Genomic DNA, 126,507 nt, shown 5'->3' with positions numbered 1-126,507 from the left:
CAACAAAAAGAAGAAAAGCAACCAATCGGAAAAGACCACGGGGAGTCAGGCAGCCAATCCGAGAATGCCGAATCGGCCAGACCAGAAGAAAAAGCGTGGTGCGCTGGCAGAAAGAGCGGACACTCGTGGACACGCAGGGAGACACCGGGGAGACGCCAGGAGAGTCCCAGGAAGCGACGGCAGGAGGAGGTCAATCACCTGAGCGGGCGTTGAAGACGGGCCGTCGGGTTCCGGACCCGAACCCACCAGGACTTCACCCGACCGGGGCCTCCTGCCAACCTGTTCCTGTGCGTCGCCCGTCTACCTGAGCGTGCCGCCAGCTCCTCAAGGCCGGTGAGCTTGGGCGCCAGTGGGCAGGACGAGAACAGTCGGGCTTCGGGCCCGAGTTCTAAGCCAGCTGCCCGGCCAGAACGCCACCCCCGTCTGTCGTGCCGCCTGCTGCCCGAGGCCGGCGTTCGAGCTTCTGTGCCCGTGGGCAGGGCAAGAGCAGTCGGGCTACGGGCCCGAGCTCTACATCTAGCTGCCCGGCCAGAACGCCGCCGCCGTCCACTCCTGCCACCAAGCCGGCCACTTTACCTCGCCTAGCCAGAGCTGGCGCGCTCATGTCGCTCGCCCGGTCGATCAGCTTGTACCGCGACCTATGGTGAGACCGGCGCCACTCCTTTCGCTAGCTTGCCGCCGCGTCGCCGCGTCGAGACTGTGACGCGTCCCCGCTCTCGTGGCAAGCCCGGACTTGCATACTCGTTAACCGCATGCAAGCCCCATGTGTGTTTCTATCCGCGATTATGCCTATTTGAATGTTTGTTTTCTTTTTTCTATTTTCTTCTACTTATTCTAAGCTTTCTTTTGTTTGTGATTAAAAGTCTTTGTGGGAGTGTTCAAACCAACGGCTTTGTCCTCAATTGGGTTCTCGGAGGCTCCGCCTAAGAGAACCAACCGAACCATTGAGTACACGAACCTTTGCCCCATATTAGAGGCATCACACAGTTATTGCTGGAACACTGCTTCTAGGCTACAGTTCACTTCCCATGTTTTGTTTTGTTTTCAATTCAGTACATGATGCAATTCTGTACAGCGTTATGCCATGTTTTTAGTTTACTTGTTTTCTTGCATTAATACATGTTAACAATTCTACCTCTTTGCTGTAGTTGCATTAACCTGAATTATTTTGTTACGTTTATTTGTTCAAAACTTAATTCTGTGTACTATCACATAATGTTTCGGTTCCTTTGCTGCGTTTGCTGCAACCTAACTTGTTTTGATCTTTCTAATTAGAACAGGAGGTCCCCCTACAGCCTTGAGCTTTGGGACCTCCTTCTGTATATCTTGTTACTGTGATTTTATTTTGTGAGTGAATAAATAAATTCTTCTTCTTATATATATATATATATATATATATATATATATATATATATATATAAATATATATATATATATATATATATATATATATATCTTGGCACGCGCTACTTAACGCTAGAAGCCGAGGAGGATTGCTTCATATATATGAAGCAATCCTATGATGGCCTGCAAATAGAAGCAGTCGAAAGAAGACAATTGGCAAATGGGACAAAAGAGCATATTGAAGAAGTGCGATGGAGCAAAATGCAGTCTTTGTTGTGAAGCTGCTAAGTGTAGTTTTACTACACATTTTGGCGCGGTCACCTTTATACAATCCATGATCTGGGTAATCTTCTTCGTTCAGCCAGCCAAAGACAGCGTCGTCTGCATGAAGTACGCGCTCCCTGGAGACCCGCGGTCAAGGTGACGGCAGGTGAGGTCGTGTCTGTCGTTCTGCAGACGGCATATATGTCTTCGGACGAACTCATAGAAAAAAAATTGGCTGAAGGCTTAGCTTCGTTAAGCCTGGAAGACTGCGAAAGCAATACCCTTGGCTGCGCCTTGGTTCGGCTGATGTTGTGGACATGGTTGCCTTTTGTTAAACTTATGGCTATACATCATCCAACATAGCGCAAGGCAGCGCGCCGACAACTGCGAGGAGCCGAGCTGTAGCCCCATTTATCCTCCTAGCGTGACGTCACTCCAGCGAGCGCTCTCTCTCGGTAGCGCCGCAGCAGCGGCGTGCAAGGTTTCGCCTCCACCATCGATGCCGCGAGCTGGGGCCCCATCTCTCGGTCTGGCGTGACATCACACGGTCACGTGACGCGCAGCTGTGTAAGGAGGCGCCACGACCACCGATGGGCCGAAAGTGCGAGCAGTATTGCTTTCGCAGTAGAAGGTCCGTAAAGATAAATCTTCAATTCCCTCCTTTTCAACCATCTTGTGGCATCGCAAGTACAGAAGTCAGTTGCATCTTATACAACTTACCATTCAGATCTCTCCATTATGCTTCAGACGATTCAACTTCAAAAAAGCGAGTTTTACAGCGAAATGAAATTATTCACACTCTTGTCTCGGCTCGGAGTCTCAGAGAAAGCGTTCCTAGAGTGGTCGTGGAACCTGAACCCTTTGATGGTTTGTCGGGGAATCCAGAAGCTTGCATTGCATTCTTTGAATATGCCTGCCGACAAAACAACTGGGACACAGATGAAAGAAGAGTGAAACATATGCTCCCTTTTCTAAATGGCCTTGCAAAAAATAGTACGAGCTGAGAATCATGGGACATCAATGTGATGAATGGAGTACATGGAAGGAGAGCTTCATCTCGTCATTTCTACCCGCTTGGGCGATCGAAACAAGATGTATTTTATCGCTACAGATCTGGAGCAGTGCTCGGGTATTTCTTCGAAAAGCGTCCACTACTTCAACTTGCAGAGCCGGAACTTCCACTAAAATATGTTATAACGCTCATAATACATGGCCTACCTCGAGAATTGCAACGACAAATTCAAGCTGCAGCACCAAAGACTGTGGAGGTTTTGCTGGAGTCACTTCAAGAGATCGCCTGCCATTGGATGGAGAGGACGACAAAGCCGCGCTGGGATGTCCAAGGTGCAGGAAGCTCAAGAAATAAGTTTTATGAACGCTTACCAAAGAACGGTTACCAAGAGAGAAGCCACTTGACAATTGTTATCTCGGACAGAATTAGTGCAGATTTTCGTAAATGCCGAATTGGCTATCTCGAGATTGTGCGGGAGCTTCATTTATGAAGAGTATGCAGCATGCATCCATTACTGAACTTATCTAAACCAAATTTGCTGTTCCAGTGAAAGTATACTGTTCTTTTGTCACGCATTTTAACAGTGTGTAAAGAGAACGAGCATGTAATACTTAGGCTGAAGGTGGGTTAGTATATGCAAATGCTGATTCTATAATAGACGCATATCTAGTATGTGTACAAAACCTTATAGTTTGTGTATACATATATTTAACGTTACATTATAGGTTTTAAAATGCATGCTATATGACTCAATTGTGTTGGTGCCGTGCAGAGTATACTGTTCATCGAAAACCACCTTTGTTTCAACATACTAGACAAATATATAATGTCTGGTGCACTGACAAGGCTTATGCAATTATTAAACTATCAAGTGGCTCTGGCGTAGTAACGGCACTGGCCGGGGGGCTGTGGGCCTTGGGTGGCAGGTGAAGGGTCACATATGCCTGCCATATATGCAGGCTTGACTGGGCGTTAACGCTGGCGGGACGGTTCATGTGCCCGTGCGATGCGCTCATGTCCCACCATGGTTTGTGTGTCGTCAATCTCTATACAGTGTTCCATTTATCAGTTTTGTATCGTTCGTATTAGTTTTGTATTAGTTTTGCGGTATTGAATAAGAACACTGTCTCCTAGTCATAGCTAGCCATTGCATTGTCATATTGCTGTTGTCATGGTGGCGCCCCACAGCGCAGGGTATTGAGCCCTATTCTCTATAAGTTAACTATGGTTGGCCTTGCTGAAATATTACCCAAGACAATTCACCAAGGTACGCTGATGATATTTGTCTTTGGCCTTCTGCGGTGACTCATCTTCAAGTGTGCGCAAGAACTCAGCGAGCAGCCACCCGGACTTGTTCGTATCTCCACAAACAAGGCCTTAGTGCGTCTATCGAAAAGTGCGCGCTAATCTCGTTTACTTGCAAACTCATGACACTGTACCTTGTTTCTCTCAATGGCCAGTGTATCAAATATCAGAACTATCACCGCTTTTTAGGTGTGATTATTGACCGGGACCTTTCATGGAGCCCCCACTGCATCTACCTGAAGCGGAGACTAATTTCGGTTGTACATATAATGAGGTCCCTGTGCGAAAAAACCTGGGGCATGTCGGTATGCCACATGCTGCAGCTTCACAGAACACTGTTTTGGGCTCTTTACTGTACAGTTTGCTTGGTTTTGGCGAACACATGTCAAACAAACATTCGTACCCTCAAAAATTTGCAAGGCCGGGCTCTACGGACATGTCTTGGACTACCACAATGTGCCTCGCCTCGTGCAACACTCAGGCTTACCTGAGACTAACTACTTGGTTCCAACATATATTATGACTGACAACCTTAAAGCACACATTACGCAGTCACTGTATTGCTGGTTTGCCAGTAAAAAGACCTCAGGCCACATTTTCCAAACTTGTTGCGACACATCAAGGCTACCTTCCCAGCAAGACTTACCCAGCAGCAAGACCACTGTTACCCCTCTGGTGCCTACGACAGCCACAAGTGCGTCTCTCAATTGCGGGACTTGCGAAGAAGACCCTTCAATGAACAATGGCTCTACATCAGTTCACACTGTCATTACTGAACGAGACATGAACAAAAAAAAATGGAGATTTGCACTGATTGATCTGTCTCAGTCACCAGCGCCACAGGCGCTGCTATCATCTCGGCCATACGAGTACCAATTACGTTGAAAGTGTCCCATATAACGACCTCTACGGCAACAGAACTTGACACTGTCATTACTGAACGAGACATATGAACAAAAAACGCAGATTTGCATTGATTCATCTGTCTCAGCCACCAGCTCCACAGACATTGCTATCATCCGGGCCTCACAAGTCACAATTATGTTGAAAGTGTCCCCTATAATGACCCCTACGGCAACAAAACTTGCCACTCTACATTCCGTTGTTAATTACATCGCACAAGCCAAACCTTGAAAGTGGGTTGTTTTCTTTGACTCCAAGTCAGCCCTTCAGATTATGCAGTTAGCCTTACGACGCAAGACCCATGAATAACTGGTCTTTGAGACCAGAGAAGTTCTTCATCAAGCTCTCATAAATGGACATGACATCGTCTTCCAATGGCTTTCTTGGCAATGTGGCATCGTCGGAAACAACCTTGCTGGTGATGCCGTCCCGTCAGTTCATAAAGAAATCGTGACACTTCCTATGCCCTTATAAAGGGAAGACACTGCGAAGGGTCGTTTACTTGTTCAAACCAAGACTGAAACTTTTTGGGACACACCGCCTATCTCTAACTGCCGTCTCCACTGGCTGGATCCTACATTGAGGTTACAGGTTCCATCGAACTTTTTCCTCCGTGATGCAACTTTACTGTGCCGCCTCTCATTACGGGTGGCTTTTACGAAAGCCTACTCATTGTTACTCGTGGAAATGTGAAGAGATGATCAAGCACCGTGTTACGTTTTTGTAATGTCTATGAGAACGAATGCCATGTTCTTCGGATGGTGTTAAACCGATTCGATAGCAGACCATGTTCAGAGGCTGAGATTCTTGGACCATGGCCCCACATTCGCCGGCTCACAAAGCGGTGCGGGCACCACTACGTTTCATGAAATTGACTGGCCTCAGTGACTGAGTATAGCTGCGAGGTTATGGACGTAGCACGTATTCACACTGATAGTACCTTCTTCCCTCCTTCTCCTTTCTTTCTTCCCTAAACAGCCTTGCCTGTCTAAGGTAGCAAACTGGACGTGCGTCTGGTTGACCTTCTTTCCTACCTTTCCTTCCTTCTTTTTTCCCTCTTCTACCTCGTCCTGTTGTCGTTGTTGTGTGACTTCATGTCACAAATACAGCGTCCTGTTTTTTTTTTTACAAAAAGAGGAATTTTGTGAGGATATCTCGCGGTGTGGTATCAGTTTATATGTATTTATGACCACTCGGAACTCGGTATTGTGCAAAAGATGGCAGATAATAATAAATATATCCTAAATAACTGCTTAATTAGCATTTATAGAGGAAACATAGCAATTTGGGAATTGAGCAAATTCCTATCATGAACTCAACAAAAACTTCTCTAAATGAAACCAACTTGAGTGCTAGATCATGCAGTACTTTGGCACTGTGGGCAGCCCAGTATGGCAGTGCCGAAAGAAATATGAAATAATGCACCAGTAATGTCCATCTCTCGATTCTCTTCCTTGCCAGTTCAGACCAAAAGCAGCACAAGCTTCCTCTGGCACAGCCATCATGGTCGTATCCTAGTTTTTTGCATGGTGACGGCAGGAATCGACACGGAGCGTGCTCTATTCTGCTTCCAATCGTGTGGCGGTACCGCAGTTCGGACGATCACCATTTACCAATAGGAGAAAATAAAGAAAGGCTTTATGGATCAGAATCAAGATAACTCGTGATTGTCATAGCTCAGAAAAGAAAGCAGGTGGCGTTTTCTGATAGGGTGGGGAGATCAGCCTCACTGACAGCCTATAGAATTTTCGTTTTGGTTCAGGGCTGATGTCAACCAAAATACTGCTTGCCGTAGTATACCTACGATGATTTTTGTGAAGTTGTTAGGCAACATATGATTGTCGGGCTTCAATTTTGCAAATGCAATACCACCTCTGAAATCGCGGATTAAAACTTTTCTTTATTGGCTGCCAAGCCCCACAGTCTGACAGCAGTTGTGCAAATGTGCCTATCGCAAGCTATCAGTGTAGCGCCCTGTGCTATTTGGTGCGAAAAATAAAACAGCCCGATAACTGCTACATTAGTGATCTCTGGGAACGAAAGGGAAAAGGGGAGGGTCCAAGGCGGCTTGTGCTGGCGCTGAAACACCACCTCACACTCCCCGGAAATTTTCAATATCCTCGCCTTCCTGACCACACCAGGGGAGGGGGGAGGGAGAGGGGCCAATGACACATGATCTTTGAGCCCCGGGTGCCAGACGACCTAGCTACGCCACTTCCAAGTTGTTAAGTGTAATTAAGTGTTTTCATGCTTCGCTGGCTTGCACGGTGCGAAGGAAAATGAGGTCTGTTTCAAATCGCTACGAATGCAAAGTGAACCATAAAAGTAGTTGGCAGTTCAAATCCGCCGGTGGCGTGCGCGTACGAACTCGTTGACTGCGCTACATGTATATCCTTCGCTGAACGTAAAAGGCCTGATCGAAGTTTGTGCATTCCAACTCTCGAGGAATGGTTCCATTCTTTGGGAGCATGAGAAAGTATAAATATACGCGGAGGCGCTGTGGAAATTGCACTGTCGATAAACGGTTAATATCTGGTACGGCAGTCGATCGGCAGTTTCGTCGGCATTGCATGGAAGTACGCTGAAGCCCGCACACTGCAACGACGTGCACACTGCACGTCACTGCACGTCATTGTCGCCCTATTATGACTACGTTAAGTGTCCTGCCTACTAGTTTGTTTCTGAAGCGTACTTAAGAAACCCAAAAGTGCTCAGCCTATACGAGGCGCATATATGATTCCGCAATCGCATTGCTGTTGAAAGGGGTCTTGAAGCGACATGTTCAAATATCGTATTTCTGTAGGAGGGTCGCTTACAATCTTGAGGGACCTTCAGGAATCTTATTGGTGTGGGAAGCGCGCCCATAGAAAGCCTTGAGGCAAATCCATCAAGGATATTGCTGTCGGAGGCTCGCCTATACCAGGTTTGAGTGACCTTCAAGAATATTGTTGGTGTGGGAAGCCTGCCCATAGAACGTTCTGAGGGACCTTCAAGAACCTTAATGGTGTGGGAAGCGTTCCCACAGGCTGTTCTGAGGGATCTTCAGGAATCATATCGGTGTTGGAAGGGTGCCAACAAGAAATCATGAAGGATTGTCAAGAACTCTGTTGGTCCAACAAGATCGCTCTGTCGAATTTTTTTACTGGGAGACCACCTACGGATGCTGAAGAAAGACAGTGTAATTCCCAACTCCACCCCGAACTGGTAGTCCCGGGGGAATATACACCGGCGACAACAAAGTTCAAAGCTCCATTTCACCGCTTCGACAGAAGAGTTGTGAGAAAAAAGCAATTCAACTTCACGAGAGAAAATAAGGTGTGGCTAAAAGAGCTACATGACATGTTAGCTGCTATTGTAATTCGCCCTTCGCTGGCTCCCTTTGCTTCACCAATCACCATTGCTCCAAAGCAAGACGACAGATAGCGGTTATGTACGGATTTCAGAGCAATAAATAACCAAATCCTGTTGATTCCTTTTCTAATGCCAAGGATTTAGGCCATTATCAAAACGAAAAGTTGTACCTGCTTTTTTCGCATAGACTTGTGCAAGGGATTCTGGCTTGTGCCACTCAAAGAAAACACCAATCAATACACCGCATTTACGAATTCATTTGGCATATGCCAATATAACCGCCTTCCTTTATGGATGGAAGGATTCCCGATATTCGTTTCAAAAGATGATGAACGCAGTTTTGAATGCCTACATTGTACGCTTGAGCAATGTCTACGTGGACGACATTATCATACACTCTAAAAGTGAAAAATTGCATGAACAACACTTGGTCATATTCTGGCAGCGTTATTTGATGCTAAGCTAAAAGTTAATTTCGAGAAGAGTGAGTTCTTCAAAACTAAGGTGACACTTCTTGGCAGAGTTTTGGACGGAGCAACGAAGAATACGACAGAAGAATCGGTAGCTCGCATAGCAAAACTAGTAAAGCCATACGACGTACACTCACTTCGAATGTTTCTAGTCTTGGCGGGCCATTTTAGAGCATTGATTCAAGATGATGCTCTCAAAACTCGCTGTCTGACAAGACTGACTCAGAATGATGTTCCCTTTTGTTGAACAGATGAATTCGATGACACCTACCGACAATTGGTCCGAATAATTTTTTCTGATCCTGTGTTGTGCTTACGAGATTGAGAGAGTGATCCCCGCCGCACAGGCTGGTACCGCGGACTGACGACACCGGGGACGATCGTAGCACTCCCAACCTCACGCTGCCCTGAATCTAAACGTCAATCTACGATATTTCCTTTTTTCAAGAAATCTAGGCAAACTGCAGCTGAATACATCACGAATGCACAATGCACGAACACAACTTCTGAATGCCTATAATACTGCCCGCACCATCGGCAAGATAATTTCGTCCAGATAAGATTGCGCACCTCATAAGCCTTGTAGAACTGCTTCCCATCTTTCAATGAAGAATTGCTGGCGCGTCGGCATTGCCGAAAGGTAATCTGTTACAGCAGCAAAAACATTTATACGTAACAATCACGCGTATCTGGCTGGGATTGCCCACTGAGAGGGACTTGGTATGATGCGTCACGTAAATCAAGTGTACTGAAATGTTTCCACTGCTGTTTCCACATGTCATTCATTACTGGCAACGGCTACTGATCCAGCTCACATAGTAAATTTAAATCGACTTTAAAGTCAGGACAAATATTCACGGTGTCATCCTTTTTAAGCAAGGGTACAATGGGCGTAGCCCGCACGGAATGTGGCACCGGCGACTAGGCGCCTAATGCCATGAGCCCATCGAGCTCTTCAGATACCTTGTCGTGTAGAGCGAAAGGAATAGCTTGAGCCTTACAGAACTTGGGCATCGCTCCCTTTTTCAACTGTAGGTTTGCTGCGGGTCTTTTGCTGAAACCTAAGTTCGAACTGGAAAGCATCTGCAAATTCGGCAAACCCGTCAGTAGTGACTTCTGTGATGGCAGACGGCTGTGCAATCAGCGGCTTGGCTGAGAGGCTGAGGACCGCGGAGCCTGTGTCGCTCAGAATGTCTTAACCACATAAACTCGCACTGGGGCAACCATACACGGCTGCACTCTCGTACGTCAACGTCAATAGGAGCTCACTAAAAGCTGGTAATTTTCCGAGGAAGCATGAAAGCTTCGTGCGTGAAGGCCTTAGCGGAGACCAATATTTGTTGTGCTGCTCACATAGCTGTCGGGACACGACGCAGACCGGGGAACCCTTATCAATAAGCATTGATATGTCGACACCTCCCCATATGAATGTGCGTCGAATTGGGGTCTTCACAGTTACTTCTTGCGTCCATCTTAGCGTCCAAATGTGCAGGCTCTCCGCTATGTCTTCATCTGTCTCCCTTTCCTTAACAGCCAGTACTCCGCCGTGTATTCCCCGGGCTCCTTCTCGCGGTCGAGACCTGGCACTTTCTTCGTTCTGGCATTTTTGTGCTAGGTGACCACGTCGAAAGCAATGACAACAACGCGCATTACTTTAACGGCAGGCATTACTGTTGTGTTTTGTGCTGCCACACCTCCCAGATTCGGGCGAAACTTCTTTCGTTGTGGTTGACCGTGCCTTAATTTTAGGCGCCGCCAACACGTCTGCGGCCATTTTATTGGCATCATTATCTACGCGTTCAGCTGACAGTCCCATTGTGCCAGCGCCCTATAAGGACAGATTCATTTTGTCAAGAGCTGTTTCTGCAGTCTACTCCAGTTATCCACACACATTTCTATCCCGTAGCATTCGGTCGAGCAAAATAGCAAAATTTCAGTTGTCGGGAATTCGACGAATTTCAGTAATGAATTCTTGAACAGACTCACTGTCAAGCGGGCAGCGGTTGAAAAAGCGCAAGCTTTCTGTGATCTCATGGTGCTTGGGATCAATAAAATTCGTCCAAGACTTTCACGACGTCTTCGTGTTGCGAAGAATCCGGCTTGTTCGGCGCTACTCTTCCTGCTATTATTTGAACAGCTTGCGTGTTTAAGGTGCCCCCAAAAGCTCCCGTTCTTTGCTGACTCTGTCACGCATACACATACATCTGCCATGATAATATACGCCTTCCAGTTGTGTGTTTCGTAGTCGAAAATGCTGGTGCGCCATCGTCGGTTCGTCATCCCGTCGCGCAGCGCATCTGCGGTCCTGTGCGTGAAAGATTTTGCTGGGGATTTCATTGCTTTTCTCGCCGCCACTGTTACATCGTTTGGTGGACACTGGGTTCGACGAAGACGAGGTACACGCAAGCTGAGAAGCTGGAAGAATGGACGTTTATTTCCGTTTATGTCGCAATGTAACGACAAGTGTGGGAAAGAGGGGAAGGTAACCAAGGTGAGGAAACATAAGATCGGCAGCCAAAATGGCACGTGTAGTTGTCGGCATCAGTTGAGCCAAGAAAGGAAAGAAGAATAATGCAGGTACAACAATTTTCTTGAGTAATTATAGCCGGAATACCTTAGGGTTCTGAAATTATTAGCGTCAATCTCTTGTACGCTTTGAAGTGGTTATGTACTCCTTACTTGGAAGGACGCAATGTTTTGAATTGCCATCTACCGTCTTGTTATGTAGGTTCAAAAGCTAGCTATATGATTTGCATATTAATTGTCAATTTACTACATCAAGACATCTTAAGACGTGTTAAAAATGATCTTCAGTGTTAAAAGCAACTCCAAGAAACTTGTTTTATTATACAAGCTTGTACTTTAAAAATTTTAATGGTTTTTCTGAAACACTCGTTATATACACTAACTGCAAGGTACTATCACACGATTTGGCAACGATAAAAGTTGAAATCCCACCTTATACAGTACGCAGTAAATGAAAAAAAGGAAAATTATATAGAAAAGAAACACACAAAACAAAAACACTAGTTCATCATGATTCCAATATGAGGTTAGGTGTTGTATTCTCTCTTTCTTTTGGGTAAATATGTTCCCCATAGTTGCTCTTTAAATTCAATCGAATTGATTTCGCTTCCAGACGCATTAATTTTATGTCCCATTTCTTATGGGCCCCAATTCAGAAAGCTTTTCTTTCTAAAGACTGTTTGCGATTGACTGACAACCTCAGACAATAATAATGCTACGAAGAGTTGAGACAAAATGAGTTTGCTCACAGGGGGTGGATGATGGTGGTAGCGCAGCCTGGCACCTAAAGCTCTTCGTTCTCTCCGTCCTTTATTCTGCCTCACTTCCTTTCGTATCTATGTAACAAAATTTCCTTAGAGCGTCAAGATTAAATGGAATCTAATTTGTTATAGCGAACAGTTGCAGTAACACCTTTTAGAGTAGACGGGCCCTAGTCTTTCTTACAGTCGTTTGATGATGTCTAGGCGATTGCTACGCATTGTGCAATCGCGAGATACGCCATATAAGAAGGACGGAGAAGACTGAAACTATGCGATTACTGAGACCGGAGCAGCTTGAATTGCTATATTCACATGGTAGCTGCAGCATCGAGGTCCTACATTAGAAGTCATCAATATAGCTCGCGCATGCGGTGAGTTATGAGTGAATATCGCCGTTAAAACAGAAAAATCAACAAAATGACATAAAACAGTCGTAAATCATAACGAAAATGCCCTAGATTCGCCCTTTATTTCAACGTCCTTCCTTAGGCTTCAAGTTTCTTGAGTTTGACCCATACACCTTCCTTGGGATAACCCAGCAACGTCGCTGCAGCGTATTTTGGTGGCTCCTGAAGGAAAAGCAAAAGAGAGGAAAAGAAAAACTTGTATAAGTACTTGGCCAACTCGGATATTAGTGTCTTACTAATAAATTTATTATACTGATTTATTTGGTACGAAGAAAATGGTACATTTGGTTATAGCGGTATGTGTACTTGTTGAGCTTTACGTTATGGAGCTGGGCTACTAAGCACGTCGTCGCGGGATCGAGTCCCGGCCACGCGGCCGCATTTTGATGGGGGCGAAATGCGAGAACCCACGTTCACTTAGATTTAGGTGCACGTTAAATAATCCCCAGGCGGTCAGTTTTTCGAGAACTCCCACTACAGCGTACCTCATAATCAGATCGTGGTTCTGGCACGCAAAGCCCTACAACTTTGTTCACTCGTTCACCTTTCTCGCGAGATCGATTTGCACTGGCTGACAAATGTTAGATGTTATCGCTTAGCACAGGACGAGTCTGCGTGCATTTCTCGAATGTTATCAAAGGTTCTATTCGTTGTCTGTTTTTACCTGCACCTCCGCGGGGTCGAATCCCGGTCACGGCAGCCGCATGTCGATGGGGGCGAAATGCGAAAACACCGGTGTACTTAGATTTAGGTGCACGTTAAAAGAACCCCAGGTGGCGGAAATTTGCGGAATCCCACACTACGGCGTGCCTCATAATGAGAAAGTGGTTTTGGCACGTAAAACCCCATAATTAATTTTTTTTACCGGCACTTTGTGTTGTCTGATTGTAAGCGCGACGCCTATTCTGTAGTGCTCTCTGGAAGAAACGCAGGCAGTAACGATTAATCCGGAATTTTTGATGAGTCATGTATTGAACCCGACGCACTTAACCCGCAGAGAAGACTTTCGACGATCGCCGACTGAGCTCGCAGCTATCGTGGTACTTTGAGTTCAGCCTGTTTTGGGGGCACAGGTTCACCTAATAAATAGTTAATTTTGTGTCCTTGACCTTTCCTACCACGTGACAATAGTTCATTTTGTAGCCCGTTCTTTTCGTGGATAAGGACGTGGGGGTGGTGCGATTATTTTATGAACGTGATTTCCATCAATAACATAGTCACTAAGATGACCCGATGCTTCTTTGAGCGTTAACTACAGTTAAAAAATTATCAACAGTTGTCATGGTAATCTAATGTATCTAGAGTCCATGGTCTATTTTAAACCAAAGATTTATTTACCTACCTATACGCTACACGTTTGCCTACGTTTACTTGCCTACAACTTATACTGTATAGGAAGAAAGTAAAGACACTTGTACAGGTCACAATTAGTCGTGTGGTACTTAAATAAAGAGCTTTCATTGAAGCTTGGCTTTCAGCATGCCTAGAGGGAGGCAAAGGCGGCAATATCATTACTAGTATGAATAAGATAGTTAAAGTGGCTGAGGAGTTCTATAGAGATTTATAAAGTACCAGTGCCACCCACGGCGATAATGGAAGAGGGAAGAGGAACCTAGAGGAATTTGACATCCCACAAGTAACGCCGGAAGAAGTAAAGAAAGCTTTGGGAGCTATGCAAAGCCGGAAGGCAGCTGGGGAGAATCAACTAACGGCAGATTCGTTAAAGGATGATGGGCAGATTCTTCTAGGAAAGCAGGCCACCCTGTATACGCAATGCCTCATGAATTCGAGCGTACCAAAATCATGGCACCACGCCAACATAATCTTAATCAATAAGGGGACGCCAAAGCCTTTAAAATTATAGACCCATCAGCTTACTGTCCGTTGCCTACAAAGTATTTACTAAGGTAATCTAAAAGAGAATAATGAACACCTTAGACTTCTCTCAACGAAAGGACGAGGCAGGATTTCGTAAAGGCTACTCAACAATAGACCACATTCAGACTATCAATCAGGTGATAGAGAAATTCGCGGAATATAACCAACCCTTATATACAGCCTTCATTGATTAAGAGAATGCATTTCATTCAGTCGAAACTTCAGCGGTCATGCAGGAATTACGGAATCACGGGGTAGACGAGCCGTATGTAAAAATATTGAAAGACATCGATAGCGGTTCCACAGCCACCGTAGTCCTCCATAAAGAAAGCAACACAATCCCAATAAAGAAAGGCGTCAGGCAGTGAGATACGATCTCTCCAATGCTATTCGCAGCGTGTTTACAGGAGGTATTCAGAGACCTGGATTAGGAAGCACTGGGGATAAGAGCTTATGGAGAATACCTTAGGAACTTGCGATTCGCTGATGATATTGCCTTGCTTAGGAACTCGGGGGACCAATGCAAGCTAACTGACCTGGACAGGCAAAGCAAAAGGGTGGGTCTAAAACTTAATCTGGTGAAAACTAAAGTAATGTTTAACAGTCTCGGAAGAAAACAGCAGTTTACGATAGGTAGCGAGGCACTGGAAGTGGTAAGGACCCGGAATACATCTATTTAGGGCAGGTAGTGACCGCGGATCCGCATCATGAGACGGAAATAATCTGAAGAATAAGAATGGGCTGGGTTGCGTTGGGCAGGCATTCCCAGATCATAAACCGCAGGTTGCCATTATCCCTCAAGAGAAAAGTGCGTAACAGCTGTGTCTTACCAGTACTCACGTGCGGGGCAGAAACCTAGAGGCTCACGAAAAGGGTTCTACTTAAATTGAAGACGACGCAACGAGCTATGCAAAGAAGAATAATTGGTGTAACGTTAAGGAGGGGTAAAAAGAGAGCAGATTGGGTGAGGGAACAAACGCGAGTTAATGACATCTTAGTTGAAATCAAGAAAAAGAAATGGGACATGGGCAGGACATATAATGAGGAGGGAAGATAGCCGATGGTCATTAAGGGTTACGGACTGGATTCCAAGAGAAGAGAAGCATAGCAGGGGGCGGCAGAAGGTTAGGTGGACGGAGGAGATTAAGAAGTTTGCAGGGACAACACGGCCACCATAAGCACGTTACCGAGGTAGTTGGAAAAATATGGGAGAGGCATTTGCCCTAGAGTTGGCGTAGTCAGGCTGATGATGATGATAATAGAGAGAGAGAGAGAGAGAGAGACATACGACCTTTAATGATGTGCTGGCGGGATCTGCAGAATTTTGAATTTACGTGAATGTTGTAGCATATCAGAAACCAGGCACTGGCTGTTAAAATCCTCAGATATGCACAAGGGCCACTGGTAATTACATTTATACACGGCGCATTTAAGTGAAAGAAATTAAGCCATTTATTATCGTCACTCAATGTGCATGAACTATCCAAAAAATATGCTAAAGTTATTTATAGGTGATTGAGCAGTCGCCGGAATCGACAAGGTAGGAGGAGGAAAAATAGACGGAAAGACAGTGAGCAGAAATGACAAGGCTGCGAATAACTCATTTAGGGCAGTATCTACATTGCCCCAATAAAATTATCCGCACCACCCAAAAAATGATTACAACTCCATAGCGGCTTGCATTTCGGTATTTTTAATCATAACGCTTGGCTGAATATTAAATCTTAAGCTTATTATAGGCAAAGTAGGTCTGGATAAAGCCTTAAGGTCGTATTCCTGCGGAACCGTACCACACGAAGTTTAATAAATCAAAAACTTTTGTATGTTATATTGAATAAAATGATGCGAAATGCTTGCGGTTATTCAGTTCTGTACAGATGGCATGGTGAATGGCATGGGCTACGGTGTATGGAATAACTTGAGCGGTACCGTACCGCTGCATTTCGGATGCGGGTGAATTGAGTATTGTCTAGTGATGAAGTGATAATCAGAGCACCATAATACGAATGTATTTTGTGAATCGTTTGTATTCATTGTGAAAAATTTCCCATAGGCTTAGAAACTGTGACAAACCGTTTCAAACTTATTCTACAAGGAAGAGGCAACTGCACGCTTCCTGCCACCTAGCAGAGTGAATGATGTGATGTCCTAAACTTAAAAATCCGACGGTTCAAGTAGCCTTCGACTCTAAGTCGTTCTTTTCTTGAGCTTATCTAGTACAATCATGCAATCACGTACGATATTCGAGTACTTGGCACTCTACGAAGCTCTGAGCTCAGAATAGCGCCTTTGGTAACTAGGTAACGCATGATGATTTAAGAAATGCTTAGTAACGTTTCTGACATTGGATAAATAGCTTGGTGAATGGTAGCGGCCACGTGATTTGCCCAGGACAACAGCTCGTCGGTGGCTGCCGCCGACCTTACGGTGCAACGTTTTGAGGTCGCAACATTGGTCACCACGGGTGTTATCAGTTCACTTTCACATAGATTTTGTCTCCTTGGCCGTGAGCCATAGCTATGAACCATACTACTCTACCTTAAAAAAACAGGAAGATGGCAGGCTTTGGGGGATTTATTAGCTTTCTTGGAGCAATTATGGTTAATATGTTCTACCTTCAGTAATGCAGATGGAATGGCAGGCTGTGGGGGTTATAGTAGCTTTGGCTGAAAAATTAGGGTCATGGCGGTGGCTGATTGGTACTCACGTCTTTGTACTTTCCGCTGGGCAGTAACCTGTACCGCTTCACAAGCAGGGCGAGAGTGAGGGTGAGCTCCATCTGCGAGAGCGCAGTTGCCATGCATCTGCGTGGTCCGAATCCGTACGGAAAGTACGACATCGGCTGTATGCTGTCCTTGTTGTCCTTGCTGAACCTGCGCCAGTGTGTAGTCGAGGGTTAATTTGAAAGAATAGGACTGCACATGCACTTATACTATCAGCCTCGGGTCTGCAAAATGGCGGTGATATTCGCAATCTCTTCGGTGGTTCTCTGCGAGCCTCGCGTGCGTTTGCTCGGACAAAGCCACCGGGAGTTCCCTAATTGGTTTAGTGATAAAAGCCGTTACGGCATTATAACATACGTCATAGTATGAATGTTGGCACATGGTGCCGCTAAGATGACTGAAGAAAATTATTTTAGTCCGCATAGCATTTCTTGTCTACTTCAGCCGTAATCAATCAATCAATCAATCAATCAATCAATCAATCAATCAATCAATCAATCAATCTATCTATCTATCTATCTATCTTCTTACCCCAACTAAATTGACGAAGTTCTTTGCCTGCTTGGGCCGTTAAGTGTGTTCTCCTGTTCGAGATGCCGTCATGGTCGTTCCAGTACTGAACTTGCAGCTTCGTGATCTTATTCGCGTCATGAAGTCGTCGTTACGCCATCTTACCCTGACCCAGTCGCCCAAGTTGTCAATAGCTTGGGCTAATACTTATGAGCTCATGTTCGTGATGCTATCGCGGTCGTTTCACCGCCATCATTTCAGCTTTGTTATGCGACAGTCATCATGCCGTTGTACTAAAAGTCATTGTGGTCATATAATCGTAATGCGTTCGTTGTCATACTGCCATAGTGTTGCCGTCGGGGTCATTCAACCATCGTCATTGCTCGGGATCGGACTCTTCTCATGCTGTCGTCGTCATGCTTTCTACTCCGACCAAGTGGACCGAATAGCTTGGGTCATTGGGTATGCGTTCAGGGGCGTGATGCCGTCGTTATCATTGCATCGTCGTCATTGCAGCTTTGTCATCTGACTCTCCTCATGCCGTCGTCTTCACGCTCTCGATTTACCATCGTCAGCACTTCAGCAACGTTACCCCCATCGTTATGGTGTCGTTGTTGTCATACAGCCTTCATCATTTCATTGACGTCATTTTTTGTGGTGTAGTATGGTAATAATAATGTCATTCAATCATGATTATGGCACCCTTGTCACGCCGTCATCGTCAGTCGCTATCATGCCTGCTTTCTCTGGCCGTCGTCGTGAAGTCGTCGTGATTGTACCATCATCGTCCCGCCAGCTACGGCCTCCGGCTCTGGTCATACCGTCGTCGTCAAGTCATCATCGTCATACGGGTGTTGTGATAAAGTAATCGTCCCGCGATTCCCATCGTACACTCTTCGTTATCCCAATGTGATAATGCCGTTGTCTTGTCTTCTTGGTAGTGCTGTCGTTTTTCGATCGCTCTCACGTCAGTATGATCATCCCATTGTCGCCATGCCATAGTTGCCACATCGACGCATCGACGTCATTTCTTTTTCGTCATTTTATCGTAATCATGCTGTCATCGCTCTATCGTTAATATGTGGCCGTCATGATGTCATCGTCATCATTGCATAATGGTCACAGAAGCTTTATCATGTACCCGTTATAATGCCGCCGTCGCCATGCCATCTCGGTCATGCAATGGTCGTCATTCGAGCTTCTTCATCGGATTGTCGTCATACAGTCGTTGTCAACCCATCGTCGTCATCACATTAGACAGTTTTAGTTTCACGTACGTAAAGGCTTCGCTTACGTAGAGCTGTTACGTGTGAGCAGTGAGCCTGCGCAGAACGCAAAGTTTTTCCGTGAGTCACGCGGGCGTACATGAGACCCAGAAGATTGCGTGCGTTCCTTGCGCGGTGGTCTCGCGAGATCTCGAACAAGCGAGAGCATCATTGCAAGATGGCAGCCAAACACGCCCACGAGGCAGTTCCGCGTCTTCGTTTTTTCTAAAAACGGCTTGGATTTCTTGCGAGACTTAAGGGAGTGCAAGCCGTTCGAGGACAACATGCGGTATAGCACTTCTAGGCATTGCGAAGCTCCGATCGACGCAAGAACACACTTTTACGTGTTTCGCGCACCAATCCAACTCGACTGACTTGGATTTGATTTGTCTTGGATGTCAATGGCTACAGCAGTGCTTATACTTGGCGATAGATGGCGATACATGGTTGCTTTTGGTAAAGCCCCTCAATTTTTCAAAAGTAGCGCCATTCTTAGATCTTTCCGACACCCCGCTCACCCTGGCGCCTCCTCCTCCACGCCTCCTGTCTCCCCAGCCTCCTCCGCTCCCCCATTGGCCAATCTGTGTCACGTGGAAGCAGGCGCCGCGCTTTTGTATATTTTTTTCTTTCCAGCGCGGAGCAGGCGCCGCGCTTTTGTATATTTTTTCTTTCCAGCGCGCGCCGACCTCCATTGTTGGGCCTGCGCGACGAAAGTACGGCAGGCGGACTGACGGAGTGCGTTAGCGTTATACAATGTGCATGGCCGAGAACATAATTGCGATGCCATGCTGCTGCGCCTTCGGTTGCCGCAACAGACACAGCGAGGGCAAAAAGTTTTTTGCTTTGCCGTCCGGCGAACGCAACGCAAAAAGAAGTGTGGAGTCGCAGGATCGGGCGGGCTGACTTCGAGGAAGTGGCAAAGAACGCACGGCTTAATGAAGTAAGGGCCACGGCTACTCACAACCTCTTATTTCGAGCCTAGTTCACGCCTTCCGCTTCGAAAAAGTGTGTGTTCATGCTCTGCGTGGTTTTTAGCGCGTTGTCTGACTTTTTTTTTTCGAATGTGCTCTCTTTGTTCCATGTAGTTTCGTCTTGCGGTGAAATGCACGCATCTGCAGCTGGCCTGTGACATAAAAGCGACTTTATTCAGGGTGTGTTTTGAGCTCCACCAGAAGTTCGCACATTCTCGACGCTTTTGCAAGGCTCAGTATGACTTACGATGCAGTCTTAGCTTCGAATGTACGCCCGGATGTATTGCTTTGGTTTGTGGTGATCAACGTTTTTAACGTTCCGAAGCGACTAAAGCTAAAAGGTTGTAGTGGATGGCTCCGGATAACTTTATCTAGCTCGCCTGGGGATGTTTAACGTGCACTTTGATCGTAGAGTCGTACGTGGGCCGGTAAATTCCCCGTTGGCGTTTCATAATACTCGCGCGCTAGCGCTGCTTTAGAAGTTGGCGCCTCGGCGCGATTGTATTTCTTCAATAAATTTTATTTACTAGTTGTTACAACTTGTCATTATTTCGTATTATTGACGGCGCCTCCAGGGCACCAAAGCGGCAACGGGAACACCAAAGCTAGAACCAGGGCTGGATGGGGCTCGCCGAAGCCTGTGCATGCCAAGGGGGTATAAGGTCGCGGACAGCCAATTTTGTATGCGAACACTCCCTGCGACGCCTGCATTAGTGTAATGTTACGTGCTCTTCAGAGGCCTGCGTTAGCCATTACATGTGCCTTCCTGGAGCAGTACTTGTAAAAAAGAACAATATATCGTCACGATTACCAAAGCAACCCGCAATGAAAAAAAGCGGCCCTGTTGCCAGGCATTGCTGACCGCACACAGCCGGAATCTCTCATGCGCCGACCGAAGAAAAGTGTCCTGCAGGTACATGAATGAACCTACGAAACCACGTACACATACTTTAACGCTGTCAACACCTGAAACTTTGGTAATTACGCGCGTGTTTGAGTACACCGCGTGCTTGCGTCGTGTTTCAGCAACATGAACTCTCAACGTCGCGCGCTTTACGCCTTAAATACGCCTTGAATAATAGTAATTTTCTCTATTTCTTCCGCAATTCCAAGACGAAATTCTAAAGGCCAGTTACCGACTGACGAACAAAGATCTCGATTGAAAAAACTGCTCCGCAGGGCTCGAACGAACTTTTCTGTGGATTTCCTCCCGTAGCGTGTTAGCCGTCGTCTGCTACGGAAGGCCCACCACCGGCGGCGCCACCGTCGAGGCCGCGCCGAGCGGAGGAGGAGGGAAGCGAATGGCGCTACTTTGGAAGATTGAGGGGCTTTAGCTTTTGGCGTGCGTCGCGTACGTGTAGCTAAAAGCGTTACAGGTGCAGTGCCCTTATGGTACGTAGAGCTTTCCCGTTTGCATGCGTGAAGTCTCTGCGTGCGTGTAACTAAAACTGCCTATCGTCCAAATGCTTTTTTTGTCACTTTATCCTCCTTATACAATCTTTGTAATTTAAGAACTGGCATGCCTATGTCGTCATGCCATCGTCGTTGTAGGCCTTTGTCACTCGATCGATATCATTCTTACTTATTCAATCGTTACTGCGTCAGCGTCATAGAGTCACTTTTGAACGGGAGTGCCATAGCTAAGTGGGACAATAGCGGGGTATGTAGATTATAGCCAAGTCAACGAATGTCCGAGGATCACCATTACACTTCTTAAACAAACGGAACTTCAGGAATATTGTCTGTTGCTGCATTGCTCGATGGCTATTCGCATTATCACTGACAGCCATCGATAGATGAGTTCTGCCGCAATTCTTTTTGCTTTAAGGTGTTTACGTCATTTTTTTTCACGTAACTGGTCTGATTTGAAGGAACCAATGGCCGATTGAATGTGCTTAACTCAAAGCCTAGTGACTGCGTGAGTGCGAATCGAGAAATGAACAAGAGAAACAAACCAGAGCGAAACACATTCAAAACACTGACTGCCGAACAAGCATACGTTAAACGAGAAAGACCTGGCAACATAAGAGATCGCTTAAGGTACGCTGCTCAACAGCTATGGATTATTTTCTTATTTTTGACTTCCTAGTAGCAATGTAAATGAAATTAACATGAGTTAGCCGGCTGGTGCTAGCTCGCGTTGTTGGGTACATACAATATGTTCATTATCTATAAGGAGTAATTTTCTTGTCTCAAAAACTAAACGACCAACCACAGAAAAGCTGTTAACATCAACATTTAGGGAGACATTGGTATTCACTAGTGCATATATATTTATCAGTTTGTCAGGATAATTTGTCCCTTGTTTAGCATATCTATCGCCAAACTTTTGGTAGAGCCTTTTAAAGACACAAAACCATACAATCGAATTTATTACATGTCACGATTGCACCAATGAAGTGTATATTGTTAACGGTGTGATTGAAGGTACTCATTGCTCCCGCAGAACAAATTTATCAACTGCGGAACCAGCACTCTCGGGCCTCAAGGATATCTATACACGCATACTTATGAACATTGTACATAATTATTTAAGTCTTCAAAGCGGCTGTCTGAAGTCTAGCAACAAAGGCGCGTTCCGAGTTGGTCTTTTTTGTTAATTATATGATGTAACAGATGCTGGCGCCTTTGGGTGACGCCGGCTGCTCCTGGGTCACAAGGCAAGCGAAAAGAAACGGCGAGAAGTTGTGAAAAACGCTAGTACAGTAACAAAGCACATTGTTCGGCACAGGAGTCTAGGAAGCCACAGAAAATAAGCCACGCGCTTTTCTCTGTGACTAAACAAAAGTACTTCGAATTGTCTGAGAAAATATACTGAAAATTTGTTTCGCGCACGTGAGGACGAAATGCAAGTGCAAATGCATAACAAATTGACCACATAACGTCATAAATTAATAGTTTGAGGCTGACACGAGGCGTGTATCATCTGTAACATGGTGACTTTTGCATGAGAGGAGACTGATGTTTAATTTAAACCTGAGATATTGGAGCTACATGGCTTTCCCTCAACGTAGAAGAGAGAAGAGAAGAACAGAGAGCGAACAGAGAAGTCGGGATAATGGACACCGGAACAGGACAGCTTTCTCATATTAGTTTTCACTGAATTTCATATGGTGGCTAGCCACACAACTCTGAGACCATTGTGCTTTTTTTTGTCAACACGTTGACACCTGTTTTTCATATATCTGTGCAATGTATGGCTCAGAAAAATATTTCACGGCTTATCTTTCCTGATTTGTAAGTCTGTCGTGCAGTCCATCTTCGCTTTCGTTACGTTCATTTGACAACGCATTTATTTGAACATACTACGATAGTTTTACTATATAATCTTAAGTTAAAGAAAGCCTTATCGTATTACCGTTCAGGGTCAAACTTCTTCGGTTCAGGCCACAGCACGGGGTCGTAGTGAATTTCAAGGGTAGGAACTGAAACATTCATGCCTTTTAAAATGCGAACCCCGTTGTACTCGTAGTCTTCGTCACATATCCTGCGTATCGAGCTGCAAAGACACAGAAATTAGAAATTTTTTATTTGACACTACGAATGAAACATCAGACAAAATAATGACCCCCAAAGGATCCGATAGCCACTGTGGATAAGCGAAGCACAAGAGGATTTTGCAGATCTTCGGCTTCAGTGACTCTAACTACAGTGGTCTTTGCCACAATAACACGACAAGCTCATGGCTTTTCTTGATAAGGAACGTTACCTTCCTTATGGTTCTACGTAAATCCCGCCCGACACTACGAATTAAACCCCAACAGGTCTCTGAGAAATATTTGCAGTGAAAGGAAACTTTTTCCTAGTATGGGGATGGAACCCGCTATAGCAGCTTTTCCGAAGGAGTGTACGCCGCCAACTGAGCTAACCAGTGCTCGTGTTAGTGATCGGACGGGGGATAATTAGTCGACAATCATTCAATCAATTAGTCCATGAAACAGAAAATAAATTTAGTGGAAATTATAATACTGGAGAATGTTCCACCAAAGGGAACGTTCAGTACAGCTATGAAAATAGAAAGAAAACCCATAAAGTGTCTACAAAAGGAAGCATTGAAAGTTGAGGAAGATAACGTCAGTTCAGGAATTCCATCGTGTTCTAATTAGCTGATTATTGAAGAACATTGTTGGACTATGGCTCCTATGCATGCTCTAAAGGCGCATGAACCTTTAACAATGTCAGAATTTTCCGCTAGAACGTCCTGAACACAAATCGAAGATAGCGTGCGCACACACGTGCATGTAGCTTTTTTAATACCCTTTCCCGGTCGTCGTTCTGTGTGGTAACAAACTGGTATTGTGTCGCCATTGAGCTCCATCCTTCTTTTCATTATCTCTCTAATTAGCCCATGCATGAGGTAAGGAACCTTGTTTTGAGATACAAAGGCGTTGCACACTTCAAGGCAACAATGACACAGTGGAATGAAACAATGACACAGTGACAGTGGAAATATTGCAATGTACCTTTAACTCCAACTGCTCCGTCATCTTAGGTTCACGAGGAGATAAATGCCTAAATTAACCACTCTGTTCTCAGCTAATAGCTATTTCGTGATCCCGTGTGGGGTAAGAGTAAAGGAATTTATTGGTTGCCGAATGATTCCTGCAACGACGTTGTCATTGCCATCGCCATGCTGTTCCGCATAAAGTCCAAGTGCGATAAAATCGCCGCCGTATGCTGCAGGTGCAAAGCAAAGCTTGCGAGGGCGAGAGGAGAAGGATGGTGGTTTGATGATCCGGCGACTTCTCGCGTGTGTAAGAGAGAGAGAGAGAAGTTTATTTACAGAAAGACAGAGAGGTCGGCCTGAGCTATAACAGGCCGAGAGAGGAAACCGGGGAGTGTACGCCCCGTTCTGTCACACCTGCTAGGAAGGAGGGCGGGGGGGGGGGAGGAATTCTAGCCCACAATTCAATGAACGGAAACAGTCATTTTACTTTAATTTCTCTCAACAGAATAAGTACTTTGTATGACTTCTCTGTTTGTTTCCTTCATATAGCCGTAACTAGCACAAAAATGGAGCCCTTCAGTTTCGCTGATGTTGCAAGCGGAAAACAGCAGCTTACCCTGGAAGCGAAGGATAGAGTCTCAGAGATTCTGACAGCACTTGCGCCAAGTACGTGAGTTCACCAAGGCTGTCGTATGTGAGCTCCCCCTGTACAGTAGTGGATGGGGCAGAATTGCACTGCTGAGAGTGGAGTGGTAAAAATGTACAGTTAAGAGGACTCACTGTTTAATGGTATAAGCAAGAGTCGGGGGATGGCAGAAGAACCACGTCAGTGAGAGCTGGAGATGTTTGCTTAGTCAAATGACTAGCATGCTACTCCATATTGCTACTCTATTGATGAAGCACAAAATGATAAAAAAGAAAAAAAATGTAGTAAAATTATAAAACGTAATTTTTCGTAATTTCTCGTAATTTGTATCCAATAATTGTATAAAGAGGTATGTATAAACCTCTGTATATTGTCACGTGGTGGTGACGTTGAAGAACACAGTAGCAATACTGTGAAAGACAAAATTACCATTTATTGGGCGAACTTGTGCCCACAAAAACTGAGTACACTTATTATGGAGCAATACTGTGAAAGACAAAATTAACTTCTATTGGGCGAACTTGTGCCCACAATAACAGGCTACACTTATAGCACAAGGATAGCGGCGAACACGGTCGGCGATCGTCGAAAATCTGATCAGCGGGTGAATCGCGTGGGCTTTTATAGATCAGTCGTCGAATGTTCCAGAGTAAACGCTGGGACCCGCATGCCTTCCACAAAGTTCTACGCCATTCGCGCTGCACATATATGCAATCAGATTACACAAGCTTCGGCGACAACAGACAGTGGATAGAAGCATCGATAACATTCTAGAAACTTCCGGTACATGTAGACGCGTCCTGCCCTGAGCGATAACATTTCGTGGACGGTAAAAGCACTTACTCATAAAAGTTAAACGAGTTCTCGTGTCAGTATACAAGACCGTACCGCGCACAAGACCCGGTACGATCTTGTGAACTTTGACCCCTTTCTGCCTATCCTTCTTGTTGTAAACATGCTTTGAAAAAACTAAACAAATGTTTGGTTTAATTTGATTTTACGTGTAAGCGAAAGAACACACATTCATGATAGAAATAAAGGGAGATAATACATGAAATGATCTCGAAGAACAGCGATACACGAGTAGAATGAGTTCTACAGGTCGCGATGCAAGAAGTAAAAAAAAAAAAAGCTTTTGTTGCAGGCATAGCTAAACCAATGTTCCTTCAAGATATGAGAACACCTCACAGATATAAGGTGCGAATCCCGACAAAGGTTTAAAGCACTTTTTCACTAATTTCTTGATAGACGGACCGACCGACCGACTGAGGAAAGAGAAAAGGTACGAGCGACAGAAAAGAGCCTGTGAAAAGACAAATAATGGTCACATAGCACTGTAGCCGCGGGCATTTAAGGACCAGAGTGGTGGAGTGGAGCCTTTCTTTCATTTTCTACTGCATTGTGGAGAGTGGTGATCCTCGTAATTACACTCCTTTGAACTCTTCAGAATGTTGAAGATCAAACAATTCCCACTCCTGGGGTACCTAGCGGATCCATTCCATTCCTCCATTCCCGGTATGAAACGATTTGTCTGTGATTGTTTATTACTCGCATCTGCATGCCTACTGAAAAAAAAGAACAGCATTACAGTGCTATTTACAATTTTTTTTCGCTCGAGAATAAACATGTTTTACGGCTTCTCATTCCTTCGGGTGTTGTCAGCTGTAATCCCTCTAATTATTACTTATTCGAGCAAAGCAACGTATGAAGTAACATCACATCGTATCCGCTGCAGTGGGAGAGAGCGATTGTGTGAGGGAGAAAGCAGATTATTAAAATTAAGGCGGCAGCCTTCAAGGTGAATGCTCCTTTCGCTGTGAATGAGCTCGGAGCCGCCGGAGGAATCGCTGCAGCTGGCTGCTTTTTTTAATTTAATGTTTACTGGCATATTGACGTGCACCATTACTTGCATATTGACGGCCATAATGACGGCACCATGACGGGCAGCAGCAGAATCTGGTTGCTACGCACTATACCTTTTAACACCATTAAGGGCGTTAATTTTTTGCCAAAGAAGCACCCTTAGGATGTCAGTGTAATGCAAGCACATTTATTTTATTAACACTCTTAGCTCTTAGGGGGAGGGGTGTTTTGTTGAAGCGGGAACGAAATGAACGTAAGATGCAGCCTTCAGTACCTTGTATTAGTGTCATATTTTTTTAGTTTACTGGTTGTGTATTAGCCCGGCTGCGTAAACAGAATTCAAGGACATGTAACTAATCCATAAATAGGTTATGGAAGGAATGCACGGAGGGAGATTTCGAACTCAGGAAGTGACGTGGAAACCAGGCACCCTATCCACTTCTCCAAACATACGCCACACTTCAGCCCTTAAAATAGTGGTATCTATAGATTATCCAGAAACTAAATTTATGTCATTTCACCAGACACCTTGCATAAATAAACATGCCGAATTGCAGCAACTGCTTTCGTTACACTTGTAACCTAACGTCAGGTAAATGCAGTTTTCAGCAGTAGCGAATGTGCAACTAGTACGTGTATCAATTCCCTTTCTTAGGTGGTGTTAATTTTTAATCTGTTTTGAGTTTTTCGGTCACATCCTATTATGAAGTGTGGGACAAAAACGTGCGCTAAATCGAGTAATAAAGGCTGTAATGAAACAAGAGAAAACACTCCTTTAACAACGTTAAGAGTGTTAACAATTTCAGTGTGCTTATGTTTTACGAACAGTTCTAGTGCCCTTATGCCTAGAGACCTCTTAGCAGGCTTTTTAACTATGAAGAAACTAGTTCGTTATACACCTACCAGAATAGTATTTAGAAACGTCTGATGTCACCACTTCAGTTATGAGCAGCAGACTGCGCAAGTATGTTCCATCGAGCTCAGCAGTAGCGACTAGCATAATGGCATAACCAGACACTCCGCTGACGTGACTGAGATATTTATCCAACAAGTATTGTGTCCCGGAAAGAAAATTTAGGTTGTTCGCAGCATCAGTATCGTTCTTATACATCCGCATTTCTGCTACTGACATAAACAATTCAAAGATATGAGAAAAGTCAGGGAAGGTAATTATTGAAGAAAACAGGGCTAGTTGACGCATTTCTCAAAGCCAGAACAGAGTTAATCGTAATAAAGGACAAAACAGTGAGAAGAAACACACAGCGAAGGTAGCTGACAGAGATGCGAACAGCCAGACTCCAAGTCGGCTATATCTTTCCACGGCCGTACCACAATCTAGTGTTCTTTTATTAGGCGAAGAATATAAGGAGTGTGAGAAGGAAGATACGCTCACCTCTTTGTCAATTAGGGCTTGAACTTCCGCCCGAACTTTGTCCTGAATTTCCGGATGTTCAGCGAGCAGGTACGATGTGAAGGCCAATGGTGAAGCTGCGGCGTCAATGCTGCAGTTAAGAGGGAAAATACGAGTAGCGTGGTCAGCGCATTTTCGTAGTGAACGCGGCGATAGAACAGTGCTGCTGACGCACTTGAAGAAGCAAATAATTAAACTCCGTTTCGCTTGTTTCAATCAATAATTTTCCCTTTTCTCGGAATCAAGCTCGAGCGAGTAAGTAAGAGACGTGCGAAAGCTGACGGTTGTTCAAATAGTAGAAGAAAAACTTCTTCGTACACCTAAATCATTCTGGCAACTGATTCACCAAATACGCAGAAGGTGTGTAAGCGAGTTGACGCAGCTTCCGGAAATATCCTATTTTGTTCCAAACATAGCCGTCAGCGCTGTGAAATCTACAAAGACTTCTTGCAGTGGCTTGGTTCGTACTTGGATATAATTTGGTCTTGTGACCGTAATTGTGCCCAACTATCGCTTATGTAGGCTCAGTATTGAATGAAACAAGTTTTAATCCTTAGAAACAAACACACTGAGATATATGGCTGCTAATTCATTGAATTAGATCATTTTTATTTTTTCCGTTCTATTCAGGATTTTTATTGGCAACCCGTCGCGAGGAGCCTTGCGCGAGCGAATGCTGTTGGCGCACGTGTAAGTGTGGAAGGAACGCGCAGAGTGATAAATTTTCTTGACCGAACTTCTTGCGTTCCTTCTTCAACGTTGACCGTTACATATTGAACGGAGTAAAGAGGGCTGGAAAGCTATAACGTAAATCTTTTCCAATCTGATTTTTATTCTGAATCGGCCATTAGCCCTTCCTGATGGGTCAGAATGGTTCGGATCCAGCCCATATGGGTGGGCGCCACGCCCACATGGTTAGAATTCGAGCCATTTTGACCAATCACGGACGCTTAATGGTAGATTTGGAATTAAGATATTGGCCGACGATTAGGCTTCTTGGCAATACGATCTTTGAGAGCGGCTGCTGCCTTATTTCAACGAGAGGCTACCACATACAGAACACGCAGTGCCGAACGGAGGTGGTTCTGCGTTTCCGATTGGGCAGCGCACGCCATATCCGCCACTGTCGAGCCGGCACTCCGGCGACGCGCCATCTTATTGTGGGTCACCACCGCGGAGAAGGGGAGGGAGATTGGCAATTATTATTTAGCATTTCGTCTGAGGTGGGATGAGGAAACGCGTGGAGAACAGGGGTATTGAGTAGAGGTCACACACTCATTCACTCACTGACAGGCCTCAATTTGGTCGCACAAGGTTGCGATGGGAAGTGGAAGTAAGGGGACAGAACGCTATAATGGTCTTTCGTGTCACCGCAACGGCGTTGCACTAGGTAAGGGTAGGTATAGAGCAAGAGTGGAGGCGGGAGAAGGACAGCCAGGCGCAAGCATTGCCATAGGCGACAGACGCCACTGAGAAACGCGCTCCCCAAACGGGGAGTGAGAGACACGGCTGAGGGCCGTACAGCCACGCGAGGCGGAGGATCATGCGTTAGGCGGCAAGGAGCATCTGCCGCCGGCACCGCGGCAGAGCCGCGACAGCGAGAGAAAAGACGGCGAGAGCAGAGTGGACGGTGGCGGCGAGAGTCACCGCAACGGCACTCCGCGGAGGAAGCGAGCAAGAAGATAGACGACAACCTGTGATCCGACTTTGGAGGACAAGGTTGTCTCGCGCCGCGCGCGACCGATAGCAGCAGGAGCGCGCGAAGCTAGAGTAGCGCGCGGATGACGACCTTGGCTACGGCAAGGCCGATGGCGAGGCACGACGGCGACGCGAAACGCACAACCGGGTGCCCAAAAAACTGCGCTCTAAAACAGATTGGAATAGATTTACGTTATACCGGCCTTGTTTGCCGGCTCACTACTTCTACTTGAACGCCGCTGCTGTTGGTAAGGTGGGTCGCTGCGCCACGCCGTCTGTTGTGAGCACCGCTGCCCTGCAAGCTGATAGCTGGCCTCCAATCAGGAACTGGTGTAAGGTGGTGCGAGAAACAAAAAAAAATTTACGAATCATTCGTTCAAAAAACTGCGTACATAAGATGTCTATTTGAATGAGGCATGCGCAAGATAGCTTTTCCTACTTTAATAATTTGTTATTACGTTTCAAAGGAACCGCAGGGCTCCGACACAGCTTGCGTAGCACTTAAGTTTTCTCTTGAACACTCCATTAAGTTGCGGCCTTCACCGCCGCACAAAAATTCTTTCGGCACTCTGCACTCATATCTTCCCTATCAAAGGTAAAACTAGAACGCCATCAAAACGCGGTCTTCAGAATGGGTTTACTGAGCGCTGGGTGTCCCAGTGATCATCACCATCGCGGTCTTCGCCTTCGTTGGCATGTCGTCACTGCCTCCACTGATAGCCGCTGCAGCGCACTCTGGAAATTGTAGCTCAATATCAAGCGGCCGCGAAATTAAATAGACTGTGCCGTTTTCTAAAGCTGTTTTAGACCGAATTCTGCACTTGGGAACTACAGTCTAACTGCAACCAATTTCGCAGGGGGTACACTTTCTTCAATGGGCCGCGACCACGGAACTCGTGGAAATCGAGCCACGAGAGATATTCCGATGGTTGGTCGTGAGCCGGTTCTCTAGCACAGAAACGCGATACTGAAACCATTAGGCCACGGACGCATGCCTAGACCGACGGAATAGTACCCCCGTCACAACGGCAAACTTCGCCGCTAGTGTTCGCAGGCTGCCTCGCGCGAACGCTTTGTGACACGCACTGAAGAGCGCGCTCGCTGGTGAGTGTGCTCAACGAACACATTTTGTGGCGGCGAAGTGTGCAGCCTCGTTTGTATTGAGTAAAAAATAACTAAACTAATATTTAAAGCCGTGCCAGGAGTAATTTTTTAACGTCTCTAAAAGCTGAATCCAACTTCCACTTGCTCTGAAAGGTCCACCATTTTGGCTGAGGAGACGCTTTCATGGCTGAAATTTGGCTTGGTGGCTCTTAATGCTTCGCTTCGCTCGCACCGAGTGCCACAGTGCGATGCGATGCGCATAACTTTGTCGCACGGTGTGTATTTACCACCTGTTCACTATCTGCCCGTATTTCTTAGCAGGGATGTAGACGGAATTCATAAGCGCCGGTTGAGAATCGTGGATATATAAGAAATAGTAGCCATGTATGGCAGCGGATGCGCCTTGTGGATGTTGCGCGAGTTGGGTCAGGCCGTATCCGGTACGCTTGCCACAATTTAAATCGAAGAGAAATACAAAGGCTGCAGAAAGGAAAACTACGTAATTAAAAGTTGCTTCAAGACACATTTCATGAAAAACCTTGCTTACCTAGCAATAATGAAGATGCATGTGTTAGAAGCCGTTCTCAGCTCAAGTGGGTGGGCCGTTAGAGAGCTAGATAACTGCCAGCCTGCAAACCAACAGAAGTGCTTAAACACCTGACATCCTCCAGTGTTTTTAGACTGATTTTTAGCCGGCATCACCAGATTAAGCATAACGTTTTCAATGATAACGCGCACTAAACATCCAAAATTATCGCACACCAAAAGGAGCCAAAAGTCGAGCGCTGTGAGTTACTAGCAGCATTAGAAAATGCGGATTACGCGCTCCGCGACGTCGCTTGACTTACACAAAGGCGTAGAATGCAATAGAAACAATGTAGTCGGCTAACAACGTCACGACGTGAACGTCGAACAGATGTCTGCACCGCTTGCGATTTTCACTGCTAAAGTGTATCCACGCCTGCCGCAGCTTTAGTAAACCATGCAGTACGAGACCCCGTCTATATGACGACAGGAAACAGTGTCTGCAAGATGGCATTCCATGCGATATCTGGGTCATGTACTTTAACTCGGAAACCTATTATTAGCCTTGCATTCCTGCGTATCTACTGTTGACGCACTTGGAGTCAGAACGATATACTTGATTTCCAGTAATCGCGATGCTCTGTATGTGTATGCGCTCAATTTATCATCAGGAGCTATGAGTTGCATAAACTCAAAGTTGCAGGCCACGAGGTACAACTTCAACCAACGTTCGTTGAGCAAATTTCTCGGCCTCTCATTTACTAAGGGCTATGCCTTCCTCAATTTAAATGGCCAACGGCCCTACACGAGACAAATGTAGCTGTGCGTGACCAGGCATTCACACACCACGAGGAAAGTAAGGTGCACAGTTCTTGATGAACTGGACAATCAACCACTACGAGGACAAAAAGTGGGAGGCCATTACTTTCAAAGGAACTGCGAGCATAAGGCTACTTGAATTGCACAAGTCTCTGAGGTTGTTGGGTAGACGTAATAGACCTTGAGAATGATGTCTGCTGCTGTTGCTGCCGCTGGACTGTGTGCGCGGTTAACATCGCTTTCGCTCCCCTTCTTTTATATCCCGTTACCCACTCTTATTGTGCCTGAAATCGCAACTTGCAATTGTAACTGTTACTGGTTAACCTTCTTGCATTTCTATACATTCGTTTTCTCCCACTCCTTTGGCTGAAGGAACAATTACAGTGTGGTTACGAAGGCACAATCCAATGTAGTCACATTATTGCTTTCATTGTTTTCGAGAAAATCTTACTCGACCAAAACGTTTTTGGCGAACCAGGGAAAAGTCTTTCAAAGTGATTTAAACAATAGCGAAATTTTTGTGTTGCGTCTTTGAATATCGCTCTGATCACTTTCATAGCAAGCAAGCAATAAGAAATCAAAATAAAGTAAAACACAAATAAATAAATAAATTAATATTTTAATAAAGTATTATACAAATAAATACAAAAATAAGATAAATAAATAGAGAGGCAATAGTGTAGACAGTCCACAGCACTTGCCTTCTACTTTTCCTTTGTTGTTTTTCTCCTGTATTTCAGAGTTCAACAGCAATTGAAGGACGTCCTCCTTAGTGGTCTGTGGACATAGGTAATGTGGAAACCACATAAATTAGATGAAAAGCATTCGTCCAAAGTAGGGTATTTTATTAAACAAATGGAACAGGTATTGGTAAGAGCATGAAAAATATCCGCCAATCCACTCCTGGGAAGGTGGTTGGCCGCCGAAGCTGTGGATATGTTGCGCCGAATGCGGGGCAACTTGTCAAACACTGATCGCATGATGTGCGCCCATGACGCACACTGCTCTTAAAAATGATGGTTGACACGTACACAGGTTGTATTGCACGTTAGAAAACCTTTATTTTATTTAATATTTTCAAATGACTGCTAAAACTGCTTTGTGGTTGAAATGATACGCACAGATGTTTTCCGTTCTTCTTAGAAAAATGTCTTTGGTCAAAATTAAATCGATGCATGCTACGAGTGCGGTAGTTGGTTGAGTCGGATCGTTGAAGTAAGCGAAGCCAAAGTCTTCCACGAAGCGGGTGGAGCAGTGCTCAGCTTCCGTTTTTTTTTTATGTCTAGGTTAATGTCTCCGCCAACGACTATCGGCGAGGGATTGGCGGCGAGATACGTCGGTGAACGTGGTAGTGTGCGCGCATCTTCATCGATCGCTGGGTTTGGCGGCTGTTTCGGTTTTTCTGTCGACGTTGACGGACGCGAAAAAATTCCAGTATGCTAACTCTAGACAGCTTCGCGGTAAAAAGTAATGGGGCACACTTTCTATATGCAATCACAGTTTAGTTATAATAATCCCACGAGAGGTAGCAAATTCGTGAGTTTTACAATTTGAAGCACAATATTAAGATTGTTAAGATTTAGAAAAAACAACAACATTGAATGAATGAATTATTGCAATACATTAAATATTATAACTGCTTTACCTGAAAACGAAACTTGTCGTTAGGCTCCCGAAATCTTGCGCACAAGTATTATGAGCTATCAATAAGAACTGCGTTGTCGAGTATGACATACAGGAGAAAAGAAACAGAAAGAAAGAAGTGCTCCAAGTAAACTGTATTTTAGCACATGTCTTTACACTTATATTACGGGGAGGGTAATTTTCACCAGAATAACTCACACAGCTAAACTATTCAATATGGGAATGTAGGAAAAATTTATTGAATAAATTTATTAGATGGAACGCAGAAATTCCTGAGATCTTAAGGAAATCACTCATTGGAAAAATTATAATGAATTCTGGAGAAAGAAATACAGCGATTAGGTACGTGCCAATGTCTGACATTTGGAATACTAAACAATTAGTTATTACTACATGATCGGTAATCGATTCCATAATTCTGTATTTTCAACTGTCGAATGTCAGTACTGCTAGAAAATAAGACATAACGTTTAACTATAAGCAATAACTCAATGAGAACTGCCTATGCTAGTGGTGACTGATGCAAATAATCCTGCTGCTTAACAGGCGCGGTTGTTGCGTAGAGGCACTAGTTCTTGAACGAACGGTTGGAGTAGATAACTTCTTTTCATTGGTTCCATAAAAAATTATAGCATTTGGACAGCCCACGAGTTAATTTCGATTCAGTTTATTATTTAGCCGATCAACATGTTTCCGTTCCTTGCCATGCTGTAAAATGAGAACAAGGTGAATGCAGGTGTCAACATTTCGACAAGTGGACTTGCCTTCTTCAAGGCGACATATGCTTTCCTCGCCACAGTATATATAGTTCGTGTTCTTCTAAAGGGGACAGGGCGCAAGGAGGCCGGGTAATACCTTACCCATAAGTTCAAGACATTGCAACCAATAGGCATAAACGTTTCAAAGGGAGCTTTAGAATCTATTCGTTATGCTTAATTGCAAGCTATAGGCAAGAACACTTAGTTTGGTTTCTTCGCGTTTTTTTCTTCTCCTTCTTGTTTCTGTTTTTTCCCTTTATTTATTTATTTATTTATTTATTTATTTATTCAATATCAGTATTTCCTTTTCTTTCATCTTAATTTTTTTTTCACGAGCGCCTGTTTCTAGCGCTCCTTCTTTTATCTCTGTCAGAGACACCATAGCCCACGAACACCAGCGAAACAGGTAACAGAGGGTAGCTGTGCACGTCGTTGACACGGCGGCTGACACACGGGCATTGACACGTGATTGACAGCGGCCGTGTCCCTGGCCTTGTGGACAGCACTCCTTTATTCTCAATTCGTCATAACGCTAACACACCTTCGCTCGTTGCCGCCCCCCCCTCTTTGCGTCCTCTCTCCTTTAGGAGAAGCCCGCCTATATATACTGGGGCGAGGAAAGCATATGTCGACTTGAAGAAGACAAGTCCACTTGTCGAAACGTTGGCTCCTGCTTTCAGCTTGTTCTCATTTCGCTCATCGTCTTGAATTTCCATCTTCCGCCTTCCCCGCGTTTTCCCTGTATTGGCATGCTGTAGTATTACACTCAGCTGTTTGAACAAACACAATACACTAAGTGCATTTGACGACGCACAGTCCCCTTGTTTCGCTGTGGTTGGCGCACCAGGTACGATCCCCTTTCAGCTATTGCTCATATACTAGCCTCTCAGTTGACCATATTATTATTATTATTATTATTATTATTATTATTATTATTATTATTATTATTATTATTATTATTATTATTATTATTATTATTATTATTATTATTATCTCAACGTCTTTACAAGCGTGATCATTCCATCTATATAGCACATGTGGAAGCTAGTAATCTTAAAAATGCAGTCTTTCTCGAAACACGTTCCTGAACACTCATCCAACAATACGAAAGAAGGTATCTCTCTACTTAACGGCGACAGCCAGCCTATGCCAGATGTCGCGGGCGCCTTCGCCCTACACTTCGGCTCTGTGTACGGTGAAGGGTAGACTGATGGAGTTAGGTTTCTAATCATCTTTCCCGGGATTCGAGCCTATCGGCCTCAGAGGAACTTGTCTTTAGGAGCGTCAACCGTTTATAACCGTCTTTTCTGTGTGGTCCTGATGACATTCTACCTTCTTTGGTTAAGACCTACGTGCCCTTGTTTGTAAAATGCTTACTTGTATTTTTAATTCTGCTTTAAAGACGAACACATTCCCAAGGGTTTGGAAAACAGCATGGGTTGTTCCCATCTCTAAGTGAGGAGTAAAAAGTGTTGCGAGTAACAACAGGCCTATTTCACTCCTATGCGCGTCATCTAAATTATTCGATTCAATTCTGCACTCAATCATTTCATCCTCATTAAAAATATTATGATTCCTCAGTAGCATGGCTTCACATCGGGACGCTCCACAACTACCAACCTTGTTAGACTCATTATGCATGTCTTTCAAGCAGTGTATAAGAAAAGACAGCTGGATATAATTTATTATGACCTCAGTAAGGCGTTTGATGTATGCCACGAAATACTCCTTAAAAAGTGGGCACAACTTCATCTACACCACTCTGTCACAGCACTTATAAGAAGCTACCTGCGCGGCCGGTACTGCTGCGTTAGCGTAAATGGTCAGACGTCGGAACTTTATGTGGTTGCAAGATGAGTTCCTCACACGTCTGTCCTGGGCACTCTTTTCTCGCTGTTTAAGAACGACGCTTCGGCAGTCATTCCAAACTCTTCAGTTTCGTTATATGCTGACGGCGCGAAATAATTGAAAGCGGTAAAAAAATATTAATCATTGCGCCACTCTTCAGTAGGACATTGCGAATTTTGCGTCATGGTGCACTGAAAACAAGCCGGTCATAAACGCAGCAAAAACGAAAGTTGTAAGCCTCAGGCGAAAGACTAAGGGGACTTTATTTCCCTATAGCGTTAAAGGCGTTCTCCTGCCAAGTGGTCAGGGAAAAAATAACTTTGCAGACTGCATAGAGAGCTCTCCGAGTTTCTCGCCCCACGCTCAACAGATGAGACAACGTGCACTTCGAATGCTCGGCTCAGTATTTCGGGTGACGAGAGAATTCACACAACCTGGGTCTTTATGTAGTAACTTTATGTAGGAGTGTATGTCTTCCAGTTCTTGAGTACGCCTGTGTAGTTTGCGGTGGCACTTGTAGGTCAAGGTGTGAACTTCTTGAAAGAGTGCAAAAAAATTCACATCTATATTTAACCGTCGATTTTATCAAAAGCCTTCCATCTCTATAGAGCCAACACAGACAATCAGGTTACCTACCCTCACCTGTAGACGCAACAAATCGGATATTCTTTTTCTCCACAAATGAATACATGAAGAAATATGCTCTCGCACTTGCTTTCTAATGGGTGCTTTTACACTCCGCAGAAAGGAACAAGGAAACAGCGCGCCTTTCAGCCTTCGGATTTTTGTGGCCCTCTATCTAGATTGCAGGCGACATGTAACACCCTTTCAGGGTGCCTGCACATCTACATGCCTAATTTTAATATTTTTCTGAAAGGAGTTGTAGAGAAATAAGTTGCAGAGTAGTCCCTTCTACGTGTTTGGACTTGTGCTTTGTATTCTCTTCGTATACACATTTTGTGCGCTGCTGAAATCTGTATTTGCGAAATTATTGTTTCTTTGATGTGTACGTGTGTATGTGTGTGTGTGTGTGTGTGCGCGCCTGCACTGTTTTTCCTGTGCATTGTTTTGCGCCTTGCACCAGCACGAAGACACTCGAAGTTGTTCCTGGGCATCTTATTTGGCCCCTTTGATTGATTGATTATTATTATTTGTCGTATTGAAAATATGTACACTTGAGGGGAAAAGCAAGGTGAGCAGAAGGTTGGCAGGCGCCATCGGTAGGGACCCAACATCTGCCTACCTTCTTGAACGTAACCCGCCGTGGTTGTTCAGTGGCTATGGTGTTGGGCTGCTGAGCACGAGGTCGCGGGATCGAATCCCGGCCACGGCGGCCGCATTTCGATGGGGGCGAAAATGCGAAAACACCCGTGTGCTTAGATTTAGGTGCACGTTAAAGAACCCCATGTGGTCGAAATTTCCGGAGTCCTCCACTACGGCGTGCCTCATAATCAGAAAGTGGTTTTGGCACGTAAAACCCCAAATATTATTACTTCTTGAACGTATGCACAGTTGTGCAATAATAATGCAATGAGATATTTTTACTTAACGAATTCCAACGCAACCTTTAAAGTTCCCTTTAGTCAGAAGTATAAAGTACTCGGCACTCAATTCGATTCGATAGGATTTTAAGGTTGCTCTTCTAATATTCATATTGTCACGTGGTAGTTACAGTAAAGTAAGCAGCAAAATTTTGAATGACGAAAATAACTTTTTATTGTGTGAACTTGTTCCCACAAAAGCAGGTTACACTCAATGCACAGCGAGAGCGGCGAATGCGTTCGGCGATTGTCGAAATCTGATCTGCCGGGGAAGCACATCAGGTTTTATATCTGAGTCATCGAAGGTTCCAGAATAATCGCTGGTACCCGCGTGTCTTCCAGACAGTTCTACACAATCCGCGTCGCGCATAGAAGCAATCAGGCAACACAAGTTTCAGTGGTAACAGACGCGGATAGAACCTTCAATAACGTTCGAGAAGTTTCCGATACACGCAAGTGCGTCGTGCGCTGAGAGATAACATTTCTTGTACGGTAAAACGCGGTCACTCTATGAAGATGAAGTATGAAGTTGAAGTACGTGTGTCAATATTCGCTTCCATTCGGAAATTGCTCTAATTAAATCCCCCTGCGAATACTGGTTCAAAATTTTAATATGTGACGAAATGAAATGTGATTCCTTGCTCTCCTTCATCAGGGACTACAAGTTGCGATTTAAATGAGCGCTACGTCAGAGGAGTTGATACAATATTTTCATAGTGGCCATAACAATTATGTGCTGTGGTTATGTCATTTTATCTTTTACGAACGTTCTGTGTTACATATTCTATTGATCCGTGACGAGGTTATCTTGAAGAATCTGAGAACTTGGGCAAATGAGCAGAGAAGCGAAAGTGCCTCAAAAAGAGTTGGCATGTCAAGACCAACTTCATCTTTGATGATCTTGCTAAACTGCATAAGTAGTGCATCCGTAGTAGAGTATTCGGTACAAAAGTTTGCAATGAACGAAATCATATGTCAATGTAGCGATTCGGAGGCTTTAAAGTGGCTTTTTGTTTTTACACTCGACGCTTCGAACCGGTTTACTCTTTTGAGTGGTGCCTACGTAGTCAGCAAACCACCCTATTTAACTATGGCACAAAGAACAGTTGAAACTGGCTGAATAGCCAATCATAAGACGGTCCACTTTAAAGAACCTGAATAACTTACGTCAGGGTTCGTTCTGCGGTGATTGATGATGGGCAACATCCTGTCTATCATCTCGTCCGAAGGCAGTTGAGTGAAGAGAGACCACACACTCATGAGCATTTTGTGCAATAGTGGACTGTCAGGTAGGATATCTGGAATTGACGCAAAAGAAAAATGATAATAGCTGAAGTTCTGGCGCAGTTCCCGACTTCCTAGAAAGAGTTCCCTGTGTTATACATAGTGTTTCAGGCAATGCGGTGGTTACTGTTTATTAAATCAAAATTGTGCCATAATCAGCAATAGAATTGCAATGCGGAACTCTCGTTTTGTATCTTCTTAAATAAATGACGTCAGTGGACATGTTGTAATACCAGAATAGAAGCCAGCCAAAATTCAAAGCAGTCTAAATATCTCTCGCCAGCCATGGAGCTCAAAGGAGACAGTGTTGTTAATTCGTTCCCTGTGTCTAACGAGTTGCAGTTAGCGGTCCTTTGTGCCCGATTCTATTACCCTCCCTAATCTGGGCCCATTTCGGCTCGCTAATTTGTGCCGCACAGCGCTCAAGAACAATGATGGAAGTGTACCAACTACGCCAAACTGGTGGCTTTGCTAAATGCCGCCTATGATTGGCTCCTAAGTAAAATACTCACTAAGCAAGAAGAGAGCAACGCCGCCAAACTGGCCGACACTGCGGCGTGCCGCATTGCACAAGGCCAGCGCAGCCTCGTCGTCTCGCTGGATGTCCGTGCGAGCGCCGGCGAAGAACTGCAGGCCGAAATCGCAGGCCATGCTGCAGAAAGGCTCGAACAGCTCGACGCAGCCGTCGGATCGTGCGAGCTTGAGGTCCATCACCCGGAAACACTCCTCGGCGCACTCGCGCACCAACGGAAAGGCCTGGAACATAGCCCACACGTGAGACAGAACCGTTGTATTTCAAATGGTGTGTGCCTCGAATATTAGGTCATCGAAGGGCTGCATTTCACAAGAAACATCAAAAATGAACCGCTGAGAAGGAGAAACGTGAAGAAAAAAGTCACAGCGACCCCCGAAAGGTGAAGCATTGATTGCGATAGCAAACTATTAGACAGCTATACGGAAGTAAAGGTAGTCGTTTTATGAGCTACATAATCTGCTTTAGACATTCGCGTACTAACTGAATTGACGATCACGTTGTCACGTGCGCGCAGACAAACAAGAACACAGCACACTCGATGACCTCGGACACTCGCTGTCACAACAATGGCGTGATGAATAGAGGCAACAACGGCGAAAGAATTGCGATTTGCACTGCCGATCACTTCAGCACAAAGTAGGCACGCGGAAACACGGCGCCCACGAAGCCGTCAGCCATGACAGGTCGGCTAGCCTTCGAAACCAGCGCACATTACTTCCAAGGTAGGAGGCGCGCGCGGCCGCGCTCAGTCATCGCAGCTGGAGTAGGAGAGGAGATGAACACCATGCCCCGCCCCCCCCCCCCCCCCATCCTAGCGAGCACACATCTCCTCACTCCCTCGCTTGCACGCGTGCGGAGGTGGCGCACACTTTCACCGGCTTCCTCTCTTGCGAGCACGAGAATACACCACCGCATCAAGCCGCCGCCCTTCACCGCTCAACCTCGCACAGTTCGGCTCGCACTTGCAGCAAACGGCGCGCGGCCGCAGTGTTATGCATTTGGGGTTTATGCGGAACATCACGGTGACGACGGCAGTGCAGACGACGGCGGAAGTTCGGCTGGAATGTCCATGTAATTACTGTCGCAACAGAAGAAGAAAGAACAAGCAAGGACAACAAACAGCCAACACACAGTCAAGGCAGAAAGAAATTGAATGAGCGAAAGAACCTATCAAGCACGGTTGCTTTACGCTATGCATGGTCGGAGAGCACGACATATTCATACGATATATGAAAGCAAATAACATGTTAGCAAATTACCCTGCCCATAAGAAACAGTTAGTACGAGTGTGGTAAGTCGATGGCTTGGATCCCTCGTTTTTTTCAAGAAGTAGGGGTGTGGCCTTGCTGCGTTATGTTCCCGTCTTCTCTATTTGGGAGTACATTGCTGCTTAAGTGGCTTGATATGGCGGCATGTCTTGTGTTTGTTTCGTTATTTCATGTACGGTGCCTGACAGTTCATCGAGCGATGTCGCCACAAAGGCAAAGTTTACGCCATCCTGACCGGTAAAAGCTTCGGGATCAAGGCGTCGACTCGTGGCGACCTAACAACAACAACAACAACAACAACAACAACAACAACAACAACAACAACAACAACAACAACAACAACAACAACAACAACAACAACAACAACAACAACAACAACAACAACAACAACAACAACAACAACAACAACAACAACAACAACAACAACAACAACAAGCAAGAAAATAACAAGCAAGAAAAGGACCCGGATGACGTGTGTGTACCTTACTGAACACAGAAAACGATAGATGAGGGCGCCCCTTAAGCGTTGGGACACTAGAGGTGCTGCGCGCAAACGCAGCGCCCTTCGCGGACATGCGTAGAAATCACGTCGCGCGCGAACTGAAATTATTTTTGTGCGCGAACGGGCCTTGCACCTTCATTGATGCTTGTCGACTACACTTTGAGTGCATAGGAAATCACGTGTTCTGAGTAGACGGCTGAGGTTCACAGCCTATACAGGTTGTTTCAGCGGACACTTTCAAAATTTTTAAAAAGAGACCTGCGGCACATTGCTCAATTCTAGTTTATGAACCGGTGTACTCGAAACGGCGGACAATACTTGCGAAAAAAAATTGAAATGCAAAATCGTTTAATTAACAAGAATTCATTAATTAACTTCGTAGCTAATAATCTTATGACCCATCTTGCAATTTACAAATTCTAGCAGTGGACTTCGCAAGGCCGAAGCACTTGGAACGAATTAATTTTACGACACCAGTTTCGGGATATAAATTCAGGAACTTTGCGGGGAAATCCATTGGCATTCCAGTTACTTTGGTGCTTCAGTGCATGACGCGACGCTTTTTTAACAAATTAACTGTAACGCGAATGCATTTCCCCGCAAAGTTCTGGAATTTATATCTTGAAACTGGTGTTATGTTCCAAATTTGTTCCAAGTGGATCCCTCTTGCGAATTGTAAGGCTAGAATTTGTAAATTGCAATATGGGCCATAATGTTATTAGTTAAAAACGTAACGAGTGAATTTTTCTTAATTAGTCGATTTTGCATCTCAATTTTTTTGCGCAAGTATTGTCTGCCGCTTCGAGTAGACTAGCTCATGAGATACGATTGTGATTATATCTGGAACTAGCAACTTTTAAAGATTTTTGAAAATTTTCGCTGAAACACCCTGTATCAGTATACGTTCACAGAAACGAGGATATAATGACTGAATGTGTTTTTTTTGGTACATGCTATTTTGATGATAGCACCTTGGAGCTGGCGATGGCTACTTTTCCCCGTACTCGCCGTGGTGGCTTAGTGGATTTGGCATCTCGCTGCTAAGCCCTAGGGCGTGGGATCAAATATCGGCCGTGGCGGCCGCATTCCAATCTGACTGAATTGCCAGAAAGCCCGTGCACTGTGCATTGGGTACATGTTAAAGAACCGTAGGTGATCAAAATCAATCCTGAGTTTTCTACTACGGCGTGCTTCACAGTCATATCGTTGTTGGGGCACGTAGCACCCCAGAATGTGTATTTTGCCGTATGAATTAGCACATACTGAATATTCATCAACAAGGTGGCACTGAACAAAATCGCCTTCAAGAGAACTAGGCCATCACCTAAAACACACCGTAAAATTGAACCCGTTTACACATATACGTCGATTAAACACCGCTCCCAGAAAACTCACCTGAGGCATCGGTAACCTCAGTTGGTCAGAATTAATCCGGAACACTCTGTTACATCAGATCTTACTATCGCGCGCTGTGTTCCTTTGAAACGTTAAAATCAATCAATCAATCAATCAATCAATCAATCAATCAATCAATCAATCAATCAATCAATCAATCAATCAACCGATCAATATATCCATCGATCAATCAACGAATCAATCAAAATGGGTCAATAAATTGGAAAAACTTTTCCGCTCACCTTTTTGATATTACTTGTCTTGAAGGCAGGAAGCACAATATTTTTCAAGTAACGCCAGTCGTCGCCAGCCACTCTCGTAAGTCGAACTTCGTTCAGGGGGAGGTTTTTCGAAACGATGGTCATGATCTGCCAAAGCGAGGAACGCGGGAACGACTCAACGACCATATCCTTTTTTGGCTCTGAAATATCTGCAGCACGTATGAAAGTGCACAAGCAGGCAGCATTTGCTCAAACGAGCTATACACGAATCGCCACAGCGTTTTACAGCATAACGTTTAAAGTCGGCGTGTTGATGATTTACTTGGCGAAGATTGTCTTGCACATGCGTTTGTGTTTAGAAACCTTATTAGCAGAAAATTATTTTCAGGCATTTTGTTCCAACGCATCTCACCTGCCGTCCCGTGAAATAGTGGAAGTCGTTGATGAAGACGCGTTTCATCAATTCAAAGTCTCGCAGAACGATGCCAGGCATGACGCCGTTGTAATAGCTGCAAAGAAGTGTAACACGCCCGTTACGACTGTTGAGAGCAATAGGTGCGACGTTTAGAAAATTCCCATCGAGCCAGCAATATAAAGGTGGCAGGTATGCCAAGAGAGAGTACGGCAAAAGCAAAAGCTGTGAGTAGGTCGAGAATTAGCGTCCCAGAATACTTCTCTGTGGTTGATGCTTGACATTCATCAGTGACTATGTTGTTTTCGCATTCTACTATTGTCCACTAGGTAGCGGGTTCAGTTACTGGTCACGCATGAGGTTTAGAGGTGTGCGGAATTTAACAAAAAATCGCTGTGTCCCTGACACTGGCGGCGCGTCAGAGAAATCAAGCGAGCCAGGACGGACCGGAGCACCTCCGCTGCAACTCGTATAACAACCGTGTGTTACTTTGGGACGTTCAAATAAAAAGAATAATGGCCTGGATTTTTAACATGTCTGCCTTAACTTGCTATAGACGCCGAATTTCGGTTTGGTATACTTGTTTACGTAAACATCTTCTCGACTTCTGCCGATCGGCACAGCTACTGCTCATTGTTTCTCATCGTAATCGCAATACTACATGTGCCTTTCAAATGTACAGAAATACTCCTCGCGATATATTCTCGCTTAACCAATATACGCCCGCCAAAATGATGAGTGAAACGTCAGCGTTCCTCGCCTAATTCTCTAAGCAAGCCCGTAGGTACTCACTTAATGAGTGCACTCATGCATTAGTGTTTCGTAAAGTGCGTTCATGTTTGCTGTCAATATAATTGGCTCACCTGCACAAGATGAAGCGTTTCGAGCTTCGTTATGTGCGCAAGCTTTCAAGTGAGCTTCATTTTCCCCACAACATGTGGAGACAACTTGCTTGGCCATCACCCTTGCAAAATACTTATGTTTGTCACTTAACCTGCCCCTAACCATATCAAGATACGTGCCACTCGTTGTTCCACTGTGTGAAATGGTCCAAGCTGCAGTGCTTGTCTGATAAAGTCTGGCTGGAATGTAATTTGTCGGCCAAGGTTAATTACTTTCCGGTAGACTGTTCAGGTGAAAGCCTACTAGTGCAGCAAACTGTGTAGCAAACAATAAAACAAAAGTGTCGATCCTCGGTCATGCATTGAGGACTGCAATGTAGTGCACATTTACAGAGCAATGGCACCGGATGCCACGCATTTCATGAAATTTTGTTACATAATCAGTGCTCCATATTTCACTTCTGCTAGGCTATTCTTGATTTTATTGGCGTGTGTCGTACTGACTGCAGGTGTTGCGTATTATACATAATTTGAGAAAAACGCATTTATGTAGAAATCATTTGCAAGTTGCGTCCTAGTTTTTCTTTTATATATTTTAACTTCTTTTTTTTCGCAATCGTGAGCCTGCGCGTTGCTCTGCTTAAAGCTTCAGCGGTCAGTTTTTACAGCCCGGCAAAATATCAGGCGAGTCTCCATTAGAGCCAGGCGCTGGCTTGCCTAATTTTATCAGTCTATTTGAAGATGGTAGATATGGCTGTCTCCTTCCCTTTCTGTATGCATAGCGTCACAAATAAAAGGTATATATATATATATATATATATACTATGTGTTCCATGAGGGGTGGAAAAATTCAGTTATCGCTATTCCACTGTGCTCTGTCACGTACATCTGCGTCATAACCAATATGGGCATATAACGCGCTATATTGTTTTTTTTCTACATCAAAAGTAGCAACAATACGAATATTATTACTTTTTCTACTGAGAACGATGACTACTTAAACGCAGAAAAAGTGTTTCTTCGCCGTCGTCATAGCCAGTAGCTGCTGCAAATTTTTTTTTATAGGCAAAACCGTATTGCCACATGGACATAAACGGATGTAAATAGATATACGGTGAATCAATAGTCAAGAAATCTAAAATGTTTATTAGGCGACTTTGTGTCCCACTAATGTAGGGATCAACACCACTAAGACTAAATACGTGATTTTCCATGCACGTAATAAGCTCTTCCAACTTCCTCAATTTACAACAGATGGCACCGCAGTCAAAATTGTCCCGCATATAAAAACGTGAGGCCGTTATTTTTCTAGAAATATGAATAGGGCAAACATGTCGGTTTCGTCATGGAAAGATTACCCCATACCACTGGTCTATCACATCGAAATATACTTTTCCTTGCCAGGTTAATACATTCCGCTATCATTGACTGTTTTCTTCTACCTTAAACTATGCTGCGCTCGTATGACCGACAACGACATCAAAGAATTTAAGGCAATTGGGCTATTCGTATCATAAGTAAAGCCACACTCCTCGCTCACGTTAAAGCGCTTTCTTGCCAGAATAAGATTGTTCTTCTGGATTATCTGTATATGTACAGGCTTTGTCGCTCGTATAGAATAATCGCAGTAAATAAACCAAGCGCATTAATTACTTTAGCTGGCCTGCAAAAGAATTCACCCACTCATTTATTATGTAAGCCGGCAATGTGGAAAGTCGACTGATGCCGTACTAATTACGGTGCACAAGTGCTGAAATACAAATTCCCCAGCATATTAAATAAAATTGAACGAACTGGCGACATAGGCATTAATGCAATTAAACTCAGTAACCTGCGTTGGCAGTTCGGTCAATAGCGTACATCAGTGTGCTTCTTAAGTTATGATATGTTGCTATTTTGTCCAACACCTCACAGACACCTACTTAAGCCCGTCTTTCTCATGCGCATTTATTGACTTTTTCATATGTATATTTTTATGGATCACTACTACATGAGTAAATTGGTCTTATATTGCCAGTTCTTTCGCTGCTCTTTTGTTATATGCGCTAGGATATCATGTAGTGTATATTGTACATACGGGGCGTGCTTATTTGAATTTAAACTATGTGTATCTTCGTACCATTACTACCCCTGTCGTCAGTCATCATTTTGTATAGGGTGACAGGGCCTCGTCACGCTTCACGACTTTTCCCGATTATTTCCTTGTACAAAGCATTTCGCATTAAGCAGAAAAAAAGAGTCGTTCACGGAACAGTCGGCCAATTGATCGACCGGGTTTGCAACCTGGTAATATTTATAAAGCACCATGGAACATTCTGAACAAACTCATACTCACTGCGTAAACTCCGAATTTTACTGAGGCGTCGTGCGAAATGTTAAGACATGCCTGTTTTCATGAAAGTATTGAGTTCGCCCTTTTTGATACAACAAACTTGTTTGCTGTTTTTAAGTGGCGCAATTTTTTTTGTGATGAATAATTTTATTGGCAAAACTATCGCCTCCTTTGTTGTTTAATACTGACCCGTCGGCTTTTTTCTTAATATTATTAGCCTTATTGTTTAAAATATACATAAGATATTACACATGGCGGGTTCTACTTAGCTACGATGACCTAGATTTTCCGGCAAACACTGTGAGGAGGGTCGTTACTTATTTACGTAGTGAAAATTGGTGTGCCACATGATTCCTTCATGGTAAAGTTAAAACGTTTATCCTGTGCAAATAAGCAGCCTCCCCTTGAGGACAAAGTGCCTACAGACGAGATTGATCGAAGAAAAGGAAAATTAAAGACCGCCGTAAAACCTTGGTATTCTCACATCCCTCATCGTTTGTTGCCGTTTGCTCCTCAAGATGAATGAGCACCAATTTGCCGCAATATCGGTTCTTTTGCAAGTTTTCTCAGGCTTGTAACGCTGCACTATTAATCATGAAATGTCTTTAGCTCCAGCTCTCGCCGATCTTCCAGTGACCATGAGCCAAAAGCCAGAGCTGGGCTCGAGAACATCCGAGCAACCAGTCAAAAATTAAGAAAATGCGGTCTATGGCCCCCAACCCTTTGCTTAGGACTGCATTAGATACGCTAGTTACTGCCCAAAGAAGTTACAAGAAAATATCGCTTCCACGTTCTTCCTAATATGTGTTCACAATATCGCTGAAACTGTAACTTCAAGTACGCTGAAGTTTTGTTTGTCATTTCCAATAGCGACGTTCAAAAGGCAAATACAGGGCGGCGCCACACACTTTACTGTCATCTTCGGCGCTGAGACAGAGGTTCAGTTCAAAATACGTTCGTCTTCTCTGGTTTGGTGGGGTTTGTCGTTGCGAACATGCACTATACCAATTTTAATATTGTGGGTAGTACCGTGTCCAACCAATATGCTTTGCCGGTAGCCATCTTGTGCTTACTTCTCCTTTCGACGACGGGAGACCCATAATTTTTATTTAATCTAGTACCCAAAATCTCGGGTGTGGCATAACGTAGAATTGGGGGAGGGGGGCGAAGGTCATTAGACTCAACCGCAATTAATATAAGAAACTGCTAACTTTTATGTCAAAGAATAAAATGCAAATGTAAAAAAAACTCTATGTACTGCCCATTTTTTTTTATTGGCGGCTGCACAATTCCACCTCTAAATTGTCCCCCAGTAGTTTAATTACAAAACGCTATGGTAGCTAGATCGCTTGTGTAGTAACAATGATCTGATGCGGCAAGGATTTTCTCGTGCGAGAGCCGAACGATGTTAAGATTTGCAGCACGTAGTCGGCAACGAAAAGTGCGAGGGGTCACGCGGTCATTACGTGAATAATTATCCCTAAACGTCCGTATTAATAAACGAACAAAGAACCAGAAGAAGGAAGTAATATGGGGACCCGATCTTTAATACTCACAAGAAAGAAAAGAGACTATGGGCGCATGGAAAGCATTGCTTAAGTTATTTGTTGTTTTAAGTTTAAAGAAAGAATGATAAGATAAAGTAAACGAAAGTAGACGAAAGAACGACTTGCCGCCAGTGGAAGCCAAAAGCGCAGCTTCCGCATAACGGAACAAGATCATAGCAGCACAGATCAAGCTGCGCGATTCCATTCCGAATGCTGACTGATTGTGATCCTGCGGCGATTCGCGATCTCTGCGGATATCGCAACCAGAAAGCGTGACTCACCCCACGATGTCTCCGTACTTCTTCAGCCATTCGGTCGACGCTGGGCCTATGCCCTGAAAGGAAAGAATTTTCAATCATTTTGGATTGTTGACTGTCAAAGCTTTTTCACTGGCTGACTGCTACGGTGCTTGAGAGAGAACTCAATGAGTGCATGTGTATTAGAAAAAAAAAACAGTTCGCTTTAGAGAGACACGAAAACCGTTTCTTGTAATTAAAAAAAAAGAAGTAGCTGTCAGTGCACGAAAACACCGTATTGCAATATTGTTCCTGGCGTACTTGCTGATCAATCGTGGTAGGCTGGCGCCTATGGCGTTGCCATTCTGAGCTCGACGTCACGCCGCATTCAGATAGGGGCGGATTGCCAAAACGCTCTTGTACCGTGCATTCAGTAAATGTTAAAAAAACCTTAGCCTAGGCAAAATTAATCGAGAGTCACCCATTGTGGCTGCCCTCATTATCTCATTATATGTTCTTCTTTTGGCGCGTAAAATCCCAGTCTCTGATTTAATTAGATTTCAAAATAGCTCACCTTTTCATGTTATACCAGTATATTCATAATACGAGCGAATGCTGCGGAAAAGCCAGCAGGGAAAGTTGCCAACATTTCCAGGGTAGTAAAAAATAAAGGAAATTTTATCCTCGTTGAATACTACAGAACAATTTGTATTTTACCGCGATTGAACATATTTTAACATTTTAACATGTGCGCGTGCATGGAGATGGTGAAGGTACTTTTTTTTCCAACATCTTCTGCACCACTTTCAGGTTCACCAGAGGCATCATGGCCGTCGTCGGCATAGCAAAATATCTTGTCTTATACTTGGGTGTACTGGTAATGATTGTTGTCCGGAACTTGGGCCAGTAAGGTGAATAAAAGATGAAATGTTCTTATATCCGAAATACGCAAGTGGATTTTGGCATTGCTTCATTGCTTGAACGTTATCAGTGTGCGTGTTTAATTCAACGCCTCCTGGCGTATACGATAACCTCCTCCCCCCCCCCCCCCCCTATAGCACGTCGAGGTGCTTGTGCGACACAGTGGTGTAGGGAAACAACCGCGATGACCAATGGCATGTGTTCTGAAAACAAAACAAAACAAATACACCGCAGCGTGACTTACATGAACACAGGAGGCCGTGAATGCAGAAAACACAATGTTCACAAAGTTCTCGACACGTGGGATACTATCGCGACAAGACTCGTATCCGGGTAGTTATTCCTGGTTTGTATTTTTGTTACTTTTTTTTAAATCGGACGGCAGGAAGCTGCTTTCTGGGACATTCGACTGCGTGCTGTTTTGCCAGAAAATGTCTAGCAGGCTCTTTCTAGTGGCAATTACGGGGACACTTACTAGAAGCCCAATTTTAGGAGTCTTATACGGTGGAAACTATATATCTGTGAGTCGTATCAGACGTGTTCAATCGCTGGGCCGGCGGGGAGCAATATTATACGAGGGTCGTACCGAAAGTATGTTTCGTCATTATTTTACAGAGGAAATGGTACAGCAGGTGAAGCAAACAATAACCATAGTAATAGACGCTCCTTGCTGGTACTGCGACGGCAGGAGCGCCAAGGGAGGAGGAATGACGCATGCGCAGGGCACCGAAGAGAAAGTAGCAGCAGACCGGCGTCCCTGAGGTTATTCGAGTACAAATCACAATTGCAGACCGACGTGTGCAGACAACGTGGTCGCCAATGGAAGTGCGTGCTGTCATGCGGTATGAATGGGTGCCTGTTCCATGCATTGAAAACCGCACCCTCGGGACGTCACTTCTAAAACAATGCTGAGGTGCAGCAGGCTATGGACAATTCCTTGCATCGCGGAGTACCGAGTTTTACAAGAGTGGTTTCTCCAAACTGATTGCATGCTACGACAAATATGTCAACCTAGGTGGTTACCATGTGGAAAAATAGCGCAACGTGTATAGTTAATGGTTCTATGGTGTATTTTTTTTTTGGCAACAAAGCTTCCTCCTGAAAATATTTGCCGGAACTTACTTTTGGAACGTCCCTGTATATTTTGTGGCGGTATGACGAACGCTTGTCATCACATACATGAATTGAAGTAATCAAGCCAGGCGAAGTCGTGTCCCAACAAGTATGCCGCTTGTGCCGTTTTCGTACACGACGTTGAAAAGCTCAAGTAAGCCGCCCAGCCCAGCGCGCCAGCCAGCTAAAGCAAGGGAACGCTTGCCAACGCTGATCACCTATGACGTCATGTGTGACGTGATGGCCACGGGGATGTACATAAAAATTAAGCTCCTTCAAATTGCGAATGTCGCGTCTAAACGGAACGCAAAATGTGCAAACAGGGCATGAGATATATGTTTTACCTTTTTCCAGATTTCAAGCAGGTTGCCGAAAATGATGCTAGGCTCCGGCCCAGGTATGCCGAGTTCCTTGAACACGGAGAATGTCCTTTTTCTCCATCTGTACAAACTGAATAATCGACAGATAAATATAAGGTCCGCTGGAAGGCTTGCTTATTCATAATACATGGTTTCTTGTTTTTTCGAAGAAAAGTTGGTATAAAAAGCGCCAAACACAATCAAGCCTCATCCATTTGAAGGAACTGCAACATAAATTCCTGTTTTTTTGCACAAAGTGCTGTTTGTTTTGCGCTGGTCTGGTTGATTTTTGAATAATCACACGTAAGGAGCCCCCTTTGTTAGCTTGGCGATTGCGCATTTAGTTCTATTTTCTTTGAATACACGTTTTTCCTTTAATAAACTATTAGTTACGAGTAGCCGTTGAATTGTCTGTTTCATCGACTTCATGTGTGCTAATTGCCCCTGAATCACTATAGAACCTTACCAACTCAACCAACCGTCTACCTTGCTACGCCAAATAAGAAACACACGAATCGACCTATAGTAAAGATGCCGTATTATGTGGCAATTCTTACAGCTGCCTCGAGGATTCTCGCAGAAAGTTCTGACCTTCTGATACAATCGTGAACCATCCACTCAGGTACCGGGCCGAAAGAAAAGAAACGAATCCTTGCCATTCTCGTAAACTACAAAACAATATGTCAGGTGGGAGATTTGGCAGCAGTCGTGTTGTGGCATAATTATAGCTAAAACAGTTCCTTGTTCCTTGTGGGAATGCTACCTCTCCAACGTGTCATATTTAATTATTGTCTTTACTAAAATTTAGGCAACATACAATTGTCCCGGTGAAGAGGGCTAAAGGTGACACACGTGGTCACCTGACTAGGCCCTAGACACCCCGCATTCATGCAGGCACAGGTTCGGCATAATTAATGACCAAGTACAAACAATTTCTTACAGAAAGACTACAGCAATATACATATGAAAAGTGCACCATATATTTAAATCAATCTAATTAAACATTTATAACCACAAACTTGTTCACATGGCAAAAAACAAAGCAAGAAATCCTAACTGGATCACCTAAACAACCTTAAGCAATGTCCACCTGACAAACAAGTTTACTTAAAAAATCGAAGAAATCTTAATTGGCTTATACTCGAGTCGAGAAATATCTTTTCCTGTTTTCTGGAAACAGCCAAAGAGGAACAGGTTTAATGATATCAATCAGATCAGGATAAATGTTTAACAGATTAGGAATTTGCCAACCTAATAGCTGTGTTCCGTAGTTCATCCTACATTTAAACTTGATGAAATTGTACTCCTAAATTCGTAATGGGGTTCATGTTTGGTATACCTCAAAAAGAAGAGTTGTGGATCAATTCGGATATCTGAAAATACAAACTCTGACAATCGCACTTAATATAGTGATTCAATGTCCAAGATTCGATGCTGCCTAAAATATGCTGATGATGATTCACGTTGTGGTAGGTTTTGAATAAAGCGTACACTATCTTTCTGTTCTCTATGGAGGCTTTCCATGTTAGACCTAGTAACGGTGCCCCAGACAAGCAGGCAGTAGTGTAGTCGCCAGTGAACCGTAATAAAATACAGCTGACGTGGCAACAGTAACGAGGCAACAGTAAGCGAAACTTATTAAGCATGCGAATAAAATGTGCAATATTGCGTTTAATATAGTGAACATGACAAGACAAACAAACGTTCTCGCGGAATTGAACACATAAAAATTTAGTTTGTGTTACCTTTTGTAGCGGTCGCGACTCGAATGTCACATCATTATTCATATAAACACGTTTGTTAACAGGGGTAAAAACAATGTACTTAGTTTTGTCAGCATTTAATGAGAGTTCATTTTAACAAACCAGTCAGATAGATTCTTAAGCCATAAGTTTACAAGCGGAATTAAGGAACCTAAATTGTCACCAGAAAAATTACACTTGTGTCGTCAGCGTAAAGAATAATAGGAGGGGTTTGTGTGATAGATACCATGTCACTGATGTGCAAATCAAAGAAGTTAGGTCCTAGGATTGACCCCTTAGGAACCCCAAATTTTATCATGAAGCTTAAATGACGGTAGTGCAACGACCATGACGGCATCCCAAGCACGAGCACATACCAAGAAGCCAAAGCTATTACGCAACTTGTACCTCTGAGCCGGAGTGGAAGGCATGACGACGACAGCATGCAGAGAGTGGGATCATGAACCTGACATGACGGTAGTGCTACGACCACCACAGCATCACAAGCACGCGCACATACCAAGAGGCCAAAGCTATTACACAACTTGGACCTCTGAGCCGGAGTGGAAGTAGTGGCGAGAACAGCATGCAGCCGGTGTGATCATGAAGCTGAAATGACGGTCTTTCAGCGATCACGACAGCATCGCGAGCACGAGCACATACCAAGAGGCCAAATCATGTTGCCCGCACCAAGAGGCCAAAGCTATGACACAACTGGAATGAATGAATGAATGAATGAATGAATGAATGAATGAATGAATGAATGAATGAATGTGTGGTTTTTATTGGCGCAAGGGCCAGGTTTGGCCAAACAGCGCCACGCAAGTCTTGGTGATTTCGCAGTGGAGTGATGGATTCTATGAAATTGATGTGACGTGACTGTAAAGGGGCCTTAACATAGTCACTGTAACGTGCGTAAAATCTACGTGTAATAAGTTTATGGCGATGACAAATGACGTGTACTATGAGCATTAAAGGGGCATTGCGAATATTAATAGAATATAAAATATGTAACATGCATATGTAACAATTTTCTAGAGCACCACTGCCTCGTTAGAGCCCTTGAGACCCAAGGGCCTGGAGGCATGTTCTATACAAATCAACTACCACAGCGCCATCGTCTGGAAAGAGGATGCGCTACGAATTTAATGGACTGATAACTTGTAGGACCTCTTTGAAATAATTGAGGACTGCTTTGGAGTTAAAAACCGGTTCCTTACCAAGAAACATAGCGGGGTGAAGGGGGACGCAATCATGGTATGCAAGAGGAAAATGTTTCTTTCTCTCAGATTCGAATTTGCGACACTCCAAGAGGACGTGGAGAACGGTCAGCCTCTCTCCGAATCGACCACAGGTTGGAGGTTCATTTCCAGTAAGCAGAAAATTGTGGGTACCAAATGTGTGCCCTATTCTGAGACGACACAATAGGACATCTGTTCGCCATGATTTTTGTTGGGGAGGGCTATAAACCTAACTGTGGCTTTATAACGTGCAGTTTATTATGTATTTCTGCATTCCACATGCGTTGCCAGTGTTTTCGCTTTAAGATCTGTGATTGGGACCGCAGCCGTAGGAATAATGCTTAGTGATGTGAGTTATGTGGCCATTTTATCAGCTAGTACGTTGCCCTCGATGCCTCTATGGCCAGGTAAAGTGAGACACAGGATCTGTATGCTTTTGTAAAGAGATGAGTGCTTTTACAAGGCTCAACGAGTCTGTGAATATAATTGGCCTGTCAAGTTTTATTTTCTTTATGTGTTTTACTGCAGATAGTACTGCATAGGCTTCTGCAGTGAAGTTACTTATTAGCGGGTGAAGTATGTCAGATTTAGAAAAAGAGGGACCAACCCTTACAAAAATTTTTATAGAAAGTCCATAGACAGTCTATAGACATTTGTCTATGAAGTCTATAGACTGTCTATAGACATTTCTTTAGACTAGTCTATAGACAGTCTATAGATTTATGGCCATACACTTTTTATAGACTAGTCTATAAAAAGTCTGAGTCTATAGACTGTCTATAGACATTTCTTTAGACTAGTCTATAGACAGTCTATAGACTTATGGCCATACACTTTTTATAGACTAGTCTATAAAAAGTCTGAGTCTATAGACTGTCTATACACAGTCTATAGACAGTCTATAGACTTATGGCCATACTTTTTATAGACTAGTCTATAAAAAGTCTGAGTCTATAGATTGTCTATAGACTGTCTATAGACTTATGGCCATACACTTTTTATAGACTAGTCTATAAGAAGTCTGAGTCTATAGACTGTCTATAGACGGTCTATAGACTGTCTATACACTGCCTATAGACAGTCTAGAGACTTATGGCCATACACTTTTTATAGACTAGTCTATAAGAAGTCTGAGTCTATAGACTGTCTATGGACAAGTGTATAGGCTTACAGTTCTACTTTTGTAGACTGAAGTCTATAGAATGTCTACAGATGAGATTTGTCCGTAGACATTTTATACACTTCAGTCTACAAAAGTAGAACTATATATACAGTTCTACTTTTGTAGACTGAAGTCTATGGAATGTCTATATACAAATGTATATAGATAGTCTATAGACATTCTATAGACTTCAGTCTACAAAAACAGAACTTTATAGTCCGATACACTTTTTTTCTATGACATTCTGCAGACATTTGTTAACAAATATGAATTTTTTTAATCTATATGCACTCTATATACACAGACATCTTATAGACAAGTCTACAAAGAGTGTATAAGGCCATAACTCCATAGCGGCTATCTACAAGTTAGTTTACATTTTTGTTTACATGCGGTAGCAAAAAGTTTTGAATGTATTTATGCATGTGCACCTGTTCCTTTTCATCTGCACTTATGCATTACCGTTAGTAGATTAATAATGCTTCTGAACCAGCTGTACTTTCATATATGTTGCACAAACAGAAAGAATTTATATAGTGCTGAATCATGCAGTGCGAAAAATAAAACAAGCCGGGGTTGCGGTGCCGTCGTGCATGAACCAGTGCCATATCATCGCGTTCGCAGAGGGCGGGGGGTATGGGAACTCGGAATTACATATTATCGACTTTCTTCTATAGACGTTCAATACACCAGGAGTAGAGAAAAAAATAGAAACCTTGTCGACTATTGTCCATAATATAGAGAGTCAACAGACAAAGTATGGACAAAAATAAATAGAAACTGTATCAGCTTTCATCTACAGGTAGTCCATATACAGGGGAAGTAGACAAAGAAGAAACAAACTCCTTATCGAATTTTTTCTATAGACCGTCTATAGACTGCGAGTAGACAAAAAGAAATAGAAATCTTATCGAATTTCGACTACAGAAAGTCTATATACAAAGTATATGGACAAAAATAAATAGACACTGTATCGACGTTCGTCTAAAAGTAGTCCATAGAGGGGAAATAGACAAAAAGAAACAAACACCTTATCGACTTTTTCTATAGACCGTCTATAGACAGCGAGTAGACAAAAAGAAATAGAAACCTTATCGACTTTCGTCTATAGAAAGTCTATAGACAAAGTATGGACAAAAATAGATAGAGACTGTATCCACTTTCGTCTATAGGTAGTCCATAGAGGGGAAGTAGGCAAAAAAGACACAAACACCTTATCGACTTTTTTCTATAGACCGTCTATAGACTGAGAGTAGACAAAAAGAAATAGAAACCCTATCGACTTTCGTCTATAGAAAGTCTATAGACAAAGTATGGACAAAAATAGATAGAGACTGTATCCACTTTCGTCTGTAGGTATTCTATAGAGGGGAAGCAGATAAAAAGGAAACAAACACCTTATCGACTTTTTTCTATAGACCGTCTATAGACTGCGAATAGACAAAAATAAATAGAAACCCTATCGACTTTCGTCTATAGAAAGTCTATAGACAAAGTATGGACAAAGATAGATAGAGACTGTGTCTACTTTCGTCTGTAGGTATTCTATAGAGGGGAAGCAGACAAAAAAGAAACAAACACCTTATCGACTTTTTTCTATAGACCGTCTATAGACTGCGAGTAGACAAAAAGAAATAGAAACCCTATCGACTTTCGTCTATAGAAAGTCTATAGACAAAGTATGGACAAACATAGATAGAGACTGTATCCACTTTCGTCTGTAGGTATTCTATAGAGGGGAAGCAGATAAAAAGGAAACAAACACCTTATCGACTTTTTTCTATAGACCGTCTATAGACTGCGAATAGACAAAAAGAAATAGAAACCCTATCGACTTTCGTCTATAGAAAGTTAAAGACAAAGTATGGACAAAAATAGATAGAGACTGTGTCGACTTTCGTCTGTAGGCATTCTATAGAGGGGAAGCAGACAAAAAGGAAACAAACACCTTATCGACTTTTTTCTATAGACCGTCTATAGACTGCGAATAGACAAAAAGAAATAGAAACTTTATCGACTTTCGTCTATAGACAGTCTATAGACTTTATATCAACAAAAGTCCAAATCTATAGAAAGGAAAGGTCGTCTATGAAAAGTCTATAGACTTTCTATAGACAGTCTAAAGTCATTTTTGTAAGGGAACAGCAGCATAAAATACACTAGCCTGTGATTTTGACGCGTCTATGTCGAATTCGGAGCTGGAGTATTTACATTGAAGTTTATGGAAATGCATAGCGATTTCGAGGTCAGGTGCGTGCTTTGTGACCTCTGCAAAGGATGCATCACAGTCTACCACCTGCCACTCCCAGGGCGGTAATCACTTAGCTGGAGGCATTAGGTAGTGTTCGACAACTGGGACAACCATTTCTCTGCTAAGTTGTCTTTCACGCAGTGACAAGGTGCATCTCCCTACAACGTGTTGTGGGCGTTAAAATAACCCAAAAGTATGTAGGCTTCGGGGAGCTGATTTATAAGCTTATACAAATCGGCTCTTTGGAGGTGATAGGTGGATAGCTTGATAGCTCGATATATGGTACAGACAGTTACCAACCTATTAAAAAGAACCCCTCTAATTGACACTGCCTCGAGGACTGCCTGTAAGGCTACGTAGCGACAAGCTATAGACTTGTCTGCAAGGAATGCTACACCGCCGCCCAAGGTGTCCGCCTCATCACGGTCCTTGCGGAAGATGGTGTACTGCCGAAGAAAGTTTGTTTGTGTACGTTTTAGATGCGTCTCCTGAACACACACCAACTTTGGATTATGTTTGTTTAGGAGTTCTCTAATATCGTCAAGGTTATGGAGAAGTTCTCCAACCTTCCATTGTAGTATTTGTGTATCCATTATGCTACTTGTGTTTAGTGCTGTGTGTTTAGGAGACAAGGATTAGCTCCCGGGCCTTTTGCAAGTGCCGTGACGGGAGTTTTGTCTTTTTTGAAGCGATCGACAGAGCCTCGTCGCTCCTGAGGCGCTGGTGGCACCGTCTTGCTCGTGGTTGTCTCCATCGCCTCTTGCGAGGCGCTGGACACACACTCTTCCGAGCGCTTCGTTTGACGTGAAGGCCTCGGCACGTTGGACGAGGCTTTTGACGCCACCTGCCCGGAGGTGGATGGCCCCTTCTGCTGGGGTGGCGGAGCAGCGCTAGCTGCAACTGCCAAGGAGGTGGGGGGGGGCGGGTGACGTCATTGCTAACTCACTGTGTGTGGGCCGGACAGCCGCCGGAGGCCGCTGTGGCGCTGCCCCCTGACGCGCCACATCGGCAAAGCTGCTCATAGGCAAGTATGACACCCGCTTACGTGCCTCCTTGAAAGATATGTTTTCTTTGACTTTCATTGTGACAATTTCCTTTCTTTTTTGAAGGGTGGGCACGACCGCGAATATGCGGCACGTTTCCCATCACAGTTTACACAGTGGAGAGAGTTCTCACAAGCTTCAGAGTTGGGTTCATGGGGACTGCATTTCGCACAGGTTTGGCGGCCTCGGCCACTCTGCGCACTGTGGCCGAAACGTTATCATTTGAAATGTCTGAGGGGATTTGGCACGTATGGCCTAACACGGAGCTTAATGTACCCTGCCTCGATTGACTCGGGCAGGATACTTGAACCGAAGGTAATTATCAAGTGCTTGGTTTGGATTTCTTTGCCATCTCGACTCATCTTAATTCTTCTAACATTGCTCACATTCTGTTCGCTGAAGCACTGCAAGAGTTCCGCTTCAGTTAACTCCAAAAGATCATCCTCTGAAACTACGCCATGGGTGGTATTCATAGTACGGTGCGAGGTTACGATTACTTGGGTTTCCCCAAATGAAACTAGTTTTGGCAATTTCTCATACTGCTTCTGATCGCGGAGCTCCAAGAGGAGATGACGATCACTTGCCATCCTCGACGCCTTATATCCTGGACCAAAAACTTCAGTTAACGACTTTGAAGCAAGAAATGGTGAGACGGTTCGCACTGGTTTGCCTGGTTTTTCATAGCGTACTACATGGAAACGAGGGAAGTTGTGCCCTCCGATAAATTGAAAAACATCTTCGGGGCGTCATCTTTACTGAAGGCGATAAGGTAGTAGAGGGAAGGATGTATCCATGTGTAGACCTGAAATTTTCGGCAGTAACGCCAGCCACCCACATGGAGTCCAACAAGGGGACGCTGCAGAGCCTACGAGAACAGGGCCTGCAAACGCCAGCTGTACGTTGTCACTATAATAAAATATGACATAACCTAGGTTGGCTACCCACACAAGGTTAACTCTTGCTGCTGGAAGCTCGGAAGTAATAACGAAATGAGAAGGAGGCAAGAAAGATGGAAAGTGACAGAAAGACGAAGGTTGGAGGGAGGAACAGACAGGAAAAGGCAACTACCAATTTCCCCCAGGTGGGTCCTGTACGGGGGCTTCCGTCTACGTGAAGCCGAGGCCAAAGGGGTGTATTGCCGCCGCCGAGCGGCCGTAAAGGTCCGAACACCCGGCATTGTCTCAACCCCCAAGATCCCATTTTCCCCGGACACGACTAAGCCGCGCACGGTTACACGCGCGAGGGTCCAACCTTCGTGTGCTCGGGTACGCAGTGTCGCAACACACCAAAAGCCTGCTGACGCAGCTGTCCCAGTTGGCCAGTGGTCCCAGCTGTCAGTGGTCTCAGCTGTCAGTGGTCTCAGCTGTCAGTGGTCTCAGCTGTCCCAGCTGTCAGTGGTCCCAGTTCTGTCACCCTGTGGGTGACAGAACTGGGACCACTGAGCCGGATTAGAAGGCGTGACGACGACAACGTGACGAGAGTCATATTTTGAAGCTCAAGTGAGGACAGTTGAACTACGACGGCGTAATGATATTTACATAATGGCGTCGTGGTCTTGCAATCGTCATTTTAGCTTCGAAAGCTGACTCTATGGGTATTAAATATATATATATATATATATATATATATATATATATATATATGTGTGTGTGTGTGTGTGTGTGTACTACAGCAATCTGACAGCGACTGCATGACGACTGTATGACAACATGACGAGTGGTCGGATGACCAAGTTGGAATGAAGCTGATGTGACGAGTACGACGGCAGAGTGGCCACGAGTCCATACCTAGTGGGCAAAGTCACTACATAACTTAGACCCCTGGATGGGTAGGAGGGGTGACGAGGACGCATGACGAGAGTAAGCTATCGCGATGACATCGCGACCAGGAACACATACCTAACGGGCCAAGCAAGTAGACAACATGGGCAACTGCGTCAGCCTACGAGGCCAGATAAATATTCTCAAATCGGTTGAAATAGGCAAAGAATGGAATTCGCAATAGGAAAACGCCTTTCTTTTGTTATGCGCGTAAAAGTGAGAGTGAAAGAAACAGAGGAGACAGACAACTAGGTCGGCCAAAACAAAGACTACGGTTTGCTACCCTATTCTGGAGAACTGGGAGGGGGATAAGGATGTGGAGAGAGAGAGACCGCAGAAAAAAATCTAAGCTGATCACGGTCACCCCGCACTATTCGAGCACAGGATCATGCGCAGCACAATAAACACTCTTTATGGCTAAAGTGGCTTGTGCCGGTTGGTTATTCTCAAAAGCTAGAACACGGTCTGCGCCACCTGCTGCGATGACCTGGCAGATCGGCATTGCATAGTTGTTTGTCGTGATAGACGTGCGATGAAAGCGGGCTAGTGCTGAAGGGTCTGGTCGCGACCAAATAACACGTAGCCTTGTCGGTCATTCCGATGGACGAAGCAAAATACCCTGTGAAGGCCACTTAATCCCTGCATTCAACAATGATTCTCAATTTGAAGCCTGTGCTCGACGTGACCGAAATGACGCTTGCCGTAACGTATCGAAGGCGCTCATCGCGTTTCTTTTGGCGCGTTCACTACAGGCGTGATTAGGATTTAGTCAAACATACGCTTTTAGTTTCCCTGACCCGAGTTTATGTTCATTTTTGTTTGTACCTTAGCTAACATTGCTTAACAGCAGTAATATTCATTTAGTCTTTTTAGCGAAGCATGCTACATTTTTGTAACCTTTAGAAGCTGTTCGTACCATTCCTCTCTGCAATGTCCCTGGCCTCGAGGGTAATGCAAAAGAAACGAATGAGTAAATAAATATATGATTATGTAAATAAATAAATAAATAAATAAATAAATAAATAAATAAGTAAATACAAGGTGCACCTCTGTATACGAGAGTAAGTTTACTATAGAAAGCGGATACTTGAAGTGATCGTGAGTGGCCGTATCGTGGGAGCGTCAGCCTGGATGGAGCTTGCGCTCCCATCTAGCCTTGTTACACAAATCGCTCAAGAACGCGTTTCCACAAGCCGACTCATCTTCGCCCCTAAGTCGCTCTGTCAAAAGGTGGCCTTCAGACTCATGCTTTTCATCTTCATCTACCTGTCGACGACAAGTATGCAACGGAATATATTAGTATCCGAGCTTTCGCAGAGCTGCTAGTTCTGCGTGCGGCGAAGGGGACATTCTTGATGCAGTCACCAGTCTATGGGAACTTATCGAAGTTTGCGGCATGTTTGTTTGCCTGTTTCTTTCATTGCCCGCATCTAATCTCTTTGCCGCCAAGTTTGGTCACTGTCTAGTCCATGTTCTAATGCACAGAGCATCGGGCTGCATTCAGGGGACCACGTCGAAAGCATCAGACCAACACGTGTTCCTGGGCATGTGATAACGGGTTTGTCCAGCTCTAGCACGCAACTCTTTCACGCGAAGATCGGTCAATGCGAATGAGGCCCTGGGTATGGACCTTTTTGCCGCCAACTTTTGTCCTCCATATGCGCCACTGGATATACGCTGCCCTTTGAGGTATTTGTTTGACGTCATCTTGGATCACTGGGTATGTGCTGCGTCTTCAATTAAGAAAACAATCCTTTAAAATGTATCCGGTGGCGGGAAAATCGAACGCGTCTTAATTTCATTCACACAGTCTTGTCTGAATATATATTTAACCATGCGCCACGTGCCAAGTTCGCCACCACGGCGCGCTAGATGGCGCAACCTGTCCAGATGAACGTTCGACAGATGAGCCCCGCTGTAGTACACGTCTCGTATATGACGCGATTAAGCGGCGGCAGTCATGGTGTCGCTACATTGATTCAATGTTAATCGCATTAACGTCGACGGTCACCGTAAGCTGGATTCTACAGGAATTTTTAGCGCCTCAGAAATCGATGACGCACGTGATACTCCACCAACAAACGAAGCGCACGCACATCGTTGCGCGCGGAAGCCAGGACAACTGCTTTTTGATGGCTGGGAGAGCTTAAGTGGACGCTTCATCTGACCGCTGACAACAGCAGCGTCTTTTTGGCCCTTGTATTTTAGAGAAAACTTCGCTTTGATATAAAAGCAGAGCACTCTCTTGATTTTGAACGAGAGTGTCTTTTTCGTAGTATTTAGGTGCAGTTTTATTTTCATGCACTCCGAGCCTCAACATCCAACGTGGTGAAGGCGAAACGAGTGCAGCAAGCAGTCGAAGGGTTCAACGACTGCAGCAGCTGTCGCTATCAGCCGGCGTTCAGGCATGTCATGTGTGTTCCTGCCATCCATTTAAGCAGGAACTGCAGGCGACACCATGCTTACGACATCATTTACTAGGGCTTTGTCGCATGTGCAGAGTCGCATACCCGCAAGTCACCGGGTGGGTCCACCGGAAACAAAGGAATACCTTCGCCATATGCGACGAATAGTGCTATAAAGTTGCTTTGTAATCTCTCGAACAAAAGCAGCCAATCTCTAAATCCTAGAATGGCAAAGCTTCAGCTGATGTCAACTTTGCAAAGGGAACATAGGCCAAGGAGTTGAGAGTCAAAAGGGGCGCGTTATTGATTTAGTGCAGCCCATTCAGGTCATGAATTATGATTTAATGTCACCAAACGTGCGGCATTTACATGATCTGACACAAAGGTGCAAGTCCACGTAGTAGAATGACTGCTACGGCATTATGTAGTCAGTTATATTTACAGAATAACAAAATGTCCATTTATTACTTAATCATGTTAGGTTTCTTCATAAAAATTATTGAACCAGCCGAACAAGGTCAGGAGTGGCTGGAAGCGTTAGGAGAATGAAAAAAAAAATATGTTCCTTTCTAATTGCTACTGAAGTTATCCAAGTCAGATGTCGCTTCCAACGCCGTGACTTTACCGAAAAGCCCTTCTGTAGCGATATATTTCACTCATAAGTAAAATGCAAGTACCTAGGCGAGAGGTAAATTGAAATTTACCCTAATCTAATAATTCGCTAGCATTCTTATCAACTTGTGAACAGCAATGAATGGCGCGCAGAGGAATAGACAGTGAAATTCAGACACACACGACTAGTACGAATGCCTGAATTTTTCTGTCTCATCCTCTGCACGCTATTCGTTGCTATTCAAATCACGCACCAACAAGCGCAAAAAGCTGCGCTGCTGATTTTTATTAACACTGGCAAATATCCGTGAAACCGGCCATCCGATTTAACTGGAGGGAAGTGAGTCCGGTCTCGAAAACTGCTTATACTGATTTCAATTAGCGGATATGCAGGATATCCGCTGTAAATAGCCGGTTAGCCGGGTATTTAAAAATTCGTACACAGCAATTCCGGAAGATAAATTTTAAATTTGAAGAAAGCAAACGCATAGAAGTTCTGCAGAGCAGGTAGGTGGCTTGCACGAACAGTTGCAAAAATAACTTCAAATAGAAGAATACAAGGGAGAAAGTGAGGTAATTTCGGCGCAAATAGAGAAGTAGAAACACCAGCTATCCGAATATCTGCATACCAATAACGGAATAAGGAATCGAATAACCGATCACTCTGGTTATCCGGTTTTGAAATTCGAACGAACGGTGAGCCGAATAACCGGCTTTTCCGCAAAATCGGTTTGATGTGGGTGCACTAATTGTTAGAGCACTTCATGCGCTTTCCGGGGCCTCTATGTTTCTTTCGTTCTATGTTTGTATGTTTTTGTTTGCTTGTATATAATCGTTTTGCCGCCTACCTCGGTCAATGCATAGCCCGTGTTCGAATGGGTGGTGCATCGCGCTGCTGTGCTGAAAGAACTGGGTTCAAAACCAACCATCAGACTAACTTGGGTGAGTGAGTATTTGGGAATGTGTACACGCGTACAGCTTCTCAAAGAACCCTCTTTCACGCCGACATGAGTCACTGCATGAAAAGGCGGGACTGGTGGGGTACTGCAGCGCGACAGAACACTTTACCGCCTACTTGGAGCGCTGGGTGTGCACCACGCAGTCTGGGCTGGCCTCCAATGAACCTGTTTGACGCCAACTTGGTTAACTAGGGATGTGCTCCTGGTTGTGTGCCGCTCTACAATGACGAAAATGATCCCTTAAATTTGCCCAATGCTGAGGGGAATCGACTCGAATGGAGCGGTTGTTCAAGTACAGCGACCCAATGCGATAGCAAGCTGTGCCACAAATGGACTGGCTACGTGCCGTTTTTCAATGAACGCCTTTCACGCCAACAATTTAGCGAGCTGCGTCATGCATTCGATTACCATGTGTCGCTCTTCAATGAACCTCTCGCCAACTTGGGTCTTGAGTATGTGCCAATGAGTGTGCGGCAAGCTAGGGAAGCATTGTCAATGTTCGCCTGCGCCGGCACATCATTCATTCTGGAGGCAACGCACTGGCTTCACGGCGGCGGCTCTAGATGGCGCCCAGTGTTTCTAGGGAAGAGCGATAGGGTCCCGCTGCCAGCGCGCGTCCCATGCATAACTCACTTCGACGGTGACAATACGTTGGGCCCCGATATTGATTCAATGCTAACGCATTACCGTCGACAGTCATCGTGCGATGCTTTATGCCACGATTCCTTTTTCAGCAGTCGACTCCTCGCCACATTCCTTATCGTGCAATGATCTGCGTGCAATAAATACAATGGAAACCAGATATCTGTAGAGAGCGAGGTCAGTAACGATACTCTGAAATTCCATGGACGCACAAGTTTGAACACGTTTCGAAATGTCACATACGACTGAAAGCGCACATTCAGACAGGTTCGTATGAATCGATTTCCGCTGCCCTCGATAACGCAGGCTTCGCTACTTATACAAATTGCACGCGCCGTTGGAAGCACAAAATGCTACTGTGCTTTCAAGTCGTCTGAGCGCAGGCTTTGTTAAACTAACCGGATGAGCTTGTCACGGATAAATAAATTATCATTTTTTTTTCTGGTTGGTTTGCGTCGTCAGGTAATTTTTCTCAGCACGTGCACGAAGTCGCAAGTTGCCTGCTAGCCGGGCAAATAGTCCCTGCGTTTGGTAAATTGAAGTGGTAAATTCTGGGATATGATGAATTCATGATTAAATTAACGGTTTATACGTGCTCATAGCGAGATTTTAGTACGAGGAAACCCTTGGTGGGGGGCAAGGGGACTTTGAAATAAGTTTTACCACCTGGATTTCTTTGCCGCGTATTCAATGGGCGGTACACGAGCTTTTGCGTTCCGCTCCCATTGTAAAGCAGATGTCGTTGCCGTGATCCAATCCGCGAACTCGAGCTCAGCAGCGCAACGCCATATGCCCTGGGTTACGGTGGCGGGTTGTGCTCCCGAAAGAAATCAATTACACGGAGCTCACAATGCTGTGTATAATCTCGCGAGTGTGTTTTAATTGTAAGCTGTACTTAGATACCCCCTCGACAGGACAAAAATGGTAAGGCTACTAATAATTAGGGACCTGTAATTTTACCTGGCATGTAAGTGGACGGTTAGAGGAAGCATGCCGGCATGCTATTTGTCCCATTTAGGCCTCAATAAATTGCTCGACGGTCAGACTGAGCGACTGTAAAGCCGAGATAAGTCTGTTTGTCTGCCCACCGACCTCAGATTGTCACAGCGGCATTCTGCAGTGACGAAGATGGGTACGGTGACGAAGCATAATGATGGAGACAATGGTTAGGTGTCTAGCACAACGGCATGATGACAAAGCCACATTGACAATGTTGCGAGCAACTTCATGACGACCATGAGGGTATGGCGACGACAATGACGACGGAATTTATACCATAGACTCTTCCATTTCAACGTCAATGGGTAGCAACGATTTTAGTAGTACATGGGTTCTTCGTAAGTCTTCAAATGGAACACAAATGTCACACCTGTGGGCAAAAGCTAACAAGATTGAGCGAATCGCGGAGCGAACTTGGCTCTGAAATTTTTGATGCTGACTATACGCCACATGGGCATTTTGCCTTGAATTATATTTCTTACCTGGTATATTATTGGGGGTAGACCTAAAGGCCATGTCACAAAAGGCAAACGAAAGAATCGACGAAATTCAGTCGTCGTTCCGCGTGGCATTCTGCGCATCTGTCCCATCCACTTATTTGAACGTCGCCGTACGTGCACAGTGCTCTAAAGACAGGCTTGAAAGGGCCCTGAACTATCCCTCTGGCTTGGTGAATTAATATATTCCGATAGTTTATACGCTGCTGTGGACATCTCAGCCAAGTTTTGTCGTCGTACGCGGTGCATGGAGCTCGCAAGCGGATCCCACATTTACGTTTCTCTCAAGCGCTCTTATTTCAACAGAAGGCCCCGTCCTCACTATCTTCTGCACGCTTTATTTCGTCATTGCACGCTTTATTTTGCCATTTCTTTAACTGGCTGCTATTCGCCGATAGCTGACTTGAAGCTGTGGTCGGATACATTGCGTAGATACCGTGACCGCCACGTGGTCCCGCCATGAGCCCACCGGCTAAGCGCACTGCGGCCCGCTCAGGGCAACCGCGTTTGGCATATGTTTAGCCCTGCCTACGCCCCAAAGGCTGAAATCATGGCATCTACGTTAACATTCGAAGTGAAATTTGAACTGCGGGCTACGGTGACATTTAGAAGGCGGAGCGTCGTAGGCACGCCCCACTACTCCGTAGCATTCGTAGTGCAAGGCATTGAACGAAGGACGGGAGCACAGCGGAGGCCGTCTTTGATTACCCATAACTCCGTCTTTTCTGAACGCATTGAAGTACTTCTTCGGGAAAGTATTTCTGAAATAACCTATTTTCATTTCAACTGCATTTCTCCACTTCGATGAAAAGTGGCTCAGGACCCCTTTAAACAGGATGGCGCGGGCGCTCGCATTTCGCAAAAGGACGCTTTCGCAATCACAGTTGACTTGTCATGTGGGCATTGTAGCAGGCCCCACTACGGCGCATTTCATTCTCTGTTCGCAGAAACACAATGTCGTACAGTCGCCGACCTCATAAGCCATCGCTGCAGAGAGTCACGATTACGATTGACCAAATTTTCGATAAATCTTATTAGAGAAAGATGTCGCCGTAGCCGCAGGGGAACCTTACTGCGGTCTTCCTGCACAAGAAGCGGTGTTCCAGTTTATCATCTTCTTGTCGTTAGGCTTGCTTCGCAGCACAGTGTTCTATTATGTATATAAGAACCAACTGGCTCATTACAGCAAAATTTCATATAGATTTCCTGTTCCCTTGAATGACCTCAGGGAACACTTCAGTATCAGCTAAATATTGTACTCGAGGATCCATTCTAGAGATGAGGGTTTTGCTGTCTGGTTTCCTAGGTTTCGTAGGCGGGCCCTGGCTGCATACATGATTGGTTGCTGAGAGTTTACACAAACCTGCAAATGTTTTGTGCATCTCGGTTGTTCTTGGTCTAAAATTTGACAGTTCTCTTAATGAGAGGTAAGAATATATGCAGGTTGTATGTATAAACAAATGGGCATCGAGAGCATGAGAAGGATGGTAGAATGTTACTCTAAGTTATCTATTGAGCGCTTTGATGTAACAAAAACACGAACTAATGGAGCTGCTTCGTTGCTACTCCATTAGCTGTTCCAGAGCTGCCAGCGGAAGAATAGAGGCATTTCGACCATCAGTACCACATCCTAAAATTTACTAATTCCTGTCAGAGCAACAACAAAAATTGGTTGACCCCCCAAAAAATTTTCAAAATGAACAGGCTGAGAAATGATTCCGAAAATTATTCTCCCGCAGAGTGCTCGGGGAGGGGGGATGTCCAATGACACGATACCTGTAAAGAATCGTTGCGAGCACTGCCAGGAACGCCGGCACGAACATCGCCGAGCTCGGTCCACGAAGATAAAAACGCACGCAGTTTAACGCGGCGTCCGAAACACTCGGCGTCAGACGTTCTCCTCCCTGGCGCGCGCTTCGCAGAAGTTCAGTGCGAACAACCGGTCCACTTTATCTACCGCGGTTGGCCGGCGTGACCGTGATATGTAGTTCAGTCGCGGCTCCTGTGACAGGTGCGTAACTTCCTGGCCTCTCATCCTGTGAATGCGGCAGCCATTTCTACAAACCCCGTGGATGTATTACGTGGCGCATGTGCGCGCTTTTGCTCTTTTATATGTTTGTGCGTTCCGCCGCCGGGCCAATGTACCGGTACACTGTGGCCGGTATTGTCGGGGCTTCGGCAACGCCATAAGAGAGCACACTTGCAACTCGCTGAGCAAAATACGCAGTACGACTGTGGTCTTTTTCGTTTTTGGGTAAAACCGCGATAATTCTGGATTTTTTTTGCACACCGAAGACAATCTATGAAAATCACATGCATTACACGCTATTTCTCGGCGAATTTCGCCCCTTTTGAATAATATCCTGATAGATAAAGGCGCTATAAATCCGAACAATGCTGCCATCATTCTGTCATTAGGTGGACAAGATACATCGTAATATGTTTATTGATAATACGTGAATATGGTACATACCCCGTTCTCGCTTAATACTCCAGCGAGAAGTGGTGTATAAAAATAGAACATATTCAGTGTGTGGCGGGCCTTCGGTGAACGAATGCTTGCTGCTTCTTTAATAGCCGCTTTGGAAGGAATGCGAGAATGGCCAATTCAATCGCATTTCCCACACATCGCTTAACGTGGTCAGCGCTAACGCGCTCGGAGGCAAACTAACGCCGCGCTCACGCTACTGGACATTGCCGACGGTATCTTTGACGTTGTCAAGATATTTAACTATCTTGTGCTCGAAGAAATGTGACTGATGTCTGTAGTTGGTATTGCAATAATTTGGCTGCAAGAGCGTGTACTGGAAACCAGTACATCAGGATTACAGCATAAAAGTAAGAAGGGCCTTACAGGTCTTGGATGGACACAGAAAGCTCCACAAATGCACGCGATGTACATCTACGTGGACAAGCGCCTGTAAGATCACGAAAAGCTCCACACCCCCTGTGAGGCACGCCCTTGTGCATTACATTTTGTAAGTTCTCGTGCTGTGTTAAAAAGTGTGCAGAGAACAATGTACACATTCTACCAAACCTCTCTCTCTCTCTCTCTCTCTCTCTCTCTCTCTCTCTCTCTCTCTCTCTATATATATATATATATATATATATATATATATATATATAGTTTTTCTTAGTCTCGCTTAGTATTTTCGTGCCAAAACTACGATTTGTATATGAGGCACGTCGTAGGAGGGGGGGGTGCTGAGATTAATTTGGACCACCCGGCGATTCTTAACGTGCCCCAAATGCACGGGGCACGCGCGTTTTTGCATTTCACCCAGATCGAAATTCGGCCGCCACGGCTGGAATTTAATTCCGCGGCCTAGTGCTGAGCAGCGCATCACCACAGCCGTTAAGTCACCGCGGTGGGTGAGTCGTCTAAGCCTTTCGCCTCAATAAATGCTGGGGAAATGGGGTATTGAGGTTAGTCATTTTCGGGAGTAACTGACTTGCCCAAATCTTTCGTCCTACTTAGGAGTATCTGGGAGGGAATGAGCTGTTACTCACGATGTGGTCCGTCCTTCAATGACTGACTGTTGCTCTTTCCAAATGCTCCTCAATGGAGCTATGGTAACTATTCCCGATGCTCCTCAAAGAAACAGTTAATGACATTGGTGATTTCTACGATCATAAAAAAACTTACGCGTAAGAAAATGCCTTATAACTACTCCACCAAGGAAGCTGCAACTACTCAGCCAAGGCAGATGCTTCTCTTTTATTGCCTGTTCAATTTCTCGGTTGAAAACGGATGACACTAGGAGCATGTGAAGCAGCTCAACGCAGGTGCTGCAACACAATAGATGCTCAGCACTTTGCTTACGTTATGGTTGCAGATTATGGCGTTGCATGTTCTTGCAACCATAGGCAAAAAAGAAAAAAATGAAAAAAATCCTAGATTATTCTTAAAGCGATCAATCCTGAGACACATCATGTGAAGTACATGTAGATCAAGAGGGATACAGATGACGACAGGGAAGAGTAACTTCACTGTCGTTTAGCGTCCCCCTTTTTGCATGACATCGCTTCAATTAAGCACGTAATTTCTTTGGAACGCAAGCATTTAGATACAATTAATAAAGAACTTTCGCTACACCATAGATCACTTGCACGTTTATTGGATGTAGTTAATTTATAGTGAGCAGATGGAGTAAATGGCTCGCAAGGACGCATGCGTGACGCCTTTAGTCGCGAGCGGATGAGCGGATCGGTACCCTGTATGGATGGATGAATGTATGGTATGAGCGTCCCCTTTGGAACGGGGCGGTGGGTTGCGCCACCAAGCTCTTGCTATTATACTGCCTAATGTCCTACCTAAGTTAAAGAATAAAAAAAAACACTATGAACTGCCACACCCAAATTTTCTGATGCCCTATTGCTAACTGTGCTTTTGTACGTCTCCGTTTTTTGTCGTTTCCCTACTTTTCGTCCACCAATCCTCCAATCGCCTCTTACTATTGCCTATTGCAGACATGTTAACTTTTCCACTGCTCCCGCTGAACCCAAAGGCTTCGAGGAGGCCAGTGGTGCCCAAATCAACCGCTGGGTAGACGTCTTCACATTCTACTAAAATGTGAACCCTGTCTTCGCTAGCAAGCGCCCTCATCGGACCACGGTGAGCGAGTCAAGCAAGTCAAGCGATACCAAGATGGCTGCCCCAAATGCTGCTGACCCGTCAACGAGCTCCATTGTGGAATCGCAATATGTGAAGCGCAGGCCTCGGATACACTTTAGAAAACATGAAGGCCTCGTCCTACTTCGGGAGGTTGTTGCCACGAAACCATTTCAAAACCCTGCCACGTGGGAAATTCTTAGGAGAAACATCGCCACGGCGTCTCACAGGGAGGTCACGCTTCGTGCGATTAGAGATCGCTTGGAGTTACTGGTCGGCTGCTTTCGACAGGACGACAGAGGGAACCAGCGGAAGTGACTTTTCTTGTTTCTGCGTTGATTGCTATTGCTTTTACGTAGCCTCTAGCAGAAAGAAAAGTGCATTCGTTCCCGCGCTTGGCGTACTGCTTTTCTTTAGGACCGGCACCGAGAAACATTACGATGAGCTGCAGCGGCTGCTACAAGAAGTCTCGGAGTTGGCCTGGGAGATTAGTTATGTATTGAAGATCATACCCAGACAACGAGAAGGGGCCGCGGAGATGCGACGGCAGTAGGCTACTGCTGACGGCTGCTGCCAAGACTAATGGTGCACAGCGCTTGAGGGATGCCGCTTCCGATACCTTCTTACTGCACCCACAGTACAGCCATGCTAACAGTAAGTGCTGACGTCGCGTGTAAACAGGTTCATTTGAATATTACTGCATACATGGTCTTCCAGCGCATATTATTCCTGAAGGCAGGACAACATATCTTACACTACAGATATGGATCACGAGGCGTTCATTGAAAAGTGTGGTTCGAAAAGTCATTCCTTCATGGTTCACTTGTTTGACGCATGCGGAAAGTCGTAATTTTGGCAAGTTCATAAATACATATGCAGTGGGTAGCATGTTGCAGCACTTTAAAGCAAACACAATCTTGGACAAGTTTATGCATGCTACAAAGATATATGTTATAGCATCGTAATCGCATCGACAGCATCGACAGCGCCAGCAGCGGAACGCTTAAAGCCAAGCAACACGCTCTGGGCAGGCAGAGGGCACGGAGGCACCGACAGGATGACAGGCTCACACTTCTCTTTTTTCACGCTGCAGGTTAGTTACATTTCCAATTTGCCACTTCTTTGCTTTAAATCTAGTAATCACTTCATTGTCGTGCTTCCGTGCCCAGAAGCCTTGAGTGACCCGTTCTGTTCCTTGTTTCCTTCACTGTGTGGTGACGTGGAAAGCAATCCTGGCCCATCCAAGGACGATGTCCTTGCTGAAGTGCTTAAAACCGTGAGGGACTTAAATGAAATATCTATTAGAATGGAATCTGTGTAAAATTCTATGTCGGAGACAATTCATGAGCTGAAACAACAGCAACCCGCCGTGGTTGCTCAGTGGCTATGGTGTTGGGCTGCTGAGCACGAGGTCGCGGGATCGAATCCCGGCCACGGCGGCCGCATTTCGATGGGGGCGAAATGCGAAAACACCCGTGTGCTTAGATTTAGGTGCACGTTAAAGAACCCCAGGTGGTCAAAATTTCCGGAGTCCTCCACTACGGCGTGCCTCATAATCAGAAAGTGGTTTTGGCACGTAAAACCCCAAATATTATTATTAAACAACAGCAAAAAACCGTTTCAGATGCTATATCTGACATCGATCAAAGACTGCAGCACGTGGAAAGCCAGACGGCCATCCTTGATGAATGGAAACAGGATGTCAGCTTATTGCGCGACAAGATTGAGGGCGTAGTAACTGATACGAACACGCTTCGTTCACGACTTGATGACGCGGAAGATCGCTCACGTCGCGACAATCTGGTATTTTTTGGAGTACCGGATACTCCAGCAGAAAATTCAATGCAGTCAGAGGAAAAAGCCCTAGATTTGATAAATAACACTTTAAAACTTAGTTTAACTTGCGACCACATAGTGCGCGCACATAGGATTGGTCGCTACAGTCAAGAAAAATCACGGCCGATAATAGTTAAGTTGTTCTCTTATAAAACCAAAGAACAAGTTGTGTCTAAGCGCTCTCTTCTAAAAGGAAGCAGCCTGACTGTGAGCGAAGGCTTCTGTGAAGCAACGCGAAATATAAGACATAAATTAACGGAATATGGCAAGGGACTAAATGTACCCTACAGGCTACGTTACAAAAGACTATTCGTGGGAGAAAAATGTTATGGCTACGACATAGATAACGATGTTGTCTACGAAATAACGCCACGAAACAGAAATTCCTATCCTCGAATTCTGCGCTCATGTCGTGTCTTACAGAACTCGCGATAGCGAAACGCAAGGGGAGATGCTTGCACTTCATCGAAACATGTTATTTCTGTTGTATTCACTAATATTCGCAGTATATTTAATAAAAGGGACGAATTGTGTTCTCTGGTTGATGACACTGATACTGACATAATAGCCATTAATGAAACTTGGTTGACTAACAAAATAACAAACGAAGAATTGTTTCATTGCCGTAAAAAATACGTTGTGTATCGGAATGACCGTACTGACAGAATAGGGGGCGGTGTATTACTTGCTGTTAGTAAAGACGTTGAGTGCTTTAACGTACCGATAATCACTGAAATTGAATCTATCTGGTGTTGTTTAACCATTAATTTCAACAAAATTATCTTAGGCGTCTGCTACCGGCCACCCTCGAATAGTTCGTTTTGTGATCACCTGCATGACTGTCTAAATCAATCAACAGTAAGATTCCCCGGAGCAAAGATAATTCTTATGGGTGACTTCAACTTTCCTAACATAAATTGGTCGAGCACATGTCCCTTCTCTAACCCATCATCCAGTGAGGCTAATCCGTTTATCGCTATTTGTTCTGACTTTACCTTAGTACAAACGGTAGTTATTCCAACACGTGTAACAGGCACTACGTCATCATTACTTGATCTCGTGCTGACATCATCAGCTGATATTCTATCCCCGATAACCCACTTACCGGGCCTTAGTGACCACGACACATTACATTTTACAATCACGATATCACTACCACTGAAACGTAAACGATTTAAGGAAATAAAATATTATAAAAAGGCTAACAACTTGGCAATAAACAACGAACTTGCTTCCTTTCTTGACACGTTTCTACTTTGCCACCTTGATCGTTCTGTCGAAACAAATTGGCGCCTCTTTAAAGAAAAAGTATATGATCTAATAAATCGTTATTTTCCAGTCCGACGTAGATATTCAAATAGTAACGCACCGTGGTATAACAGACACCTTAGCAGACTTAGTAACAAAAAGAAACGCCTATTTCGTATCGCTAAACGGTCACTAAATCCTGAACACTGGTTTTCATACAAATCTGCTGCCGCCACGTACTTTTCAAATTTACGGTCTGCGAAATTTTCCTATTACAACGTTACCCTTCCCAAGCTACTGAAAACTCACAGTAAGGCATTCTGGAGCTCTATGAAAGGAGATAGCACTAGAAAGGTTTCTCTAACCTCACTAACTGGGAAAGCAATCACCGACCACGCATGCGCTGACGTGCTAAATGACACGTTCGTACAGGCCTTTTCGCCGTCTCCGCATGCTACTCCTCCTCCCGAAATACGGCCTAAAAGATACCCCCACATGGATCCCATAGCATTTAATAGTAACGGTATTAAATCGATTATACATAAATTAGAATTAAAATCGTCATGTGGTGTTGATGGAATTAACATTAAATTTTTATACAGTACTAGTGAGTATTGCTCGATAATTTTAGAATTACTTTTTTCTCAGCCACTTCACAACGGCACATTGCCTTTAGATTGGAAAACGGCCAAGATCGTTCCAATTCATAAATCTGGTGATACGCATAACCCTTCTAATTATAGGCCCATTAGTTTGACTTCAGTGCCCTGTAAGATAATGGAGCACGTAATTTATTCTCAGGTAATCAATCACCTTGAATCTAACAACTTCTTTACATCTAGCCAACATGGTTTTCGCAAAACGTTCTCCTGTGATACCCAGCTTCTTTGCTTTACTAACGACTTGCATTCCAACTTGGACGCAGGATTTCTTACGGACTGTATCTTTCTTGAGTTCGCTAAAGCTTTTGACAAAGTACACCACACATTACTGCTATCTAAACTCAGCGCACTAAACATTGATACTAATGCACTTAATTGGATAAAAGCATTTCTAACACACCGCATGCAATTTGTAAGCGCTAATGAAGTTAATTGAACTCTAACCCCAGTTAGATCAGGTGTTCCACAAGGGTCTGCGCTTGGGCCGCTGTTGTTTTTAATCTACATTAACGACCTACGTGATAAAATTTCGTCTGAAATTCCTCTTTTTGCAGATGACTGCGTAATATATCGTAAAATTACTAATGATACTAATATCTCATCTCTTCAGGACGATTTAAACACACTGCATAACTGGACTATAAAATGGCACATGCAGCTCAACGTCAAGAAATGTAAATCAATGCGAATATGCTGTACTAATGAAGGTTGTCCTGCCTATTGACTTGATAACATTCCTTTGGAGAGCGTAAGAAATTACAAATATCTGGGCGTCCATATAACCTATAACTTATCCTGGAAGTACCATATCGACTTTATAACGAGCAAAGCTAATCGCACACTTGGATATCTTCGTAGAAACTTCTCGCTCGCGCCATTATCACTCAAACATTTGTTATACACGACATATGTCCGTCCACAGTTAGAATATGCATCATCAGTATGGGACCCACATCATGCCATCTCAATTAACTGCCTTGAAAGTGTCCAGAATCGCTCCGCTCGGTTTATGCTAGCTAATTACCATCGTACGGCAAGCGTAACACAAATGAAGACTACTCTGAACCTACCTTCGCTATTAACCCGCAGGAAACAATCACGCCTATGCTTATTTCATAAGATTTACTACCAGAACGCTGCGCTTCGGTCGGCATGGATTAATTCAGCACCATTCATCTCCTGACGTAGAGATCATACGCATAAGGTACATGTTCCTCGCTCTAACACACTAACACATTCGCAATCATTTTTGCCTAAAACATGCAACGAATGGAACGGTCCGCCAGCATCTATTGTTACTATAAGTAATCCTGTTCAATTTAGAGATGCTTTAGTTACCTACATGTAAATAATAAAACTTGCGTTCAATATATCATGTGACTAGTCATTGTATAAGTACTATTTTTGCAAATTAACTATGTATGTATTTACCTATTATTCCCAACTTGTATATTGAAGTGTGTGATGAGATTTCTATGGTGAACTACTACTATTTTTTGTGTAAATTAGTGAGCTAGTATTATTTTCTATTTTTATTTCTACTGTGCCTTTCCTGTATATCATGTTTTACCTCCTTTATGTAGCCTCTCCCCTCTATAATGTATATTTACTCTGAGGGTACTATAAATAAATAAATGTAATTGCTAAGCATGTCTTATATGCGTGTGTGGCCTTCAAATAAAATGATACATTAATTTCATTGAGTATCGAGGCAACTACACAGTACAGCAGATTGAAAGAAGAGAGAGCCTGGATGAAATATTGCTGCTGTGCCATCTGTTTCTGGAAATGTTGTATTGAAACAGTTCACGTTGAACAGTCATTATGACTCTTTCGGGATGCTGCTGTTTCGTGTGCATGTGGGTGTCGATGTAAAAAAAAACAGGTTATCGCTCCAGTCTCAAATTTATTGCTTCAGCTGCTTGGGTAACATCAAAAGGAGGACAAACTACACAGTACAGCAAGATAGTAACCATAATTTCCAGACCACATCTACTACTGCAAGAAATGCATTGTATTGCATAGCTTTCGTTTTTGAGCAGATCAGAATACATTGTCTGTCAGTCAATTGCCAATGCTTTCTTTAGTGTTTTCCTCCTGCAGAAATTGAGTCCCCAGCTTCAGAGTTGCCCTGTGGCGTCTATACTACAGAGTCGCAGTTTCGAATATATGAATGCCAAATGCCGAACTCTCTCCGAAACCTCCGGACTCGAGGCCAGTGGAAGATGCCTCAGATGATGGTAACATGGCAGCCCCCGAGCCGCAAGTACAGCAATCTCGATGCAGCGACCATGCATTCCAGGAACTGCACGAGATGACAGTAATTTACTATGTAATTACTCATCAGAGACTGTTATTAGTGCTTCATAGTTTTTGCGCACAATTTCTTACGCATAATTCTGCATACGATATCTTCGGTCACAGGATGGCGACACTCTATTTTTTACTGTCAATGCACTGCAGTGCTTCTTCAGAGCTATTAAACCAGTTTCACCAGGGAAAGGGCCGCCTATCACAAAATTGTGTATCATGGAAAAAAAGGTAATGAAGTTATCAAACACTGCCACAGTCTACAAGGTTATAAAAATATGAGAACACAATCGTGAATAGTCTATGGGAACGTAGGAGAATTTAGAATGTAATTTTTACTATAAACTTTAGTCACTGCCTACGAGAGAACCCTATATAGCCTTAAGAGCTAATTTATGCAGAATATGGATACTTATCTACAGAGTTCCGATATCTGTGCAAGATTTTTCACTGCTGAGCATGTTGTTGGTACTCTGCGAGAGTGTGCTCAAGAAAAACTCTGGTTGTACCGCAGTAAGGGCCCTCAGCTGATGTCCTTTCCTTTCATCTTCTGTACATCACGCGCCACTGCTTCTTGCGGATCAAGTACGTTAATAATAAATGCATTACCATTGCGAAAGGTGCTCCAAACGAATTCTTGAACGCTACGCAGGGTCAAGACAAGGAAAACATGTATTTCATGTATTTTCATAAAAGAACATACTAGTATGTCTCAAAAATTGTGCCCGAAATTATTGATATCAATGCCTCCATGTTTTCTCTCTAATAAGTGAATAACAAGTCACACGAACTTTAGAACAATATCAGTTTGAAACCAGCAAGACAGTGCATGCGGCTGATATGAAAAACGTGATGGCCATGAAATGAACAAGTGTAGGAAATCATTTTAATGAAACATTTAACCTCCCTGCCTTTCTCTCATTTCCATCTCTCTCTCTCTGTCATTCAAGAACCTTGTTTACATTTTTGTACACATGCAGCGGCCAGGGAAAATCTCAATGACACTGCCCTTTGTTACAATGTAGATAATAGATAGATAAACTTTATTAAAAGAATATTCGGAAGAATTTTTAATGGTCTTCGCCACTAGTCCAGCGCTCCGCTGGGTCTTGCCATCTTCTCAGCTTTCTGTATCAGCTTGAGCTGATCGTCGAGGGCTCAGCTAGACAGCAGTGCCTCCCATTGCTCCTCCATGGTGTTCGTGTCGGGTGTTCTATGTTGTGTAGTGTGCACTTCCACGCAATGTGGTATAAGGTTGGTGCGGCCCCGCACCACGGACAACCCACAGCCTACATTCATCCATGTAGGCTGTGGGATGTATGCGATGCAATATGTGTAGTTTCGTGTAAGTGCCGGTCTGGAGCCTACGCCTGGCAGCGGCAACCTCTGTCAGATTTCGATGGGGTAGTGGATATCACAAGCGACTCCTTATTTGGCAGTTCAAACTGGCTGAATACTCGAGGTCGACAGGGTCGGGTCTTCTGCAGCCGGCGAGATGAGTGCTCGGTTATGCACGAATCCTCGAGCTGCTTTGTCGCCCTTGAGGTTGGCCGTGATGCCAATGGGGCCCAGTAGCCATATGATTGTTTGGGTGGTGGTGCCCTCAGGGTCTCCTTAAGTATTTGGGCTAGGACTTGTGCAGCAGGTCTTCCACTCTTCCCTGTAGGACGTTGTGGCAATCATGCGGGGAATGCGTGAGGACCTTCCGTGGTTTGTTTGCGTGTTGGACTTCGCGGATGGCTAACGCGATGGCCAGCTTTTCGGCCTACGTAATCATGCGGGGGCGGGTCGATGCAGCGGAGGTAACGTGGCCTCGGTGGTCACACAGCACTGCCACTGCGCCGTTGTTGTTCGTACCATACATGGCGGCGTCCGTAAAACGGGCCATTGTATTGAACCTGAATACTTTCTCCAAGTGCTGGGCCCTTGAGCTCCTCTTGCCGGAGTGTAGGTTAGGCTCCATGATGCGTGGAATTGGGACCACGTGATACCTCTCCTGGACGTGACGAGGTATTAAGCAGGTTTCTTGGCTTCGTGTTATTATAGTTTGGAACCCCAAGGTTTGTAGGACCGGCCGGCCCGCGCGTTTCCGCGCAAGTCTCTGTTGTTGCGAGGCGTAAAGGGCTTCTGTCAGTTCGCTGAGGGTGTTGTGCAACCCTAGCGCCAATAATTCTTCAGTCGATGTACTCATCGGCAGGCGAAAGGCGGTCTTGAAAGCCATCTTGAAAAGTGTGTCTGCCTGCTTCGTCTCGAACTGTGTGAGATGGTAGTAGGGCAGGCTGTATGTGATTCTGCTCACCACCAGGCTTCTGACCAGTCGGAGGGTGTCCGTTTCCTTCATGCCTGTGTTCTTTGATGTTACGCCGGAGATCATGCATGACATTGTCTTGACACTGGCTTTCAGGAGTGTAACGGTGTGTGCGGCCCGCTGGTTGGACTGCAGTCACTTGTCCAGCACCGTGAGCAATGGCTTCTCTGGTATGAGGACCCCGTCGAAGCGTACCTCAAGTTTTCTTGTTGGGCTTTTGGGGACTGTGTGGTTACCCCAGCCTCCCCATACTCGTAGGAGCTCAGATTTCTGGGGGAGCATTGTAGTCCCCTTCGGCTGACGTATTCTTGGACGAGATCCGGTGTAGTTTGCAGTCGTTCTTCTTTTTCAATGAGAGACCCTGTTGTAGCCCGGATTGTAATGTCGTCATATAGGTTGCGCGCCGAAGACCTGCTCCGTCCGGCAGTTTGCTTGCGAGGTCGATCATGGCGACGCTGAACATCTCACCCACGCTGAACAGCGTGGGTGAGATGACAGCACCTTGTGGTGTGCCCTTGTTGTGAGGATGGTACACTGGTGTCTGGATCTCTCCCACCTTCAGCTCCGCCGTGCGTGGCTCAGGAAGCTCTGAACACACTCTTACGTTCGCTCGCTGCCGCTTGTGTTGGCCCGCCGTTCATGGATTCCTTGGTGGTTGACGTTGTCGAAAGCCCCCCTTTGATGTCGATTACTAGGAGGACGTGTTCGACGCTGCGAGAAACGTTGCCGATGACTTCTTCCTTGATTTAGAGTGGCACATGTTGTGTGGACAGGCCTGCGCGGATACCGAACGGGGTGTCCGGCAGGTGTTTGTTATCATCTAAGTGTCCCTGAAGTCTCGCGTTTACAATTTTTTCGTACACCTTGCCGAGGCAGTAGGTGAGCGATATGAGTGTGAGGTTTTCAACTGCCAATTTCCTGCCTGGTTTGGGGATCATGATTATTCGTGCGAGTTTCCGCATTACCGGCAGCGTACCTTGTTCCCAATGTTGGTTGAAAAAGGGCGCGGTGATGGACTTGTCGCTCAGGTTTATGATCATGGAGTTCGTAATGGTGGTCCGTGCCCACCGCTGTGTTACGGGTGGTGGTTGCGATGACCGCTCTCATTTTGTTCTCTGTGAAAGGTTCGTCGAATAATGGGTTGGGTTGTACTGTGTAGGGTGTTGTACATGGTTGTGTGGGAGCGGGATCTCCATATCACTTGATCTTGATGGCGTCCATGAGGTCTTGTTGGCTACTTGAATAGGTGTGTAGTAACCACTCCAAAGCCTTGTGTCCTTCTTCTTTGATTTTCGTGGGGTCCAAAATGGCTTCAAAGATGTGCCCCTCGTTTTGGCCGTATCCAGGGTGCCACCGAAGGAGCCGCAGACTCGATATCAGTTCGCCGAGGCAAGTTGCATCGCATATTCTTCTGCTTCCGCTGTTATTTGTGCTGTGCACGTCTCAGTTTTATGTTGTTTTTCTGTTTTTACCAGCTGCGGGTGAGGCCCCGTTTGGTGCCCCACAGGTGTAGTAATTGCAGATTCATCTCTGCGGTCTCTTCCATTCTGATGACTTCCTTTGTGTGGTGTTGTTTATGTCGACGGAGGTTGTCACACCAGTCTTCCAGGTTCGTGATTCTGTCGGCGTCCTGTTCTTGGGCTTCCCTAATTTTTCGCCAGACAGTGAGTTTAGCTGTGCCGATCTGCCTGCGTAGACATCCAGTCTATAGTGTTATGTTTAATAGGTAGTGATGGCTGTCTAAGTTTTCGAGTGTGTTGAGCCATTCGGCTGGAGTAGTTTGAGTGATGAAGGCGAGATCGGGCGTGGTGTCGCGTGTTCCGCTGTTCCGTTCCCTCGTCGGTAGGTTCGGGCCTGTGGTGAGTATGAGGTGACACTTTTCAATTAGTGATTTTAGCTGGAGACCCTTCGGGTCCTGCGTCTGGTGCTCCCACAGCGTGTTTTGAGCGTTCAAATCGCCTATTATTACCAGGGGAGCTGTCTTTAGCGAGGCGGAGGGTGTCCGTAAAGAGTTTTCCTATGTTTGCCCGCCTTTCGCTGGGGGGCCAGTAAATGTTGCGGATGAAGGCGCTCTGTTTCGGGTTGCCTTTGTATACTATTTCGACAAGTACAAGTAGTACGTCCACGTCGTCTATGGGTTTATGTTGCATGGTTGTGATGTTTCTGAGTACTTCTGTGGCTACTTTGCACTTGTTGTCTTGACATGTGTGCTATTCTTCGTAGCCATGTAGTGTTGGTCGGGTACCGGCCTCTTGTAGGTCTATGACCCACGGTGGCTTTGAGGAATGAGCGATCAATTGTGTCAGCAGCCCTTTCTTGCTTCGATAGCCACGGCAGTTACAGTGCCAAATTTCTTTTTCTTTGACTCGCCTGTATATTATAGGCATTGTTCGGTGTTGTGGTCGGTGATGTTATGATCTCGTTCCATCCTGCCACAGATGTGGCCTTGTAAAGGTTTTGTCGTAGTGTCTTTCGTAGCTTTATGAAGTGAAGCTGGTTCTAAGCTTGCTGTCTACAGTGGCTTCCATGTGTTTTATTGCTGCCTCTGTGCGTTGTATTGCAGTCTGTGTTATTTGTTCCAACTGGGCGCGTGTGGCGTCCAAGAAGGCTTGCATCTGGGCGCGGACGGCATTGACATTTGGTTCTAGGTCAATGATGGCGTTGTGTGGAGCCATCTCTTGTGGTATTTGTGTGAGCTGTATCACTTGTTATTTGAGTTGTCTATTTTCTTTTGTTAGTGTTTGTATATGTGCACGCATGGTCGCGAGTTCCTGTACAAATTTCATAGATGGTGGCGTCTATGGTTTTTTAGACGAGGGGGAGGCAACTGCTAACCAGCTTACCTCGTGTTCTTTGGTGGCAGTCCTCTTCAGTGAGGTTTCCCTGGTCTTTCGTTGGTGCTTCTGGGGTTCCTTGACTTTGAGTGCCGCGGTTGTTGGTGCTGCCTGCTGTTCTTGCTTGGGCGTCGAACAAGATCGCCGTCTAGGCGACCGAAAGTGTTACAATGTATTGCGCAGGAGCAGCTGTCACCGGTCGTGAATTGTGAGTAATTGCGCCGAAATTAGAGTCACAACGGAGAGCACATTTAAAAGGCAGGAGTTCTGCAAAATATACGAGGCCGAGTCAAATGAAAGTGAACCAAGGGGAATATATGACAAACGGGGTACGTTATTTAAAAGCAGTCTCCATGAGCATTTATACATTTCTCCCACTCACTAAGTCGTGTGATTCTCGTCTCATAAAACTACTTGGGTTGCTCATTCAAAAAGTCTGTAACTGATTCTTTCACGTCATCGTCCGACACAAATCTATTTCCCTTGAGCTGTTTTTTCGGTCACCCCAAAATGTGGAAGTCGCAAGACCACAGGTCTGAGCTGCATGGCGGGTGTTGGAGCGATTTTCACTTGAACTTTGCCAGTTTCGTATTAACCACATGGGCGACGTGGGCACAGGCATTGTCGTGGAGCAAGAAAACCTCATTCCTCAATTTACCACGTTGTTTGTTGATTGCGTCACGCAGACTATTCGGCATTTCACAATACCGCAAACGATTGATAGTCTCCAGGTTTAGCAATTTCGTACAACAATGGCCCCTGACGATAAAAAAAAGCCAAGAACACCTTTCCGGCAGAAACCACGGCCTTTGTTTTCCTTGGGGTGGTGAATTGAAATGCTTCCACTATAAGCTTTGTTGTCGTGTTTCAAGCTCGTAGAAGCGGCACCATTATTCTTCCCCGGTCGCACTTGCAGGAAGACGTCATCACCCTCAATGTGATACCGGATTAAATGAGTCAAGGAAGCGCCCAAGCTCTCCGTGTTCTGGCGGTGGTTCAAAATCTTGGGCATACATCGCGCACACAAGAGCCGGTAATCGAGACGCTAATGAATTATAGAGTGACCCAAACCGTGACTGACGTTCATACGACCTGCCAATTCATCGATGCTTATCCTGCGTCCTTGTCTGATCAGCCTTTGCAATTGTGTTGGGGGGGGGGTGATTTCAAGGTGGCTTTGGCCCGGTTTTGGATCGCCTTTGCACCTTACACGTCCTTCTTTGAACCGTTCCTTCTAACGCTTCACAGTGGCCAATGAAATGCACTGTTCTACGTACACGGCAGCCATATGGCGACTAATTTCTTTTTGGAAAACATCTGCAGCTGTCAAAAACCTCACGATACCAAGCTGTCCAACTTTTGGAGTGTCCAGTATGTCCCGCAACCCTGTTCAAACCAGTGTCTGAGTGCATTAAAGACGCTTTATTTTCACACCTGCGTGCCACTTTTGTTAATGAAAGGTGCCTGTGCGCTAAACTCATGGCTCGCAGATAAAGAACCGAAGCATTATTGCGCGGGGTGGGTTGGCTCACTTTTATTTGATTCGCCTTTGTACATTATAAGTGCGAAGATACAATGGAATATACAAATGCGAAAATATAGCTAGATAAAGGGAAGAAAGTGTAATTGGAAATAAAGTGAAGTGCACGTATACACAAAACTTCGCAACAAGATATTTAAATATACGTCTAAGTCTCCAGTAAATCTACTTATCTAAGAAAACTCCCCCTGATGTATCGCGCGTTACAGGAGGCGACGCGATTTCTCCTCGCTTTTCTCCCTTGCGCACACAAGAGTGAGCCACGATCGTCGGCTCACCCCCCTCCCCCCCCTTTGGGCAGCGCATCGCCCTGCTGTGTTGAGTGAACTTGGTAGGAAACAAACTGCGGGAGAAACTTCGGTCACTGAGTATGTGACAATGTCTACATACGTGCCGCTATTTAACGAACCTGTTTCCCGCCTACATGTGTCATTGTAGAGGCGGAGCTGGGTAGGTGCCCGTGTTCAGTGAAACTCATTTACGCCAAATTGTAGCACTGGGTATGTGCAACTCGGTCTGTGGTAGTCTTAGCTCAACCTCTTCGTCACCAAATAGGGTCGCTGGGTATGTGCAAGTAGGTGTATGTGGCTCTTGAATGAACATCTTTGAAGCCACCTTGAGTTAGTACGTATATGCCACTGGGAATGTGCCTTTCTACAATGACGAAACAGATTCCCATGTTTATCTGATACTGAGAGGAATCGAAACCACGTCACAAGGGTCCCAGGAAAGAGCAATCCGACGTTCTAGCAGGCTGCGCCACAAATGCAGTCGGCATGTATCGCTTTTCAGTGAACGTACTTCACTCAAACACCCACCAAGATGTGTCAACAATGCAAGGGTATGTACCGTTCTTCAGCCTCTCGCGAACTTGGGTCACTGAATATGCTGCAAGCTAGGGAACTGCCAGCGTTCACAGGCAATAGTGCGTGACCCTTCTCGTCTTGGAGATGGCGCAGCATGTCCAGAAATAAGCGCGATAGAGGAACGTGACCGGCCATTGCATAAAACGTTTATCCGCGCTCTTGCGTACCGACAAACCGTGGATTTCAGGCGCCACGCATAGGATTTGTGTTCTAAGAGAAGCGCAAAAGAGGAGTCCTACTGCAGTGCGCGCCTCATACATGACTCGTTTCGACAGTGGCAATACCTTGTGCCGTTATATTGATTCAATGCTAAACGCATTACGATCGACAGTCATCGCGAGATTGGTTGTGCAGAATTTTTACTAGCTGGCCCTCCGCCATTGAAACTGCTGCAGCGTTGGTGTGGTTTAACAAAAAAGTCGCTTTAGGCCACTGATGGTACTGGATACTAAGGTTAGGTGGCAAGTTTCCTAGAACAACTTGTAGATGAAAGGAGAGTATTCATCTGGTGAAAAGACAAGGCTCTCCAGTGCACTTGTTGATTTAATGACGATTTAATGGTAAGTGGTAAACATTGTATCACCGAGGACAATGATGAGCTCCAATTTTCTAGCAGCTCTGTTGTATCTGTTAGTAGTTTTCTCGATATTCTGTCTTTTTACTCAGCTTCAACTGGTGTTTAATAGAAAATAAATTTATACCGACAAAAATCGGGCATTTGCATTGGCTTCAAATTGCTCCTGTGATAACTAAGATTTTCCTAGGTAGGGTTGATAGAAATATAAAAAGTAACCTAGATGACCCAACAATCAAAGTCCTAAAATATGTTTGTGATTTTGTGATCTTTGTGAAGACTACTAATTTGCAACAAATGGTTCATGATGTACTTCAAGTATTCCACAAACGCGGCTCAAGGTTTGATTTCACACATGAAGTGCCAGATGAGAACGAGCTACAAATTTTAGATACCAGGATAAGCATGTGGGCAGGATATATTGCCTAAAGTCAGAAAAATCAATTTTAAATTTTCGCTCCGCAAATTCGAAGGTGTTGCGCTGTGCGATAACATTCGTTACGCGGTGAAACGTGTCGCCCGATAAAGACAAGTACACGTGTCAATACCGCCCTCTTAAAGAGCACCGACCCGATGCTGGAAACAAACGAAAGTAATAAAGAAGCACTCGTAGCAAAGAAAACAACAAATTAAGGAAAGTTCGGCAGGGTCCGTAAAAGCGTTTAAGACGCACTACGTGGACCACACACACGTCACACTATCACACTATCAATCAGGTGATAGAAAAATGTGCGGTATATAACCAACCTTTACATATAGCTTTCATTTATTACGAGAAAGCGTTTGGATTCAATCGAAACCTCAGCAGTCATGGAGGCACTGCGGAATCAGGGTGTAGACGAGCCGTATGTAAAAATACTGAAAGATATCTATAGCGGCTCTACAGCCACTGTAGTCCTCCATAATGAAAGCAACAAAATCCCAATAAAGAAAGGCGTTAGGCAAGGAGATACAATCTCTCCAATGCTATTCACAGCGTGTTTACAGGAGGTATTCAGAGACCTAGATTGTGAAGAATTGGGGATAAGAGTTAATGGAGAATACCTTAGTAACTTGCGATTCGCTGATGATATTGCCTTGCTTAGTAACTCAGGGGACCAATGCATGCTCACTGACCTGGAGAGGCAAAGCCGAAGGGTGGATCTAAAAATTGATCTGCAGAAAACTAATGTTTAACAGTCTCGGAAGACAACAGCAGTTTACGGTAGGTAGTGAAGCGTGGAAGTGGAAGTGGTAAGGGAATACATCTACTTAGGACAGGTAGTGGACTCCGGCTCCGGATCATGAGGCTGAAATAATCAGAAGAATAAGAATGGGCTGGTGTGCTTTGGCAATCATTCTCAGATCATGAACAGCAGGTTGCCATTATCCCCCAAGAGAAAAGTTTGCAACAGCTGTGTCTTACCAGTACTCACGTACGGGGCAGAAACCTGGAGGCTTACGAAAAGGGTCCTACTTAAATTGAGGACGACACAACGAGCTATGGAAAGAAGAATGATAGGTGTAACGTTAAGGGATAAGAAAAGAGCAGGTTGGGTGAGGGAACAAACGGGAGTTAATAATATCTTAGCTAAAATCCAGAAAAAGAAATGAGGGGGGGCATGGGCAGGACACGTAATAAGGAGGGAAGATAACCGATGATCATTAAGAGTTACGAAATGGATTCCAAGGGAAGGGAAACGTAGCACAGGGCGACAGAAAGTTAGGTGGGCGGATGAGATTAAGAAGTTTGCAGGGACAACATGGCCACAATTAGTACATGACCGGGGTAGTTGGAGAAGTATGGGAGAGGCCTTTGCCCTGCCGTGGGCGTAACCAGGCTGATGATGATGATGATGAAATGATGGCGAGGCATCCCTTTTCAGTCGTAAAATAACTGCCTTCTGATTTTGACAGCGACCGGCTAGCATAAACAATCAGTCCTTCAAGTCCGTCTGCCCCCTGGACTAGAATGGCAACGAGGCCAAGACAGTGGCGTCAGTGTGGATTTCTGTATCGGCGTCCTCGTCGAAGTGTGCAAGCACCGGCGGTGCCTGTATGCTTCGTTTGAGTTCTTGAAATGCATCGGCCTGCGGCGTTTCCCACTTAACTCCTCAACACATTTAGTAAGATGTGTCAGCAGCTCAGCGATGCGTGCAAACTCCTTGACGAAGCGCCAGTAATAGGCAAACACGCCAATGAATGAACGCACTGCCTTCTTGTCGATGGGCTGCTGAAACTTTGCGATGGTAAGTGTCTTCTGTGAGTTGGTCGCACTCCAAATTACCTGATTCCCAATAACAGAAGCTCATGGTAAAGGAAACGGCACTTTACCTGTTTCAGAGGGATCCATGATGACTTGATTGCCTCTTGTACTGTCGGAAACCATCTAAGGTAATCGTCGAAGTTTTTGCCGAAGACAACGAGGTCATCCAGGTAAACAAGACAAATCTGCCCTTTCAATCTTGGTTACATCGTGTCCATCACGTGCTGGAACGTCGCAGGAGCCGAGTACTGTCCAAATGACATGACCTTGAACTCGTAGCTTGCGTCTGGTGTGATAAAGGCGGCCTAATCGCGATCTCTCTCGCCGACTTCTATTTGGCAGTAGCCAGACTTGATATCCATCGATGAGATGTATTTAGCGATGCAGTGCCCATCCAATGCATCCTCTACCCGTAGGAGGGGGTAAACGCCTTTCTTAGGGATCTTGTTCAGTCGACGATAATCAACGTAGAAACGTAGCGTTCCGTTCTTTTTCTTGACTAAAACAACAGGAAATGCCCACTGGCTTTTCCGGCGGCTGGATGATTCGCCGCGCAGCATTTCGTCGACTTGTCTTATAGCTTCACGTTCTCGCGTCAAAATTCGGTAAACGCTAAGCGTTGTCGTGTCCACTCTTCGGTTAATGTTCGATGCATTGTAACTGGTGTTTGTCGAATCCTGGTTGACGCCGTAAAGCAATCTTTGTATCTTCAGAGAAAACATCTGAGCTGTTGCTGCTTACTCACAGGCAGATTTGAATTTAGGTTGAAGTGTGGTTCGGAGACAAGGGTCGTCGGCGTACATGTGGCACAAACAAAGGGGAGAAAGGCACTGCTGGTATCTTCAATTTCTTCGCTGTGTGAGAGCTTCGTGCCCTTCTTCACGTGCTTAAACTCCTGGCTGAATTTTGTCAGCATCACTTTCGCTTTTCTCCCATGCAGTCCTGCGATCCCTCTTTCGACAGAAATTTCACGATCGAGCAGTAGACGTTGATCACCCTCGATGACACCTGCCCCGTCTGCGGGTGTTTCGGTGCCGACCAAAATGACAATGCTGGAGCGATGCGAGATGCTCATTTCACGATCGAGCACACTCAAGGCGTTATCGACTTCAACTTCAGGTCAATGATTGCACCGTGTTGGTTAAAAAAGTCCATGCCGAGAATGACGTCTCGTGGACAGTGTTGGAGGATAACGGAGCTGGCAGGGTAAGCCCTGTCATGAACGGTTATTCCTGCCGTGCACATTCCAGCCGGCGCTATTAGGTGTCCTCCAACAGTCAGACTTTGGTAGCCTGCCCATGCAGTCTTTACTTTCTTCAACTGGCCGTCGATAAGCACGTCGAGGTCAGTGGTTCTTTGCCTGGCGTTGCCTTTATGTTATTGCGCCGGATTATGGTTGCGTCGTGTTGACCTGAAGCTGGAACAACACCGCGTCGTCAGGTCGTCTTTCCTCGGCGTATTCACTGTTTCAGGCTTCGTCGGGATGGCGGCGTCTCGTTGGTATGTCGTCGAAACAGGCTTTTCTGCGTTTTCGTCGGCGGCGTGGGAACCTCGTCAGTTTGGCGAACAGCAACCACACCTCCATCGGTTGCTGCTTTTACTTTTGCGGGTATGGGCTAGCAGACGGGCCCCGGTCTGGGCCAGTGTACTGTCGGCGTTGCGGGGACAGGTAGCGGCATGGTGACGGCGAACGGGACGATCGTCGTGTGCTCCACTGAGTGGTAGCTAGGTAGACAGCGATATCGCGAGGCCGTTCCACTTGCTGCGGGTGCGGCGGGTTGACGGTGAAACCTCGTAGTCTCAAGTCGCGGTATGGTATCGGCGGCAGGCGTGGCCCACTTCTCCGCAGTGAGAGCACAGCGAGCGGTGGCCTGGGGCGCGCCATACATCTGTCTTCCTTGGATAGTGGAACATGGCTGGAGACGGGCGAGCTGGTGGTGGCGGTGGCGGATGACGGCATTGCAGCGTTACAGGGGCGTTGGGCGGGCTCGGAGGGTACCTTGACGGCGGGCGACGGCGCCGTAGGTCACTGCTTCCGGCACGGTAGGCTGCGATTGGGGCTACATTTGGGGGACGTCCAGTGACCATCGAAGTTCGTCTTTGACCTTGTCAGTGACCGAGGATGCCCTTAGGTTACGACGAAGGTAAAATCTTGCACAGTTCTTCGCGCACATTGGCCGTGACGGTCTCTAGGAGGTCACTAAGATACTAACTCTTTTAAGTATCTTGGCATTAACCTTGCTAGTGACTTATCATGGTCTTGCCACACTAACCACATAATAAATTCACCTAATCGAGCAGTTGGGTATCACCGTCGTAACCTGTGCATGACACCTTCTTCCTTAAAATTACTAGCTTATAAAACATTTTTGCGACCTAAACTTGAATACGCGTGCACAATGCTTGAACCCCATCAGTCTAACCTTATCTCAGCCCTTGAATCGGTTCAGAATCTTGCCACTCGCTTTATTCTTTCAAACTGCTCGCGATACTCTAACACATCCGCCCTGAAGTTGCAACTAAAACTTCCTTCTCTCGCTTCCCGTCGCCGAATTTCACGTCTCTGCCTTTATCACAGGTTTTTCTATTCTTCGCCCCATGACAGCAAGCTCATCCTACCAGTACGTCGAACACCCCGCACAGGCCATCCAAATAGCGTCATCCCGCATCGTTCCCGAACAACTGCATTTCAGAAATCATTTTTTTGTCCACACAGCTCGCGACTGGAATGACCTTCCCTGCGACTTAGCACTAATCCCTGATCCAGCCCATTTCAAGACTGCCATCGAGGAAGCTATGTCATCATCATTGATTCTCACGTAACATTCATTGTTAACCGCCGTTCTTGCGCCCACCCCTCATGTAATGTGCTGCCAGGGACCCTTGAGGTTCAAATAAATAAATAAAAAATCTGATACGGCGGTCAAGCACGTCGGCTTTTGTACATGGGTCATCGAAGCTTCCAGAGTAACCGCAGTGTCCGTATGTCTTTCAGAAAATTCTACACAATTCGCGCCACAAATGCAATCACATTGCACTAACTTGGTTGACAACACTCAACGGGTAGAAACATCGATAACATTCGAGAAACTTCTGATACATGCAGCCGCGTCCGGCGCTGAGCGATAACATTTGTGAGACCGTGAAAAACGCTCAGCTGAAAAAGAAAAACAAGTGTACGTGTTCATACCAATAAAGAGAAGCCAACAATGAGTGTCAGTGAAATGTCAGACGCAGATATAGGATTTTTATATTTGTTAAAAGCAAGAAATACAGGCCTTCTAAAATAGAGACAGAAAAGGAAATAACTAAGAGAACAGTGCTGTGAAATCAAGAGCACGCGGTCACTGAGCGAAGTCTGTTCATGTTTGCTGTTGTACGTGTAATACGATGCTATTTAGTTTAGTTTTAAGCGCTTGTTTGCTTCAATGAAACGACCGATAAAACTGTGAACCTTCGTGTAGTTGCCTAATACTTTGCTATTGCTCTCAATACTTCACATTTCGAGCTCAAATGCTTTGTGTTTTAGGAACCAACGAACAAAATAAAGTGTATAGGTTCGTTCTCCCTTCTGCAGCTTCTCTTAAGGTTACATACTTTTCAGCAATACGAACGATGACAGCCTAACTGTGAGCTGGGACGTTCAGGAATACTACTGGTGGCACAGCACATGACAGGTTTATTCTTGTGGGTTGACAAAATCTCTGGAAATCAGGAATGTGTGATGGGAAAGGCAGAAATCCAGCAGTCTGCCAGAATTCTCTTCTTTTCGAGAAATTGCAGATTGAATAAGAAGGGTGCTTGCAGCACAGGACCTTACACCGGACTGCATACGCTAACACGCAAGTATGTTCTTACATGCTTTGTAATGGGTATGCACTTTCATTATTTGTAGTATAAGATTATCAGTATTGTTTTCTGGGGAATAAAAGAAGCAGAGTGGCCGAACGACGCAGTATATCTGAGAAAATCAGGGTGGGAGGGAGTCGGAATCTTGGACTAGCAATCAGAAGGTGCGTCGTGAATGCTCACAGAGTACTGAAACTATCTAAAAATAAAATTTACGCGTTACATATGCGAATTTTTAGCGGCCACAGGCGAACAATAAAGCCATCTGGGCTGTGACCTCATTGCAGCAATCTCTGTAATGCATGAGAGGAAAAGAACTTTGCCGCAGTGGGCTAGCTAACAAAACCGCATTATTGAAATATGGTCGTTATATTTGTGAAATAATTTACGAGTATGCTTTCTATCTGTATCAACTACCTGGACGATGAAAAAAGTTATATCAAAACCACAGGCATGTTCAAACACGCTAAGTCCGGCTGGCTACCTTGCACTATGACACGGGATCAATCTTAAAAATTATGAGACAACACCAGGAATACATAACGCAGACCCAAGTATTTCTTGGCTAGTCAGGAGCGATAACGTAGGTCTGTTGGTTTACGTTACTACAGCGGCGCTTATGTGCATTCGGGCGCCACAGATGCATGAAGTCGTAGCCATGGAATATGTTCTGTGAAAGAGAGGACCACTAATAGTCTGAACGTGATGCGAAAACAAGGCCTGACATTATCATGGGAAGGTCTTAGCCAACATAATTACCACTCTCTAGCGAAATGAAAGGTTGAGACATGGTGAATGGGGAGCACGACCTTAATTAGCAGTTGCACTTTCATCAAGCAGGTGTAGACGCCCTAACGTGTAGCTTTCACATTTCAAAACAATCCCGCTCATATAGGCGTGAGTAATCATGGTAAGAAATTATATACAACCATGTTCCTCATAAACGCTACTAGCCGTTGGATTCGTAGTTTTTAAATATCAACACTGTGCTTGCAAGTGAACAGTCGGCATTTCCCAAGCACCGTGTCACGTTTACAAGTCACTCAGTGTGTTGTGTCCAGAAAAAAATGTTCTGACAGCTTGTGCCTAATTGCGCTATTTTCTCTCACATCTTCTTCCTCAAAAATTTTTTCCAGACCAGGACGAATTTTTTCTTCAACTGCGAGGCTTTTTTTAAAGAACCCTTGCAGGTTTCCTTGGCAGCGATTGCTACGATTTGTTGGATGTCTCATTTTCCCATAGTTATTATCTCCCATATTTGTGCCTTTGTTGCTCTTGTGGCTTGTTTCATAATATAATCAAACAGGCCCAGCAACACAAATCGTTACACCACGACAGCTATTACATGAAGAATCCCATACACTACTTAGAAATAGGGCTTTCACCTATGACATGACTACTTCTCGCGGAATTCAGGATGGCGACAATGGCGCGAGCTTAGTCTGTCTGATCCATGTCCATGCTATCGTCTCGACGAGACAGCTCTTAATATAAGTAACGGCATTGAACATCCTCAGAATTGCATAGGGCGCCATTCTGAATGGCTCTCAATTAAGTTTGTCCGAATTGTGTTCTTTGGAGTGCACGAAAGAAAAGAACGACGACGCATTTACTTTGGGCCCATACTAGAAACTTTTGAAACTGGTCGATGTAGCATGATACTGGAACAACCACGTCATGCTCCCCAGCCACACTTCATAGCCGCTTAGCAACTGCTGTGGGTCAACACTTTAGGAATTGCTATGGCAGGCAGCCATGTCTTTCTCGTAAAGTTCTCAGCAGCTGGAAGAAGGGTGTGAGCAGCTGGAGTGATGGTTATTCCGTGTAGCGACATGAAACGTCATCTCTTGTTGCGCAATGAATACAATTTAGTGTTGTAACCTTTATTTACAAGAACACGCGCTCACACAAAAGCACCAGAATGCCGTATATATACTTAATCAAATTTGAATAACTCGCAACGCAATATATAAACTATTTTGAACTCAAATATCTTCCGCAAAACGGTAAATTGTCTCATATTTTCATTGCACTGAGAGTAATATTATGTATGCGCTGTTTATGCGTTATCTATGATGGTGAAGGCAAATATTGTGTACAAGAGCCACACCACGATTCATCTACTGGGAGCAGAGCTCACTTCATTTTCGAGCCAGCACCAGCTTTGAAAACAGTGCTAAGCCGAGTTATTTCCTTGCCCAATATTTCATGAAGGCTACGCTTGCGTTCTAAATAGCGCCAAAGAGAAAACGACATGGATAAGACTGGCACCACACGGAGCTATTGTCACCTGTAAGCGACATGCTATTTCAAATCCCAGTGCGGCGGACCAAACAGATCGCGCAGGTGATGGGTTCGCTGCATTTCCACAACCTACGCACACAAAAGAACTCCCAAGAGATGGCTTCGCCTATGGCTATACTTTTTTAAATTTGGGTTTGCAGGCAGCATAACGTCATTTTGGAGTTAAATATACCCATCCAGGCCGGTTTCGTAAAGATACTGTTACAGTGACTCATATGTGCCGTCTATAATGTATTTTCCAGTTTCAACTTGACCAATTGAGCAGTGCTATCAATTTTAAAGCTTTAGAAACACTTTGCCTTTGTCCCAGGACACGTCCAAAGTAGATGGCAGGCATCTTTTGCAGGCGCAGGATCAGGGAACTTCGGACAGTGGACCATGCCTTTGTATGGTTGACCGCAAGCACAAGCGACGGCTGATGTAAGGGCCGCTCCGGATGACATGAAGTCTCCGGTGAGAGATTTCCTCCACCCGAGAAATATTGTTGCGAAGGAAGAAGCCACGCGGGGGGTGGGGTGTGCGGGCACGGGTATTGCTTCGGAGGATGGATTTTTCGGGCAATGAAGAGAGCGGGGGCGAGAGGAAATGAAAAAAAGGACGAGTTAGGGGCATACAGAAAGAATGAGCTATTCGATCCACAAGGCACCATTTCTTGCAACATCCTGTGTTCGTAATCGCTACACTAAGGGAATAAAATCCACTCCTAATGGGAGATGCCGCGAAATAAGGATTAGTGACGACGCATTCCAGATATTGGGTGATGACTTCCCCACCAATACTGCATTATTTTGTCCGCAGCACTCCGGTTGCTGCTCACGGTGACGTCAACGGTGCTGGGCTGGGCTTTGCAGTTTTTAGCGAAAATCTCAGTACGACCAGGAAGTAGCTGAATACGCAACCCTCACGGTTATAAGACGTTAGAGAATGAGAAATGTTCTTGAAGCACTGTAGAAACAACTGGGAAATGCGAGATTCATTTTCTATTTCGTGGTAGAAACGCTGCAGCATTGTCTGTGACTTTCCTTGTGGCCTCTCATTCAGCGTTGTTTTTTTGCTGGCTGTTGAGTCATGTTGCAGTTTGATCTTTTGTTTCAGAATTTGTGATAGTTTCTTTGGCCCAACCGCTTGTATATGCGTATGCGGCTCACAAGTTCTTGAACAGCGTCTTCCTTTCTTATCTTCTAGCTTTTCCCACAATTTATGACCTTTTTTTTCAGACAACAACCCATTTAGAATTTGTAGAAACGTAGTCGTAGAGAAGCTAACCTTTTTGATAAACTTGTTTACGACCAGACCCTGACGTTGCTGAAACGCTATTTTTACAGGTTTTTATGACCCTTACAGATGGATGTGTTGTAGTTTTATCCATTTTCTTTAATTGTTCCCTGCATATTCGGCAATATTCAGCAGTGGTTCGGGGCAAGTCTGTGCCAGACTATTCTATATTTCATTCAATTTCAGTATTTACTACATTTGCGATTAGCATTCTTTTCTAGTTCAGGCGGGTGAAAGATATCTATCTATCTATCTATCTATCTATCTATCTATCTATCTATCTATCTATCTATCTATCTATCTATCTATCTATCTATCTATCTATCTATCTATCTATCTATCTGTCTGTCTGTCTGTCTGTCTGTCTGTCTGTCTGTCTGTCTGTCTGTCTGTCTGTCTGTCTGTCTGTCTGTCTGTCTGTCTGTCGGTCTGTCGGTCTGTCTGTCTGTCTGTCTGTCTGTCTGTCTGTCTGTGTCCATCGTCGTCCTGTTGTTGTCATGCCGTTGTCGCCATACTAGTTTTGCCCATCCATCGACGTCATTCCTTGTTATTCTGTGTGTCGTTATCATGCTCTTATCATTCAATGGCGATTATGCTGCCATTGTCATGCCATCGTCGTAATTGTGTCGTGATCACAGAGACCCTATCAAGCATCTATTGTCACCTGTGGTTGTCATGTAGTCATTGTCGGGCCATTGTCGTCATACTGTCGTCCGCACGCCATCGTGGTCATCTCGTTGCCCTCATGTCGTCGTCCGGTTATCGCTGTGCTACCATCGTCATAATTTAGCAATTTACACCTCATTGTCGTCATGTCATCGTTGGCATACACCTTTCTCATTCCAACGATGTCATTCCTTATTCATTATTGCATCGTCACTGGGTCGGCGTGATGCACTCGTCTTCATGCCTTAGTGCTCACGGGCTACCTTCATAAGTGAGCGCCACATCAAAATAGGACGATATCGGAGTATCTGGCATTACGTCGAAGCAACGAAAGACACCGGATTACTACTACAGATGTTATATAAAGGTCACTTCAGGAATATCGTCTATCACTGCATTGCTCGATTTCTATTCGCACTACCGTTGACCTTCATCGGGAGAAGAGTTCTGCCTTACTTTTTTTCTTGTTTGATTCCTCATCGATACATTACATGTTCGCTCACTTGTATGTTATTTCTGGGTGTACTTTGAGGATAAAATGGATGGAAGAATAAGTAGGAAACCAAAACAAACATAGCTTAGAGTAAGAATGTGTTGCGGCGTGTGGCCTACTATGTGTACCTTTATAATGATGCAGTCGAGAAAGGTCCAAGACAAGCACGCCTTAACCTACTGGTAGCAGGTTTCGTCACGTTGTACCGCACGCAATTCCTACCGCTACGTGAACCTTTGTTGTTCACTAACGGATTATGAAGCGAACGCAAGTACTCATGTTGGTGAGGAGAACATACACGAGTCTTATACGAAAATATTAAAGCAATGACTTAGCTAGACCTAGTAATTGCATTCATCCTGCAAAGTGCCATTTCTTTTTCAGCGACGAGCGACCAAGCTTGAACAATTCTCAGCGATATCCCAAGTGCAACAAGTCGCACAAAACGTTTACGCGTTGGCCTAAGGGAAGCCTTCGTCCACTGAAAGTCCTCACGTTGTTTGTAGCCATCAAGATATTCAAAGTCACGTTCAGGAAACCTGTAAGATCCCCGCGTAAAAGTTTTGTGAGCAAGTGCGCTTTTATAATTACTGCCGGTGACTTGTGTCGGTTCCGTGACTCGATTTGCACTCGATATCGGAACATTGTGTATCAACCAAAGGAGCCACGCAGAAGAACCGAATGAACGCAGGACACAAACAGAGCGAGACGAAGTGCACTACGCGCACAAGGTTGCCAACAATTGGAGAAAGAAAGTCAAGTAATGCTGCAGACAAATCTTTGTACATATATTTAACATACTAATTTGTACCTGCTGTACTCTTTTCAAACGGATCCATAACAGCCAACATCTCTGCTAAATCAGACGCTATATCGCATTATATGATTATTCAGACCAGATTTTTATCAATAGCAGTCTGAGGAAATACTTTGCACATAGCAGGCATGCGATTAATCTGTAAATTTTATCTATTCACTGCGTTGAGTGAAGTGCTTCACTGGTTCAATAGTAGTCTGAGGAAATACTTTGCACATAGCAGGCATGCGATTAATCTGTAAATTTTATCTATTCACTACGTTGAGTGAAGTGCTTCACTGGTTCTTTTATACGTCATTCTGAATATTTACCAGAATCTCAAAAGAAACAACTACAAATGTGCTTGTTCAATGACTGAGCATCTGCATATAATTAGCACAAGATATCTTGCAAAAGCTAAAATATATCTGTACACAAACAAAAGTGCGAGCATAGGTTGTATCTTTTTTAGACATTCCAAACATAAGTGTTGTTGCTATTCATGGCGAATCAATTGTGAACGGTCACTTACGTACGGCGATGTATATTGTCACATCGTAGTGATGGTGAAGAAAGCAATAAAACTGAATGACAAAACTAACGTATATTGGGCGAACATGTGCCCTACAACATAGGTTTCACTGAAGGAGCAGCTTTTATGCACTAGTAATGGAAGGTTCCAGAGCAATCGGTCGTGCCCGCGTATCTTGCCGAAAGTTCCACACAATTGCTGTCGCACAGGCAATGAGGTGAAAACAGATCCACCAGCACCATCTGAAAAACTTCCGATACATCCAGCCGCGTCCTGCACTGAGCGATAACATTTGTTTGGCGGTGAAAAGCGCTAACCCCTAAACGATAAAACAAGTACACGTGTCAATGTTCCCCTCTCAAACAGCATCGTCCGGATGCTACGAACATAAGTACACTTATTAAATGTGTGTTACGAACAATGAAGCAGAGTCTATAAGGTTACACAGCTCAAGAAAGCCCAGCTACGAAAGTCCCGAAGTTCATTACCGCTGATAGAACAGCTTAAGTCGCTCAACATCGACCACGTCAGGTAGTGAGCGGCCCCGCTGGGATAGCCAAATGCCGTCTGGCACGACCTCATAGTCGACTGGCCCAATGCGTCGGATGATCTTGTAGGGTCGGAAATAGCAGCGTAAAAGCGTCTCGCTCCGTCGTCGTCGGCGTAATCGGGTCCAAACCCAAACGCGGTCATCGGGCTCGACGTAACATCGCCAAAGGTTGTAGCGGCGGCTGTCGATCCTCTGCTTGTTGTTGATCCGCAGACGGGCGACCTATCGAGCTTCTTCGGCACGCTGGAGATAGGTGGTGACGTCAAGATTCTCTTCTTTGGTGGCCTGTAGCCGCATGGCGTTGAGGGTCATCGCAGGGCTCCTGCCGTAACCAGTCGTAATGGCGCGGTTGGTGTTTCTTGCACCGCCATGTTGTAAGCGAAGGTTACGCACGGCAGGACGGCATCCCATGTTTTGCGTTCGACGTCGACGTTCATTGTCAACATGTCGGGGAGGGTCTCATTCAGGCGCTCCCTAAGACCATTCGTCTGCGGGTGGTAAGCCGTTGCCCTCTGGTGTATTTCACGATGGCTGTATTTCATTCTGGCTGTATTTCAGAATGGCTAGGGTGAACTCCGCTGTAAAGGCCCTTCCTCTGTAGATGAGGCAGACTTCTGGGGCGCCATGTAGAAGCAGGATGTACTCGACAAAGAATTTTGCCACTTCTGCTGCACTACTTTTAGGTACAGCTTTCGTTTCAGCGAAGCGGGTGAGGTAGTTCGTCACCACGACTATCGTTTTTTTTTCGAGATGTAGACATTAGAAAGGGTGCTAAGAAATCCATCAAAATCTGGCGAAATGGTCGGCAAGGGGGCTCGATCAGTTGTACTGCTGGCCTTGCTGAACAGCTGTCCTACTGGCCTTGATTTCGGAGTCTTGCCTCACTAACGGGCTCGGCATGTCTCGGCGCAACGGCCGACGTCTGCAGTCAGACGCGGCCAGTAATACCTTTCTTGTATCCTGGACAGCGTCCGGGAGTACCGGATGTCCCCAGCGGCCGGATCGTCATGTAGGGCGTGCACTTCTTGACACAGCGCTGAGGGAACAAGAAGGTAGTAGGCGACGACTGGTGAGAAGTTTATGACCAGGTTCTTTTCAATCGAGAACGAAGATAATGCCTGCCTAAATCCCCTAGGGCAACATCGGTGTCCGTTCGAAATACTCGACGAGGGTTTTTAGCTGCAGGTCTGTTCGTTGCTGTTCAGTGAAACCTTTCGCGCTTATTATTCCAAGTGTAATATGATGATTTATTATAAGGCACTAGGCACAGTCTAGTTGAACTGGCAGTAGACGAACGCTGATCGCGCGCACAGCCGACACAATAGCGCCGTCTTCGTCCTCCTCTTCACCACAATGGCCCTCGGGAGAGAAGAGGAGCCATCTTGGCGACTTACGGCGCAGGTAGGATGAGGGGGTAACAGTGCGGCTTAAGTCGGTTGACATGAACCGTGTCACGCTCGCGATGCCTATGGTCGGGTGAAGGCGTCGCAGGTTCTACAACGTAGGTGACAGCGGAGGTACGGTCTATGACGCGGTAGGGGCCATCGTAACGTGCAAGGAGTTTGGTCGAAAGGCCAGGGCTGTGAGGCGGGACCCACAACCAAACAAGGGAACCAGTCGGCAAAACTGGTGTAAGCGCGCCACTGTCATGCCGCAGCTTTTGGCGACCTTGAGCAGCGGTCGTAAGGGTTCGCGCGAGCTGCCTACAGTCCTCGGCGTATTTGGCGGCTTCAGACACAGACGTGCATTCGGAAGCGTCGGGTCGGTATGGGAGCAGTGTGTCCATAGTACATGAGGGCTCTCGTCCATACAGTAGAAAAAAGGGCGAAAAGCCAGTGGTAGTTTGTGTGGCCGTATTATAGGCATACGTGACGAACGGCAAAACAGTGTCCCAGTTACTGTGATCCGAGGCGACGTACATAGTCAACATGTCACCGAGTGTACGGTTGAACCTCTCTCTCAAGCTGTTCGTTTGCGGGTGGTAGGCTGTAGACTTGCGGTGAACGATGCTGCATGCAGCGAGAAGGGCTTGCATTACTTCGGACAAGAAGACACGTCCCTGTCGCTGAGCAGTTCGCGCGGTGCGCCATGTCGAAGAACGAAGTTCCGCAAGATGAAGAACGCAACTGCGCGCACAGAGGCTGCCGGGAGTGCGGTAGTCTCGGCGTAGCACGTCAAGTGGTCGACACCTACAATCATCCATCGGTTACCCGAGGAGCTGCAGGGAAGTGGCCCGTATAGGTCTATGCCGACGCGATCGAAGGGCCGAGCCGGGCAGGGCAGCGGCTGTAGCTCCCCAGGAGGGCGCTGTGAAATTTTACGCCGTTGCAACGCCGTGCAAGCGCGTACGCACTGGCGCACGAAGTGATACATGCCGTGCCAGTAGAAACGCTGCCTTAACCGAGTATACGTTTTCAGAACACCGGCGTGACCATTATGAGGAGCAGCATGAAAATAAGCGCATATGTCAGAACGCATGTGTCGTGGTATCACCAGGAGCCATTTGCGACCACCAGGCAAATAATTTTTGCGGTAAAGGACGTTGTCGCGGATAGTAAAGTGAGCGGCTTGGCGACGAAGTGTTCGAGAAGAGGGTGTGGCGGATGGGTCGTGGAGGCAATTCAGCATAGTTGAAAGCAGGGGATCGTTACGCTGCTCGTCCGGCATATCAGCGACGTTGAAGGCTGACATGGATGCGAAGACCGGAGACACTGAAGCCACATTACAAGGTAGCGGTGAACGGGAAAGCGCATCGGCGTCAGAGTGTTTTCTGCCCGATCGGTAGACAACGCGGATATCATATTCTTGTAAGCGGAGTGCCCATAGGCCTGGGCGACCTGACGGATCCTTCAACGAAGACAGCCAGCAAAGTGAATGGTGGTCGGTGACAATGTCAAAAGGGCGACCATATAGGTATGGACGAAATTTGACGAGAGGCCAAATAATGGCCAAGCACTCCTTTTCTGTTACTGAGTAGTTGGCTTCTGCCTTCTTTAAAGTGCGGCTCGCATACGCGACGACGTACTCGTCATAGCCGTCTTTCCGTTGTGCGAGGACTGCACCAAGTTTGATGTTGCTGGCGCCCCTGTGTACCTCTGTAGGCGCTGTGGGATCGTAGTGTCGAAGAATCGGTGCCGAAGTAGCTAGGCGACGTAGTTGCTGGAAGGCTTCGTCACAGGAAGTTGACCACGCGGAGATGCCGTTGGTAACGGTAAGCAAATTGGTCAGTGGTGCGATGATAGTCGCAAAATTGCGCACAAAACGCCAAAAGTAAGAACAGAGCCCTATAAAGCTGCGAAGCGCCTTAAGAGTAGTGGGCATCGGAAACTCTGCGACCACGCGAAGCTTGGCTGGGTCAGGAAGCACACCGTCCTTCGATGCAATGTGACCCAATATTGTTAACTTGCGAGCAGCAAAACGGCACTTTTTGATGTTATGTTGGAGGCCAGCAGAGGTGAGGCAGGTCACTATCTCACGCAAGCGAACGAGTTGCGTCGGAAAATCTGGCGAAAACACCACGATATCATCAAGGTCGCACAGACATGTTTTCCACTTGTAGTTGCGAAGGATGGTGTCCATCATACGCTCGAAATTAGCGGGCGCGCTGCAGAGCCCGAATGGCATCACGATAAATTCGTACAAGCCATCGGGCGTGATGAAAGCTTTCTTCTCACAGTCATCATCTGCCATCGGCACTTGCCAATAGCCGGAGCGAAAATCCAAAGATGAGAAGTACTCCGCGCCTTGCAAGCAGTCGAGGGCGTCATCTATCCGAGGCAGCGGATAGACATCTTTACGGGTGATCTTATTGAGTCGACGGTAATCCACACAGAAGCGTATTGAGCCGTCCTTCTTGCGTACTAATACTACAGGAGACGCCCAAGGACTGTGGGAGATGCGAATGACGCCACGGTGCAGCATGTCGTCGACCTGCTCGTTAATGATCTGGCGCTCGGCTGCCGACACGCGGTATGGTCGCTGTCGTAAAGGAGGGTGGGAACCACTGTGTACGCTGTGAGTGACGGTTGCCGTACGCCCCAGAGATAGTTGTTCACAGTCAAACGACAAGCGAAAATTCTGAAGAAGCGCGATGACTTGCTGGCGATACGGAGGCGGCAGATCGGCGTCTACGACAGATTCAAGAATGTCTGACGATGACGATGACAATGATGATGATGACGTGCACAGCACGGGAGAAGTGAGGGCGTCGAGTTCATAACAGGCCGTATCGTCGGAAGCATCGAGAATGTGAAGCGGGTGAAGGGGCTGAACGCGACCTAGTGATTCGCCGCGCAGTAGCGTCACAAGTAGTGAGACGGGTTGCACACAAGCATTGAGGATAATCCAGACACAGTGGTGAGGACGGCAAATGGGAGAGGTAGGGCCTTACGACGTAGAAAAATAGGCGACGGTGTAAAAAGTACTGTAGCGTCTGGCACGGTAGAGCAAGAGACGGGCACAAGCACACACATGTCGTGTGGTATGCCCGTATCGGACACAATAGTGAGCTTGGAGGCTTTTAGTTCAGAGGGGTCAGGCAGCGGGGCATCGGCAAACAGGAAAAGCGCCACTTCGGCCCGGGCACAGTCGATGATGGCACAATGGTGAGACAAGAAGTCCCAGCCGAGAATAATGTCATGTGAATATGATGACAACACGATAAATTCAACAACATAGACAATGCCGTCGATGACCACCCTTGCAGTAGATTGAGCAAGCGGGGCTATATGCTGCGCAGTCGCGGTGCTTAGAAGCATACCAGACAACGGCGTTGTGACCTTGTGGAGGCTGCGACAAAGCTTTTCGTCGATAACAGAAACTGCAGCCCCAGTATCAATAAGCGCAATTGCGGCGGTTCCTTTGACCAAAACATCCAATAAATTGCGTGGCGACTTTGCAGGCCTTGTAGAAGTCGCGAAGCTTGCAGCTGGTGCCTGCGGAACTGCAGCAACTAGTTTCCCTCGCTATGTGACTGGCGGCGACGTAAAGGGGAAAGGGAGCGACGACGTGGTGATGGCGAACGATGGGTGCCGACAGGGCGTCGAGGAGGCGGAGAAAACTCTTGGTCGGGAAGCATCGCATGCCCGGTAGTATCGTGGGAGTAGGCGTATCCAGGCGGTGCGACAGTAGCGTTAGCAGGTGGCATGCGACGATGGCAGAAGCGCGCAACGCGGCCTGCGACACCGCAAGCGAAGCATATGGGTCCGTTGTCGCGTGTGCGACAAGGCGTCTGGACCTGGCGTCGAGATGGAATGGGAGGCGACGCGGGAGGAGGTGCAGCTTGAAGTCGCATTGGCGCCGGAAACGAGAACATCGGCGGCGCAGGTCGCTCGGCGACTTCGGTATAGGTCAGAGGTGCAGCCACGGGAGAGCAGGGTTGGGCGAAAGGTAAAGACCCAGCAAGTTCCTCGCGAATGGCCCGCCTGATGGGAGCAGCCAGAGATGTGTCAGGCTGGGGAGGTCCATCGTTGAGAGGCAGCATAGATAATTGGCGCACTACCTCCTCACGAGTGAAATCCTTAATCTCAACAGAGAGCGATGCTGCTGACGTGGTCTTTGAGCGAAGCGTGAGGCGAGAGAGAGAGTTGCCAAGTGCGAGAGCTCTGCGCGCAAGGACCCTTTGTCGACGAAGCTCATCGAAGCTCTGGCAAAGAGTGACGACAGCTGCGACAAAAGTAGGGTTCCGCACCAGGAGCATTTGAAATGCGTCGTCCTCGATGCCCTTGAGGATGTGCTTCACATTGTCCTCTTCAGTCATGGTGGAATCGACGCGGGCGCAAATATCAACGACATCCTCTATGTAACTAGTATAAGTCTCGCCGGGCTGTAGAGCGCGCTGGCGTAGGCGCTGTTCAGCACGGAGTTTTCGTAAGGCTGGGCGACCGAAGACTTCCGCGAATGCAGTTTTGAAAGCGTACCAGGTTTGCAGTTCCCGTTCATGATTAGGAACCAGAGGTTCGCAACGTCAGCAAGGTAGCTTCATCGGGTCATCCCACTTGTTGTACTCACTGACGCGCTCGTAGGTAGAGAGCCAATCTTCTACGTCAGTCTCACCTGATCCGCTAAAAACAGGAGGGTCCCGCTGCCGCTGCACGGCGCCGCACATGACAGGAGTGGCAGATGCGCCAAGCGGATTGTTGGGAGCGTCGTTCATAGTAGCGGCTGGAGCAGATATTAAAGTTCGGCTGCGAAGTTCCAGGGTGAGGTCGGGGAGTGCAGCACTTTCCACCAAATGTAATATGATGATTAATTATAAGGCACTAGGCACAGTCTAGTTGCACTGGCAGTAGACGAACGCTGATCGCGCGTTCGTCAATGGAGGCGCGCGTTAGGTAATCGGTATCAGAGTGGTTTCGTCCGGACTTGTCGATTACAGTGATGGGATAATCTTGAAGTCTGCGGCTCCACCTTGCCAGGTGTTCTGAAGGGTCCTTTTGTTTCACTAGCCAACACAATGCGTGATGATCGCTCACGAGTTTGAACGGCCTGCCGTATAGGTAATGGCGGAATTACGGTGAGGCATTGCTTTTGGGTTGTAGAATATTTGCCTTCCGCTTTTAACAGCGACTGGCTAGCATAAACTATCACGCGTTCAAGTCCATCTTTGTTTCGGAATAGGACGGCACCGAGGCCTAGTCTACTGGAGTCAGTCTAGGTTTCTGTTTCGGCGTGCTCGCCGAAGTGCGCAATTACCGGTGGCGAATGCATGAGTAGTTCTTCAAATGCGCTGGCCTGTGGCATTTCCCACTTGAACTCGACATCACATTTGGTTTGATGAGTTAGGGGCTCAGCGATGTGTGAAAAGTCCTTCATAAAGCGCCTGCAGTAGGCACACATGTCAAGGAATCTACACACTGCCTTCTTGACGATGGGCTGCTGGAACTTTGTGATGGTAGCTGTCTCCTGCGGGTCGGGGTGGACTCCAGGCTTGCTGAAGACCTGGCCCAGGAAGAGAAGCTCATCGTAAAGAAAGCAGCAGTTTTCTGGCTTCAGAGTGAGCTCTGATGACTGAGGCAGTTTTTTCGCGATCCCTCTCATTAACTTCTATTGGTCAGTAGCCAATCTTGAGATCAATCAACAAGAACTATTAAGAGTTGCCGAGCCGTTCCAATGAGTCATCTATCCATGGGAACGGGTATATGTCCTTCTTCGTGATCTTGTTCAGTGAACGATAATCGATGCAGAAACTCAGAGTTGCGTCCTTTTTCTTCACCAAGACTACAGGAGATGTCCACGCGCTTTTAGAAGGCTGGATTATGTCTCCCAGCGTTTTGTCGACTTCTTACCTTATAGCTTCACGTTGCGGCCTTCAAACTTGGTAAGAGCTCTGACGTAGGGGCCTAGTGCACTCTTCGGTAATTATGCGACGCTTTTCAAATGGCGTTCGTCGAATCCTCGATGGCGTCGAACTGCAATCTATGTATCGTCGGACAACATTTCTTACCTATTGCTGCTTACTCACCGGGAGACTAGGATCTATGTCGAATTCTGGTTCAGGAACTATGGCAATCGAAGTAAATGCGGCGAAATCCCAGAGGAGAAAGGCATTGCTGAGTCCTTGTATTTTCTCGATGTACGAGAAAATTACGTATGTTATCGTCGTGCCCGTGTTGAGGTGTTTGATCTAGCTGAAGTTGGTCAGCATCACTTTCGCTTTTCCTTCATGCAGTCGCGCGATCCCTCTTACGACGCAAATTTCACGATGGAGCAGAAGATGTTGATAACTCTCGATTACGACGTCTACGTCAGCGGGTGGTTCGGTGCCGATGGAAATAACAATGCTGGAGCAAAGCGGGATGCTCACTTGATCTTCGAGCACACTCAAGGCGTGGTGACTGCCACAGCACTCTGGCGGTATCGCTTGATTTGGCGACCGTGTTGTCGACTTTGACTTCATGTCGATGAATTGCACCGTGTTGGTTCAGGTTGGTTCAACGGTTCAGGGAGCGCCAAATGTCTGTCTTCCTCAGGTAGCTGCGCTGGGTGACGGGCGGGCGTGCTTGCAGCGGTGGTGGTGGACGACGGAATTACGGCGTTACGAGGCCCTGGCACGGTAGGAGACTGACGGCGGGCGACGAAGGCGTAGGTCAGCCCTTGCTTATGGGGTTGCACTGATGCCGGAACTTCCGGCACTTCTAGCGACCACTGAAGCTCTTCGTTTACTATGTCCGTGAATGAGGCCACGTGGGGCTGTGGCCCGGGGCGCAACTTCTGCACCTCTTCCGATACGACCGCTCCTATAGTTTCGCGCAGGTCACCGGCGCCTAGCGCTTGAGCTTCAGCGCAGTTTGTTGTCAGCGTACGGCGGCTGTATTGCCTGGTGCGCATTTCAAGCGTCTTTTCGATAGTTGTGGCCTACGAAACAAATTTAGCGACAGTCTTGGGCGGGTTGCGTATCAATCGTGCGAATAATTCGTTGCCACACCACATCAAGAACCGAACTTTCTTTTCTTCAGGCGTTTCGGGGTCGGCGAGGCGGAAGAGGCGAGTCATTTCCTCCGCAATGGCTGCCATGTTTTCGTTCGGCAGCTGCATGCGGGCTGCCAGTAGCGCTTGTGAAGGTCTGCAGGAAGGCGTCGCAGAGGAGGTCGCATGTAGTCAGGGTCGATTCCCGGTTTTCAAACCACGTCCTGGCGGCGTATTCTAAGGCGACATACACATGCCGCAGCTTGTCGTCGGAGTTCCAGTTGTTGAAAGCAGCGACCCTTCCGTATGTTTCCAGCCAGCCTTCCGGGTGCTGAAACGATGATACGCTGACGGTCTGTGGCTCCCTGGGCTGTTGCAGAACGATGGGGGACGCTGCGGCTGCCATTGTGGCTGTCTTGGCCACGATCTTCTTGGTCCTATCGGACAGAAGTCTGTGCTCTGAGGCAGCGGTTGTATCAGGCGGCGTCCGCACTGATCCGGGTCGGTGGTCACAGCTTGTCGGGGGCGTCCGTTGCATGAACAAAAAGCACCTCCATCAGATGTCTCGTGGTAATGACGGTCTAGAAAGCAGCGAAACTTTGAGTGACAAAACTAGAGTTTTCTTGGGCGACCCTGAGCCCTCAAAAATGGGCTACACCCACAGACCAACGAAAACGGGGAATAGAGTTGGTGATCATCGAAAATCTGTTGTGCCGGTCAAGCCGTTTGGCTTTTATGGACGAGTTGTCGAAGGTTCCAGAGTAATCGGTGGTGGCCGCGTGTCGTTTAGAAAGTTCTACACAATTCGCGTCGCACAGGCGATCAGATTACACAAGCTTCGGTGATAAAAGAACCATCGATAACACTCGAGAAACTTCCGATCCATGCGGGCACGTCCCACGCTGAGAAAGATCTGTTAGGCGGCGAAAAGCGCTCAGCCGTAAAAGATAAACAAGTCCACGCGCCAATATGCAGTATGAAGGACATTCCTTTATTCTTGAAATAAGGAGGTGAACTATTGCATGCGTTCGTTTTTTGTGACTTCGTTCTTGCCGTGCCATAGTGTTTTGCAACGATCAGGGTGGACTGTTTACGTGCCGTTAACCTATTATAATTAGCACACCTGAACACCGTGCACACCTGAGCACCTTGCGCACCTGAGCACACCATCGTTAGCACATCTAAGGCGCGACCTGAGATCTTTGTTCGATACGCGTTCTGTTCGGTTGCTGCAACGTCACAGAGAGGCAGTATGCAAAATTTGTGAGAACGGGGCGGAGAGAGCAGCCAATCGGCAAGCGCTGAACTCCCCGGAAGTTTACTTTCCTCGCCTGCCGTCTGCTTGCAGACAGTATACTACAGAGTGAAATGTTTCTCGTCTTCCAATAGATGAAATCTTTATCTAAAAATAATTTTTTTTCTTCTCAAGCTTAAATGCATTTTGAAATAGTAGTACGTGTGACTACTACAATTTATAACTATTAGTTACTCTGCGTCGTCCCTAAGTGGTGTCGCACACAGCGAGGAGAAAAAAAAAGGAACGACGGGAACAGGGGCGCACTTTTCAAGAGGCAGAAACAATATTCAAGTGGTTTGCTGGCACCGATGATGGGGTTGATTTCGCTGTACATCCAACGCACTATTTGTTTCGATAAACGATAGCGACGCCGGAATTCGCGTTCTGCCGTCACTTCAAATGCGTTTCGCACCGCCACCCGCTCTCCTTCCTCTTCCAGCAATGCCAGCGCAACAACCTAAGTTTCCAATGCAAGCGCCATTTGTGCCAAATTAAACTGTGGATTGAATCCGAACGTGCTATTCAGCTGCCGAAGCCGCCGTTTGTAGCCAATCCAATCCACCAGACGCGCCACGCGAAGCCGGTCGCGTAACAAGGGATGATCGCTCAAAACTCCCGAACACCCGTCGCGTTCGGCTCCCAGCAGACGACTTGCTCGGTGGCAAGATGATTGACAGGAGCGTGTCGTCATTTTGACATCACCAAAAACGTGGCCGCGCCCCGCGGCAGACGACGTCGGCGCGGAGCAGGCCAATCGCGCGCGCCTGTAACGGAATGAACACGCCGAACAACGATCTCCGATCGCACCCTTGAACAGGGTTGTGCTGTGCTGATACACTGTCATACGGAATGACTTCCATTATTTGCTATACGAGAGGGACTGCTCGTAGATTTAGCAAAGAAACGAAGTAATAAATTCAAGAATAACAAAATACCGTTCAAATAAAGGAATATATTCCCAGAACCTTTTAATATTTTTATAGGACATCGTGCCCGTAGCTCTAGCCCTAATCTTCTCGCTCGTCGACACCTAATATTTTAACACTGATGGCCTGCGTTCCTTGACATCGGGCCAGAATACGAATTTGGAATAATCCACGAGTCGTGACTTGCGCTATGCATGTATTCCTTGTGAGAAGGATCAAAGTTCATATGACAATAAGTTTCGTGACTAATGCGCCTTGGCACATGTTATTCTTTTCGGAAAAAGTCAGTATGCACAGCATCGTCGTAGCTAATACAGCTGTTTGCACTTGATGGCAGTCATAATACAAGGCACAGATGATATAATCATAATAATAAGCTTGTTGTCTTATTGTCAGGATTTGGAGGAATAAACTGAAAGTAACAATTAGAAGCTATACAGCTCCGCAAAGACTTTGGTGCAGCGACCTTTCAGCCACATTAAATGTTAATTGAAAAGGCAGAGGCCACTCAAAACAAGCCTCAAATGATGCGGACAGCAGAACTATGATGATGACCATTTAAATGTGTGTGTGGGGGGGGCGGGGCTCTGCACCGCCCCGGAAACTACGGAGGCGGGCATGCGCCGCGAGCCCCAGTAGTTCCATTAATTCTATTATTCGATTGTCAGTGCGTTGGCGTGATAAGCTCGTCGTCATGCTTCCGCGCTCGCGGGCCACCTTGATAAGAGAGCGCCATAGCAAAATAGGGCGATATCGGAGTAGCTGGCATATAGTCGAACCAGTGATAGCGAGAGAATCACCACTAAACATGTTACATAAACATGATTTCAGGAATATTGTCTTCAGCTGTATTCACCATCATCGGGAGATGAGTTACGCCGTATTTTATTCCTATCTAATTCGCAGTTGAAACAGTTCATAGTCAATTTAAGCACAGTGCACAATAAATTGACAGGAGCCGACAGAGTAAAAAACACCGTAAAGCCCTGACCGAAGCAGGTTTATTGCCACGCGAGGCGCTGTAGACAAGTGTGCAACGGCTAGCCCACCAGTTCGTCCTGAGCCAGTTTATATTCAGCCACGTCTGTAATATCTGTGTATGCTCTAAGGATAACTTGCGTGGAACTGTAAAAGGAAAACCTAAGCAAAAGATTGGATAGAGTATGAATCTGTCCCCGCGTATGACTGACTATCTGATTTTTCATATTCATGCAATAGACGATCGTTCAGGGAAAGCCGGCCTTACCAACTGTGTATAAGGTTTCGTCGCGTTGTGCAGGACCTAGCACCTGCCGCTTTGCGAACCGTTGTTCACTAGCGGATCATGAAGCGAACGCACGAATCCATGTTGGCGAGAAAAACGTTCATGATCCTTCTCCCTAAATATCTTAGCAGTGCCTTCATCATCATCATCATCAGCCTAGTTACGCCCACTGCAGGGCAAAGGCCTCTCCCATGCTTCTCCAACTACCCCGGTCATGTACTAATTGTGGCCATGTTGTCCCTGCAAACGTCTTAATTTCATCCGCCCACCTAACTTTCTGCCGCCCCCTGCTACGCTTCCCTTCCCTTGGAATCCAGTCCGTAACCCTTAATGACCATCGGTTATCTTCCCTCCTCATTACATGTCCTGCCCATGCCCATTTCTTTTTGTTGATTTCAACTAAGATGTCGTTTACCCGCGTTTGTTGCCTCACCCAATCTGCTCTTTTCTTATCCCTTAACGTTACACCCATCATTCTTCTTTCCATAGCTCGTTGCGTCGTCCTCAATTTCAGCAGAACCCTTTTCGTAAGCCTCCAGGTTTCTGCCCCATATGTGAGTACTGGTAACACACAGCTGTTATACACTTTCCTTTTGAGGGATAGTGGCAACCTGCTGTTCATGATTTGAGAATGCCTGCCAAACGCACCCCAGCCCATTCTTATTCTTCTGGTTATTTCAGTCTCATGATCCGGATCCGTGGTCACTACCTGCCCTAAGTAGATGTATTCCCTTACCACTTCCAGTGCTTCGCTACCTATCGTAAACTGTTGTTCTCTTCCGAGACTGTTAAACAACACTTTAGTTTTCTGCAGATTAATTTTCAGACCCACCCTTCTGCTTTGCCTCTCCAGGTCAGTGAGCATGCATTGCAATTGGTCTCCTGAGTTACTAAGCAAGGCAATATCATCAGCGAATCGCAAGTTGCTAAGGTATTCTCCATCAACTTTTATCCCCAATTCTTCCCACTCCAGGCCTCTGAATACCTCCTGTAAACATGCTGTGAATAGCATTGGAGACATGGTATCTCCCGGTCTGACGCCTTTCTTTATAGGGATTTTGTTGCTTTCTTTGTGGAGGACTACGTTGGCTGTGGAGCCGCTATAGATATCTTCCAGTACTTTTAAATATGGCTCATCTACACCCTGATTCCGTAAGGCCTCCATGACTGCTGAGGTTTCGACTGAATCAAACGCTTTGTCGTAATCAATGAAAGCTATATATAAGGGTTGGTTATATTCTGCACATTTCTCTATCACTTGATTGACAGTGTGAATATGGTCTATTGTTGAGTAGCCTTTACGGAATCCTGCCTGGTCCTTTGGTTGACAGAAGTCTAAGGTGTTCCTGATTCAATTTGCGATCACCTTAGTAAATACTTTGTAGGCAACGGACAGTAAGCTGATCGGTCTATAATTTTTCAAGTCTTTGGCGTCCCCTTTCTTATGGATTAGGATTATGTTAGCGTTCTTCCAAGATTCCGGTACGCTCGAGGTTATGAGGCATTGCGTATACAGAGTGGCCAGTTTCTCTAGAACAATCTGACCACCATCTTTCAACAAAGCTGCTGTTACCTGATCCTCCCCAGCTGCCTTCCCCCTTTGCATAGCTCCTAAGGCTTTCTTTACTTCTTCTGGCGTTACCTGTGGGATTTCGAATTCCTCTAGGCTATTCTCTCTTCCACTATCGTCGTGGGTACCACTGGTACTGTATAAATCTCTATAGAACTCCTCAGCCACTTGAACTATCTCATCCATATTAGTAACGATATTGCCGGCTTTGTCTCTTAACGCACACGTCTGATTCTTGCCTATTCCTAGTTTCTTCTTCACTTTTTTTAGGCTTCCTCCGTTCCTGAGAGCCTGTTCAATTCTATCTATATTATAGCTTCTGATGTCCGCTGTCTTACGCTTGTTGATTAACTTAGAAAGTTCTGCCAGTTCTATTCTAGCTGTAGGGTTAGAGGCTTTCATACATTGGCGTTTCATGATCAGATCTTTCGTCTCCTGCGATAGCTTACTGGTTTCCTGTATAACGGCGTTACCACCGACTTCTATTGCGCACTCCTTAATGATGCCATTGAGATTGTCGTTCATTGCTGCAACACTAAGGTCCTCTTCCTGAGTTAAAGCCGAGTACCTGTTCTGTAGCTTGATCCGGAATTTCTCTAGTTTCCCTCTTACCGCGAACTCATTGATTGGCTTCTTGTGTACCAGTTTCTTCCGTTCCCTCCTCAAGTCTAGGCTAATTCGAGTTCTTACCATTCTATGGTCACTGCAGCGTACCTTGCCGAGCACGTCTACATCTTTTATGATGCCAGGGTTCGCGCAGAGTATGAAGTCGATTTCATTTCTAGTCTCACCATTCGGGCTACTCCACGTCCACTTTCGACTAACCCGCTTGCGGAAAAAGGTGTTCATTATCCGCATATTATTCTGTTCTGCAAACTCTACTAATAATTCTCCTCTGCTATTCCTAGAGCCTATGCCATATTCCCGCGCTGACTTGTCTCCAGCCTGCTTCTTGCCTACCCTGGCATTGAAGTCGCCCATCTGTATAGTGTATTTTGTTTTGACTTTACCCATCGCCGATTCCAAGTCTTCATAAAACCTTTCGACTTCCTGGTCATCATGACTGCATGTAGGGGCATAGACTTGTACCACCTTTAATTTGTACCTCTTATTAAGCTTCACAACAAGACCTGCCACCCTCTCGTTAATGCTATAGAATTCCTGTATGTTACCAGCTATTTCCTTATTAATCAGGAATCCGACTCCTAGTTCTCGTCTCTCTGCTAAGCCCCGGTAACACAGTACATGCCCGCTTTTTAGCACTGTATATGCTTCTTTTGTCCTCCTAACCTCACTGAGCCCTATTATATCCCATTTACTACCCTCTAATTCCTCCAATAACACTGCTAGACTCGCCTCGCTAGATAGCGTTCTAACGTTAAACGTTGCCAGGTTCAGATTCCAATGGCGGCCTGTCCGGAGCCAGGTATTCTTAGCACCCTCTGCAGCGTCACAGATCTGACCGCCGCCGTGGTCAGTTGCTTCGCGGCTGCTGGGGACTGAGGGCCGCAGTTTGATTGTTGTATTCATATAGGAGGTTGTGGCCAAGTACTGCACCAGGGTGGCCAATCCTGCTTTGGTGAGAGAGTGCGTTACCGGTTCTGGTCACCGGGATCAGGCCGCACTCCAGGCCTGTTTGTGCAATTTTCTCAACACACGTTTTTTTTGTATTTTCCGGTGGAGAATTGCGCTGCACCGGGATTTGAATCACGGTCCTTTTGCACTGGAGACGGATACTCTATCGTCCCCGCAGGAGTTAAATTAAAAATTGGATTATGGGGTTTTGCGTGACAAAACCACTTTCTGATTATGCACGCCTTAGTGGAGGACTCCGAAAATTTCGACCACCTGGGGTTCTTTAACGTGCACCAAATTCTAAGTACACGGGTGTTTTCGCATTTCGCCCCCATCGAAATGCGGCCGCCGTGGCCGGGGTCCGATCCCGCGACCTCGTGCTCAGCAGTCTAACACCATGACCACTGAGCAACCACGGCGGGTCCCGCAGGAGTTGTACGCCTCATTTAACCTACAATGGTGCCCAATTTGATCAGTCAAGGTGGGCCAATCTGAGCTCGGTTATACTGCATGGATGGCACTCGCCTAGAGAACCTGGTATTTATGACCTGCACATGTGTGGCCACACATAATTGAGGATATATAATTTTTTTAGGAGGGTTTCTGTACTGTGATAAAATGAAGGAAAAGACATTAAAAAGAAAGAAAAAAAGGGGAAAAAAAGGAACATAACTTGTGATTTGAACTCGTGATCCTTCAATGTTGCCCGGAAAGGTAGCTCAGTCGGTTGGTCCGTCAAGCCAGCGGTTACTTTCAAGCGCCATAGCTCCTGCTCCGAGCCTCATACTTATGTGGAAAGGGGCTGGTGTTGTCCGCGACAGTCGATTTTTGCTTGAGTAGTTGGAAGGCATTTTTGAGTGGTTGGAAGGCATAATTTCTTGGAAAAATGGGGATGTGGAGGATGTGGATACGGGGATGTGGAGAGCTTCGCGGCCGGAACGAAGCCTCCCCTCTCCGCCGGCCAGGCGTGGAAAACGCGCTTTCCGATCGCTCAAGGTTGCGCAGGAATAGTATAGCTCTAGCGTCTAGGAAAAGCTTTAACAGGTGCGAAGGCGGCACGCATAGCGTGGGAAGCTAGCCGCCGGAATAGCTATCTTCGAGAGCTATTCTATATTATATTATATTATACTTCGAGAGCTATGACTGATGCTTTTCTATATATATGTATTCATCTCATCCATGCGATCGCATGCGCGTGCTGTTTCTTTGTCTCTGCGTGTAGTAGTTAAGAGAGCCAGTTTAAGGGCGGAGAAGAGGGAAGGAAAGGAAAGCAAACTTGCAGCGCCGTGGTTTTAAAGCATAACCGTGGTAGAGAAACGGAAAGGCGATATAAGCATGCGTGTCCATCATACGCACACGACAAACTGCCTTACAATATTTAGACTTGAGGGGAAGCTTCGTTAACAAACTATAACACGGCAATCAGCACTCGAATATAATTATAACCCTAATATTAATTGTAAATATTCATCTCATCTATAGGATCTAAAGCGCGCACTGTTTCTTGTCTCTGCGTGTAGTAGTTAAGAGAGCCAGTTTAAGGGCGGAGAAGAGGGAAGGAAAAAAAAAGCAAACTTGCAGCGCCGTGGTTTTAAAGCGCAACCGTGGTAGAGAAACGGAAAAGCGATATAAGCATGCGTGTCCATGATACACACACGACAAACTGCCTTACAATATTTAGACTTGAGGGGAAGCTTCGTTAACATACTATAACACGGCAATCAGCACTCGAATATAATTATAACCCTAATAATAATTGTAAATATTCATCTCATCTATAGGATCTAAAGCGCGCACTGTTTCTTGTCTCTGCGTGTAGTAGTTAAGAGAGCCAGTTTAAGGGCGGAGAAGAGGGAAGGAAAGGAAAGCAAACTTGCAGCGCCGTGGTTTTAAAGCGCAACAGTGGTAGAGAAACGGAAAGGCGATATAAGCATGCGTGGCCATGATACGCACGATTTAAGGCACGAGCAGTGCCTTAAATACACGTAAAAATTGGGTCTGTTCGCCACAGTGCCATTTTTGGTTCAGCGACCAGCAAACAAGCTTGAAAAATAGACAGCGATATCATAATTACAACTTGCCGTAGAAATCGTTCGGGCGCCTGCCTAAGGAAAGACTTGCGCCATGGAAAGTCCTCATGTTGTTTGTAGCCATCAAGTTTTCTTTGTCACGTTGAGCCAATGTGTAAGTACCCCACGGGATCGTTTTGCGAGCAAGTGCACCTTTTCAAAAAAGTGATAGCACTGCGACTTGCATTGGTCCGTCATTCGGTTCTGAATAGATATCGGAGCTTTCTGCATAAAGAAGTCATGCAGAAGGGTCCAGTGAAGGCAGTGCACAAGAAAGAGCCAAAGGTAGTGCACTATGTGCACAGAGTTGCCGACAACTTAAAAAAAGTCAAATAATGGTAATGAAACATATTTGCGCATATGTTTAGAATATTGGTGTATACCTGATGTACTCCGTTCCACAGCCTCTAAATAAGTTTACATCTCTGCTAAAGCCCCAACGTTGTTTTTCAATCCATAAATATTCATACCAGCTTGCTGCCCAGAGTAGACTGCAGAAAAACCTTGGACAGAGCAGTTATGCTATCAATTTTAAATTAGATCTACGCACTGTGTTGACAGAACTGCTGCCAAGAATTTTCTTATATGCCTTTCCGAACATATATATATATATATATATATATATATATATATATATATATATATATATATAGAGCCAAAACAGATCGCTGAGAATATATGTGTAGAGTAGTTTAGGCTCTCTTTATTATAGCGGAACATATCTCACAAAAGAAGTAAAAAGAATACATAAAATGCCTGCTTAGAAATATTAGCAGCTACTTAGGCTGTATATCATTTAGACAATCCCAACATAATAAGCCTTCCTGCCATTCGCTATGACTCAAAAACGCAGGAAGGTAGCGTAGATCATAAGCGACTGTGTACATACACGATGAACAATATTTGTTTATTCTTGAATTAGGGAGGAGGTACGGCAAGCTGAATTATTTCATGCTTTCATTTTCTGTCATTTCGTTGTTCCCGTATTGTTCTGCTTTTCAACCATCATCATGTACTGCTTACGTGCTTTTAACTATCCACATCACACATAACCAACGTGGCGCTGTTCTGATACACAGTCATACGGAATGACTTCTTGGCTATAGGTGAGAGACCGCTCAGAGATTTAGCGATAATACGAAGTTATAAATTCTAGAATACCAAAGTACCTATTGCTTGTGTGGAATATACCTAGAACATTTCAAAAATATTATAGGACGTCGCCCACTTAGACCTAGAACTAATCTTCTCGGTCATTGACACCTAATATTTTCACACTGGTGGCCTGCGTTCCTTGACATCAGGCCAGAATACGAATTAGGAATTATCTATGAGTCACGGCCTGCACTGCATAGGAATTGGACCCATGATTGGGAAAGTTCAATCCCATTAAGCTTCGTGAGCAATGCGTCTTGGCACATGCTGTCCTTTTCGAAAAGAGTCTTTGTGCACAGCATCGCTGTAAGTAATAACGCTGTGTGCAACTGACGGTACTAATAATGCCAGCCAGGTCATTATTTTACCATAAGGGCATATGCTCCACGTTTCTGCTACGACAGCCTGAAATATTGAAACGTACGGTAATCAATATCAAATAAGAACTTTTGATATATCAAGAATCCGAAAGGTAGTGTAAATATAGCTCGCGCAATTATCATCACCACAAATAGAATTTATCAGTTCTCCTGTAATTATCGTTTTTATTATTTGACCTCAGGTGCCTTATACATATTGTGAAGAGGCATTATATTTTATTGATGTTACATCAATTAAACTATAACGCCTCATGACAAATTGTATAATAGTCAATAAATTGTAACCTTCAGATAGTATAGCACCGCTGCGAGAGGTCACACAACTTAGGCAGCACAGGCACAGGGCTTCCAACAATTTGTTCTCATCGTCTTTCTCAGAGCAGCGCCTGCTGCTCGTTCTGCTCCAGTGCAAATTGAACAAAATGAGCTCAGTCATTGCTTAAGCGATACAATTTGGTGTACACTTCATGCTTAGTCGAAACTCGTCGAAGTACATAGCGAAGGCATGGTGAAATCCACTAATGTACGCTTCCGTAGCATTCTCTACAGTAATAATAATAATATTTGGGGTTTTACGTGCCAAAACCACTTTCTGATTATGAGGCACGCCGTAGTGGGGGACTCCGGAAATTTTGACCACCTGGGGTTCTTTAACGTGCACCTAAATCTAAGCACACGGGTGTTTTCGCATTTCGCCCCCATCGAAATGCGGCCGCCGTGGCCGGGATTCGATCCCGCGACCTCGTGCTCAGCAGCCCAACACCATAGCCACTGAGCAACCACGGCGGGTGTTTCTCTACAGTAAAATACACAGTGTAGAAAGGCATAATTCGCTAAAGCGCTGCGCTGCGCTTCGCTTCAGTAGGGGTATATATAAATTATAAATGAGCTCCTTCTAAATAATTTAGTAACATTAGGGATTGAGTGGAAAATTGGAAGCACAATACATCCTCATAAGTCAATGAAAAAAGTTACTTCAGTGACGTTAGGGAAAAATTGTAGGTGCAATCTAGGCAAAAATTCTAACGTGCACTGCTTCAATGATACCGCAATTGCGAAAATGAGAATTTTAGGACGTATATTATCCTCAATTTTTAATGGTCTGAGAAGAAATATGCAGAAATGTGCTTTTTACAGTATTGCCTGACGAAAAAAAGGGCACTAAAACGCCTCGCTTTTAGGAACAATCATGAAGAGCTCTCCCAGACAAAGCTAAGGGAGACAATCACGAAATAAAATGCTCCTACTTTACAGTTATTAAATATGGTTCACTTAGATTAACCGCGCCATCAATAATGAATCACTTGGGAGATGCGGCAATCAATGTCGACCGATGCGTTCAAGAATTCATCCAAGGCTTTGATATTTCCATCCGTCGAAGTATTCTCATTCTATGGCGCTCATCGCCTTGCAGATAGAAAACGGTGCTTCCACTTAAAGTTGTCTCTATGAGCTGTCTTCTTCCCGGTCTTCATGACATCCGTACCTTCAAGTATGCCCCCGCATTGATGACATACAGCTTCCTTTTGACTCTTTTGATGTTAAAGTCAACTTGTAGTTTGGGCGCAATGTGCACTCTTCATTCGCGACTTGTTGTAGCACGGCTTGTGCACTCGGAGAACTTCCATAGTTATTTTTGTGCCTAATCACTACTACGAGAATGTAACTAACGTAGCTAACGCAAACCGTTCTGCTCAAGTGGTGTACGCACGAGCTGAGCAGTTTTTCCCGTTGCGTTTATTGCAAATTGACACGTCATATACACAATGTCTTTTTTAATGTGGTTAGCATTCTTTGCGCCCACTTCGAACGCTGCCTGCCTTGGCTTGCCTTGCCGTGCCTCGGCCTGCCATGGCCTGGTTTTCCCTGCCTGCCTGCCTGCCTACCTGCCTCTGCCTGCCTCTGCCTGCCTCTGCCCGCCTACCTACCTGCGTCTCCTTCCATCTGCCAGCATCAGCCAGCCTGCCTTTGCCTGCCTGTTTGACTTTGCCTACCTACTTGCTTCTGCCTGCCTGCCTGCCTCCCTGTCTGCGTGCGTGGCTGCTTGGCCACCTGCCCACGCGCCCGTCTGCCTGCCAGCCAGTCAGCCAGCCTCGCGCGAACGTAGTGTCTACCAGTTGTCTACCAGCTTGGATCACGAATCATGCACTCGCGGTTGTGATGGCTTCGTGGTCGTTCCATCGTCGTCTTTCCAGCTGCATGATCTGAGTCTCTTCATGCCGTCGTCCTGACGCTTTCCATGCTGATCTAGCGGCCGAAGTTATCTAATAGCTTGGACCGCTACGTATGTGCTCTTGGTTGTGATGTCTTAGTGGTTGTTGCTTCGTTGCCAGGGTGGACAGACTTCGTAACCTCGGCTAATACTTACAAAATGACGGCGGCGTAGTATACGCCATATAAAAGCTACAGCACATGACCGTGCAGATCTTGTGAATAAGGCAACGAGTTACCAGAAGGAACAGGGGACTCGAGGAACAAGACTGGCGAGGTTATGCGATCGGCACCTCACACAAATTTTATCAATGCGGGAGAAAGAGCGACAAAACCTTTATTTTCATGTTGGGTGGTGTGGTGGAAAGGCCCTCAGTCCAGAGCCTCGCTCGCGGCATTTTTCAGTGCAGCCCTGATAAACGCCGCAATTGGTCGTCGGCGCTGGTTACTTTTGTCGGCCATCTGGCATGTGTTTTAAGGGAAAGATTTGTAGGGGCAAGCGGGTGAGGTATGGGTGGTCCACAGGACCAGATGATAGGGATATGTCCATGTGTTCGCCAAAGTGTCGGCACGCTGGGAGATGCGGGAGTGGAGTTTCTCAACCGGCTGGTATGCAAGGTGTGTAAGGATGTGCACGGACTCCCAATCTCCAAACTGCCATTTTCCGGCTCGAGGAGATAGAGGTGTACAACGAGACACATGAAATCATAGAGGCCCACCTGGTAAGCGAGATGGAAACGCTACCAGCACATGAGCAGGATGCTGTATCTTGAACCGTCTCGGATATTGCCCACAGGGGAACAGTACACCGACAAAAATTCGCAAAGAAATAAAAGAAATTATCCACGTCTCACCGATTCCCAGGAACATGCACCAGACCTTCCACATCGGATGCCGATGAGGCAGAGCTCAGGCCGCCGCAAGAAAGTAGGAGAACCACCACAATGTCTTGTAGACGCACCCGGGACCGCAAGAAGCTCCGCATTCATCACCAGCATAGTTGAGAATCACGGGACTGAACCCGGACCGAGCACTGCGGAGGCGCGGGGACTAGGGATAACATTTAGCCATTATAATTACACTACACTGGGCGTGCGTCATACTTGTGACGTACTCTCACACGACATGTACAAGTTACGCCAGGGCTGCACGTCGCATTCTGAGTGGAGCACAAGAGCTCCTACCATACATTTAAATCGTGTAGACTCGGCGGCATGAGTGCTCACGAGGCAGTCAACTGTCCCACCCCTACGCCCGAGCACATGCAATTCAGGAACCATGCAATTCAGGAGCCACGAGAGGGACGCGCTGAGAAGTTCCACGGCGGGCCAACAGTATTAACCTGCACGCTCCTTCTACAACACCATCGCATCTCATGAGGAGTCCTAGCACTGTTTCAAGTGTTCTCACGCGAGAGGAAGCCGTGGTATGGCGAAAACCTTAAACAAACGCATTTTGCAGAAAATTAAAACAAACAAATATCCCCACTGAAGTTTCTACCATGCCGAATACCCTGCGATGTATTTTTGTAGATGCCCACACCGCAATTACCTTGCAAAACTTTACCACACGTTATGGGCTTGCGCAAACACAGCGGAGCTGATTTAGTGGCATGCTCTTTAAAAGGTTATGGTGACATGTAGTCGCCAAGCCTATTTCAGTTACTCAGGTATGCTATACATATCCATTAAGTACCCCACCACACGGGAATGGGAGGCAACGCCCTCCAGCTCTGACTCAGCGGATCAGCTCAACGTGGTCAGCGGAGCGAGAAGGGCAGCCACTGCCGCTGCATTCCTGGACTGAGGGGACCACCCATTGCAAAGCGGAGGAGCTACCCCACTCGCGTGATCTTTAGTATTAGTTTATTCTTTCTCCTTCTCGTCAATCTATCTCTATCAACCAACTCTCGTCCTGCAGTTATCTTCACAGGATCGTCATGATACAGTCATCGTACGTTTGTTGTCACGCCGATATCCTGAAGCCAACGTAGCTGTTCTATCGTCTTCACTCCAGCTTTGTCATCCGACTCTCTTCATGCCGTCACCGTCACGCCATTGTCGTAATAGAGGTTTCATAATGAAGTTGTCATCAAGCCATTGCCCTCACACCGTTGTTATGCAATCGTCTACATGTCGTGCTGATTCACGCATAGTCACGCATTCATAGTGGTACCCTCGTCGTGATGCCGTTACGTGACCTCTATCGTCGTCATTCTGACTTCAGCATCCGACGCTCTCCATGTAACGGTTGTGAGGCAGAGATGGTCTCCGATTTCTCGCCATACCATTATCGTCGTGCCAGTGTCATCACGGTGTCGTTGTATTATCCTCATAACTCAGTAACCTTATTCCATGGTCAATGATACCGTCCTCGTCTAGCCATCGACCTCAGGAGGGCTCAGGTGCGAGTTAGTTGATTCATGACCTTGAAGCGAACCTTGGCCAGCACGAAGGAAATAGAACGAAATATGAGAAACGAAAGATAGCGCTCGTCTGTGTTTCTTCATGTTCGTCGTCTTTCGTTTCGCTTTCGTCGCGCTCTTCAAAGGTTGGTTCAATACCATCGACGTCCATTCTTATTCGTAATTCTATATGGATTAGGCTGGTGTTGTCATGCCGTTGTCGTCTCTGTGTAGTTGCCAGATAGTCGCTATTATGCATTCGTTCCCCAATCATCACTAGAATTTAACTTTTCCTCTAAAATGCATCAAATTTCAATAAAATTGCTCCTGGAGTTACTCAGCAAAGCGTTCTTGCATATTACATGTATTTGAATAGGTCGCGTTGTAGTTGGGCCCGAGCTAAAGCTTCCTCTTAATGTGAATTAGGATATAGGTTATGTCAATTTGCTCTGTGATCTATAGCGCTCTTTCCCTATTTCTTAACATTACGCCTAATATTTCTCGTTCCAGCACTCCTTGCGCGGTCATTAACTTATTCTCGAACTTCTTTGTCAACCTCCAAGTTTCTGTCCCATATGCTAGCATGGGTAGAATGCAGTGATTGCGCACCTTTGTTTTCTATGATAGTGGTAAGCTCCCATCCATGAACGGGTAATGCTTTCTGTATGCTCTCCAACCCAATCTTTATTCTTCTGAACATTTCCTTCGCATAATCAAGGTCCTCTGTTAGTAATTGACTTAGATAAGCGTACTCTTCCCGGGCACAAGAGCCTGACTGGTGATCCTGAACTGTTGTTCCCTTGCCAGGCTATCTTGGTCATCGGCATATTAATCTTCAACCTCACTCTTATACTGCCTCTGGAATGGTCCTGAGTTAGCTGACGTCATGAGGGAGATAATGGCCGAATTCGGCACCAGGGAGTCCAATCCGTGTTCTTGTGAGGAGATGTCTCTGTTGATGCCTAGGAGCCTTCCTAATTTGCTTGCACGTGGACTAGTGTAGCCCGACTGGTTGTCGGTGTTTTTTTTTTCTTTTCACCAGTGTCAGTCGCAACTCCAAGACTGAAAATCTCGTGTTGCATACCATGTATGTATTCTAAGATCTCTAACAAAAGAGGAAGACGAGTTAAGAATGCTGAAGGTTCCGCGCAAAGCTAACATGTATGTCAGGATATCTGGCCCGTAATGAACGTTACCATAAATATGGCCTCCACAACTTCATGTACAATAAATAGTCCCATCCGTTCGTGAATCTAAAAAGTGCAGTTAGATGCATTCCAAATTTCTAACAATTTCTAACGAGCTCTTTATGAACATGGTATGGCTCATTATATTAAGCACCATCGAACATAAGCTGCAAATATAATTTTTGAAGCACGTCATTTTGATGAGAGGCATTGTCTTCTATGTGTTCTATTAAAGTACGTCTAGGTGGGTTTATATGCAGCAATGATGCAAGTAAAAATGCCTACCGTCATATCTTGAGTGAGAGTGACTCAATGGATTCAATCAATTATTGCGGCTGACAAAAATGTCAACTTGTTATTTTAATGTATAATTCTAAACATATATAAGCTGCTTAGCCGTTATCATTATCATTATGAATCTTTGGGAACTGCTCTGGCGTTCGAAATCAGCAAGTGTGAGTTTATGTTGGCTTGTATTCTCTAATATTGACGGGCGTGTCACTCGGGGGAAGTGAAAACGAAGAGAAGCCGCCGATGGGAAACACTTTTTTTCCTACCTCTTTATCGTCCGCATCTTCTTGTTAACGAAATCTTTTTAGGGAAGAGTTCCGTCGAAGTGCCGTCCGTGCTAACAGCTCGAAGTATCTGAATTTCCCAGCTATCGTGTTTTGCATAGGCTGCATAGCATGTTTACTAATACCCTCAATGTTTTACAATTTCACTATTTAGCATACATTATCATGCATTCTGTTTACCTTAAGATTCGCTTGTTGGTTGCTAAAGATAAAATGTTATATATAAGTAGCGACAATGCCTTCATATTTGGGTGCTAAGCTACGGCAATATTGGGCAGCAATAATTCCACTCTTAAATTACAAAATGGAATTCGAAAATACGGTCAAATAGCCGATGTCCTTGTTTGTGAGACAAGGTTTCTTTAAAAAAAATCTACCTAGACTCATGCCATTTCAGTAGTGTAAGCTACGTATCTAGGACAATATAATCCAGAACAAAATGTTTATTTACGCTGATTATCTAAATTCTGCACAATATCTACTTAATTGATTACGTTGATGCGCATGTGTTACTTGGCCGAAGGGAGCTGAAGTCGTGTGAGCGTTCCAGAAGTCTGAAGGCTAGCGCCATTTTCAACAGAAGTGTCTTCACATTTTCGCAAAGAGAACGTGCCTCCTCGTTCAAGTCAAGATTGGTTATAACTGCTAGAGGGACGTACGCGTTTCAGAAACTGTTGAATGAAATGCCACTGCATATAGTAGCACACGTTACGGTCGGCTGGGGCCTACATTTGATAACTCAAAATAAAGTGTTGCTTATCACAAGAACCACATCGCGTAGTACATGAGCTCCAAATAAACAAGAACTGTTGTGCTTGCAGTTTGAACAGTTGAAGTGCACATTTCTACATAAACCGACCGCTGTCGACGCTATAAATAAGATCTGAGCAGTGCATACCTGTGAATTCTAAGTAACTCTAACACTGAGTGATTTATGCCTGTCGGCTTAATGGTTGGTGTAGATGACCGAAAACCTTCGACAAATTCAGGAACAAATAAACACATACGTTTTATTCTTGAGAATGCGTTAAAGATAAGTTCGTCGTCGATAGGGCTCTTTCCGCACAAGCAATATTGCGCGATATTTACGCATTCCCATGTGAAAAACATAAATTAGTTGCGTATCCCATTGTCTACTTCGAGCAACAATTCGTAAAATATAATTGTGTTTACAGCTTGGCATTTCATTCTCATCGCCACAAAAAGAAAAAAAAATATATATATATTGCTACACGTGAGGAAAACGAAGACCGGGGAGCGTGCTTGTGGTCCCGAGCGCAAAAAGAAGAACATAACGACGCTGAGTTCATCAATCTGCTATCCGATCTTGTGCTCACGTTCGCGACCTAAAGTGGGCCCTTCATCCATAAGGGTGATAAACAGTCTCCTTTGCGCGTAACAAAGTAGTGGAGGAGCGGGGTAGCGCTCAGAACAACGGATCCGTCACTGCTGCAGCTTCGTGGAATCCGTCGACTTGCCAGCGTCCCGCCATCAACCGTCACCGTCTTCGACATGCCAGAAGAAGGAGCCGTTCAGAGGGCAGCGTCTCGCAGTCCGCTGCCATGCTACCGAGTTCCGCCCACCTTCGTAGGCAAAGCGGGGAAAGATGCCGACGAGTGGCTTGTCCACTACAAAGGAGTGAGTAAGTCCAACGGGTGGGAGGCAACCGCTCAGGTCACCAATGTGGTGTTCTCCTTGACCAATACCACACTCGTATGGTACGAGAACCACGAGGACACGCTCATGACGTGGAAACATTCTGTCAATGAGTTAAAGGCGTGCTTTGGGTACTCAGTCACCAAAAAGAAGCGTGCGGAGGAGACACGGTTGCAACGGGTCAAGCTACCAGGTGAGACATGCACCACATATATCGAAGAAGCGTTAAAGCTGGGCAAGGTGGTCAGTGCTCCCATGCTGGAAGAAGTTAAGTTGCATATTTGCTGAAAGGAGTGGCTAAGGATGTGTATAATTTTCTGATTGGAAAGGAAAGCCTCAGTTCTGTGTCCGACGTCATTCGGCATTGCAGAAATTTTGAAACGCTCAAGATGCGTCGAATTATTTCAATGTTTGGTTGGTTGTGGTCGGTGTGGTCAGTTGGCAAACCAGCCCTTGCCTCGACCTTCCTTCGACTATCCGACAGATTGTCCGCGAGGAACTTTCCCGCTGCGAAGAGATTTTGCATTCAACTTCTGACCACCATGGCTTGTACATGTCACGTGAGGCTATGACGGCGCAACATTTGGTCCCTTCGCAACCGATGATTAACGCAGTGGCCGTAGAGTACAGCGCAGCCCCACAGTCGAGGATGACAACACGCTTTCCGACTCTGCGCTATGACCACCGCGCTCAGCGCACGCCTTGTCGACGCCCGTTGCATCGTCGTAACACGCGCCACGAACCAACCCACTACACGAGGGAAAACCATAATATCCGGTTCATCGACGAACAACAAAGGTTTCGACCTATCCTGGTGTGTTACTGGTGAGCTGTTCCGGGTCTTATATTGCGGTTTTGCAACCAGCGTATGACGACGTAGCCAGCTGATTAATGGTTGATGAACTAAGCGTCCTCCTCATCTTGTTATTACGCTCGTTATCACGCTTGTTACACTTGTTATTACACTGGTCTTCGTTTCCCCACGCGCAAGACACACACACACGCACGAATATATATATATATATATATATATATATATATATATATATATATATATATATATATATATATATATATATATATATTGACGCGTATATTCTACTTACAAGACAACGACGATGAGGGCAATAACGCGGACTCCGTCTAGTGCGTGGCTGAGATTCTGGAGAGGAAGAAGCAGCAATGCCTCGGTTCCGTTTGTTTTTGAACAGCTTGTCCTGTTGTTCTTGAACGTCTCCCTGTCTTTTGTCCGCGTTGTACCGCGACACTGGTGGATGTGCGGGGTACTGAGTTCGCCTGATGCTCCGGAACGTTCTGGAAGTCGTTCATTAAGCCCGGAGGCATTGTCACCGGTTACGACACCCGTGCATCGCTTTAGTCGCCGACTGCTAGGCCTTGCCTCGGAGTTTTCCCCTCTTTAACCACCTCTCTTCGGTGGCAGCACACATCTCGTAATGGCCGAAACCAGCTCACCGCAAGCACCCCAAAGCAGCCGGTTTCCTAGTCCACAACAGGTAACCGTTCTCCATCCACTGGTTTCCGATCGCTATCGCGGTGCACTCTTCGAAGACATTGAAGACTGGCTTGACAAGTATGAACGCGTCGCTCAGATTAACCAGTGTACTGAGCAGAAAAAGTTTTCCCACGTCTATTTCGCCCTTGACGAGAGTGGCCGCACTTGGTACGAGAACCGTCAAGCTAGCATGTCGATGTGGAATGACTTTCGGCAGAAGATCACGGATACGTTAGCAAGTGCCGACCGACGCGGCCGCGCCCAGCAGATGATGGAGCTACGGGTGCAACAACCTAATGAGTTGATCACAATGTTCGTCGAGGACGTGGCCCGCCTCTTTCGTAGAGCCGACCCGGACATCACCGAAGATAGGGAGTTGCGCTACCTCATGCGAGGTGTAAAAGAGCAGTTGTTCGCGAGGCTTGTGCGGAATCCACCAGTCACCGTGGCTGACTTTATCAAAGAGGCTACCGCTATTGAGCGGG

General features: G+C 45.6%; 1 protein-coding gene across 1 annotated transcript; it reads right to left on the bottom strand.

Moving 5' to 3' along the window:
* Positions 1-12,389: 12,389 nt before the first annotated feature.
* On the bottom strand, positions 12,390-51,052 carry LOC142591042 (cytochrome P450 3A11-like). Its single transcript, XM_075703420.1, has 13 exons — positions 50,947-51,052; positions 48,614-48,666; positions 43,612-43,708; positions 43,221-43,346; positions 39,791-40,034; positions 39,162-39,292; positions 32,905-32,980; positions 31,407-31,488; positions 28,040-28,148; positions 24,754-24,842; positions 23,049-23,189; positions 16,929-17,094; positions 12,390-12,505 (listed from the first exon to the last, which is right to left on the bottom strand). The coding sequence occupies exons 3-13, from the start codon at positions 43,690-43,692 to the stop codon at positions 12,422-12,424; spliced, it is 1,329 nt and encodes a 442-aa protein (XP_075559535.1). The 5' UTR covers positions 43,693-43,708; positions 48,614-48,666; positions 50,947-51,052; the 3' UTR covers positions 12,390-12,421.
* Positions 51,053-126,507: the final 75,455 nt, after the last annotated feature.

Source organism: Dermacentor variabilis, chromosome 8 (assembly GCF_050947875.1).
Source record: "Dermacentor variabilis isolate Ectoservices chromosome 8, ASM5094787v1, whole genome shotgun sequence".
NCBI classification, from domain to species: Eukaryota; Metazoa; Arthropoda; class Arachnida; order Ixodida; family Ixodidae; genus Dermacentor; species Dermacentor variabilis.
The sequence above is the reverse complement of the archived record's forward strand: the minus strand, read 5'-3'. Positions and strand labels throughout refer to the sequence as shown.

Bases quoted from the DNA above. Each gene is read 5' to 3' on its own strand.
- LOC142591042 (XM_075703420.1), bottom strand. From the start codon at position 43,692: ATGCCTGGCATCGTTCTGCGAGACTTTGAATTGATGAAACGCGTCTTC. The intron at 23,190-24,753 runs GTAAGCTGCTGT...GTGTCTTTGCAG, and splicing joins CTCTATCCTTCGCTTCCAGG to CTCGATACGCAGGATATGTG. The intron at 12,506-16,928 runs GTGAGTACCAAT...CTTTTCCTTCAG, and splicing joins CCAGCGGAAAGTACAAAGAC to GAGCCACCAAAATACGCTGC.